General features: G+C 42.4%; 5 protein-coding genes and 1 non-coding gene across 6 annotated transcripts in view; 3 read left to right on the plus strand and 3 right to left on the minus strand.

Annotated features, from left to right (window-relative positions):
* Nucleotides 1-629: 629 nt before the first annotated feature.
* Nucleotides 630-15,050, minus strand: guca1d (guanylate cyclase activator 1d). The gene is made up of 4 exons (XM_046298804.1): nucleotides 14,400-15,050; nucleotides 11,107-11,256; nucleotides 3,089-3,176; nucleotides 630-3,011 (listed from the first exon to the last, which is right to left on the minus strand). The coding sequence occupies exons 1-4, from the start codon at nucleotides 14,592-14,594 to the stop codon at nucleotides 2,887-2,889; spliced, it is 558 nt and encodes a 185-aa protein (XP_046154760.1). The 5' UTR covers nucleotides 14,595-15,050; the 3' UTR covers nucleotides 630-2,886.
* Nucleotides 15,051-25,941: 10,891 nt separating this feature from the next.
* alg8 (ALG8 alpha-1,3-glucosyltransferase) lies at nucleotides 25,942-58,888 on the minus strand. The gene is made up of 13 exons (XM_046297775.1): nucleotides 57,232-58,888; nucleotides 56,798-56,876; nucleotides 55,122-55,315; nucleotides 54,552-54,661; nucleotides 54,056-54,123; nucleotides 47,075-47,201; nucleotides 46,701-46,804; nucleotides 41,445-41,565; nucleotides 40,467-40,606; nucleotides 34,074-34,213; nucleotides 33,703-33,800; nucleotides 33,494-33,566; nucleotides 25,942-26,635 (listed from the first exon to the last, which is right to left on the minus strand). The coding sequence occupies exons 1-13, from the start codon at nucleotides 57,318-57,320 to the stop codon at nucleotides 26,410-26,412; spliced, it is 1,569 nt and encodes a 522-aa protein (XP_046153731.1). The 5' UTR covers nucleotides 57,321-58,888; the 3' UTR covers nucleotides 25,942-26,409.
* On the plus strand, nucleotides 57,525-76,151 carry ccdc90b (coiled-coil domain containing 90B). The gene is made up of 9 exons (XM_046297776.1): nucleotides 57,525-57,843; nucleotides 69,690-69,809; nucleotides 70,000-70,103; nucleotides 71,133-71,234; nucleotides 71,370-71,411; nucleotides 74,944-75,015; nucleotides 75,123-75,176; nucleotides 75,389-75,503; nucleotides 75,728-76,151. Exons 1-9 carry the CDS (start codon nucleotides 57,738-57,740, stop codon nucleotides 75,781-75,783), a joined length of 771 nt encoding a protein of 256 aa, XP_046153732.1. The 5' UTR covers nucleotides 57,525-57,737; the 3' UTR covers nucleotides 75,784-76,151.
* A 4,671-nt stretch (nucleotides 76,152-80,822) lies between these two features.
* On the plus strand, nucleotides 80,823-117,895 carry pcf11 (PCF11 cleavage and polyadenylation factor subunit). Its single transcript, XM_046299160.1, is given in 19 exon segments — nucleotides 80,823-81,202; nucleotides 83,568-83,693; nucleotides 84,134-84,316; nucleotides 84,574-84,789; nucleotides 84,901-84,908; nucleotides 85,188-85,263; nucleotides 85,265-86,061; nucleotides 91,281-91,458; nucleotides 101,662-102,277; nucleotides 102,480-102,727; nucleotides 102,729-102,890; nucleotides 102,892-103,974; nucleotides 109,413-109,479; nucleotides 110,007-110,268; nucleotides 110,515-110,698; nucleotides 110,925-111,080; nucleotides 116,281-116,373; nucleotides 116,600-116,635; nucleotides 116,763-117,895. Coding segments are annotated over 19 exon segments (4,872 nt in total). The 5' UTR covers nucleotides 80,823-81,037; the 3' UTR covers nucleotides 116,979-117,895.
* Nucleotides 116,037-116,170, plus strand: LOC123995996. The gene has a single exon (XR_006831942.1). It is a non-coding gene; the product is annotated as a small nucleolar RNA SNORA57 (small nucleolar RNA).
* Nucleotides 117,896-143,752: 25,857 nt separating the features above from the next.
* The window catches only part of ncbp3 (nuclear cap binding subunit 3), a 20,235-nt gene continuing 19,808 nt past the window's right edge, over nucleotides 143,753-144,179 (minus strand). Inside the window, exon 13 of the mRNA XM_046297777.1 lies at nucleotides 143,753-144,179. This exon is cut by the window's right edge and continues 752 nt beyond it. The gene's annotated coding sequence lies outside the window, so the exon portion shown is untranslated.

The raw sequence follows: 144,179 nt of genomic DNA on the forward strand, positions 1-144,179 counted from the left end.
AATTAATAACATCACCATGCTCAAAGGAATATGCATTTTGTTCACCTGTTGTACTTTTGCAGATGTCAGTTGACAAATCAAAATCTGATTTCATATAATAATATATGAATACATAAATTATTAGATACAACACTTGGAAGCCTTTCATTCTAGCCTTCTTATCAGTATAAAAATATATTTAACTATATTCAACTGTTCTGCCTTATTATTATTCGACCATACTGGTCATTTATGAACATTTGAACATCTTGGCCATGTTCTGTTATAATCTCCACCGGCACAGCCAGAAGAGGACTGGCCACCCCACATATGCTCTCTCTAATTCTCTCTTTCTTTCTTTCTCTCTCTCGGAGGACCTGAGCCCTAGGACCATGCCCCAGGACTACCTGACATGATGACTCCTTGCTGTCCCCAGTCCACCTGACCGTGCTGCTGCTCCAGTTTCAACTGTTCTGCCTTATTATTATACAACCATGCTGGTCATTTATGAACATTTGAACATATTGGCCATGTTCTGTTATAATCTCCACCCGGCACAGCCAGAAGAGGACTGGCCACCCCACATAGCCTGGTTCCTCTCTAGGTTTCTTCCTAGGTTTTGGCCTTTCTAGGGAGTTTTTCCTAGCCACTGTGCTTCTAAACCTGCATTGCTTGCTGTTTGGGGTTTTAGGCTGGGTTTCTGTACAGCACTTTGAGATATCAGCTGATGTACGAAGGGCTATATAAATACATTTGATTTGATTTGATATTTAAGACAAATTAAACAATACTTACAGCATTCATTTGAATTCCCATAATGAAATTGTTGTGAAATTGTCATGAAAGGAATTCTTGGTTCCTTCCACAGTGGCTCTGGAAACGGTATTACAGATAACTGAGAAACATACAGGAAGTAATGAACTACAGAGTCACACTGTAGTCACACCTTTCACATCATATGTAAATCATACACTGTAGTAAGACTACTTTGCCTCCAAAATGTTTGGAAAATCATGATATGATCTTGAAAGCCTACTTCTGATGTTTTACTTCAGTCATGTTGCTAGCTAGCCCAATGATGACTACAATGATTAGTAGATAGTGATAGAGATAGATATGATAGAGACGTGTGTGTGCACCGAGCAAACTTAACAGACCGAAGACCTGAAAGACGGGGCTAGATTGATAATAGAGATTCATGATTTGTGATCAGGGTCGTGCACAGACCTTTGATGGAGCAGGTTTTGAATTCAAAGTGTTCTACTTCTCCTTTTGCCAAATTCACCATTATTGATTGTTTTGCATAGGCCTTCATTTTCAACAAAACAACATCACACATTGTAGGCTAATGCACAACTCGTCGGTCGTCACAGATGGGCTATTGCAGCAGACGACCACACCGGGTTCCATTCCTACCAGCAAGAAGAAGTGTCTCCAGTGGGCACGCAATCACCAACGCCGGACAATTGAGGAGTTCATTCCCCGAAGAATTCAGGCTATTCTGAAGTCAAAGGCGGGTCCCGACCCAGTACTAGATGGGTGTACCTAATAAACTGTGTATGTACAGTAAATTTGCAGCATTATTTGACAAAGGTAATAGTATAAGAAACTGCAGAATCTGCTCTTTCTAATACTACATAGACATCAAAACATCTTACATGCATGTAACTCTGCAGAAGGGTTTGAAAAAGGGACTTTTTAGCGCTCCCTGCCTCTGTGTCAATTCCAAGATGCGCCCATCTCTTCATATACAATTTGACAATTGATAATATTGTCACCCATCAGACTATTGTCAATGTAATCTTGTCTTTAGGCTAATTCTATTATTATATGTGTGAAATTAGTTTCGATATAGTTTAGGTGCAGTTTCGATGGGCCATCAGCTGGGCAGGCTGACGGAGTGTGAATGACTGGTGGTGAATGAGGGGCAGGGACAAGAAATGACCTCTTAAAACCTCTTATAACACAAATTCTGTTTGTGATAATAAGATTCTGTGTTATATAGACTTATTAAGGAAAGGTCAAGGACGGGGGGAGGGTGCGTGACTTTAAAAATGGCAACATGACGCTCTCGGCTCTCCTGGTGTCTCAAGAGGGGGATAGGGCTGGAAAAAAAGAACAAAGTAATTCCACCAATTGAAAGGAGGGAAAAGGGGCAGGCACATCAGAACCCCTAGGGTCTCTATCTGTGCCCGTTTATGGTCATACCTACAGAGGAGATGATTCGACACAAGACCTTTACCTGACCATGTGACCTGACTCCTGAACATAGCCTATAATTAAAGCCCAAAGCATCTCCTTGTCAAATGGTCAGGAAAACTCCTGGCCCTATAGTGATGATTTATGATAGAGAATTCTCTCTCTCTCAGAATCCAAGTCTTCATCTTGCTGAGTGGTCAGAGAGCAAACACAAACAGGTAGAATGTGAAGATGGTATCTTTACCGCTCTCCATAGCTGTCCCTTTAAATGTTCTCTTTCATTCCGTTTATTTGTTGTGATGGTGTTGAAAAAGGGTCTCTCAATGTCTTCCTCCCTTCATCCATCCCGTCATCTGTGGGTGGTTAGTGGGCTGCAGTATAGGACTGGATGCCTCAGTCTTCAGCAGTCTGGGACTATTTATTAATTAGTTATTCGGAACCCTGTTAGCTGCTTCTCTTCCTAGGATCCACTATGTACGGACTATATTGTCTCCACCCCCAGACCTGGCAGTGTGACATAGAAGCCTCATTGTGGAACAACAGTTTTGTTTCATAAGGTAACGCATTCCCTCGGGTTCATTGTGCGGAAAATCTCACAATTATTAGTTTGTGGGATAAATGTTTTTAATGGACTTAAGTCTTTCTGTCATCTATCTCCCCGGGCGCAGGTGTACATAGTGGCTCTGGCAGTGGTTGGCCAGGCCTCTCTCAGACTACTATTCCTTGGACGATGATGATGAGTACGGGCGTGAGGTCCATCATCTTCTTCAGCATCTCCATGATGTCGTCATGACCCTTCGCCCCCTCAATGAACTCCTCTAGGGTCAGCTCACCTGAGGGGGGAGGAGGGGACAAGTCAGGGGTCAACTCACAATAACCTCCAGGAGGACAGACAGGTGGTGACTCTTACCCTCTCCGTTGATGTCGATCTTCTTGAATATGAGCGACACAATCTCCTCTGGGGTGACATCCTGGTTCCTAGTGATGTCCTGGATTGCCTGAGAGAGAGAGAGAGAGAGAGAGAGAGAGAGAGAGAGAGAGAGAGAGAGAGAGAGAGAGAGAGAGAGAGAGAGAGAGAGAGAGAGAGAGAGAGAGAGAGAAACATTTCTTAATTGCTTGAATGCAATTCTTGAAACAATGTTGTCGATTTTCAAAACAGTTGATACAAGACACAGAAATCCCTAAAAACTGCAAATGCATGAATCAAAATAACATATTGCCTAAAAAACTATTATTACAACCACAAATATCTATTGGAAAAGGCTAGCAAAACAAAGTGTTAGTTTGTCTTTAAAAACATGCCACCATCATCATATATTTATTTTTCAATCTATTCAATCCGCATCATGGAAATTCAGCATTACAGCAGGAGACTGCATTCACGACAAGCGCTGCTTCTTAGGGGTGTGCCGAGTACTTGGACAAAACAAGTATCGCAACGGATATGCAGCATTTTTGGAATACGATTATGACAAGTACTTTTTGTATTATCCGTGATCGCAAAAAAACTAAATTCAGCTGCCAGCACACATCTCTCTTTCACTCAAACAGTGTGAAGCGCTGTGTGCTCTAAACAACTATTGGCTAGTTCTTCTGCCTGTAAAGAAATGGGCGGGGTATCGATTGAGCCTGCTGCAATGGGATTGGATTAGAAGAAGCCGCTCTTATTTTCCACCATAATTTGCAAATTAATTCATTAAAAATCCTACAATGTGATTTTCTGGATTTTTTTCTCATTTTGTCTGTCATAGTTGAAATGTACCTATGATGAAAATTACAGGCCTCTCTCATCTTTTTAAGTGGGAGAACTTGCATAATTGGTGGCTGACTGAATACTTTTTTGCCCCATTGTACATAACAAAAAATATAAATGCAACATGCAACAATTTCAAAGATTTACTGAGTTACACTTCATAGAAGGAAATCAGTCAATTGAAATACATTCATTAGTCCTAATCTATGGATTTCACATGACTCGGCACTGGTGCAGTCATGGGTGGGCCTGGGAGGGAATAGCCCCCCCCCACCTCTCAGACGATCCCGCAGGTGAAGAAGCCGTATGTGGAGGTCCTGGTTACACGTGGTCTGCGGTTGTGAGGCCGGTTGGATGTACGATCAAATTCTCTAAAACAACAATGGAGGTGGCTTATGGTAGAGACATAAACATTATATTCCCTAGCAGCAGCTCTGTTGGACATTCCTGCAGTCCGAATGCCAATTGCACACTCCCTCAAAACTTGGGACATCTGTTGCATTGTGTTGTGTGACAAAACTGCACATTTTAGAGTGGCCTTCCAGTGGGTCAGAAGTTTCCATACACTAAGTTGACTGTGCCTCTAAACAGCTTGGGAAATTCCAGAAAATTATGTCATGTCTTTAGAAGCTTCTGATAGGCAATTTCCAAACGCCTGAATGTACCACATTCATCTGTACAAACAATAGTGTGCAAGTATAAACACCATAGGACCACGCAGCCGTCATACCGCTCAGGAAGAAAACGCCTTCTGTCTCCTAGAGATGAATGTACTTTGGTGTGAAAAGTGCAAATCAATCCCAGAACAACAGCAAAGGACCTTGTGAAGATGCTGGCGGAAACAGGTACAAAATTATCTATATCCACAGTCCTATATCGACATAACCTGAAAGGCCGCTCAGCAAGGAAGAAGCCAATGCTCGAAAACCGTCATAAAAAAGCCTGACTACGGTATACAACAGCACATGGGAACAAAGATCGTACTTTTTTGAGAAATGTCCTCTGGTCTGATGAAACAAAAATAGAACTGTTTGGCCATAACGACCATCATAATGTTTGGAGGAAAAAGGTGGAGGCTAGCAAGCCGAAGAACACCATCCATACCGTGAAGCACGAGGGTGGCAGCATCATGTTGTTGGGGTGCTTTGCTGCAGGAGGGACTGGTGCACTTCACAAAATAGATGGCATCATGAGGAAGGGAAATTATGTGGATATATTGAAGCAACATCTCAAGACATCAGTCAGGAAGTTAAAGCTTGGTTGCAAATGGGTCTTCCAAATGGACAATGACCCCAAATATAGTTGCAAATGACAACAAAGGGAAGGTATTGGAGTGGCCATCACAAAGCCCTGACCTCAAGCCTATAGAAAATTTGTGGGCAGAACTGAAAAAGCGTGTGCGAGGAGGAGGCCTATACAAACCTGACTCAGTTACATCAGCTCTGTCAGGAGAAATGGACCAAAATTCACCCAACTTATTGTGAGAAGCTTGTAGAAGGCTACACGAAATGTTTGACCCAACTTAAACCATTTAAAGGGAATGCTACCAAATACTTATTGATTGTATGTAAACTTCTGACTCACTGGGAATGTGATGAAAGAAATAAAATCTGAAATATATCAATCTCTCTACTATTATTCTGACCTTTCACATTCTTAAAATAAATTGGTGATCCTAACTGACCTAAGACAGGGAACTTTTACTAGGATTAAACGTCAGGAATTGTGAAAAACTGTGTTTAAATGTATTTGGCTAATGTGTATGTAAACTTCTGACTTCAACTGTGTGACATGAGCTGCTCAGTATGTGTAGGTAATCCTTTCTAACGTGTTTTTTTTAAAAGATATTACGAAAAACTGCAGAAGTGTTGTTAAGGCTCTCCACTTTCACATAAGGCTGTTGTATAAAACACCTGTCTCCAGATTACATCTTCAAACTAAGGGCATCCATGGCATCTGTGACAGCGAGGGAGAAGCGTTCATCCATGTATTCAGATAAGAGATTCTAGCTAGCTACATTTTCAGATATTACATGTTCCTCATTATGTCAGAATTTAAATTTCATTGCACTTTAAAGAATACTGTTAGCTAGCTAGCTAATGTTAGCTGGCTGGCTTGCTAGCTAACATTAAGTGTATGATCTGTGTGTTGTTTAGTACACTACCATATTCACTCTGTTTAGCACATGGCCTCACATGTGAATCCTTAAAGAGATGGGTGGGGCTAAGGCCTAAGAGAGTGTGAATGATGCTGAATGGGTGTAGACAAAGGAGAGCTCTCCAGTAGGTGTACCAAAAATATTTAAGTGCCATTTTCTCAAAAAAGGCGACATCAACTTTCAAAGCAGAATTACTTTCCCATTGTTCGTTAACTGTAGTGTATGATATACCATTTTCTAGCTCTGAGTCTACTTCTATCCAACGTTAAAAAAAACACACAATTTAAAATGTTGCTACATAAGACCGAATCAAGCAAGTCGGTCACATTTTTTGTCTCATATTGACTCCATACATTATGTAAGGTGTTGATAAACTACCTAAACAGCTACAATGAAAATAGTGTTGTATGAATCCTCAAGCATGTTAGTGTGCATGTATTCACAAAACACACGGTAGAAATTAAAACAATAAATCCCTCATGTTCCTCTTTCCCACCCTCTCCTTTCCCCATTGATTCTCAACAAGATCTCACAGTTTCACGTCAAAATGAGACATTCATCCATGTTTCGGTGCTTCCATAGTGGCCACTCCCTTAAATGTAGGTTATTGGTCAGTGACTATGTCTCTATGCAATACAAAGAGAAAATATATATATAGTCTTGGACAGACTTGGCCCAGCAACATTGCAGTTATTGACACACTCAAACCGGTGTGCCTGGCACCTACTACCATACCCTGTTCAATGGCCCTTAATTATTTTTGCTTGACAATTCACCCTCTGAATGGCACATACACAGTCCATGTCTCAAGGCTTAAAAATCCTTCGTTAACCTGTCTCCCCCTTCTTCTACACTGATTGAAGTGGATTTAACAAGTGACATAAATAAGGGATCATAGCTTTCAATTGGATTCACCTTGTCAGTCTGTCATGGAAAGAGCAGGTGTTCTTAATGTTTTGTATACTCAGTGTACTTTGTATCCCTCGTTTACTCAAACGGTTCCATTATTTTGGCAGTTACTGGTATGCCTACTGTCGGGAAGGACGTCGTTTGGGCAGCATGCGGGCCAAAACCAATGCCACAGGGTCTATGATTTCTTAATCCCGCCCTGTTCACAGTCCCCGCCTTTCATGAGATGTTGTTTTGTACACAGTGTATTTGTTCATACTATGTACAGTCAATTAGTATAATTCGTGTTTATGAAGTAAATATAGTGATTATTATTATGCAGTCCTGTCTAGGGCTGGTTCTACCTTCTGAGATAGATGAGACACTTCAATCATTTGTTCTGGCCAGCGTGATAGGTCTACTTCTTGTTTGTTTTAACCCAACGGAAAGGAATAGGTTATCCCTCTCAGGGTCAATAACAAGACAAAAACAACATAAAAAGCACTTTCCATCGCTGTGTTTATTTAGAATCAAATGAATTTGATTATTAGGCATCATTATAGTATATTAAAGAGAGATATTTGTTCAACTCTCCATATAATAATTCTCCAATTAAATACATGCAAACAGATGCAGGCCTAAGGAGTAGCCTACAGCCTACTGGAGTAGCCTACAGCTCCATTGTGCTGCACACAAACAATAGAGCCAAAGCGACTACGTCCATTTATTCACTTGATTTTTCAGAGTTTATCGGCTACATGTGCAGTTGGCATAGCTACATTTCTTGTATATTCCTCCTTGAGATTCAGTTAATGAATTAATTTTTATATAATTGTCCAACAAAGAGCTGGAACTAGTAACTGAATGGTGCATACTTTCGCAAGCGAATGTGGTCCTTCTGTAGCTCAGTTGGTAGAGCATGGCGCTTGTAACGCCAGGGTAGTGGGTTTGATTCCCGGGACCACCCATACGTAGAATGTATGCACACATGACTGTAAGTCGCTTTGGATAAAAGCGTCTGCTAAATGGCATATATAAAGGCCTGATTGGTTGAGTGCTGCAGATGTTATGCAGGTGAGTGAGGACCCAAAAGCGACTTTACAGAAACTGAGTTTATTTAAGTCCAAACCGAAATAACATAATCCTCAATACTTTACAGGAAATGTCCAAACGGGGAAAACAGAAATCCTCTAGTTGTAGAGGGGAATTGCAGGATAAGCGGCAACAGACTGCAGGTCCCTTCGGGTAGGCGCGGGCCGTAGCTGACAGAGACACCTGCTCACACACAGCATCTGATGATAAGGCAAAACACGACACGACGGAACAAGAACACAGCAAACAAGAATCCGACAAGGACAGAAGCAGAAACAGAGAGAGAAATAGAGACTTAATCAGAGGGCAAAATAGGGGACAGGTGTAAACGAGGTCGTTAGGAGAATGAGGAACAGCTGGGAGCAGGAACGGAACGAGAGGGATAGAGAGAGGGAAAGAAACCTAATAAGACCAGCAGGGGGAAACGAATAGAAGAGAAAGCACAGGGACAAGACATGACAATATATGACAATACATGACAGCAGAGATGGTTGTCTTTCTGGAAGGTTCTCCCATCTCCACAGAGGAATTCTGGAGCTCTGTCAGAGTGACCATTGGGTTTTTGGTCAACTCCCTGACCAAGGCCCTTCTCCCCCAATTGCTCAGTTTGGTCTAGGTGGTTCAAAACTGCTTCCATTTAAGAATGATGGAGGCCACTGTGTTTTCGGGGACCTTCAATGCTGCAGAAATGTTTTGGTACCCTTTCCCAGATCTGTGCCTCGACACAATCCTGTCTCGAAGCTCTACAGACAATTCCTTTGACTTCATGGCTTGGTTTTTGTTCTAACATGCACTGTCAACTGTGGGACCTTATATAGACAGGTGTGTGCCTTTCCAAATCATGTCCAATCAATTTAATTTACCACAGGTGGACTCCAATGAAGTTGTAGAAACATCAATAATGATCAATAGAAACAGGATGCACCTGAGATTAATTTCAAGTCTTATATAGCAAAGGGTCTGAATACTTATGTAAATAAAGTATTTCAGTTTTTTTAATGAATTTGCAAACATTTCTAAAAACCTGTTTTTGCTTTGCCATTATGGGGTATTGTGTGTAGATTGATGTTTTTTTTTTAAATAAGCTGAATACGGAATACTTTCCGAGTGCACTGTATATACAGTATATTATATATTACACACTGAACAAAAATATAAACGAAACATGCAACAATTTCAAGGATTTTACAGTTCATAAAAGGAAATCATAAATGCAGTATCTGGTGTGACCTCCATCAAAACACATCTCTTTCGCATGGAGTTTTTCAGGCTGTTGATTGTGGCCTGTGGAATGTTGTCACACTCCCCTTCTATGGCTGTGTGAAGTTGCTGGATATTGGTGGGAACTGGAACACGCTGTCATTAAAGTCAGTCCAAAGCATTCCAAACATGCTCAATGGGTGACATGTCTAATGAGCATGCAGACCATGGAAGAACTGGGACATGGCATTGTGTACAGATCCTTACAGCATGGGGCCATGCATTATCATGCTGAAACATGATGTGATGGTGGCGGATGAATGGCACGACAATGGGCCTTAGCATCTCGTCACGGTACCTCTGTGAATTCAAATTGCCATCGATAAAATGAAATTGTGTTCGTTGTCTGTAGCTTATGCCTGCCCATACCATAACCCCACCGCCACCATGGAGCACTCTGTTCACAACGTTGACATCAGCAAACCGCTCACCCACACAAAGCCATACACGCTTTCTGCCATCTGCCCGGTACAGTTGAAACCGGGATTCATCTGTGAAGAGCACACTTCTCCAGTGTGCCAGTGGCCAGCGAAAGTGAGCATTTTCCCACTGAAGTCAGTTGTGACGCCGAACTGCAGTCAGGTCAAGCCTCTAGTAAGGTCGACGAGCACACAGATGAGCTTCCCTGAGATGTTTTCTGGTTCTTTGGTTGCACAAAACCACAGTTTCCTCAGCTGTATGGGTGGCTGGTCTCAGAGGATCCCGCAGGTGAAGTAGCTGGATGTGTATATCTTGGGCTTGCGTGGTTACACGTGGTCTGCGGTTTTGAGGTCGGTTGTACATACTACCAAATTCTCTAAAACAACAATGGAGGTGGCTTATGGTAGAGAAATGAACATTAAATTATCTGGCAACAGCTCTGGTGGACATTCCTGCAGTCAGCATGCCAATTGCACGCTCCATGTGTAATGATCATGCTGTTTAATTAGCTTCTTGATATGCCACACCTGTCAAGTGGATCGATTATCTTGGCAAAGGAGAAATTTGTGCACAACATTTGAAAGAAATAAGCTTTTTGTGCTTATTGAACATTTCGGGGATCTTTTATTTCAGCTCATGAAGCATAGGACCAGCATTTTGTGTTCATATTTTTGTTCAGAATAGTATCTATGGTCTGAGGGGCTTTGTACCTTTTTCCTTTCTATCACTTCTAACTCTATGGTCACACCACCAATGAGGTCATTCCACCAATGAGGTCACAGCATGGGAGCATGTCTCTCTCTGTGTGAGGGAGGGATTAGTTGAGCTCATCTCCAAAGATTAAATAAGTGGCCTTGTTTCATCCAATTTCAAATTCAATCCAACCTACTTCTTTAAATGAATCTCCCTTGATGCCTTCTATTTTGAACTTTTCAGATTAACATTTGAGGATTAGATTGGATGCCATTCAACTTTTTCCAGAAAGTTGTTAAATTAACCATTACTTTTATGTCATGGGAAGTCACCAACCTGGTGTTTTTAAGACATAATGTTGATTCATGTTTAGAAGCCCTGATAAGCAGTGTTGTTGCACACTATTTGTTGTGCATATGGTTAGCAAAATAGAATAGATTTAACCTTGCATGGTGATGTCACCCTGTCTTGAAGTCAACTAAGGCTAAGCTAAGCCTCTTGCAGCTTGCTCTAGTCATGCATACAGTAGGTTTCCTAGTGCTGATGGGAGCATGGTAAAGAATCCTCGCAGGCCTCGTACATGCAACAAATACCTGTCCATTACCTCAATTATTTAGTCAATTTGCATAAGACTTGACTGCTTTAGATGTGTAGCCTACATTACCGTGAATATTGTCTCCAACTCATCCTTGTCGATTTTCCCGTTGCCGTCCTGGTCAAACAATTTGAAGTACCACTTGAGTTTCTGGTTGATTTCTCCCTTCAGCATCAGACTGATGGCTGCGATGTACTCTACAAAATCTATGTACCCGTCCTAAAACAGAGATAGAGAAAGAGAGAGAAAAGGTGAAGAAAGGTGCAAACCACAATACTGTTGCATGCCATTGCAGCCATTTTGTCAAAACAATGTCTCCTCAGTGCACAGAATAATAATTTGATTTAATATATCCCACCTGCTGTAATGACATATATTTGATACATAGAGCCATACTTTATATCTAAATATATCTCTGGACACATGGTCTCAGGGACACTGGATGCACCATAAAGTTTAACCTAGTTTACCTGTCCTACTGCAGGTGGGTGTGGTGTCATGTCCTGGGTTTACCCGTGTCATGTCCTGGGTTTACCCGTGTCCTGTCCGTCTTGGTCAGTACATCCGCCCACAACCCACCCCTGACGACAGCACCACCACTAAAGCTCTCTCCATCTGTACGAAGCTTTCCATTGAGCCCTTGCCAACTAAATGACTTAGCTAATGACACACTTCAAGAACGGCACACTTAGATCACTCACCCGGTGGGAACAACCCCTGAAGGAGGAATCCCACATAGTTTATCATACCAACATGTCCAGTCTGGTCTGGACATTGTAAACTGAAACTGAAAAAAAACTAATTTCTCTGCAGTGTGTACTTTACTACTCTTCCATTGTTAGCGTACTGTAGGTCAATTAACCGTAGTCGGGTATGATCCCCAGATTACCTAGTCCATAGGTAGTTAAGGTAATTAGCAGGTTTATCTATTAAGTGTCTTTCTGTGATAACATTAGAGCTATGTCACTCCCTCAACACGCAAATTTAAAGATCACAATCGCTGCTCCTACGTCTACTCAACAGTTTTCATGTCACAAATTCTATTCCACTTGCCTGGGTGCCAGTCTGTTTTTGCTCTCTTGCCAACTCCTTATGGAATTGCAATGTGGTCTCAAGGCAATTCATATTATTCTGTATGTAAATCTGCAACACTCCTTTTAGAATGATGTGTTACATTAGGAAAGTAATAGCTATAGAACAATACCATATGAATTAAAGTAGGCGGTCATTGTAAAATAAGAATTTGTTCCCGACTTGCCTAGATAAATAAAGTTGAACACTGAACTCTTCATTGAGACAATGCTGAAACATCAATCCAAGGGCTAGGCCATGACACATTTTCATTTGTGCCAAAATCAAAATGAAAAAAAGTTATATTGCAAATTCAAGAGGCTATGGTGTGAAATAGGCTTTTAGATAAGCAATCTTTATTTTATTACTTATGGTTAATGCCAGCTTTGGTGTGCACCACCTTTTTTCCCACTCATATCGATATTTTATTATTATTAGTCATACAGAAGTGCTACATTGTATGGAGTTTAAAATACATTCTGTCATTGTGTAATATATTTTAACATGACCATTTTTTAACACAGAGAAATAAAATGTATAAAATAATTAATCAGATGTATTTTTCAAATGAAGGTGATGATGATGCAATCTTTGCTAGAGGGAGCTTGATTTAGTTGGGCCTCAACCGGCGGATCAGCAATTTCATTCAGGCTAAGTGGGTTAGCCTACCCTGGATGAAGCAATTTAGTTCTGAAGGATTTGTTGCAATAGAAATGCTAAAATATGAGCCACTCTCCCCAACCAACCTCCCTATTTGCCTATCTGCCTAAAGTAACTAGACCATTGGTAGGTATCATACGTCTTGGAGGTGCTCAGAAATACATGAAGTATATTTTGTATTGCTCTGAGGCCAGCCTGGGAATTGTCATGCCAATCATTTTGTTTAGCTTGACAATGACAATGGAGTAGGCAAAAGCGCAAACAGATTTGCAGTGGTGTGAAGTACTTAAGAAAAAACTATTTTAACCTCTTCAACCTATGGGGGCGCTATGTCATTATTGGATAAAAAGACGTGCCTGTTTTAAGCGCAATATTTTGTCACGAAAAGATGCTCGACTATGCATGGAATTGACAGCTTTGGAAAGACAAAACTCTGACGTTTCCAAAACTGCAAAGATATTATCTGTGAGTGACCCAGAACTAATGCTACAGGCGAAACCAAGATGAAGTTTCATACTGGAAATGCCCCAGATTCTGAAGGCGCTGTGTTCCAATGTCTCCTTATATGGCTGTCAATGCGCCAGGAATGAGCCTGCCCTTTGTGTCGTTTCTCCAAGGTGTCTGCAGCATTGTGACATGTTTGTAGGCATATCATTGGAAGATTGACCATAAGAGACTCCATTTACCTGGTGAGACTGACTTTATGACAAACATTATCCTGTTTACACGTTGTACCACATTTTGACTCGAGAATAAATGTTTCTGTCAAATATTAATGCCACATAAGCTATTTTCTACCAAATAAGTTGTTTATTGTCTTCAGTTGCGTTAACTCAGCTCATTCCTCACACATTATCCTACAGAAATTACACCACACACACACACCACACACAAATCTACTTAGAACACTATAAACACACACAGGCTCCGCTGAGGTATATTGGCCTACACAGTGGCTCTGTAAGCACATTGGTGTGTGTGAGCCAATGGAAGCTCCTGTTCTCTCAGCTGATGGTTCAGCTCTTAGCTCTATATCAAAGCATGTTAGCATATTAGTGTTATAAGTGGCTCTGCCATCTTCCACCTCTCACATGCTAGTCTACAATTGAAAATGTCATGCACTCTGAAAATGTACTCCAATGCATTAAAACTGCGGGTGACAGCAATTGCATCTCTGCATCCAACTCAATAGTGCAGTCTGCAGAAAGAAACTATGGCACACCTACTGTAAGGTCCTGCAAGCCTGAGTGCTAGTCTATTTATGCCCACTGCTTTTCATTAATTTTTATGCCAAACACATCATGCATAAACAGATCTGGGACCAGGGACCTGCAGCTCCAGTGAAAGCTAAGCAGACTGAGCGAGAGACAAAAGAGACAAAATAATAGAGAGAACTTAGAATGTGGCACCTGCAGTAACTCCAAACTCAAGACTGACCCAATTCCCCCTGCTCTTCTCCCAACATGCAGAATAGAATGTCAAAATAAAAGTCACGATGTCACAATAGCGGTCCCACATTAACATACAATTGAAATGCATTACTTATATTGTCTTTATACCATCCTAATGCACTGTCACTCCCAGTCCCTCTATAAACGTGTGTGTCTTCAGCATCATCATGATCATCTCACCCCGTCCATGTCGAAGGTGAAGAAGACTTGGTCCACGTAGCTGGTAGCGTTCTCGTTCATCCCCCGCAGACCCAGCATGCCCTTGAGTTCGAACAGTGTGATGAGTCCTGACGGAGACTCCTTCATAAACTTGTTGTACCAGTGGTGCATATCCTCTGCCAGGATATCATCCAGGTTAGAGCCGTGGTTCCCCATATCTGAGAGGTGGCGCTGGGCTGAGAAGAGGGATGGTCGATGGAGCCTTCTGAGGGATGAGTACTGGTTACCAGAAAGCTGGGCTGAGATCAATGACCTGTAGAGGTAGAGTAGAGCCTGTTTTCTCTGGCTGACTCTGCTGTCACCCTTTTGGGTGAGATGGGGTAGTTCTGCTGGATTAGGTCGGGTTCTGGAGAGCTGATGGATGCAGAGGTCCTGAGGTTCACCTGTAGAGAAGGTAGGTTGCTAGGGGACTGAGAGAGCTGCAGTCCCTGTCCAACTCCCTGGCTCTGTGTCCCTCAGAGAACCAAGAGACAGAAGAAAAGAGTAGAGAAGATGTTGCAATGTTGCGTGAGGAGCTGCGTCCTGGCTGCGATCAGTCTCTCCAGTCTGGCCCTGTACAGTACAGTATGGGACTTCAGGAAGGACAGAGAACAGGACTCTATAAACCTCTTAGTGTTGCTGCAGGACACAGAACAGGAGGGAAACACTTTAAATAACACCCTAATGAGATAACCAACCCATCCCAACCCCCTGCTAGACTTTGACATGCAAGGGAAGGACGGGGTACTGGCACTGAAACAGGGGTGATTATATAACTAACTGGCTACAGCAGCTGGACACAGAAGCTCCCCTCTGCTCTGCTCAGAGACATGACCTTCCGTCTCTACAGACCAAACAGACAAAACAATAACAGGAAGACATAAGACAGGGAGGTAGTCCAGACAGTCCAGACAGACCAGACAGGGAGACAGACCATACCGGGCAACAGGGCGACAGGTATAGGGAGAGAGACCAGACAGGGAACAGGGAGACAGGTATAGGGAGTCAGACCAGACAGGGAGACAGGTAGACAGACCAGACAAGGAGACAGGTAGACAGACCAGACAGGTAGACAGACCAGACAGGGAGACAGTCCAGACAGGAAGACAGGTAGACAGACCAGACAGTCCAGACAGACCAGACAGGGAGGTAGTCCAGACAGTCCAGACAGACCAGACAGGGAGACAGGTAGACAGTCCAGGCAGACCAGACAGACCAGACAGGGAGGCAGTCCAGACAGTCCAGACAGACCAGACAGGGAGACAGGTAGACAGACCAGACAGTCCAGACAGACCAGACAGGGAGGTAGTCCAGACAGTCCAGATAGACCAGACAGGGAGGTAGTCCAGACAGTCCAGACAGACCAGACAGGGAGGCAATTCAGACAGACCAGACAGGGTGACAGTCCAGACAGACCAGACAGGGAGAAAGAGCAGACATATAAGGGAGCACCCCTGTCCAAGTTAACAATGTTATAAATTACAGTAATCAGGCTGTTCCTAGAGGACCAATCAGTGCTTGACCTGGATCAAACGATACGTTATGGATACATTATGGTGACATTATGACATAGGCCAAAGGTTAAGACATTATGACAAAGGCTTATGTTAAAAGGTCAAATGTTGTAAGGTTATGGTGTTCGATATTATGTTGATGTAATGGCGACAAAATGGTGATGTTATGGGGAGGTCATGTTGATGTCCATAAGATTACCTTTAACAGAGAAAGCATAAAGTATTATCTCTTCTTCCCAGTCTAGCCCCGGTGCATTATTGAACAAACTGAAGGCACGTTATTCAGCCACTCTTGAAGGAAAATGGCATCAAGCCTCAGAGTGCTGATCTCACACGAGGTGAAAAGGTGAAAGAAGTGCTGATCTCAACGCAGGGAAAGGTGAAGAGGTCACAGTTGTGACCTTGATGGGGTTGATGCTATAACAACAGCCTGTGGTCAAACAGAGTAAGTTCTCAACTGAAGATGTTTGTGATCCTACTCTTTCAGCACACACCCCAACTCAACTCTCAGATAATCCCTATGGGATCCTTGTATCTGGATTATAATCTTCCTTTTGATTTAATCACATCTGAACCTGGGGGGTTCCTCATGGCCAGGGATAGATATGTCACTACAGGAATCAGAAATTGTAGAATTATACTTAAATTTGAAGCAGGTAACTGTAGGTGAGAGAGGAGAGAGAGGAGAGAGAGGAGAGGGTGCGGAAGTGAAAAACACACGGTTAGCAGATGTTATTGCGAGTGTAGCGAAATGTTTGTGCAGCAATATCTAACAAGTAATCAAACAATTCCACAACAACTACCTAATACACACAATCTAAGTAAAGAAATGGAATAAAAATCTATAAACGCAGCAAAAAAAGAAACCTCCCTTTTTCAGGACCCTGTCTTTCAAAGATAATTCGTAAAAATCCAAAAAACTTCACAGATCTTCATTGTAAAGGGTTTAAACACTGTTTCCCATGCTTGTTCAATGAATCATAAACAATTAATGAACATGCACCTGTGGAACGGTCGTTAAGACACTAACAGCTTACAGACGGTAGGAAATTAAGGTTACAGTTATGAAAGGAGGAGGCCTGTACACCGAGGCCTGTACTCTGGAGCGAGATCGATTTGGAAGTGAAGGGTCCGTCATGGTCTGGGGCGGTGTGTCACAGCATCTTTGGACTGAGCTTGTTGTCATTGCAGACAATCTTAACGCTGTGCATTACAGGGAAGACATCCTCCTCCCTCATGTGGTACCCTTCCTGCAGGCTCATCCTGACCCTCATGGCAGCGAGGAGCCCGGATCTCAATCCCATTGAGCACATCTGGGACCTGTTGGATTGGAGGGTGAGGGCTAGGGCCATTCCCCCCAAAAATGTTTGGGAACTTCCAGGTGCCTTGGTGGAAGAGTGGGATAACATCTCACAGCAAGAACTGGCAAATCTGGTGCAGTCCATGAGGAGGAGATACACTGCAGTACTTAATGCAGCTGATGGCCACACCTAACTATTACTTTTGATTTTGACCCCCCCCTTTGTTCAGGGACACATTATTCAATTTCTGTTAGTCACATGACTGTGGAACTTGTTCAGTTCATGTCTCAGTTGTTGAATCTTGTTATGTTCATACAAACATTTACACATGTTAAGTTGACTGAAAATAAATGCAGTTGACAGTGAGAGGACGTTTCTTTTTTTGCGGAGTTTAGATATAAACATATGGATGAGCAATGGCCAAGCGGCATAGGCAAGATGTAATAGATGTTACAAAATACAGTATATACATATGAGATGAGTAACGCAAGTTATGTAAACATTATTAATGTGGCAATATTAACTTCTTGCGTCGAGCCATCCCGGATCCGGTATCGTGACTACAGCCTCAAGCTCATTACCATAACGCAACGTTAACTATTCATGAAAATCGCAAATGAAATGTAATTAATCTATTTGCTCTCAAGCTTAGCCTTTTGTTAACAACACTGTCATCTCAGATTTTCAAAATATGCTTCTCAACCATTGCAAAACAAGCATTTGTGTAACAGTATTGATAGCTAGCGTAGCATTTAGCGTAGCATTTAGCGTTAGCATTCAGCAGGCAACATTTTCACAAAAACCAGAAAAGCATTCAAATAAAATCATTTACCTTTGAAGAACTTTGGATGTTTTCAATGAGGAGACTCTCAGATAGCAAATGTTCAGTTTTTCCTGAAAGATTATTTGTTTAGGAAAAATCGCTCCGTTTTCTGCGCCACGTTTAGCTATGAAAAAAACCTGTATCCAGGATTGTGTAAATCTATCCGCAAGCTCATTAGCATAACACAACGTTAACTATTCATGAAAATCGCAAATTAAATTAAATTAATCTATTTGCTCTCAAGTTTAGCCTTTTGTTAACAACACTGTCATCTCAGATTTTCAAAATATGCTTTTGAACCATAGCTAAACAAGCATTTGTGTAACAGTATTGATAGCCTAGCATAGGATTATGCCTGGCTTTCAGCATGCTACATATTCACAAAAACCAGAAAAGGATTCAAATAAAATCATTTACCTTTGAAGAACTTCAGATGTTTTCAATGAGGAGACTCTCAGTTAGATAGCAAATGTTACGTTTTTACGAAAAATATTATTTGTGATGACAAATCGCTCCGTTTTCTTCATCATTCTTCATCACGTTTGGGTAAGAAAAAAAACGAAAATTAAGTAATTAAAACGCAAACTCCATAATATCGACAGAAACATGGCAAACCGATGTTTAGAATCAATCCTCAAGGTTTTTCACATATCTATCGACGATAAATCCTTCGTGGCAGTTGACTTTCTCTTCTGAAGAAATGGAACGCGCATGGACCTACAGATTACGCAATAATTTCGACACAGGACACCGGGCGGACACCAGGTAAATGTAGACTATTATGGTCAATCTTCCAATGATGTGCCTACAAACACGTCACAATGCTGCAGACACCTTGGAGAAACGACACAAAGGGCAGGCTCATTCCTGGCGCATTGACAGCCATATAAGGAGACATTGGAACACAGCGCCTTCAGAATCTGGGGCATTTCCAGTATGAAACTTCATCTTGGTTTCGCCTGTAGCATTAGTTCTGGGGCACTCACAGATAATATATTTGCAGTTTTGGAAACGTCAGAGTTTTGTCTTTCCAAAGCTGTCAATTCCATGCATAGTCGAGCATCTTTTCGTGACAAAATATCTTGTTTAAAACGGGAACGTTTTTTATCCAAAAATTAAAAGAGCGCCCCCTATCTCGAAGAGGTTAAAGTGACTAGTGATCCATTTATTAAAGTGACCAATGATTTCAAGTCTGAATGTAGTCAGCAGCCTCACTGTGTTAGTGATGGCTGTTTAACAGTCTGATGGCTTTGAGATAGAAGCTGTTTTTCAGTCTCTCGGTCCCAACTTTGATGCACCTGTAATGACCTCGCCTTCTGGATGGTAGAGGGGTGAACAGGCAGTGGCTCAGGTGGTTGTTGTCCTTGATTATCTTTTTGGCCTTCCTGTGACATCGGGTGCTGTAGGTGTCCTGGGGGGCAGGTAGTTTGCCCCTGGTGATGCGTTGTGCAGACCGCACCACCCCCTGGAAAGCACTGCGGTTATGGGCGGTGCAGTTGCGTACCAGGCGAATATGCAGCCCGACAGGATGCTTTCAATTATGCATCTGTAAAAGTTTGTGAGGGTTTTAGGTGACAAGCCCAATGTCTTCAGCCTCCTGAGGTTGAAGACACGCTTTGTGCCTTCTTCACCACGCTGTCTGTGTGGGTGGAACAATTCAGTTTGTCCGTGATGTATATGCAGAGGAAATTAAAACTTTCCACCTTCTCCACTGCTGTGGATATGGGAGGTGCTCCCTCTGCTGTTTCCTGAAGTCCCCGAACATCTCCTTTGTTTTGTTGAGTGAGATATTGTTTTCCTGACACCACACTGAGTGCCCTCACCTCCTCCCTGTAGTCTCGTCGTTGTTGGTAATCAAGCCTACTACTGTTGTGTCGTCTAAAAACTTGATGATTGAGTTGGAGGCGTGCATAGCCACGCAGTCATGGGTGAACAGGGAGTACAGGAGGGGGCTGAGCACGCACCCTTGTGGGGCCCCAGTGTTGAGGATCAGCGAAGTGAAGATGTTGTTTACCACCTGGGGGCGGTCCGTCAGGAAGTCCAGGACCCAAATGCACAGGGCGGGGTTGAGACCCAGGGCCTCAAGGTTATTGATGAGCTTGGAGGGTACTATGGTGTTGAATGCTGAGCTGTAGTCAATGAACAGCACTCTTACATAGGTATTCATCTTGTCCAGGTGCAATATGGCAGTGTGCAGAGTGATGGCAATTGCATCGTCTGTGGACCTATTGGGGCGGTACGCAAATTGAAGTGGGTCTAGGGTGACAGGTAAGGTGGAGGTGATATGATCCTTGACTAGTCTCTCAAAGCACTTCATGACGACAGAAGTGAGTGCTATGGGGCGATAGTCATTTAGTTTAGTTACCTTTGCCTACTTGGGTACAGGAGAATGGTGGCCATCTTGAAGCATGTGGGAACAGCAGACTGGGATAGGGAAAGATTGAATATGTCCCTAAACACACCAGCTAGCTGGTCTGCGCATGCTCTGAGGACACGGCTAGGAATGCCATCCGGGCCGGCAGCCTTGCCAGGGTTAACACGTTTAAATGGCTTACTCACGTTGGCCACGAAGAAGCGGGTTGCGACGGTGGCACTGTATTATCCTCGAAGCGGGCAAAGAAGGTGTTTAGTTTGGCTGGAAGCAAGACATCTGTGTCCTTGATGTAGCTGGTTTTTGTAGTCCGTGATTGTCTGTAGACCCTGCCACATACGTCTTGTGTCTGAGCCGTTGAATTCTGACTCCACTATGTCTCTATACTGACCTTTTGCTTCTTTGATTACCTTGCAGAGGGAAAAACTACACTGTTTGTATTCAGCCATATTCCCAGTCAACTTTACATTGTTAAATGCGGTGGTTCATGATTTCAGTTTTGCTCGCATGCTGCCATCTATCCACGGTTTCTGGTTAGGTTAGGTTTTAATAATCACAGTGGGTACAACATCGCCTATGCACACTGTTTGTATTCGGCCATATTCCCAGTCAACTTTCCATGGTTATAAACGGTGGTTCGCACTTTCAGTTTTGTGCGAATGCTGCTATCTATCCAGTTTCTGGTTAGGGTAGGTTTTAATAGTCACAATGGGTACAACATCTCCTATGCACTTCCTTATAAACTCACTCATTTAATCAACATATAATCAATGTTATTCTCTTAGGCTCCCAAGAACAGTCCCAGTCCACGTGATCAAAACAATCTTGAAGCGTGGATTTCGATTGGTCAGACCAGCGTTGAATAGTCCTGTCACAGGTACATCCTGTGTGAGTTTCTGCCATACCTTAAGGGAACATTTTGACATTTGTCATATGGTTAGTGAGAAAGACCACATTGCAAATGTACGGTCCCTTACTAGACGTCCGAAAACGTTTGTAAAATTTGCTGACAGCGTCGGGCCGTGCGGGAGAGCCAGATCTTCCAGAAAGTCATCAAACGAACTGTCTCGGACATTCGGTTTCCATTTGATAAAATAATCAAATGTTGGTCATTTCTCCACTGTCCCGGTAAATCCCACAAGAGGGCGAATGGAATCATATTGCAAATGTACAAAACATCACGAATCACGACGTGGCCTTATCTCCTAAACGGAAAATATTTTGAAGCCGAAACTTGGTGAGCATAGGTTTGGCAGTTGGCCCCGAACAAGATGGCGTCTAGGCCTCAACGGTTTTTGAGTTATGGCCATTTTTCTGGGATTAAAGGTCCAAAATGAAAATAGAGCAATAATTTTTCCGCTTCACGTCAAAGTAAAGGAACCTCCGGTGTCAATAAAAAAGAACCAGTCATGTATCTATCGCCATTTAAGAGAAATCGTACAATGTCAAATTGGTGATGTTCAAAAATAGTTGTTTAAAAAAAAACAGTTACAGATCCAGTTGCAGCGTGTTCATACGAATCTTTTTAAAGTGTGCTTCAGAGCTCTGCGAGATTTCTGTGATTTTCTGAAATAACACACACTCACTAAACCCTCCGTACATAAGTCAGTTAAAACTCAAAATTCTATAATTGCCTACCCCAAGGAGGATATGTATTCACTTTCAGCTTCCTGTGTAAACCGGAAGTGCCTTAAAATAGTGTCATAGGTGCTGTTTCGAATGGTTAAAAAGGTCAGATCTTTTCAAAACTTCATATGTGTGATTAGGCAACCCCCATGAACTGTAAATCAGTAATTTCTCCGATAAAATCTCAAAGAAAGACCATTTTGAACATTACGAAAATGACGACATCTAGAAAAGTCTCAGAGACCCAAGACTAGGTGCATTGAAACCGGCTCGGCCCATAGAGACAGACCCCAATGTTTCTGTCCAATAGCTCATTCAAGGACCCCGTAGTAAAGGCATTGAAAAAAGTGGATTTGGATGTTACATCCTGTAAAAGCATACCACAATGAGGATATGTGTTTACTTATAGCTTCCTGTGCCAACCGGAAGTGCCACACACACACAGCTTGGACGGAGGGACACATTGGGGTGCGTAGAGACAAACAGTGCCTGCAATATAGTTACCTTTGTTCGAGCTAAAAAAGAACCGTCAGACATAGAGTTCTGAAACTTTAGAAACCTGTTCTAGACCTCAGGTCGATAGTGCGTGGTGAGTAGGCTCTAGAAGGTTCTCGGACCGAGAAACAGCCTCGTACATTTGCAATAACTTCAATTCATTATCGCATCACGAAAATGTAGACATTTAGAAATGTCCCAGAGTCGCAAGACTAGGTGCATTGCGACCGCCTCTGCCCATATAGACGGACCCCAATGTTTCTGTCCGATAGCTCATTCAAGGACCCCGTAGCAAGGCATGGAAAAAAGTGGATGTTCAGCACCAATTAGGGTCTTGCTCGGGCACCAAATGACCTATCGAGCCGAAACTTGGGATTCGGGGTCGCCTCAGCTAGGGCTACACATAACGTCAGAACTGGACACGCAGCTAGAACGTAACTACGTGTTTTACGTTTTTATTATGGTTTGAACAGAAGGCGTTGTAAATTTTGGGCCAGCTCTGAAGTATGTGATAGTTGGCTTCTAAACGAGTTGGAAAAAGTGGGTGTGGTGTCAGTTTGTATCAGTTTGGTGTCAGAATAATATCTAATTGACTGATGGACGGTGACTTGCTGGTGACTTTTGTCCATTTGCAATATGTTTAAACAGTGAGGTACCATCACCAAAGTGACATTCTGAAATCAACCCCAACAAGTGATGGAGAGGAACCAGAATGATTTGGCATTTTCAAATCTTTCATATTTCATTTGGACATTTCTTATGGCATTTGGCCAAAAAAAGTGACTTGACTGACTTCCTATGAAATCATATTGCAAATGGACAAAACATATGCCTTATGCACAAGTAAAAAAATAAAAAATAAAATGATAATAAAATTGGAAAATAGTATATTCATACAGTTCTTACACATGAATAATTGACAAAAAAATAGAAAGTATTTCGAAAAACGGTCCAGAAAGCACTTTTTTAAGGGGTGATACGTTTTTGGAAAAAAATTCACATTTTCGACTTTTGACTTCCTATGAAATCCTCTTGTAAATGGAGAAAACATGCCTCATGCACAAGTTTAAAAAATATATATAATAAAATATGACTAAAGTATGTTGATACAGTTCTTATACATGTGTAATTGACACAAAAATCGAAAGAATTTTGAAAAACGGTCCAGAAAGCACTTTTTTAAGGGGGTGATAAGTTTTTGAAAAGATGTTCAGTTTTTCAAAATTTTACTTTTGGATGTTGACTTGTGTTACATTTGCAATATGAAAAGCCACGGTGGAGCGCACTCACCACCTGTTGGATTTTTAAAGTGTTACACTTGGCATTTGCCATATGGCATTTGCAATCAACTTTGAAATAAACAACGCCGAATTGAGTGGTACTGGACACCGTGTATATGGTTTGTCCAGTGCCAATGACTTCCCATTAATTTTTGTACATTTCAGGGGGGTGTTCCCTTAGGAAGGGAGGAGAAAAATGAAGTCGTGGTCAGATTTGCCGAAGGGAGGGCGAGGGATGGCCTTGTATGCATTGCAGAAGTTAGAGTAGCAGCGATCCAGAGTTTTACCAGCACAAGTGCTACAATCAATATGCTGATATAATTTAGGTAGCCTTGTTCTAAAATGTTCTTTGTTAAAATCCCCAACTACAATAAATGCAGCCTCCAGATATATGGTTTCCAGTTTGCATAAAGTCCGGTAAAATTCCTTGAGGGCCATTGTGGTATCGCCTTGAGGGGGGATATGCACGGCTGTGACAATAACCAACGAGAATTCTCTTGGGAGATAATACGGTCGGCATTTGATTGTGAGGTCAATTCTCGGTCAGGTGAACAAAAAGACTTGAGTTCCTGTATGTTGTTACAATTACACCATGAGTTGTTAATCATGAAATATGCTACCCCAACTTTCTTCTTCCCGTAGAAATGTTTATTTCTGTTGGCGTGACGCACAAAGAATCCCGGTGGCTGTACTGACTCAGACAGCATATCCCGGGAGACATGTTTCCATGAAACAGAGTATGTTAAAATCCCTGATGTCTCTCTGGAAAGCAAGCCTTGACTGGACATTAGCAAGTAATATACTCGGAAGCGGTGGGTGGTGTGCGCGCCTCCAAAGTCTGACCAGAAGGTCGCTCTGTCTACCTCTTCTGTGGCGACATCGTTTTGGGTCAGCCTCTGGAATCAGTTCCAATGACCTGGGTGGTTCGGACAAAGGATCCGCTTCGGGAAAGTTGTATTTCTGGTCATAGTCCTGGTAAGTTAACGTCGCTCTGATATCCAATAGTTCTTCCCGGCTGTATGTAATAATACTTCAGATGTTCTGGGCTGACAATGTAAGAAATAAGGGAAAAAATATGTAAATAAAACAAAATACTGCAAAGTTGCCTAAGGACTAGAAGCGAGGCGGTCCTCTCTGTCTACGCCATCTGACATTGGGAATGGGTGAGGTCAGGGGTTGAGGTGAATTGGTTGGAAAGATAAGGGAAGGAGGGAGGGAAGCATGTGCAGAAAGAGGCAGAGGAATGAGAAGTGAGTGAGAGTGAGTGAGAGAGTGAGCAAGAGAGCGCTGGAGGCCAACCTCACATCAATTTGCAGCTGAGCTGTCTCCTGTCTGTCCTTGATGTTATGTCATTGAGAGGAGTTTCTGAGAAAGCAGACTCAAAGAAGGCAGACTCCTTGGTAGTGTATTAGGAAGTGTATAGTATTAGCCTTGGGAGCTGGGTTGTAAGGGCGACTCCTTGGCAGTGCATTGGGTACAGCACAGTACTGGCAGGGTTTCTCATGGCTGGGTGTTGGCAGGCTTTCAAGAGCTTAGCTTTTAGCACGGCCACTGTTTCTATTCACACACACTCCTCACAGGAATCCAGGGCACGCAAACTGCACAGTACAGGCGGGAAAACCAACACAAAACACTCATGCATACGGTCAGGTCCAAAATGATTGGCACCCTATTAGCAAAAATTGAGATTGGAGAACACATTGGGAGGAATTTTAAGAGCATTCCTCCATTCAGAATATTTCCAGATCCTTGATATCCTTTGTCTGTGCTTATGGACTGCCCTCTTCAATTCAAACCAAAGGTTTTCAATGGGGTTCATGTCCAGAGACTGATATGGAAATAAAGCTCTTTGGCCACGCACACCAGTTGTGGATTTTGCGTAGAAAAGATGCATATGCAGAAAATAATCCCATACCTACTGTAAAATAGGGTGGTGGAGCTTTAACGTTATGGAACTATTTTGCTTCCACTGGTCTTGGGCCTTGTTAAGGTCAACGGCATCATGAACTTTACCCAGTCCTGGGACATTTTAGCCAAAAACCTGGTTGCCTCTGCCAACCGTACATACAGTTTACACACACACTGTGCACAAAAATAATCATAATACAAACATCTGTTTATTATCTTTTTATTTGTAAACATAAGAAATACAGCATGAACTTCATCCCATTCCATACTATTTCCCCACTTTTCCATTGTCATTTGAGACACATTTGATACAAGTTATTTTTTTCACACATTCAGACAGACATATTATTCATGCTATGATACATCCTTCAAGAGCCGATCTTCGAGTGTGCATTTATAAGTGACTGTTCCTTGGTGTTTCCCATCCCAAATCTACACTTATAGATGCACACTTGAAGATCTGCTCTGGATGGACTAGTAACAGCATCGCAGAAAGTTTGAAACACCAACTTTTTTCTTTACACACCAATGTAAGACAAAGAGTGCATCACAAATGACATTCTATATGGCCCTGGTCAAAAGTAATGCACTACACAGGGAATAGTATACTATTTGGTATACAACAAAGGGGTTGATTGTGAATTGGTCACTACTCACTAGTGTCGCTCTCTGTCTCATAGTTGTTTGTGTTTGTCTGTCCCGTGCTGCCTCAATAGAGAGACGTAGAGGCGTATGAAGGAGTAAGAGACTCCCAGAGAGCAGTACACTGATGTCACCAGCAGGGGCACGAAGGGCAGGGTATGCTGCCACGGCGACAGAGGATAAACAACCTCGCAGAGGATCTCTACGGCAACCAGGCCCAGGAGGTAGGTGGTTTCCAGAGGGTTAAGGAGGGAACCCCTGTAACAGAGTTAAGATCGTTGTGTAAACTCACACAGCTTGAAACAGTTTCAATGGTGCAACTGGCTAGTACATTTTCAAATGGGCGGTCACATGTACCTGAGACCAATACTGGTAAGGATTTGTGAGCGAGGAAGCTATGATGTTAAGCAGCACACAGTGACACTGGTTATACCAAGATAGGAGCTAATTGTGCTCTGTAAAAAAGCAGTGCTATTAGACAGGACCCAAACGCAAAAGGTATTGGTAAACATGAATATTAACTAAACTTATTTGCAGATTATCTCCTGATATACCTGACCAATATTGAAAACTCAATGCCTTCCCTTGCTAAAAATATTTTCGGAATACTCTAAAATCTCAGAATATAAAATGAACGTAGAAAAAAATTAAATAACGGCAATAGGAAAAATAAAAATAATAACTCATGATCTACAGCAAATCCTTGAAGTCGACCACAAACAAAAAATATATAAAGATAACTTTATCCCATTACTCAATAATATGAAAGCAGATCTATTTTAATGGAACAATCTTCCCATACATTTTACAGGTAGAATAAGCCTCTTCGGAAAGACATAGCTCCCAAAGTTTTGACAATTATCCTTGGTAATACCAATTACCCCACCAAAAACATCCTTTAAAAAAAGTATACCTCAGTCATAATAGACTTTATATTGGCAAATAAAACGCATAGAATAAAAACAAAACATGTTCCCATCTTCCTAAGTCTGAGGGTGGTTTTAACTCGCCACCCAAGGCTTGCAACATATAGTTAAAAGCACAAAAGACGAACAGTAGGAACATATTGAAGATATGCTCATCCACAGAATATTTTCACATGTCTATTTTAGGATAAAGTTAAGAACATTAACAACTTCATAGTTAAAAACACTATAACAATATAACAATATAACAATATGAAAGAAAATAAAACAGTTTCTACAAGAACCAATATCACTCCCTTAAAGCACAACCGCATGGAACAATCCTGGAATAGAGTTTCAGAATTCACTGATAAAGTGGTCCATATGGAAAACTAAAGGCATAGAAATGATTTGATTTGACATGGAAAACTAAAGGCATAGAAATGGTAAATGTCTTGGTAATAGGAAATACATTTATTTCCAATTCAGAATTAAAAAGCAATTTGGACCGACCAATGTAGATATTTTCAAATACATGCAACTTAAAACTTTGATATCACGGAATTTCGATTTGAAATATTTTAGGCAGAGTAATCTTGAGGGAATCCTATGAGTCAGAAAAGGATATTCAAATGATAGATAAGACATACAAAACCTTGCAGAGAGCGTATCCAACTGACAACCTCTAAGAAAAAAATATAAACTTAAAAATAACTGATATTGGCAGAAGATAGAGGGAATGTTGGAACATAAATAACTAAATTACGGTTAACTAAAATGTACTCTTAATCCAGTATAAACTAATTTATAGAATGTATTATACAAGAGACAAAATTTACAAATTCTACAGCACAACGACAGTCATGTCTTAAGTGTAAAACTATCCATGATTCAATAATTTATGCCTTTGTGGAATGCTATGAAGTCCAAAAGTTGGCTGTCAGAAGTATTACAATGTAAATTAACTTTTAATCTGTCGGTCTCCATATTTCAAGACATGGCATATGAGGGTGCAGTGAGATACCCAATGGGTTGGAAACTACTTTTCTCATCAATCATCTTGAAAAAACATTTACTTAAAAACTGGAAAGGTCAAATGCTTTGTTATTTAAATGTTGAAAGGGCGTGGGCGATGGAGTGAAGCAAAATGGTGCAGTTTGAGGCCTTGTGATGCGGGCGCTGGAAATGGGGATGTGAGCAGATGGGTCTGGGCAGGTGTTAGTTATGTCCTTGATGTTTGTGTGCATTTGTATGCTGTTGTTTGTATGTGTACAGTATGTTTTGTATTGTTTGAATAAAAAATAAATAAAACAAAAGCAGTGTTCTCTGATCGTGGTCCCAGAACTCACAGGGCGTGCAGAGTTTGTTCTAGCACTTACACACCTGATTGAACTGTCAACTAAACATCAAGAACAGTGGTCTAAAGTACTAAAGTAAAAATACTTTAACTTGGCCCGAATGCATATGTAACAGTATACCTTCCGTCCCTCTCCTCGCCCCAACTTGGGCTCGAACCAGGGACCCTCTGCACACATCAACAACAGCCACCTCCGAAGCATCGTTACCCATCATGCCACAAAAGCCACGGCCCTTGCAGAGCAAGGGGAACCACTACTTCAAGGTCTCAGAGCAAGTGACGTCACCGATTGAAACGCTATTAGCGCGCACCACCACTAACTAGCTAGCCATTTCACATCGGTTACACATAAAACATCTTAAGTGTCTCCTTTAAGGAATTATTTTTCCGTATACCGGGGGAAATGTAAAAGGGTGTTATATAAATCCCTTCAAACATTTCCTTGGGTAAGGGCATCATTTAGGGGTTTCACGGTAGTTTGAAAGCATGTACAGCAGAAAAAGTATCTGGTTACCATGGAGACTTCTTATGGCTGGGGGGTTGTATTGAGTAGCTTGGATGAATAAGGTGCCCAGAGTAAACTGCCTGCTACTCAGGCCCAGAAGTAGTAGATTTGGATAGAAAACTGTTTGAATGATGTCTGAGTATAACATAACTCATATGGCAGGCAAAAACCTGAGAAAAAATCCAACCAGGAAGTGGGAAATCTGAGGTTTGTAGTTTTTCATGTCATTGCCAATGAATATACAGTGTCTATGGGGTCATATTGCACTTCCTAAGGCTTCCACTATATGTCAACAGTCTTTAGAACCTTGTTTGAGGCTTCTACTGTGTAGTGGGGGCGAATGAGAGCTGATTCAACCAGAGGTCTGCCAGAGTGGCATGAGCTGATCACGCTCGCACACGTGAGAGTGACCTGCGTTCCATTGCATTTCTGAAGACAATGGAATTCTCCAGTTGGAACATTATTGAAGATTTATGTTAAAAACAGTCTAAAGATTGATTCTATACATCGTTTGACATGTTTCTACGGACTGTAACAGAACTTTGACTTTTCGTCTGGACCTAGTTGATCGCGCCTCATGAATTTGGATTACTGGGCAAAACGCGAACAAAAAGAAGGTATTTGGAAATAAATGATGGACTTTATCGAACAAAACATTTGTGGAACTGGGATTCCTGGGAGTACATTCTGATGAAGATCATCAAAGGTAAGTGAATATTTATAATGCTATTTCTGACTTCTGTTGACTCCACAACATGGCGGTTATCTGTTTGGCTTGTTTTGTTGTCTGAGCGCTGTTCTCAGATTATTGCATGGTGTGCGTTTTTTGTTTAAAAAAAATGAAATTTGACACAGCGGTTGCATTAAGGAGAAGTGTATCTATAATTCCCTGCATAACAGTTGTATCTTTTATCAAAGTTTATTATTTCTGTAAATTGATGTGGCTCTCTGCAAAATCACCGGATATTTTGGAACTACTGAACATAATGCGCCAATGTAAACTGAGATTTTTGGATATAAATATGAACTTTATAGAACAAAACATACATGTATTGTGTAACGTGAAGTCCTATGCGTGTCATCTGATGAAGATCAAAGGTTAGTGATGAATTTGATATCTATTTCTGCTTTTTGTGACTCCTCTCTTTGGCTGGAAAAATGGCTGTGTTTTTTGTGTGACTATGCGGTGACCTAACATAATCGTTTAGTGTGCTTTCACTGTAAAGCCTTTTTGAAATCGGACACTGGTGGGATTAACAACGAGTTTATCTTTAAAATGGTGTAAAATACTTGTATGTTTGAGGAATTTTAATTAATGAGATTTCTGTTGTTTTGAATTTGGCGCCCTGCACTTTCACTGGCTGTTGTCATATCGATCCTGGTAGCGGGATTTCAGCCATAAGAAGTCAATGAACATCTCCTCAAAGATATATATTTATTTTGGGAGATAGCAAAATAGAACTTCTACATTTAAGACAGGAGAAACAAATGGATTCATAAGATAATAAAATACATTTCTTTGACTTTTTCTCAACTTGTTTATATTACTTTCTGGCACGACAAGATAGGGCTGACTTACTGCCCCCTTTGGAGGAATTGCGTGCCCATAGTAAACAGAAAAAAAATCTGTCCAAAATTGCTAATATATGCATATAATAATTATAATTGAATAGAAAACACTCTAAAGCTTCTAAAACCGTTCAAATTATGTCTGTATGTAAAGCAGAACTCTCAGGGCAGCCATTCTCCCAAACTCTCTCTTGTCATCAAGAAAGTTGGGCCAACTTTGACGTCATCGCCCCCACCCTTCCCAAGCAGCTACAGATCTGGGAACAGTTTCTATGTCTTCAGCGCGATGTCTGCTTTCAATGGGGCTTGTCATTGTGAGAATCGCGCGCTGCCTCTACTTTTGGCGGGCTGAAACCTTCAGGTCATGCGAAAATACATGCACTTTGATGCGTGCGCCGGGTCCAGAGCTCTCTTTCTTCCAGGGTTGACCAAACGACGTGTGTTTGTCTGTTCGAGCTAAGGATTGGTTTGCGTGTTCAGAACATGTTAAAGCTTGATTCTGCACTTAGTTTGACCAGTTTCGTCGACATATAATATGTAATTTTGAAGTTTAGATGCGCATCCACTAGAATTTTGGCTGCATTTCAGACGGAATTTGAAGTGTTTGATAGCCCAAAGACAGACATGAAAACCAAACGCAGTTTTTGGTAAGTATGACTACTTCCACGGCTTATGATCGAAGAACATCAAAGGTAAGGGAATATTTATGTGGTTATTTTTGTGTTTCTGTGGAGTCCAACATAGTGGAGACCATAATGCTAATGTGTGAGCGCCGTCTCATATTATAGCCTAGTGAACGAATTCTGTAACTTTAAAAATAAATGTAACACAGCGGTTGCATTAAGAAGAAGTGTATCTTTCTAACTATATGTAGAACATGTATATTTAGTCAAAGTTTATGATGTGTATTGCTCGTTATCTGATGTTATCTGCCGGAGCTATCGTCATTTCTCCGGACATTTGAGTAGCATTTTTTTAACATTGCGTCATTGTAAACAGATTTATGGATATAAATAGCATATTATTGAAAAAAACAAATGTACTGTGTAACATGTCCCTATTACTGTCATCTGATGAAGATTTTCAAAAGGTTAGTGAATTATTTTTCTTTGAATCCTGCGTTTGTTGATTGCATATTTTGTTCAACTTGGCTATTCAAATTAGCTGTGTCTTTGGTGGTTTGACATAAATATGTGCTATGTTTTCGCCGTAAAACATTTTAGAAATCTGACTTGCTGGCTGTATGAACAAGGTGTTTATCTTTCATTTGAGCTATTGGACTTGTTAATGTGTGGAGGTTAAATATTTCTAAGAATATTTTTGCATTCCATGCGCCACCGTTCCAGCTGAACGTGGGAGGGGTCGTTCCCAAAAGGGAACCCTACCCCGTCAACAGGATAACTTACGGAGTAGGTAGCTAGCTAGCCAGCTATCTTTGAAGCCATGATTTGTGCACCTTCCATTGTTTAGCTAAGTAGCTACCTAGCTAGCTAGGTGTTTTTATTTTGAAAATAGGGCAGATGACAGCAACATTTACCTCCATAAATGTTGTTTATATTGATATCCATACTGAATGAAGCACTTAAGGGACGTCATGGACACCCATAACTTTTCACTTAATTTAAGGGGGACATTTTCCTTAAACTGACTTAAAACTTTTTCCTTCAAAGTTAAGAAAACTTTATAGGTAAAGATAAAAAATAAAATGTACTTAAAATGTTTTATGGAACAGGCCCCTGTGCTTTGTTATTTATATTTTTTTTAACAACTTTTACTTCACGAGATTCCTAAAGAAAATAATGTATTTTTTACAGCACACCCAAAAGGGCTTATTACATTTTGAATGCTTAGCAGGACACATAATTTATTATTATTTTTTAAATGGTGCCAACTGGTTTGCTTAATACAAGGAATTTAAAATGATTTATACTTTTATTTTTGATACTTTAGAATATTTTAGCAATTACATTTACTCAAGTAGTATTTCACTGGGTGACTGCCACTTTTACCTCATTCATTTTCTATTAAGGTATCTTTACTTTTACTGAAGTATGACAATTGGGTACTTTTTCCACCACTGATCAAGGACCACCTTGACTGAGAGCATTACAAATGTATAATGATAGTTAGTTGTCATCATCTTGACATACAGTGCATTTGGAAAGTATTCAGACCCCTTCACGTTTTCCACATTTTGTTATGTTACAGCCTTATTTAAAAATCGATAAAATAAAAAAAGTTTCTCATCAATCAACACACAATACCCCATAATGAAAAAGTGATAACAGGTTTTTAGATTTTTTTTGCACAATTGATTGGACATGATTTGGAAAGGCACACACCTGTCTATATAAGGTCCCACAGTTGACAGTGCAGAGCAAAAACCAAGCCATGAGGTCAAAGGAATTGTCCGTAGAGCTTCGAGACAGGATTGTGTTGAGGCACAGATCTGGGAAAGGGTACCAAAACATTTCTACAGCATTGAAGGTCCCAAGAACACTGTGGCCTCCATCATTCTTAAATGGAAGAAGTTTGGAACCACCAAGACTCCTCCTAGAGCTGGCCGCCCGGCCAAACTGAGCAATTGGGGGAGAAGGGCCTTGGTCAGGGAGGTGACCAAGAATCCGATGGTCAATCTGACAATTTAATTTAATCAATTTTAGAATAAGGCTTTAACGTAACAAAATGTGGGAAAAAAACAGGCGGTTCTGAATCCTTTCCGAATGCACTGTATGTATCAATACCACCAAAAATCTACTCTAACACGCAAGTTCACCCACCTGAACAGTTTCTTTAAGGAGGTGAAGCTGTAGAGCGTGAACAGCAGCATCAGCAGGACTTTGATGGGAAGCTCTGTGACAACAAAGATTGAGAAACAAACATTAAGATCCTAATCATACAATATGAAATTTCTAATTGCAAATAACAAAATGCCTTCTCAGAGGGAGCCCAAATGGCTCCAGTGGTGGCTAGTTGCAGAGGCTCTTACCTGCTGCAGTGAAGAGAAGTGGAAACAGAGAGTAATGCCCCGTGGTGGTCAGCATCAGGAAGATCCCAGCATCCTCTCTGCTCTCAACTGCTAGTATGCTGCCAAACAACAACACAAAACCCATTACAACAGGAAGAGGAGCTGTACAATAAAGACGTAACCAACTATGCCACAGGGTTGTATTCATTAGGCACCAAACGGAAGAAAATTTACTGAAACAGGGAGGGACGACCAGCGATTTCCAATAAGAAAGCCCATTATAATTTTCAGTTGCTAAACGCTTTGCTACAGTGTGCCCCAATGAATATGACCCAGTTGCTATCAACGGGTCAATGATAGCAGAATCTGATATCAGCATGTCAGCAGTTCACCTGAAGGGCAGTATGGCCATGAGGATGGCCTTCTCGTGGACATGCCAGCCGAACATGAAGGAGCCCAGGGCACAGACCACCAGGCAGCGCAGGAACCCCCGGGCACCACGCGGACGACACCAGATACTCAACACTGCAGGCTGAGGGGGGTGGGGGACAGGAAGAGAGGGGGGTATATTTTAACCTTTTACTTTAGGCTGGTGCACATTATTCTAAATATATATAGTACCAGTCAAAGGTTTGGACACACTTACTCATTCAAGGGTTTTTCTTTATTTTTTTACTATTTTCTACATTGTAGAATAATAGTGAAGACATCAAAACTATGAAATAACACATATGGAACCATGTAGTGTCCAAAAAGTGTTAAACAAATCAAAATATATATTTTATACTCTTGAAAGTAGACACCCTTTGCCTCGATGACAGCGTTGCACACTCTTGGCATTCTCTCAACCAGCTTCATGAGGTAGTCACCTGGAATGCATTTCAATTAACAAGTGTGCCTTGTTAAAAGTTAATTTGTGGAATTTCATTCCTTCGTAATGTGTTTGAGCCAAATCAGTTGTGTTGTGACAAGGTAGGGGTGGTATACAGAAGATAGCCCAACTTTGTAAAAGACCAAGTCCATATTATGGCAAGAACAGCTCAAATAAGCAAAGAGAAACGACAGTCCATCATTACTTTAAGACATGATGGTCAGTCAAGCAGGAAAGTTTTAAGAACTTTGAAAGTTTCTTCAAGTGCAGTTGCAAAAAACCATCAAGCGCTATGATCAAACTGGCTCTCATGAGGACCGCCACAGGAAAGGAAGACCCAGAGTTACCTCTGCTGCAGAGGTAGTTCAATAGAGTTAACTGCACCTCAGATTGCAGCCCAAATAAATGCTTCACAGAGTTCAAGTAACAGACACATGTCAACAACTGTTCAGAGAAGACTATATGAATCAGGCCTGCAAAATTGTAATTATTTGCCTACCTCCTCATGCCTTTTGCACACATTGTATATAGACTCCCCTTTTTTTCTACTGTGTTATTGACTTGTTAATTGTTTACTCCATGTGTAACTCTGTGTTGTCTGTTCACACTGCTATGCTTTATCTTGGCCAGGTCGCAGTTGCAAATGAGAACTTGTTCTCAACTAGCCTACCTGGTTAAATAAAGGTGAAATAAAAAAATAATAATAAAAAAATGCTCAAATTGCTGCAAAGAAACCAGTACTAAAGGACACCAATAAGAATAAGAGACTTGCTTGGGCCAAGAAACACGAGCAATCATCTGAGGAGCCTAAATTTGAGATCTTTGGTTCCAACTGCAATGTCTTTGTGAGACGCAGAGTTGGTGAACGGATGATCTCCACATGTGTGGTTCCCACCGTGAAGCATGGAGGAGTAGGTGACTGTGCTTTACTGGTGATACTGTATGTGATTTATTTAGAATTCAAGGCACACTTAATGAGCATGGCTACAACAGTATTCTGCAGCGATACGTCATCCCATCTGGTTTGCGCTTAGTGGGACTATCATTTGTTTTTCAACAGGAAAATGACCCAACACACCTCCAGGCTGTGTAAGGGATATTTGACCAAGGAGAGTGATGGAGTGCTGCATCAGATGACCTGGCATTCACAATCACCCGACCTCAACCCAATTGATATGGTTTGGGATGAGTTGGAACACAGAGTGAAGGAAAAGCAGCCAACAAGTGCTCAGCATGTGGGAACTCCTTCAAGACAGTTGGAAAAGCATTCCAGATGAAGCTGGTTGAGAGAATGCCAAGAGTGTGCAAAGCTGTCTTCAAGGCAAAAGTTGGCTACTTTGAAGATTCTAAAATCAAAAATATATTTAGATTATTTTAACACTTTTTTGGTTACTATGTGTTACTTCTTAGTTTTGATATCTTCACTATTCATTTAGAAAATAGTAAAAATAAAGAAAAACCAGTGAATGTGTAGGTGTCAAAACATTTGACTGGTACTGTAGCTATTATCTGTTCAAAAACAACTGCATTATTACATGGACATACAGTAGATTAAGTTTGTTTGGTTGGGCTGGGGTTGGTGTCACGTCTGCTGCTCTCCCCCCCCCGTTGCTTGAGGGCACCAGGCTGCCCTGCATCACTCACTCCTATCATCTATTACGCACACCTGCCTTCCCTCATCACACGCATCAGTGATATTGGACTCACCTGGACTCACTCATCTGTTTGTTTCCTCCCATATATTTGTCAGTTCCCTTGCTCTGTTCTCCGCTGCTGCATTAATTGTTTTTTGGTTTGTGTTACCTGTTTGCTAATGCTGTTCCTGTCTCGTTCCATGTCCGTTATATACAGTTGAATTCGGAAGTTTACATACACTTAGGTTGGATTCATTAAAATTCATTTTTCAACCACCTCACAAATTTCTTGTTAACAAACTATAGTTTTGGCAAGTCGTTTAGGACATCTAGGACATCATCATTTAGGACATCTGTGCATGACAAGTAATTTTTCAAACAAATGTTTACCAACAGATTATTTCACTGTATCACCATTCCAGTGGGTCAGAAGTTTACGTACACTAAGTTGACATGGCCTCTAAACAGCTTGGAAAATTCCAGAAAATTATGTCATGTCTTTAGAAACTTATGATAGGCTAATTGACGTCAATTGGAGGTGTACCTGTGGATGTATTTCAAGGCCTACCTTCAAACTCAGTGCCTCTTTGCTTGACATCATGGGAAAATCAAAAGAAATCAACCAAGACCTCAGAAAAAACATTGTAGACCTCCACAAGTCTGGTTCATCCTTGGGAGCAATTTCCAAATTCCTGAAGGTACCACATTCCTCTGTACAAACAATAGTATGCAAGTATAAACGCAATGGGACCACGCAGCCATCATACCGCTCAGGAAGGAGACACGTTCTGTCTCCTAGAGATGAACATACTTTGGTACGTTCAATCCCAGGACATCAGCAAAGGACCTTGTGAAGATGATGGAGGAAACAAGTACAAAAGTATCTATATCCAGTCACATGAGTCCTATATTGACATAACCTGAAAGGACGCTCAGTAAGGAAGAAGCCACTGCTCCAAAACCACCATAAAAAAAAGCCAGACTACAGTTAATGACCGGCTATGAAAAGCCAACTGACATTTACTCCTGAGGTGCTGACTTGTTGCACCCTCGACAACTACTGAAAGAAACCGATTTGAAGACAACAAGTAATGACATCACTGTGCACCAATGATATGACCACTGTTTCATTGATTGACTGTATTTTAACCCAATGACCACTGATCGTCTTGAAATCTAGCTGATTAGATAGCCAATGAGCTGAGGTAAATGGCAATATGCAATGGTTATGTGTTGGAAGACCAACCCATGTAGTAAGCTCCAGCATATTACACGCAGCATTGTTTGGTAAACGCACAGATTCAGCTGTTTATATATCAATCAGTATGGCGACTAAGTCGGGGAAAGCTAAATCGAAGTCTAGATATACAGGTGTACACACAATTGTGGAAGAAATTGATCGGAAAAGTGAGACAGAGATTGTTGTAGGACGACTCATTTAGCGATTCCCAAGTGGAGCAATATTTTTTGAACGGAGAGGACATGTTTTGGACTGGTAAATTCTTCTCATGCTAATGCCCTTGTTTGAAATTAATAAAATAAAATGTGATTTTTTTTATATTTTAGAAGCAATATATAAAAATGTAATGTAATGAAATGTGAGATGCGTGTGTCTGCCGCCCCACCCCAACCAACCCACATGAAATAGCCTATTTGAGGCTGTTGAGGGCCCACAACAATGGCCAAAGTGAAATGGAGACAGTAGTTACAGCTGGTCTGTTGTAATATAATAAAGACAGTAGATCTAGCTGGTCTGTCATAATATAACAGAGACAGTAGATCTAGCTGAAATGTCATAATATAAAATAGACAGTAGATCTAGCAGGTCTATAATAATATATTCAACCTTATGTTCCCTGTACTCATATATATCTGTTTATTATACCTGTTGATAATCACTTTATAGCAGAAAGAGACTGCTATGGCACCTGGCATCAGCAGCACAATATTGTGTAGAGCTTTGGCAAAGTGGGTGGGGTTATATCCTTCCTGTTTGGCCCTGTCCGGGGGTCTCATCGGATGGGGCCACAGTGTCTCCTGACCCCTCCTGTCTCAGCCTCCAGTATTTATGCTGCAGTAGTTTATGTGTCGGGGGGCTAGGGTCAGTTTGTTATATCTGGAGTACTTCTTCTGTCTTATCCGGTGTCCTGTGTGAATTTAAGTATGTTCTCTCTAATTCTCTCTTTCTCTCGGAGGAGGACCTGAGCCCTAGGACCATGCATCAGGACTGCCTGGCATGATGACTCCTTGCTGTCCCCAGTCCACCTGGCCTTGCTGCTGTTCCAGTTTCAACTGTTCTGCCTGCGGCTATGGAACCCTAAACTGTTCATATTTACTCGAGGTACTGTTCTGTTGCATCCTCTACAACTACTTATTATTATTTGACCCTGTTGGTCATCTATGAACGTTTGAAAATCTCGGCCACGTTCTGTTGTAATCTCCACCCGGCATAGCCAGAAGAGGACTGGCCACCCCTCATAGCCTGGTTCCCCTCTAGGTTTCTTCCTAGGTTTTGGCCTTTCTAGGGAGTTTTTCCGAGCCACCGTGCTTCCACACCTGCATTGTTTGCTGTTTGGGGTTTTAGGCTGGGTTTCTGTACAGCACTTTGAGATATTAGCTGATGTACGAAGGGCTATATATATATTTTTTTGATTTGATCGAGGACTGAGGGTCTTCCAAATATTGAAAGTGTGTAAATAGTTACCCATGTTATTTTGTAAATGTATATATATTTTTCTTCATATTTTGGGGGGTTGTGTTAGAATTTTGCCATTTTGCATATAGTTATTTGTTTCAAAATGTATACCTTCACCAATTTGGCCACTTGGGTACATTTGGGCTACTTGTGTGGGACACCTGGGTGACTTCATGATAAATGTCATGTAGCACACTCATTTTGGAAGTTATCATTCTGAAACTTGACACAAGTACTGTTGCCCTCTTATGTTTTTCACTGAAATTGTCCGCATCATCCTATCTGAATGTTTGTTTTATCTTGTTCATTTTAAAGATGATACAGCAATAAAAAGAAAAAAACGTATGTTTTATCTAAACCAGATCTATTGTGTTATATTCTCCTACATTCAATTCACATTTACACAAACTTCAGTGTGTTTTCTTTCAAATGGTACCAAGAATATGCATATCCTTGGTTCTGTGCCTGAGCTAGTCAGTTAGATTTGGGTATGTCTTCAGGCGGAAATTGAGAAAAGTAGAGGGTAACTCTAAGAGGTTAAACCTCCGACTTCAACTGTATTAAATGTGTACCTGCTTCGTCTCTCCAATGTGTCAGTTGGAACCAAAATTATTTTCCAATTGTTTCTTTCTGAACAGAACCATTATTATTTTTGTTCTGTTCCATTGTTCCGACTTGTAAAATGAAGTTCTGAACCGGTCCCAACCCCAAAAAAGCACAGGTTTATATGGTTCCTTTCAGTTCCTTTTTAAACCTTTGAAATCGTCATTAAATTACTTCACCAACCAGTGCGGATAGAGAAGCTTGCTATTGGGCTACCTAGGCTATAGTTTTTTACAGGCACGATGGTGTAGTGCGCGAGATGCCAATGAAATTTTGCGGGTGGGGAGAGAGCGAGAGATGGTGGAGGGTGAGGCATGGGTTGAAGCGCTGGTCACCTTGTTATGACATGCATTATTTGAATTAGGCCCACATAATTATACCTACGGAGGAGCGGCATCTATGGAGGAACTTTGAATGTCTTTGAACTTCCTAGAGTTGGCTTAACGTTGGACCAGAAACTAGCTAGCTAACAAGCTTGTGTGTTCAGCGTGGCACCCAAATTAAAAACACGTCTTACCTTTTAGTAGTTAATAAATCCAATGTGAAAAGTGATAACTATAGTATCCGTAACTAGAATTGAATACATGAATATATTCCTCTTTAAAAGTAAAAAAAATATCTCCCTAATTTCTGAATCACGCTTATAACATCAGCTTTTGGAGGGTGCAGGTTGTCTACACATGCACACACACTGGCAAAGATTTTCAGCTGGCAGGCAGACACAGAAAATAGGTGCCTTGTTATGTTCTTCTGTGGGACTGAAAAAAATGCCGGGAACGTAAAATAATGTTATTAAACGGTTCCCATTCTTTTAAAATAATGGTTCTGTTCCGGAACAGTATAGCTAGATCACTTTCGTTTCCGGTTCTGATTCTGTTCCTCGAAAAATGTCGACCAGTTTTTGATTCTGTTCCCTGAACTGGTTCCAACCCCTGGTCTTTAGTGGTGATTCTGAACAATTTTAGCCTGAGATGATGCTCACCATTATGGAGAGCAGAGTGCAGATGAGTGTGATGGAGGGAGAGACGGAGGGGAGGATGGAGTGCTGGAACTCCTGCACCAATCCACCAGTCATTGAGGCTTTGGGAAGCTTTGACACATCCAACAGCTTCAGACGCACACCTGAGAAACACACCAGCCATTAAACCCCTGTTAAATCCCCTCAAATACCTTCAAACCGGTAATATTATTCCATGAATCGGTGACTCTCCAGCCCATAATAAATACAAATACTCTCCAGCCAATTAATATGCTACTTTCTAGCAATCCAACATTTTCTCTGACAACCCCCTATTGAATTTGGCCTTTACTACTATATCCCATTGAAACACATTCATAAATTTAAAAAAACAACATCCACATTTTTTTCCCCTAAGAAACAAGTTATTGCAGTGTCTAGGAGATATAAGAAAGCTCAATAAAATATATGTATATATTTTTTTTTACAGTATTTTACCTATTTTTTTGGTTAAGCACAAAACTACTTCCATACTTCCATTCATTTTTTAAAACTGGTACCGGTTACTTTCAGACGAGTCCCCTTTCCACAGTGGGGTCACATTAGTTTGTAGCCCAAACAGTTTGGATGCTGCAAACAGAAGTTGGCACATCGACCGTACCAGATGAGTCCCCTGACACTTGTGGGGGTCGCAGAGCAAAACGGAGACCCCCATTGTGTTCGTGAGTCATAACACTACAGACGTTTTTGTGAGAAGACCGATTTTCGAGATGTCTCATGGTCTGACGAACACCGCTCTAGCTCTGCCACCTTTCACCGCAGATGCGGTGCGACATCTGAAGTTCGACTCTAGGGGGTTAAATCGACTCTAGGGGGTTAAATCATAATGCATAAGATTATATGGACAGGGAGGACCTGATCCTAGATCAGCACTCCTACTCTGAGGCACTTTGTGAATACGGGACCATACTGAAGTCCTAGAGAGAGTAAACAGTGCCTTACCCAGCACAGACAGAGCTTTATCCACCATGTTGTAGAGGGCCCAGACGTTAGGGGCCCAGTAGGCGTGGCACAGGCCCCTCTTAAAGGGGAAGAGTCTGGAAAGGACCTGGGGGAGTTGGCCCTGAGAGAGAGAAATTAGTCACTAAACTATCCCTTTATTAAGACACCAGCAGATACCCAATCACATTCACCAGTACATTAATTATTTGACCTGGCTCAGTGCATCACTAATACAAAATAACTGACAGAGCAGTTAGATAAAATATATTAACTTTTTGTTGTACTTTATGTCATCTTTATTTTATCAGATTCATACTGAGACCAAGGTCTCTTTTACAGGAGCCCTGAATTATATCAATTACAGAAAACACACACATCAATAAAATACAAAATGCAAACAGAAAGAAAAACATGGTCATAAAAAACAAACACATTCATCAGTTATAAGGTACTCAATCAGCTTTCTGAATTCCCCTAGAGGCACCAAAACATCACATTTATGAACGATTTTAAGATTTCTTACACCTTACTGGTGGAACAAACTAAAAGCTGATTTACCTAACTCAGAAGAGACCAAAGGAATTTCCAGAGTTAGCCATCCCGAAGACCGGGTGGGTAACTCGTATGTCTAAAGTTTAGTAATGATGTTAGGTACAGTGGGCCTTTTTGTAAACGGCTTTATAAATGAAAACAGCAATGTATCAACTTACGTGAAATCAAAGAGGGCCAACCAACTTTCTGGTAGAGAATGCAGTGATGAGTACTAAAATTCCCGCTTGTAATAAACCGCAGGCACTATAATAAGCTGCATCTAACGGCTTTAATGAAGTGGCAACTGCGTTCATGCAGATGATGTCGCCATTGTCTAGCACCGATAGGAACGTCGACTGAATAACTACTTTCTACTATTTAGCGAGAGCCAGTACCTAGTTCTATAGAAGCCCAGTTTTATTCTTAGCTTCTTTACGAAGCCATCAACATGCTTTTTAAAAGACAGCTTTTTATCTATCCAGACTCCCAGATATTTGTAAGCTGGGACACAATCAATATGTACACTATGTATTTTTTGTGCTCTAGAGAACAACATATACTTACTTTTACCTGCATTCAATACAAATTTCAGGTCAATAAAGTTTTTCTGTAATAAAATGAAGGCAGACTGTAGTTCAGATAGATCCTGGTCAACCGTGGGGGCAACAGTATCAACAGTATCATCGCTTACAAGTGCAGGTGACAACTTTTTACAGACAAGTCAATATTGTTAAAGTAAACTGTCAAAAATACAGGACCCAGAATCGACCGCTGTGGGACACCTTTCGTAATATCCAGGAAACCTGATTTAACACCATCAGTATATAGAACTCAATATGCATCTGTCAAGTCATTTTTAAACCAGTTACATGCAGCCTGGTCTAGGCCAATTGGGGAAAGCTTCTGAATTAGCAGTGAGTGATCAACAGTATCAAAAGCATTTGACAGGTCAATGAAGAGGGCAGCACAATGTTGACTTTCATCCATACTGTTAACCACATAATTTATAACTAGGGATGCAGCAGAGATCTGGTCTAAAACCCGACTGATGTACATTTAGAATACATTTCAAAGACAAGAAATATCTTGGCTGAGAATGAATTAAGGATTCTAATATTTTAGCTAGGCAAGAAAGTTTAGAAATAGGGCAACAATTATTTAGGTCACAAGGGTCACCATCTTTGTGAAGGGGGCTTACATAGGCCGCCTTCCAAACCTTGGGGATAGTACCAGATATAAATCGGCAAAATATGGGTCAATGATTCAGCAATCAGGGGGGCAGAGAGCTGCAGCAAAAAATATAAGGGGTCGAATTAGCTTCCAGAAAACTACATTTTCAAAAAACAGACCAAAATAAATAAGTTTTAAACTATTTCAAGTTTTATATTGAAAGTCAGTGTTTTTTCTTTTTCTTCAATAGAGTGAGAAAGGGCGTGAAACTATGGTTTTTCGTCACACAACATATTTTAGTATGATTTCATCAAATGACAATAAAAGTGCAATGCTATTTGGCTAGCAGCCACACACTACATGACCAAAAGTATAAGGACACCTGCTCGTCGAACATCTAAAAAATAGGGCTACGGTTTCCCTTCACTGGAACTAAGGGGCCTATTCCGAACTATGAAAAACAGCCCAAGACCATTATTACTCCTCCACCAAAAACTTTACAGTTGGCACTATGCATTCGGGTAGGTAGTGTTCTCCTGGCATCAGCCAAAACCAGATTCGTCCGTTGAACTGCCAGATGGTGAAGCGTGATTCAACACTCCAAAGAATGCGTTTTCACTGCTCCAGAGTCCAATGGCGCGAGCTTTACACCACTCCAACCGACGCTCGTCATTGCACATGGGGTTATTTTAGGGCTGCTCGGCCATGGAAACCAATTTCATGAATCTCCAGATGAACATTTATTGTGCTGATGTTGCTTCCAGAGGAAGTTTGGAACTGTAGGGAGTGTTGTAACCGAGGACAGAGGATTGTTAAATGCTACACACTTCAGCGGTCCCCTTCTTTGAGCTTGTGTAGCCTACCACTTCGCGGCTGAGCCGTCGTTGCTTCTACTTTCCACTTCACAATAACAAAACTTACAGTTGACCGGGGCAGCTCTAGCAGGGCAGAAATTTTACGAACTGACTTGTTGGAAAGGTGGCATCCTATGACAATGCCACGTTGGAAGTCAATGAGCTCTTCAGTAAGGCCATTCTACTGCCAATAAAAGTAGAGACTCAGAGCTAGAAAATGGTATATCATACATTACAGTTAAGAAACAAAGGGAAAGTAATTCTTTGAACGTTGATAAACTTGTAACCCCACTTTTGAGAAAATGGCCCTTGAATATTTTGGTACGTCTATCGACATGTCTGTATACAGTTGTCACAGTGACATCATGAACGTCATCATGAACATAATTGGCATAACTAGTGTATTTTAACACCAATAAACCCACCCGTTTGAAAATGAATTTAGTATATGTCAATCTAGCAAACCAGGCAAATAAAAGCAACTTCATGAAATAAAACATAGTTTCTAGCTTGTTAGCTAGCTAGCTAGTGATAAGTTTAAGGCTCCAGAGTGGCGCAGCGGTCTAAGGCACTGCGTCTCAGTGCTTGAGGTGTCACTACAGACCCTGGTTCTATCCCGGGCTGTATCACAACCAGCTGAGATTGGGAGTCCCATAGGCGGTGCACAAATGACCCAGCGTTGTCCGGGTTAGGGGAGGGATTGGCTGGGGTAGGCCGTCATTGTAAAATAACAATTTGTTCTTAACTGACTTGCCTATTTAAATAAAAGGCTAAATAAAGTAAGCAGGCTAGCCAGTTCAAATAATTAACATATCATATAGCTGACAATGTCTTAACTTTAGCTAATTTGTATTCATTATTACAGGAAAATAAACTCACAACAAGATAATTATTTACAAGTTAAATGGCAAGCTAATTACAGAAAAAAGCTTACGTTTGTGAGTGACTAAATAAACCTGGGCATTCCACTGGAGAATTTTACAACTTGGACACTGTCTCATTGACCTAACTTTATATCCTTTATTATAATTTTTTTGACACAATTTCGATCGTCTCTTCGCTGCAACTCCCCAACGGGCACAGGAGGAGAAGGTTGAGTCATGCGTCCTCCAAAACATTTCCCGCCAAACCACGCTTCTTAATACCCGTCCACTTAACCCGCAAGCCAGCCGCACCAATGTGTCGGAGGAAACACTGTTCAACTTATACCGGAAGCCACTATACCCGGAAGCCAGCCGCACCAATGTGTAGGAGGAAACACTGTTCAACTTATACCGGAAGCCACTTTACCCGGAAGCCAGCTGCACCAATGTGTCGGAGGAAACACTTTTCTGACAACCGAGGTCAGCCTGTAGGCGCTTGGCCCGCCACAAGGAGTGGCTAGAGCGCGATGAGCCAAGTAAAGTCCCCCCGGCCAAACCCTCCCCTAACCCGGACGACGCTGTGCCAATTGTGCACCGCCCTATGGGACTCACAATCACGTCCGATTGTGAAACAGCCTGGGAACGAACCTGGATCTATAGTGACGCCTCTAGCACTGTGAAGCAGTGTCTTAGACCGCTGCACCACTTGTGAGGACCCTAACTTTATATCCTAATTTGACATCGGCGCAGGTCATGTTGTTCTTCACATTACCGTCTCTGGTAAACACACACAACATCAAACCAACTAGGTTCAATGTTAGCTAGCTAGCTAACATTAGGTTTAAACTAGCAAGGCAAATGGATCTGAGATACAAATAACATTACTACATAGACCATACACGTAATGTTAGCTAGCGAGTAAGTCAGCTAACGTTAGCTAGCTAGCTAAGAGTATGCTTTAACTTGCAATGAAAACCACTTTCTGATCAAATTAGAAACTTACAATTTCTGAAAATGTAGCAAGCTAGACTCTCTTACCTGTATACATAAATGAACGCTTCTCCCTTGCTGTCACAGATGCCATGGTTGCCCTTAGTTTGAGGATGTTATTCGGAGACAGGTGTTTTATACAAAATCCTTCTGTGTTCTCTTTTCGACTCCCTGTGCATTTGCAATGAGACGCCTGAATTTTCTCCATCTCCTTAGCTATCATACTCTGCTTCCATCGGCCATTCCACTGATTTCAAAACTCGGTCCTCCAGAAAGTGGAGTGCACTTTTGCAGTTTTTCATAATATCTTACAAAAAAGTTGAGTTAGAAAGGATTATCTACACATATTGAGCAGCTAATGCTAGAGACAGAAGCCTGCTACATGGCAGACCAATCCGAAATCATCTCTTGGCATGTCCAGCCCATCCATTATCTCAGCCAATCATGGCTAGCGGGAAGGTTCCTGTCTTTTTCCGTGGGTAAACCAACTAGGCTCGTAAATTAATAATTGTATTCGTATTTACAGGTGGCATACAAGTTTGTTATTAAGGCACATGTAAGTTCACATATTCCAGAAGGCATTTCTGCCCAAAAATGCATTTTAATGAAATGCCTCTTGTGAACTAATGACACGCGACATACGCCTAGTTTCCTGAAATGAGTCACATTTTAGATGTGCATTTACAAAATGCAGCAAGTTTGTTGTTTTATCTTTCCTTTTCTGGGTGAAAAATGCCAAATCCTGCATTAATGCGAACCTGACAGAGGTAAAAATAAACATAAATGGTATCTACATCAGCATGCTCTGCTAGAATTCTGCTGTTGTACTGACAGAGTACCTACTGTACCATAGCAATGAACGGACCAAAGGACAGGGCGCCGACAGAGATCACGATAGATCCCAGAGCTACCAGACGAACAGGACTGAAACTGCTCCATCTCACAGAGCCATCTGAAGGAAACACACAAGAGAGAGGAACAGAGTGAATAGACTGTCTGGTTGGATATAAAATCTTTGATCAGTGAGGTTATTACAATTATATTATCTTATTATTCAGAATCAAATTCATTTGAGATGTCATCAACCTGTATTCACGCTTACTGTTACCCAGGTAACATATCTGGTGTTTCTCCTGAAAATGTTCCTTTTCTGTTTTTCACCCAACAGCTAACTCTTGAGTTAACCTGTGTAACCTGCTAGCTCTGGTGTTATCTCTGTTACCTGTGTTGTCCTTGGTGAAGCAGTAACTCCGCAGCAGGAAGATCCCGTAGGCAGGAGCAATGTACAGGTAGATGTGTTTCAGGTTCAGGAGAACAGTGAAGAGCAACGCCCCCTCCAGGTGTCTGCCCTGCTCAACCAGAAATAATGTCATAAAATAGCTTCAAATGGCTGTATGAAAAGACAGTAATCAGCTTATTTTAAAAATCCAGACGGATTACCAAGGCGGGTACTCAGAGCATGCACTAACCAGGTGGCAAGTGTCTTCACTGACATTTTCAACCTTTCCCTGACCCAGTCTGTAATACCTAGATTTTTCAAGCAGACCACCATAGTCCCTCTGCCCAAGAATGCCAAGGGAACCTCTCTAAATGACTATCGTCCCATAGCACTCATATCTGTAGCCATGAAATGCACTCCAAGCTCATCACTAAGTTAAAGACCCTGGGACTGAACAACTCCCTCTACAAATGGATCCTGTCTTCCGGACAGGTACCCCCAGGTGGTGAGGGTAGGCAACAACACATCCGCCATACTGACCCTCAACACGGGGGGCCTTTTAGGGGTGCGTTCTAAGTCCCCTCCTGTACTCCCTGTTCACCCACGACTGCAACACCATCATTAAGTTTACCGACGACACGACGGTGGAAGGCCTGATCACCGACGATGATGAGACAGACTATAGGTAGCAGGTCAGAGACCTCGCAGTGTGGTGTCAGGACAACAACCTCTCCCACAATGTAAGCAAGACAAAGAAGCTGATCATCCTCAACTAACCGGTGCCCCCGCACATTGACTCTGCACCGGAACCCCCCTGAAAATATTGTTATTTTTAACTGCTCCTCCTTAATTACTTGTTACTTTTATCTCTTATTAGTATCCATGTTTTTTGAAACAACACTGTTGGTTAGGGGCTTGTAAGTAAGCGTTTCACTGTACGGTCTACACCTGTTGTATTCGGTGCATGTGACTAATAAAATTTGATCTACAGGAAACAACGGGCCGAGGACGCCCCTATTCACATCAACGAGGCTGTAGTGGTGCGGTTCGAGTGCTTTAAGTTCCTCGGTATATACATCACTAAGGACCTATTATGGTCCAATCACACCAGCACAGTTGTGAAGAGGGCACGACAACACCTCTTCCCCCTCAGGAGGCTGAAGATGATCAGATTATCAAGAAGTTCCACAGCTGTACCATTTTTAGCATATTGACTGGTTGCATCACCGCTTGGTATGGTAACTGCTTGGCATCTGACCATAAGGCACTACAGAGGGTAGTGTATCCGGCCCTGCCATTTATACTAGGCGGTGTCAGAGGAAGGCCCAAAAAACTGTCAAAGACTCCAGCCACCTAAAGACCGCTCTCCCTGCTACCGCATGGGAAGCGGTACCGGAGTGCCAAATCTGGGACCAAAAGGCTCCTGAACAGCTCCCCAAGCCATAAGACTACTTGAACAGTTCATCCAATGGCCATCCGGAGTATTTGTATTGACCTTTTTTCGTTGCACAGACTCTCTCTCACATACTTCACTGCCATCTAACACACACACACTGCTGCTACTCTGTTGAGCTATCCTGATTGCCTAGTCACTTTTACCCCTACCTACAGTGCATTCAAAAAGTATTCACAACCTTTGACTTTCCCCACATTTTGTTGTGTTACAAAGTGGGATTCAAATGGATTTAATTGTCCTTTTTTGCTCAATTATCTACACAAAATACCCTCGAATATCAAAGTGGAAGAATTCTAACATTTGTAAAAAAAAATAATAATAATAATAATAATAATAAATATATATATATATATATAAAATAAAAAAACAATGAAAAATAAAACATTAATATATCTTGATTAGAAAAGTATTCAACCCCCTGAGTCAATACAATTATTGTTGTCTCTGATGGGGAACCGTATTTAGGTAGCCTGGGTTTCACTCTGTATTTCGTGGGTGATTGTTCCCGTCTCTGTGTAGTGTTCACCAGATAGGCTGTAATAGGTTTTCACGTTTCGTTTGTTGTTTTTGTATTTATTAAGTTATTTCCGACTCTCTTTCAACAAACGAACGCTGTTACAGAATCACCCACCACACACAGACAGAGTGGCGTAGTAACAGGCAACGACAGCAGGAGCAGCGAAATGAGGATGAATTATTCGGAGAATGGACATGGGAAGACGTGTTGGATGGCAAAGGTTGTTACACTTGGGAGGAGATACTGTCAGGAAGAGATCGCCTCCCATGGGAACAGGTGGAGGCACTTAGGAGAGCAGAGGCAGCAGGAGATAGGAGCCGACGATACGAGAGAACGCGTTTGGCAAGGAAGCCCGAAAAGCAGCACCAAAAATTTATTGGGGGGGGGCTCAGGGGGCTTACAGGGAGTATGGCTATGCCAGGTAGGAGACCTGCGCAAACTCCCTGTGCTTACCGGGGGGCTAGAGAGACCGGGCAGGCACCGTGTTATGCTATGGAGCGCACGGTGTTTCCAGTGCAGGAGCATAGCCTGGTGCGTTTCATACCAGCTCTTCGTATTGGCCGGGCTAGAGTGGGCATCGAGCCAAGTAAGGTTGGGCAGGCTCGGTGCTCAAGAGATCCAGTGCACCTGCACGGTCCGGTCTATCCAGAGCCACCTCCACACACCAGTCCTCCGGTAGCAGCTCCCCGCACCAGGCTTCCTGTGCGTGTCCTCGGCCCAGTACCACCAGTGCCAGCACCACGCATCAGGCCTACAGTGCGCCTTGCCTCTCCTGTGCTGCCGGAGCCTCCCGCCTGTTCAGCGCTATCAGAGCCTTCCTCCTCTACAGCGCTGCTGGAGTCTCCTGTCTGTTCAGCGCTATCAGAGCCTTTCTCCTCTCCTGCGCTACCGGAGTCTCCCGCCTGTTCAGCACTTCTAGAGCCTTCCTCCTCTACAGCGCTGCCGGAGCCTCCTGTCTGTTCGGATCAGCCTGAGCTGCCAGTCTGCATGAAGCAGCCAGCCGGCAAGGAGCTGCCAGTCTGCAAGGAGCTGCCAGTCTGCAAGGAGCTGTCAGCCTGCATGGAGCAACCAGAGCTGTCAGTCTACATGAAGCAGCCAGAGCTGTCAGTCTACATGAAGCAGCCAGAGCTGTCAGTCTACATGAAGCAGCCAGAGCTGTCAGTCTACATGAAGCAGCCAGAGCTGTCAGTCTGCAAGGAGCTGCCAGCCTGCATGGAGCAGCCAGAGCTGTCAGTCTGCAAGGAGCTGTCAGTCTGCAAGGAGCTGTCAGTCTGCAAGGAGCAGTGAGTCTGCAAGGTGCTGCCAGTCTGCAAGGAGCTGCCAGTCTGCAAGGTGCTGCCAGCCTGCATGGAGCAGTCAGAACTGTCAGTCTGCACAGAGCTGCCAGTCTGCATGGAGCAGCCTGAGCTGTCAGTCTGCATGGGGCAGCCAGAGCTGTCAGTCTGCACAAAGCTGCCAGTCTGCACAGAGCTGCCAGTCTGCATGGAGCAGCCTGAGCTGTCAGTCTGCACGGGGCAGCCAGAGCTGTCAGTCTGCACGGGGCAGCCAGAGCTGTCAGTCTGCACGGGGCAGCCAGTCTGCACAGAGCTGCCAGTCTGCATGGAGCAGCCTGAGCTGTCAGTCTGCATGGGGCAGCCAGAGCTGTCAGTCTGCACAAAGCTGCCAGTCTGCATGCAACAGCCAGAGCTGCCAGTCTGTATGGAGCAGCCAGAGCTGTCAGTCTGCATAGAGCAGCTAGATCCGCCAGTCAGCCATGATCTTCTAGATCTGCCAGTCAACCAGATTCTTCCAGATCTGCCAGTCAACCAGATTCTTCCAGATCTGCCAGTCAACCAGATTCTTCCAGATCTGCCAGTCAACCAGATTCTTCCAGATCTGCCAGTCAACCAGATTCTTCCAGATCTGCCAGTCAACCAGATTCTTCCAGATCTGCCAGTCAACCAATCTCTTCCAGATCTGCCAGTCAACCAGATTCTTCCAGATCTGCCAGTCAAACAGTCTCTTCCAGATCTGCCAGTCAAACAGTCTCTTCCAGATCTGCCAGTCAAACAGTCTCTTCCAGATCTGCCAGTCAAACAGTCTCTTCCAGATCTGCCAGTCAACCAGAATCGTCCAGATCCGCCAGCCAGCCAGGATCTACCGGAGCCTACTACCTGCCTGAGCTTCATCTCAGTACTGGGCTTCATCTCAGTACTGGGCTTCCTCTCAGTACTGGGCTTCCTCTCAGTACCGGGCTTCCCCTCAGTACCGGGCTGCCCCTCAGTCCCGGGCTGCCCCTCAGTCCCGAGCTGCCCCTCAGTCCCGAGCTGCCCCTCAGTCCCGGGCTGCCCCTCAGTCCCGAGCTGCCCCTCAGTCCCGAGCTGCCCCTCAGTCCCGAGCTGCCCCTCAGTCCCGAGCTGCCCCTCAGTCCCGAACTGCCCCTCAGTCCCGAACTGCCCCTCAGTCCCGAGCTGCCCCTCAGTCCCGAGCTGCCCCTCAGTTCAGTGGGGTTCTGGGTGAGGACTATTAGGCCATGGTCGGCGGCGAGGGTGGATTATCCCAGGACGCGAAGGGGAGGAACTATGACATTAATGGAGTGGGGTCCACGTCCCGAGCCAGAACCGCCATCATGGACAGACGCCCACCCGGACCCTCCCTATGGTTGTGAGGTGCGCCCGGGAGTCCGCACCTTAGGGGGGGGGGGGGGGGGGGGGGGAGTTCTGTCGCCCTTGGTCATTATATTTTGTGTTTTCGTTATATATTTGTTCAGGCCAGGGTGTGACATGGGTTTATTGTGTTGTTGTATTGGGGGTTTTGTAGGCATTGGGATTGTGGTTGATTAGGGGTGTGACTAGTTTAGGCTTGGCTGCCTGAGGCGGTTCTCAATCAGAGTCAGGTGATTCTTGTTGTCTCTGATGGGGAACCGTATTTAGGTAGCCTGGGTTTCACTGTGTATTTCGTGGGTGATTGTTCCTGTCTCTGTGTAGTGTTCACCAGATAGGCTGTAATAGGTTTTCACGTTCCGTTTGTTGTTTTTGTATTTATTAAGTTATTTCATGTATCGTCATTTGTTTTATTAAAGACACGAGTAACCACCACGCTGCATTTCGGTCCGACTCTCTTTCAACAAATGAACGCCGTTACACCATACAGGTTTTTCACGTGTTGCTGCCTTGTTATGTTGTTGTCTTAGGTCTCTCTTTATGTAGTGTTGTGGTGTTTCTCTTATCGTGATGTGTATTTTGTCCTATATTTTTATTTTTCATTTTTAATCCCAGCAGGAGACCTTTTGCCTTTTGGGAGGCCGTCATTGTAAATAAGAATTTGTTCTTAACTGACTTGTCTAGTTTAAAAAAAAAGGTTTATTTTTATTTTTTTAAAGAACAAGTCAAAACTGTAACTCGGCTACCTCGGAACATTAATATTTTCTTGTCTTCTCTCACCAATTTCGTGGTATCCAATTGGTAGTTACAGTCTTGTCCCATCGCTGCAAATCCCGTACGGACTCGGGAGAGGCGAAGGTCGAAAGCCATGCGTCCTCCGAAACACAACCCAGCCAAGGTGCACTGCTTCTTGACACAATGCTGCTTTAAAAAAAAACTTACACCTGGCGACCGGTGTGCAATACACCCGGCCTGCTACAGGAGTCGCTAGAGCGCGATGGGACAAGAACATCCCTGCCGGCCAAACTCTCCCCTAACCCGGAAGATGCTGGGCCAATTGTGTGCCGCCCCATGGGCCTCCCGGTCGCGGTCGGCTGCGAAAGAGCTTGGACTCCAACCAGGATCTCTAGTGACACAGCTAGCACTGCGATATAGTGCCTTAGACCACTGCACCACTTATATTTTCTTCTTGGTAAGCAACTCCAGTGTAGATTTGGCTTTGTGTTTTAAGTTATTGTCCTGCTGAAAGGTGAATTCAGCAGGACAGTGTCCGGTGGAATATTTTGATTCTGTACAGGCTTCCTTCTTTTCACTCTGTAAATTAAGTTAGTATTGTGGAGTAACTACAATGTTGTTGATCCATCCTCAGTTTTCTCCTATTACAGACATTAAACTCTAAGTGTTTAAAGTCACTATTGGCCTTTCACCACAGTGAAATCCCTGAGCGGTTTCCTTCCTCTCCGGCAACTGAGTTAGGAAGGCCGCACTTATCTTTGGAGTTAATGGGTGTACTGATACACCAGCCAAAGTGTAATTAATAACATAATCACGCTCAAAGGGAAATTAAATGTCAGCTTTTTTTTTTACCCATCTACCAATAGATGCACTTCTTTGCGAGGCATTGGAAAACCTCCCTGGTCTTTGTGGTTGAATCTGTGTTTGAAATTCACTGTTCGATTGGGGGGGCCTTACGGATAATTGTATGTGTGGGGTACAAAGATGAGGTAGTCAATAAAAAAATAATGTTAAACACTATTAATGCACACAGACTTGTTATGGCAAAGGAGTCAATTTGCTTAACAAAGGGGTTGAGTACTTATTGACTCAAGACATTTCAGCCTTTCATTTTTAATCAATATTTTTAAATTTCGAAAAACATAATTCCACTTTGACATAGGATATTGTGTGTTGACCAGTGACCAACAAATCTCAATTTAATCCATTTTTAATTCAGGCTGTAACACAAAAAATGTGGAAAAAGGCAAAGGATGTGAATACTTTCTGAAGGCACTGTGCATATTACTTCAACTACTTCGTACCCCTGCACATTGACTCGGTACCAGTCCTCCTATTTGGCCTCGTTATTGTTATGTGACATTTTTTCAGACTTTTTAACTCTGCATTGTTGGGACAGTAAGCATAAGTAAGCATTTCACGGTAAAGTCTACACCTCTTGTATTCGGTGCATGTGACAAATACAATATTATTTGATCAATACTACATTCAAATGAAGAACAAAATGGCATAACCATTCATGTTTCTTAAACTTATCTAAATAAAGGATCTTAACTTTGCACATGATTCAGCATGGTTGAGTTAAGCAGGAATCATTGGTGTTATGGAGAAGGGTGGTTGGGTAGGTACAGTACCTGTAAATGTCTTGCCACTGATAGCAGTAGTATTCCAAACAGGAATCCATTGTACTGGAAATGAATGTCTGGATGGAAACACTAAGGACTTGAGAGACTTGCTGGTTAATAATTTTTCTAGCGTTAGTTTCTCTAGACTGCTTAGTTACAGCTCTATAGAGTTGAATTGCCATAATGAACTAGGTCATGTAAGCTCATTGACCTTGTCAACACAGTTGGGTCATGTTCATTAGGGCAGTTGGTGGTCTTACCTTTTGACCTGATAATGATCCTTGTGGATCAAAAAAGTAAATTAAAGTGGTAATTGGGAGCATTTTCGGTGTGCAGGCTTTTCTCTTCTTTTCATGTTCATAAGGGCACACCGTTTTAAAACATGAGTTTTATATGAATTTCTTACTGGACAGGTCTCTGTAATCCTTCCATGTTTCAGTGTTTTCTTTCATATTGGAGGCCTTAAGAACACAACCCAGGTCTCAGAGTAGTGAGTGAAGGATACGGTCAACGATGAGGAGGCCAAAGTTCCACAAAAGCAGAGCTGCCAGGATGAAAAATGGATGCCCCAGGAGGTCCTTGGAACCCTTCTCTTCTCTCACACTTCTACAGCATCTGGAGGAAGAGAGAACAAGTGGTTATAATATAATTGTTCTGAATCGCGAGCCGACCTGCGAGTTGAAAGAATGTTTTCATTCCACCTGCCAGCTGATTTATTTGCAGCTCAACCATAGGAAAACCATGTGTATCCAACCCAATGCAGGACTCTACCTCAATCAGACAGTCCAGACTGTCTGATTGTCCCAGACAGTCCTATCAAAATTATTGCTTTTTAAAATATTTTCTGCTAAGAAGTTATTTTTGACCATTTCAATTGTAAACAATCACAGAAGGCACTTAATTGTTACCCAGAAATGATAAACACAGCTGCATTATACCTTAAAAGTCTGAGTATGATGACCAACGCAGTACATGTCTATTTATGATACTTTAAGACTTAAGGAATCCTCCATGCATAAAACATATTTATTTGCATTTCTTTAGCTTCTTCCTTTCCCCTGGAGAAAACACTCACTCTTTGACAGCGTAAATGAAGACTATGTCCGTCACGATGACAGAGAGCCTCTGGAAAAGGATGGTAGCAGGACTGGTGTAGATGAGATTCTGCACCACCAGCATCTCCTTGTCAAAATGCTGAGCCACGTGGGACAGGCTATACTCAAACCAGGCAAACAAAGGAGGGTAGTCCAGGGTCCACTCTGAGGTGTTCTACACAGAAAGATAAAAACACAGTCATAAACATTTGTATTCGATAGTTAAAATTTGACTTCCGACAGGCAATGCTCCCTCTATTTTGTGGGGGCAGTGAGCAAATTTCAGGTCTGATGAGTGCAAACTTGAACATTGTGAAAATTCTGTTCATCTTCCAGCGTGTGTTTACCTTGACCACTGAAGCTGTACCCACTTTAAGTTACAGTTTCAGAAAGTAGTCAAGTAGGCTACTGGGGATTATCATAATATAGGCCTACCAGAGTGGCCTACCATCAGAAACAATAGAGAAAATGCATTTCATTCCATAGCATGGAAATAGCTGTTATATCATTCAGCCTACAGTGGCCAATGTGTGGTGTTCAATGTAGGCCTACATTCCATGAAACTTTTGAAAAAACCATGCAGGGCTTGACATTAACCTGTTTATCCACTTGTCCTTCAGACAAGGAGGTGATTGAAAATGTTGTTGTGTTGTTTGATTCAAGTAACCACTTTATAAAATGCATTATTCCCATACCATTATTACAGTGAATCAGACAAATGATGCTACCCTCTGCCTATTGGCTACTTAGCTTATTCATGCCTGTCTCAAAATACAACACTGCCCCTTTAAGATAAAAAAAAAGCTCTTTACCCAACTTGCTTTTCAAAGATGTCTAGAAATTTACACATTTTGTGCTCTTGTAAGAAGCAATCACACCCCCATTGCTTACTACAAATTATCTATAACTGGGATAATAACTTACTAACTAGCAAAGGATATGAAAAAATGTGCACACGTGGCTACATGCAGCTCTTGCTTTGTTCTCAAAACAAACTAATCTACTCACGACCACTTATGCAGTAAACACATTCCAGTTCAAAGTGAATGGCACAGATGCATTATGGCAATGGTCTATTTGCATATAGGCCTGAGTCATGCCTGTCAATTCTATAGAATCCTACTCCAAAGCGTTCTGCCTACAACTAAATCTCTTGCTTAGTTAGTTTTGCACAGTTTCGGTATGTTGCATTATGTTTAAAGTCTGAGCATGATGAACAATGTTGTACATGTCTATTTATGAGAAAGTGGCTAATATTGCGTTGATTCCACCACTGCCTACATGTACATGTTATGTCAATTACCTCGACTAACCTGTGCCCCCGCACATTGACTCTGTACCGATTCAATTACAATTCCCACAGTAAAGGGAAACGTTGGTTGTCTTAACTAAGGGGTTCAATCTCATGCTTCTTCTATGCGATGGCTGATATATTTTTTTTTGCGATGGCTGATATTTAGAGGGAACGTTGCCGACAGGTGGCGTCACTCCTACGCGACGCTCTTCCCTCAATCTCTGTTTGATTTCGTCACTCTATCTGGCGTAAAATAATGATTTCGCTATAGGATTTGTAGCTAGAAATAGCAATTAAGGGGTGAGTGACACACTTTTATACATGCATAATATATGATTTGTATGTATGCATGCATGTACAAACCTCATGGTACCATTTTGACACAGGAAGGCTGTGAGTGATGGCGAGCCAGTTCCTGTGAACCTCAAAGTCTGTGGAATGACTGAAATATCCAGAAAACACCGTCATAGTCAACAACACAACACAATGTACCTGTTTAAAAGAAACGTTACACAGATAGTTAGTTATAGGACAGTGTAGTTAGGAGTTTTGATGCTCTTATGACATTTTCCTGATGAGAATAAATGCCCTAACCACTTATTTATAGTTAGTTTATAGTTATGTGTATAAACGTGTATGGTTGAATAACTTTTTCAATACAGTGGCAAAGCTGCCAATGCAGTTATCAAGCTAACGCTAGCTAGCGACACAACTAATCAACGAAGTAGAACAAGTACGATACCTTGAAATATGCATGTTTAGAAATCTATTATAAATTATTTGAATGTTTCACTTACTATGCGTTTATCAAAATACATTTCAGGAAAGAAACGCCGAGTGCTAATGCAGGAAACCAACTCCAGTCGTCTGCTCTGGGCGTCGCCATGACACTTTTTTGGGGGTGTTTGTAAAAATAAACTTTATTGAGATGTACAGTATTGGTAGGCTCTGTTACGCGGTCCTCTCCGCAATAACATTGTCAAATTAGCACATTAAATTATACAAACAAAGCAAAAGAAGTGCAGTATAAATATTGAATTGTTAGCTAGATATGGACCGTCACCGCGCGGAAATGGTCAAATGTTGCGCAACGTTGAAGAAAAACTTCGTAGGCTGCTTACGTACCATCCGGTGTCATAAACGCTTGCTTGTCCTCTGTGTATGAGTCGAGGTGGGATAGATATCACACTTTGTACTTCAACATATAGATAACACATGTGTAATACAACTCAGATCGTAAGAGTTTTGTAACTAAAAGATAATTTGTTGCTCCGTGAGTTTCAAAGTCTCCGTGTCTGGGGCGATGATCAGTGTAAACAGACACTGTGTAACTCTTTTCCGGTCAGTATTTCGGCACTGTCAGAGGCATCTAAACAATGGCACATACTGGGGAACACAGAGTTGGAGAGGTAAGCGTTTTGGTAGTAATCTTGCAGGTAATTACTCTATACATGTGTACTAACGCTGAGGGGTTGTGTTAAATGAGGAAGACACATTTCAATTTAATGAATGCATTCAGTTGTGCAAGTGGCTAGGTATACTCCTTTCCTTTGCTATTAACCATTGCAGGCATAGCTTTTGTTTACTACACAGGTGTGCACAAGTTTATTATCCTTAACAAAACGTGTGTCTGTTTGTTAGCCAAGAATTCTCAAATCCACACTGCTCAATGAAGTTGAGTGGCAAGGCGTTTAGTTAGATTAGATTCGTTTTTGGCGGAGTTTAGCTAGCCTCCCAGCTAACGCAGTGGATCTGGACCGATTCCGTCTGAGAGTCGGGCTCGGCCGACGTCACGTGGCCCGAATCTGGGCCACTTTAGGCATATTACGTATGGCTGGGATGCGGGGATTGAGCTCCGGCTGATTCCGGTGACAGTTATCTGGCCCAAATATATTACTTGGGGGCTCGGGCCGATTGAGGCTACTCTATGGCAGATGATTACACGGGCTGCTTCAAATAATTAATTACTTTCATTCTTTATTTTTCCATATTTTCTCATTGTTTCTGTGATCAAAAAATACAATTAACATTTAAGATTCCTGTTTAAGTAGTATAGTATTTTGATACGTTGTGGGTGGAGGCTCCAGAGTGGTGCAGCGGTCTAAGACCTGATGCATTCGGAAAAGGGCCGCTTCAGGGCCAATTCCTCATTGCTAGCTGGGCTACAAATGACTACATTGAGTCGTTATTATTCAATGCTTGTAAAAATGCCCATAAATGTTTTTTGTAAGATTTTATAAACAATACAAAACAAACGACAACATCATACATCAACTAGCACACACCACACATCTCCAGCCCCCACATCACTTTCCACCACTTGGCCTGAAACTGCACCATTTTGTTTCACTCCATAGCCCACGCACTTTCAATTAAAAAATAAAAACAAATCATAAGATTTTCCATTGTGTTAATGATGGTGGGTTGATAGATTTCTACGGTTTTAGTATACTTTTTTTTGTCCAACCCATTGGGTATCTCACTACACCCCCATAGGCCATGTCTTGAAATATGCAGACAGTAAGTTTACATAGTAATACTTCTGACAGCCAACTTTCTAGCTCCGTCTACAACATCCAGACTTTATTTACCTAATTTAACAGAAATATGGGTGGGGTCTGTATTTTTTTTTATGGGGGACTTAAGCACTTCCGGCCAATAGTTCGAAGCTAGCTAGCTCACTATTTATTTGTTTTGTTTTATTTCACCAGGTAGGCTAGTTGAGAACAAGTTCTCATTTGCAACTGCGACCTGATCAAGATAAAGCAAATTGCAATCTAAATCGCTATCGCTTCTCACAACTTCCCAAACATGAACTCTTGCAAAACTGGCATTTTATGTTCGGTAAGGGGATTCCACAATAACTGGCATAAATGGAAGCTGTTCATGGAGGAGTGTTTTTTTTTTGAGTGAGTGCAGTTGTTAGGTGCCTTTTGATTTGCACCCAACTCCTAAGGAGGATGAGTCTCTTTTGTTTTGGCTCAAAGCATTGAACTTGAAGAAACCACCAAACTGACCCAACGTCTGTTCCTATCACTTCGTGGACAAGAGGCCAACTGAAGAGCATCCCTTCCCTGAGAAGTGGCTGGGCTATGATACTCCAGTACAGACCAGAAAGTGACATCTCACCAGGTCATCAACACATACAGGTAGTTGTTAGCTAGCTGCTACTTGCTAGCTATTATCACAGATAGGGTGTCCTGAATCAGGCAGGAGTTAGTTAGCTAACTTAACTAGCTAGCTTAGCTATATTAAGACTCCTAAGTCTTAACAGACTGTAGCTATATAATTGTTGCCTAGCTAACTCAATTAGCTAGCTTGAGGGCAACCCAACTGATACAGTGTTGCTTGCTTACTAGTCTAGCTAGTTAAAAAACAATATATATATATAACCAGTTAGGCTAGTTGAGAACAAGTTTGTCTAACCGAGTTAGTCCCTATATTGTTAGCTATTCAAAACCTCTGTCTGACAATGTCTCAACCATTCTCGTCATTTGACATTCGTCATTCGACATTTGTCTCGTCAACCATTTTGAAAAGAAGATCGACGACATCCGATCCTCGTTTGCTAAGTCAAACAACACCGCTGGTTCTGCTCACACTGCCCTACCCTGTGCTCTGACCTCTTTCTCCCCTCTCTTTCCAGATGAAATCTCGCGTCTTGTGACGGCCGGCCGCCCAACAACCTGCCCGCTCGACCCTATCCCCTCCTCTCTTCTCCAGACCATTTCCGGAGACCTTCTCCCTTACCTCACCTCGCTCATCAACTTATCCCTGACCGCTGGCTACGTCCCTTCCGTCTTCAAGAGAGCGAGAGTTGCACCCCTTCTGAAAAAACCTACACTCGATCCCTCCGATGTCAACAACTACAGACCAGTATCCCTTCTTTCTTTTCTCTCCAAAACTCTTGAACGTGCCGTCCTTGGTCAGCTCTCCCGCTATCTCTCTCAGAATGACCTTCTTGATCCAAATCAGTCAGGTTTCAAGACTAGTCATTCAACTGAGACTGCTCTTCTCTGTATCACGGAGGCGCTCCGCACCGCTAAAGCTAACTCTCTCTCCTCTGCTCTCATCCTTCTAGACCTATCGGCTGCCTTCGATACTGTGAACCATCAGATCCTCCTCTCCACCCTCTCCGAGTTGGGCATCTCCGGCGCGGCCCACGCTTGGATTGCGTCCTACCTGACAGGTCGCTCCTACCAGGTGGCGTGGCGAGAATCTGTCTCCTCACCACGCGCTCTCACCACTGGTGTCCCCCAGGGCTCTGTTCTAGGCCCTCTCCTATTCTCGCTATACACCAAGTCACTTGGCTCTGTCATAACCTCACATGGTCTCTCCTATCATTGCTATGCAGACGACACACAATTAATCTTCTCCTTTCCCCCTTCTGATGACCAGGTGGCGAATCGCATCTCTGCATGTCTGGCAGACATATCAGTGTGGATGACGGATCACCACCTCAAGCTGAACTTCGGCAAGACGGAGCTGCTCTTCCTCCCGGGAAGGACTGCCCGTTCCATGATCTCGCCATCACGGTTGACAACTCCATTGTGTCCTCCTCCCAGAGCGCTAAGAACCTTGGCGTGATCCTGGACAACAAACTGTCGTTCTCAACTAACATCAAGGCGGTGGCCCGTTCCTGTAGGTTCATGCTCTACAACATCCGCAGAGTACGACCCTGCCTCACACAGGAAGCGGCGCAGGTCCTAATCCAGGCACTTGTCATCTCCCGTCTGGATTACTGCAACTCGCTGTTGGCTGGGCTCCCTGCCTGTGCCATTAAACCCCTACAACTCATCCAGAACGCCGCAGCCCGTCTAGTGTTCAACCTTCCCAAGTTCTCTCACGTCACCCCGCTCCTCCGCTCTCTCCACTGGCTTCCAGTTGAAGCTCGCATCCGCTACAAGACCATGGTGCTTGCCTACGGAGCTGTGAGGGGAACGGCACCTCAGTACCTCCAGGCTCTGATCAGGCCCTACACCCAAATAAGGGCACTGCGTTCATCCACCTCTGGCCTGCTCGCCTCCCTACCACTGAGGAAGTACAGTTCCCGCTCAGCTCAGTCAAAACTGTTCGCTGCTCTGGCTCCCCAATGGTGGAACAAACTCCCTCACGACGCCAGGACAGCGGAGTCAATCACCACCTTCCGGAGACACCTGAAACCCCACCTCTTTAAGGAATACCTAGGATAGGATAAAGTAATCCTTCTCACCCCCCCCCCCCCCCTTAAAATATTTAGATGCACTATTGTAAAGTGGTTGTTCCACTGGATGTCATAAGGTGAATGCACCAATTTGTAAGTCGCTCTGGATAAGAGCGTCTGCTAAATGACTTAAATGTAAAATGTAAAATGTCTCCCCCATGCCATGATTAACCCCATCCTTGCTGGCATGCCACTGGTGATGCTCATGAAATGTCTGTAACTACCTAAATTAAACATTATCAAGTCTTTTCTTTTTTAACCTAACCCATGACCAGTAGGCTGTCTGTGTATTTTATTTTGTTAAACTTGTGGCCTAGTTTTTTTTGACAGATGAAGACCACTCTGGTGATGCAGTCTCTGATCTGTGTGTACCAATGCCACCGCAGTGTAAAGATGCTGATACTCAATGGGAAGTTCCAGCACTGACTGAACACAGCTAAGTATCAAGAGAATCAGTCAACAAGCCCACCTGCCACAAACAAACCCAATGTGGTGGTGCAGAGCCATTGACCCATACCATCCTGAAGAATGACATTAGCTCAGTGTTGTATACTGGCCATCCTTTTCTTTGACCATGTAGCATTTCTGCAGAGTGCATATCAGTGATCAAATACTCTTAACCTTGATGAAGCTGAAGCTGAATCTACTCCAGGGTGATCTTGCTGAACGCTTTGTTGTGTCCCAGGGAGTAGTGTTGCACTCTCTTAGTTCCCCAACACCACTTGCATCATTGACTGCTCTGAAACCACTCTTCAGAAAGTACACAACATTGATTCCAGAGGGAAGTCATACAGCCACTATTAGTCCAGCAATACTCTCCAGTATTTGGTGGCCATTGCCCATGTTAGTTTATCCTGCATATGGAGGCAGATGCAGTGACAAGATCATCACCCAAAACTCTGGCTTCCTGGAATACCTTAGGCCTGGCAATGAAATTATGACAGACAGGGGCTTCACCATCCGAGATCTGCTGAATGAGAGGAAGGTAAACCTTGCCATACCAGCCTTCACTCAGAAAGGAAGCCACAAGCACAAGAAGGATAGCTAATGTGCGTATTCATGTTGAGAGTTATCAGACAACTCCAAGGTGTTCAAAATCCTCTTCCAGACACTTCTCATCAACCTGACACACAAAATAGACAAAGTCCTCAGCATCGGTGCAGCACTTGTTAACATGCAGGGTGAGATCATCCATGAGGATGCCGAGTGAGCAGTGAGAATGTTCATACATCTGAAATGTAACTTTATACACTCATTTCATCCACATGAGATACTGTGTGTGTACAGTGCATCTGGAAAGTATTTAGACCCTTTGACATTTTCCACATTTGGTTACAGCCTAATTCTAAAATATATAAAAATGTTCTCTCTCGTCGATCTACACACAATAGCCCTCAATGACCAAGCAAAAACAAGTTGTATACATTTTTGCAAATGTATACAAAAACAACTGAAATATCACATTTACATAAGTATTCAGACTCTTTACTCAGTACTTTGTTGAAGCACCTTTGGCAGCAATTACGGCCTCAAGTTTTCTTGGGTATGACGCTACAGGCTTGGCACACTACTATTTGGGGAGTTTCTGCCATTCTCTGCAGATCCTCTCAAGTTCTGTCAGGTTGGATGGGGAACGTCGCTGCACCGCTATTTTCAGGTCACTCTAGAGATGTTCCATCAGGTTCAAGTCCGGGCTCAGGCTGGGCCACTCAAGGACATTCAGAGACTTGTCCCGAAGCCAATCCTGTTGGAAGGTGAACCTTCGCCCCAATCTGAGGTCCTGAGCGCTCTGGAGCAGGTTTTCAACAAGGATCTCTCTGTACTTTGCTCCGTTCATCTTTCCCTCGATCCTGACTCGTCTCCCAGTCCCTGCTTCACCATAGAGATGGTGCCAGGTTTCCTCCAGACTTGACGCTTGGCATATTCAAGCCAAATCGTTCAAATTTTGGTTTCATTAGACCAGAGAATCTTGTTTCTCATGGTCAGAGTCTTTAGGTGCCTTTTGGAAAACTCTAAGCGGGCTGTCATGTGCCATTTACTAAGGAGTGGCTTCCGTCTGGCCGCTCTACCATAAAAGCCTGATTAGTGGAGTGCTGCAGAGATGGTTGTCCTTCTGGAAGGTTCTCCCATCTCCACAGAGGAACTCTGGAGCTCTATCAGAGTGACCATTCTGCTCTCGGTCACCTCCCTGACCAAGGCCCTTCTCCCCCGATTGCTCAGTTTGGTCAGGCGGCCAGCTCTAGGAAGTCTTGGTCTTTCTAAACTTCCATTTAAGAATGATTGAGGTTACTGTGTTCTTGGGGACCTTCAATGCTGCATACATTTTTTTTGGTACCCTTCCCCAGATCTGTGCCTCGACACAATCCTGTCTCTGAGCTCTACAGTTTTTGTTCTGACATGCACTGTCAACTGTGGGACCTTTATATAGACAGGTGTGCCTTTCCAAATCATATGTCCAATCAACTGAATTTACCACAGGTGGACTCCAATCAAGTTGTAAAAACATCAAGGATGATCAATGGAAACAGGGGTCTCATAGTAAAGGCTCTGAATACTTATGTAAATAAGGTATTTCTAGTTTTTCTTTTTAATAAATTAAGCATTTCTAAAACGGTTTTCGCTTTGTCATTATGGGGTATTGTGTGTAGATTGATGAGAAAAAATATCAATTTTAGAATAAGGCTGTAACTGAACAAAATGTGGAAAAGGGGAAGGGGTCTGAACTTTCTGAATGCAATGTATATTTTTTTTACTATTTAATTTAATCTGAATCATTTGTATGTTCCTACATTTGAAATCTACTGTAACTTTGCATGTTTCTGATAATTACAGGCATCCACTAGGTGCCGCTATCATGCCTTCTTAAATATATTTACAATACATTTTCTTCAACACCAAAATGTCTAACACACCAAGAGGGAAGACAACTGTTTATCAAGTGCCAGCCACACTGTTTTCTTCATTTGTGCACTTGAAAACCAAAACCAGAATCAAACAGGAAACACATTTGAAACCATTTGACATGCCTCCTTGTCCTTCATTTCAAAAGGTTAAGGAACAAAGAAAATGTCAAGTGCAATTTCAGTGTTTATTTAACACCATTTTCCAAGTGTAAGATGAGTTACGGTATGTTCGCATAATAAGTTAATGAAGTGTCATTATGAAAAGAAAGCGCTATGCAAGGTTCAATAAAAATATATTCATAAATCATAAGGAGTTATCCGTAGGCATTAGATAAACATGTATGAAGAGAGCTGTACAAGGCAAGACAAAAAAACCAAGAGTTATGCTTGGATAATAAGGTAGAGCTGACAGAGGTTTACAATGGTCAAAATATAAGAACTATTCAAAAACACAAGTATTAGGCACGAGCCTAAATACCACAGATTAACATATTTGGACTACAGAGTTAGTCTGCCTAACTAAAACTCATCTACTATCCTTGGCAGCATGTGTGAAATAGAATACCTTCAGTTTAGAGATAACATCAGCACAGAACTTCACATCAAACGGCACATCAATAACAACCTGCTCGGATAGAGCCAGACAAGCCGTTTACATCTCACCAGTTCTGTGCAGAACATGCCCATTTGCACCTTCATGTAATACCCAAGAGCTCCATTAGGTTGCAGCTGAGGAACCCCATCCATCACATCTGTTAGTTAGCCAGAGAACAGTTTAGTCAGAGACTCACATTTCTTACTCACAACAGGACATTTGATTTCTAGAATTTCTTGAGAGTTTAACACTAAATGGGCTTGCAGAAAGCCATGGCTCCTTGTCACTCACTACTGTGCCTCTATTCTCCTGACTAAACCCACAACTCTCCATCCATGTGTAGGCAACCTGCTCGTTCTCCTTGCCATATGTGGTTGCTGAGTTCCCATGGAACTTTGGGAAGAGATGCTCCCGCACAAAGTTGTCTGGATTTGTTGAGGTGCGCACAGGAACCTTTGCTGACTACAACACATGGGATGCACTCTGTGCTTTAGTGACCTCCTAAAGGCTGGCACATTTACACTCCTCCAGCTTAACATCAACGTCATAAAATGACAAGCGTTTCTGACACTGCATGTTGATGCCATGTTCACCATGAGGCTGCTGGAGCTGTGTGGCTGCCCCTGGAACTTGAGGACTGTTTGGTTTAGCTTTTATGCACTTGTGCAGAATGATCCCCACTGGAACATTGGCCCCTTCCAAACTCTTTTTAAATATGTTGTGAGTGGTACACAGGTTGTATGGAAAGTGCTGGTTGAGAACTTGTCACTTGGTTTGTGACGTTTGCCACAGATCTCGCTCAACCTTTTTGGGGATAGATTTGGCTGCGTCGCTGAGTTCCACTGGCATTGCTCATTTGTACAGGACACCCCTGTCAATCCACCGCACACAGCATTCTGCATCTTCAACAATCAACTATAGTTAGAATAATCTATTACAGTACAGACCACTAGTTTACATGGTGTTCACGGTTGACTAGTTACAGTTCCTTTTTCACTAGTAGGTTTAGGTTATGATGGTGATTTCCTATTTGATTGTAAAATTCACCTTGCTCCTGTACCTACTTCATGGCCTTTCGAGATTGATATACTTACATAATGAGCCATTGAAACCAAGAACCGTGTGTCCGACGCAGCAAGATTAGTTTAATGGGAAATGCAACCGCAATGCACTTTGACACGTTGTAGGCTAATTATAGGGAGAAGCACCCATTCAGGTCCTTTTTCACAATTGATTGCAGCAGCTCACCTCATCAGCATAGACTACCGGCAGCTCATTTTCCAACCTCTTGTCAAAAAAGGGTACGTCTGGAACAGCGGAGTGAGTTCTCTGTCAGGAAACCCCTCTTGTTTTGAGTACTCTGGAAATGAACCATGATCAAGAACACGTAAAAAGTTGAGGCTCTTCACGTTCAGCAAACCTCTGGGTTATGTGTAGTATGATTCCATTGAGTATTTCAAAGTACAGCTGTCGGTATCTGTCCAGGAGGCCATATCAAGATGCGGATTAAACAGTGATCTGCACAGGTGCAGCTTGTGCTGGGCACAATAAAAAGCGACTCTAAAATGTGCAGTTTTGTCATGCAAAATAATGCGACAGATATCAAGTTGAGGGAGTGTGCAATTGGCATGCTGACTGCAGGAATGTCCACCGGAGCTATTGCCAGAATTTAATGTTCACTGCTCTACCATAAGCCGCCTACGTCGTTTTGGAGAATTTCGCAGTATGTCCAACCGACCTCACGACCACAGACCACGTGTATGGCGTCGTGTGGCTGAGCGGGTTTGCTGTCGTCAACGTTGTGACCAGAGTGCCCAATGGTGGTGGGGCTATGGGATGGGCAGACATAAGCTACGGACAATGAACACAATTGCATTTTATCAATTTGAATGCACAGGGATACCGTGACGAGACTGAGGCCCATTGACGTGCCATTCATCTGCCGCCATCACCTCATGTTTCAGCATGATAATGCATGTCCCCTTGTCGCAAGGATCTGTACACAATTCCTGGAAGCGTCCCAGTTCTTCCATGGCCTGCATACTCACCAGACGTGTCACCCATTGAGCATTTTTGGGATGCTCTGAATCGACGTGTATGACAACAGTGTTCCAGTTCCTGTATTTGTATTTCCAGTCTTGTGAAATCCATAGATTAGGGCTTAATGAATTTATAAAACATTTCTGATTTCCTAATATGAACTGTAACTCAATCTTCAAAATTGTTGCATTTTGCACTTATTTTTCTTCAGTATAACACCCTTATCTTTGACATAGTGTGCTATGAATGTTAATTGACATTTGCAGGATATGTCTGTGGTGTCATCCACCTGGACTGCAATATAGGGTGCTGAACTGATCTCACTGTCAACAGGGTTGGGTAGGTTACTTTTTAAATGTAATCCGTTAGTTACCTGTCTAAAATTGTAATCAGTAACGTAACTTTTGGATTACCTAAACTCTAACGTAATCTGATTACTTTCCGTTTCTTTTGGATTACTTCACCTGTAAAACATAAGAAAAAAATATTACCAATTTAACAACATTTATTGCAGAACCACATTAGAACACATCGCAAAACATTGACAAATGTATTTAAGCCCTGTATAACTGCCTCTATCATTCGTCCTTCATCCTGATCTTGTCCATTTACACTTATATGATCTGATCACAGTCAGACCACAATGCATCTTTTAATCGTGTACACCTGTCTAAAAGTGTGGGCTCAAACACAATGTGCAGGACAAAGTATACATGTTAAAACCAGGTATAAGTAAGGGCTTAAGTAACATAGATGGTGCTAAACACTTATCCACGGGACACCGGTACAAAAAGGTATGAAAATGTTTCCACTCACTACTGTAAGTCGCTCTGGATAAGTGTCTGCTAAATGACTAAAATGAGAAATAGGTCGATTTTTTTCTTCTTTTTTTTCTTCTTTTTACACATTTAGTCCGAGCTAGGTGCAATAAACCAACATATCAGACATGGCACTGCAGTAGGCCTATTCTGAAGCGAGCCTACTCAGATGATTGAAGGCAGAAATTGCTGTTGTATTGCAGCAAAATGACATGCTCTAGATGAGCACCAGGCATCCTGTTTCCACCATAGCTGAAAAGACGCTCAACTGGGGCACTGGAGTGTTGTACTTCAGAAACAAGTTCTGGACTATGGGAAACGATTTCAAGGAGTCCAAAGACTTGTCTTTGAGGTACTTCCTCACCTTGTCCTCTGCATTGCCACGGGCCCCATTTGTTGCACCTCCGGAAAAAAAAAAGTGTATTCTGACTCAGACTCATTCTGTGCTCCCTCATCAACCTCTTCGGAGTGTGTTCTCTACATAGAAGCTGTTTCTTGAACTAATGTGCTCTGCATCTCCTCCCTCTTTCCAAGGTTGTGCCAACACAGTCGAAACTTTGTCACTGTAGCTGGTGCCATTTTTGCTTTATGGGTGCTTAGCATAGGTTCAAACCGGCGGTCTATAGCCTCAATGACCGCAGTGATGATGTGTACAGAGAATGTCGCAAGAGGTATTTTCTCTGAGAGCTTAGACTTCAAGCTTGTTGTTGGGATAAGAAAGCCAAGAAAACACTTCTTCTCCATGAAGATCAATAGAGGATGTGAGTGGCTGTAGGACTGTACTGTACTCCTTGAGAAAAGAAATCTCACGAGGATGTAGTTTGCTGCTCACACCCAGGTCTTCACAGATTTGCCCCAGCTGGTCAATGTATAAACATTGGGTTGTTATTTTACCTGAAATGTACAAGGTCCTTTTTTTTGCTTGGATCTTCGTATAATTTTGACCCATTTTGAGTCACACAAAATCATTGGGCTCTACTACGACAATTAATCCACAGATAAAAAGGGAAACTAAGTTAGTTTCTCTCCTAGTTCTTCTTCTGTGGACTTTATATGGCGGTTGACAACAAACTTTAAGGTGTGTTACCGCTACTGACTGGAGTGTGGACCTCGTTCATCTTTCAGTCACCCCAGAACAAATTAACTAGCAACAGCAAGCTAGCTAGCTAGCTAAATGTCCATGAATGTTTCGACCTGGCCCCAAATTAATATAGTTGGTTCAGAATTAGTTTTGATATTTCAACCTGTGTCCTGATCGCGTCTGGTGGGGATAGACAAACTCACCATGCGCACACGTGGAGCCGGTTTGGTCATAATGTTAAGGTTGCTCTTCAAAATTGTGTGATATGTAAGTTTTCATTTTAAACTATCTATATTTGTCAGTCCAAAATTACTTTTTAATTCTGTAATCGAAAGAGATGTATTTCCTGTTAAAGTTATTTACAGTTTCTATGCCTTTAGTTTTCCATGTGGCCCAATTTATCGGTGAATTTTGAAACTCTACCCAAGTATTGTTCCATAAGGTTGTGTTGTTAGGAAGTGATATTGGTTCTTGTAGAATTTTTCATTTTCTTCCATTTTGTTAATGTTCTTAACAAGTATTGACTGATACTGACTTGATGAAGTCAGAGGAAGGCTACACTCCTCAAAGCCATCATCTCGCCACTCAACTCCATCTGTCTGTCTGTCTGTACAGAGTTCCACGTTGCAACACCTGTAGCAGCGTACGACCTGAGGAAAGTGGAGCTGACCCCTCTGGAACAGAGGAAACTGACTTTTGACTCTCATGCCATGGTCATTGAGCTGGAGAGCAATGGTGGGTGCATCATTTTGGACTTGATCTGTAACTCTGCTTCTGTGTTGCCTTTTCTGAAATCTATTCTGAAGTGGAAGTCACATTCAGACCAGGAAAGGCAAATAAGGTGATAATTGATCCACAGTGTAATAAAGAAACTGGACTGTTGTAATCCTGATGATCAATTCTTTAATGATTTCTCTATTTTCAGGCTTTGAAAAGCGCCAAGCAGAAATCATAGTAGCGGCTCTGGTGACTCTGGCAACAGCCAACATGGACATAGTGTACAAAGACATGGTGACTGGAGCACACCAGGTACCACACACAAACACACCACACTCACAGCACACCAGGTACCCCACACACAGCACACCTGGTACCCCACACTCACAGGACACCAGGTACCACACACGCACCACACCAGGTACAAAACACAGCCCACCAGGTACCACACACACACCACACTCACAGTAGTCCAGGTACCACACACCGCACTCACAGCAGCCCAGTTACCACACTCAAAGCAAACCAGGTACCACAATCACAGCAGCCCAGGTAACACACACACACCACACTCACAGCGGCCCAGTTACCACATTACACCAGATACCACACTCACAGCAGCCCAGTTACCACACTCACACCACACCAGGTACCACACTCATATCAGCCCAGGTACCACACTCAAAGCAAACCAGGTACCACACTCAAAGCAAACCAGGTACCACAATCACAGCAGCCCAGGTAACACACACACACCACACTCACAGCGGCCCAGTTACCACATTACACCAGATACCACACTCACAGCAGCCCAGTTACCACACTCACACCACACCAGGTACCACACTCATATCAGCCCAGGTACCACACTCAAAGCAAACCAGGTACCACACTCAAAGCAAACCAGGTACCACAATCACAGCAGCCCAGGTACCACACACACACACCACACTCACAGCAGCCCAAGTACCACACGCACACACCAGTTACCACAGGCACACACACCACACCCGTTACCACACTCACAGCAACCGAGGTACCACGCACCCCACACTCACAGCAGTCCAGGTACCACACACACAGCACACCAGGTACCACACACACCACACCCACAGCATCCCGCTTGCTACCCAAGCTAAAGAAGACCAGACTATCACTTACACTTGTGACTGCTGGTATGTATGACAGTGTGTGCTTCAGTTACACCCATGGAATTGCAATACTCTGAACCTTCACCCCCACATTACACCCTCTTTCAACCACTCCCTTGTAGGTTGTTTCTGTTGTAAGACACCCCCGCCCCCCTTCTCTCGCTCTCTCTCTCCTGTGTATCTTGTTTAGGAGATTGCGCTGCAGCAGATCATGGCTCACCTGGACTCCATCAGGAAAGACATGGTGATCCTGGAGAAGAGTGAGTTTGCCAACCTGCGCTCGGAGAACGCTGTACGTACATAAACCCTTTCCTCCTCCACACAATCACTGCCTGTCTATCTCTCCTGAGCTAACAAGTGCACTAGGGATCTATAATAATAATAATAACAATATGCATTCTACATAAACCTGTATGTCTCTCTGCAGAAAATGAAGACAGAGTTGGATCAGATAAGGAACAGGCTGATGGTGAGAAGTGATAACAGAGAGCCAAAAAAATACTATTTTTATTGATGAACATGTTACCTTTTTTTTTTTTTACCCCCTTTTCTCCCCAATTTCGTGGTATCCAATTGTTAGTAGTTACCATCTTGTCTCATCGCTACAACTCCCGTACAGGCTCGGGAGAGACGAAGGTTGAAAGCCATGCGTCCTCCGAAACACAGCCCAACCAAGCCGCACTGCTTCTTAACACAGCGCGCATCCAACCCAGAAGCCAGCCGCACCAATGTGTCGGAGGAAACACCGTGCACCTGGCGACCTTGGTTAGTGTGCACTGCGCCCGGCCCGCCACAGGAGTCGCTGGTGCGCGATGAGACAAGGATATCCCTACAGGCTAAACCCTCCCTAACCCAGACAATGCTAGGCCAAATGTGGGTCGCCCCACGCACCTTCCGGTCGCGGCCAGCTGCGACAGAGCCTGAGCGCGAACCCAGAGTCTCTGGTGGCACATGTGTGTGTCCTGTTCTGGACTATTCAGCAGGAGTGTGGGGTGCTAAGAGGTATTTTAGAAAGGAACATGTCCATAACAGAGCAGTACATTACTTTTTTGGTGTCCACAAGTTTGCACCTATACTTGCAATAACTGGGGACATGGGCTAGGATCCCTGTGCGGTGAGATGGAAGGCATGTGTGGTGAGACTATGGGATAGACTGTTGGATATGCCAAATGCCAGAAGAGCTAGTAAAGTTTTTCAATGGGATCTATCTATAGGGGAACATGGACAACTGAAATGTTTGACCTTTTTCAACAGTCTGACTGTGAACATCTTTACAAAAAAACAAATTAAGGGAGACATGGATATGATTAAAAAAACAACTGTTGATGCAATATGAAAAAGAATGGGTGGAGGAGATTAATCTTAAACCCAAGTTGAGAACCTTTTGTTTTATTAAGGGTGAATTTGTGTGTGTGATATTATGTATAACCTACCTAAAAGCAAGAGATCGCCATGTGCACAGGTAAGATCAGAGATATTGTCTCTGCGTATTGAAACAGGTCCGATCAGGGATATTTCCTCTGCGTATTGAAACAGGTCAGATCAGGGATATTTTCTCTGCGTATTGAAACAGGTCAGATCAGGGATATTTTCTCTGCGTATTGAAACAGGTCAGATCAGGGATATTTTCTCTGCGTATTGAAACAGGTCAGATCAGGGATATTTTCTCTGCGTATTGAAACAGGTCAGATCAGGGGTATTTCCTCTGCTTATTGAAAAAGGTTGGTAATTGTGGTGAAATGGAAGAGGAAAGACTAACTATTGGAACCTTGATGAAATAGAGAATGAAACTGATTTTATCCTCTATTGCCTTTTCTACCAAGATATACACTTGCTCTTATTCCAGAAAGACCACCAGATATACCCTGGCATTATGTGGCTGAACGATGAGAAACTGAAATGTTTTTTTATCCATTGTATATTTCCGTTTGCAAAATATTTAGATAAAGCCTGGAATAAAAGGTAGACATCTATTATAGGTAGACATTTTTATGTCTACCTATAATTATAAAAAATATTTAGCTTCTATGTCGTAAATGGCACGTGTGTATGTAGATTGTGTATAGGCTTGTCTCCCACATGAATCTTCTCTTTGTGCTAGACTGGGTTCAAATGCCTTCTGTTTCTTTATGTATTTATTTATCTCTATGTTATGCATGTACACTACCATTCAAAAGTTTAGGGTCACTTAGAAATGTCCTTGTTTTTAAAAGAAAAGCACTTTTTTGTCCATTAAAATAACATCAATACAGTGTAGACATTGTTAATGTTGTAAATGACTATTGCAACTGTAAACGGAAGATTTTTTAATGGAATATCTACAGAGGCCCATTATCAGCAACAATTGTGTTAGCTAATCCAAATGTGTCATTTTAAAAAGCTGATTGATCATTAGAAAACCCTTTTGCAATTATGTCAGCACAGCTGAAAACTGTTGTCCTGATTAAAGAAGCAATAAAACTGGCCTTTATCTGTGGGTTCGACTACAGGCTCAAAATGGCCAGAAACATAGAACTTACTTCTGAAACTCGTCAGTCTATTCTTGTTTTGAGAAATGAAGGCAATTCCATGTGAAACAGATGCCTCACAAGTCTTCAACTGGCAGCTTCATTAAATAGTACCCGCAAAACACCAGTCTCAACATCAACCGTGAAGAAGCAACCCTGAGACGCTGGCCATCTAGGTAGAGTTCCTCTGTCCAGTGTCTGTTCTTTTGCCCATCTTAATCTTTTCTTTTTATTGGCCAATCTGAGATATGGCTTTTTCTTTGCAACTCTGCCTAGGCGGCCAGCATTCCGGAGTTGCATCTTCACTGTTGACATTGAGCCTGGTGTTTTGCGGGTACTATTTAATGAAGCTGTCAGTTGAGGATTTGTGAGGCATCTGTTTCTCAAACTAGACACTAATGTACTTTTCCTCTGTATGGCACCAAGGGCCTCCCACTACTCTTTCTATTCAGGTTAGAGCCAGTTTGCATTGTTCTGTGAAGGGAGTTGTACGCAGTGTTGTACAAGATCTTCAGTTTCTTGCCTATTTCTCACATGGTATAGCCTTCATTTCTCAGAACAAGAATAGACTGACGAGTTTCAGAAGAAAGTTCTTTGTTTCTGGTCATTTTGAGCCTGTAATCGAGCCCACAAATGCTGATGCTCCACATACTCAACTAGTCTAAAGAAGGCCAGTTTTATTGCTTCTTTAAATCAGAAGAAAAAAATTCAGCTGTACTAACATAACGAAAAATTGCAAAAGGGTTTTCTGATGATAAATCAGCCTTTTAAAATGATAAACCTGGATTAGCTAACACAACGTGCCATTGGAACACAGGAGTGATGGTTGCTGATAATGGGTCTCTGTACGTCTATGTAGACATTCCATTAAAAATCTGCCGTTTCTAGCTACAATAGTAATTTACAACAATAAATGTCTCCACTGTATTTCTGTTCAATTTGATGTTATTTTTATGGACTTTTTTTTACTTTTCTAAGTGACCCCAAACTTTTGAACGGTTGTGTTGTGTGTATTCTTTTACTGCTCTATGTATATATTTGTTTGGATAACCTTATTTACTATTATGTATTGATTTTTACCTTACATTTCTCTCTTTATGTGATGCGCAAAGAATTATTGTAATGTTTGTTTGTGTCAATTAATCCCATAAGGGATGGGTTGCCAATTGGTGATTTGACATGAAAATAAAATGTAATTCATTCACTATATTATTACTGTATGTTCTATGTAATTCTGAGTTATCATTTCATCTGTTTATTGTTAAACTATAACTTATGAATAATGTAATAGTTTATCAGTAGTTTATCAGATAGCTCAGTGGTTTCTCACTCTGTAAGTACATCATGTGACTTGTGTGGATACATCCAAAATGGCACCCTATTCCCTACATAGTGCACTGCTTTTGGGCCCTGGTCAAACGTTGTGCACTATAAAAGAGAATAAGTTGCCTTTTGGGATGCTACAATAACTTGTGTATCCTGTTTTCACTTCAGGAGGAGAGTAAGAAGGTCCGAGCTGAGGCCAAGCTGGACATCAACCTGGAGAGGAGCAGGGTCACTGACATGGTGTGTGCGAGCGCATACGCGTGTGATTGATTATTACTCCTGAGACCTTGAATTGACATTCTGCCACATGCTTTCTCTTTCTCACTGGGCATCTGTCTCTTTGTCAGTTTACTGAGCAGGAGAAGAAACTTATGGAGAACAGCACAGAGTACCACAGGAAGGTAAAATGCCATCTTGTCCATGATGATATTTCTATACTCCCACCACAGGCTATAACAGCTGCATTTCTTTATGGGGCGGATTCCCAGAAACAGATTAAGCCTAGTCCTGTATTAAGAAGCACATTTTAGTCCAGGACTAGGCTTATACCATGCCTGTGAAACCAGCGATATGAGTATAGTAATATGATTCCCTATGTTAATGTTCTCCTCAGAATGCAGTCATTGACCACGAAACAATGGAGACGACTAAAAAGATTGATCTAGAGGTGGCCTCCCTGAAAACTCTACTGGAGTCGCTGAAGCTGGAAACCATCCGCTACCTTGCAGGTAGTGTGTGTTTGTATGCCAAATCAAATGATATTTGTCACATGCTTCGTACGCAACAGGTCTAGACTAACAGTGAAATGCTTACTCACAGGTCCTTTTCCCACGATGCAGAGTTAAAGATATGTGCTTGTTGACACATATCTGCATATTCAACTATTCTTTGAAATATGGTATGAATTTAAGTGGGATCATGATATACCCCCCTCTGCTTTTCTTTTTGGTAGCGTCCGTTTTCGCCTGCCTAGCGATTGCCTTGGGATTTTACCGCCTTTGGAAGTGACCGTCTCTGCTGTGGGGGTTTGATTGCATTGTACATAGATCCCACTGGGTGCACACTGGTTAAATCAATGTTGGTTTCATGTAATTTCAATTTCTACTTTTATGTATTTCTACTTTTAAATGGCAATCTAGAGTACATGGAGAGCTAAGACTAAGGCCAAGCATGAGTCATTAAAATCAATTAATCAACCTATTAAACAAAGTCAATCGGATATTTTGAACATAACTGTTGAGTGATACAATGTACAATAAACCTATTCATAGGCACTATATCTATAGGTTATACAAATGGCTCATACTTCCAAGAACTGTATTTGGATATGGATTCCACATGACTTGGAAATAAATAACTTTTCCCAATGAACCACATTTATCTCAATTCAATGGCTCAGACATAAGAGGCATGTGGCAGGGTCTACAGTCAATCACGGACTACAAGATGAAATCCAGCCCAGTCACGGACCAGGATGTCTTGCTCCCAGGCAGACTAAATAACTTTTTTGCCCGCTTTGAGGACAATACAGTGCCACTGACACGGCCTGCAACGGAAACATGCGGTCTCTCCTTCACTGCAGCCGAGGTGAGCAAGACATTTAAACGTGTTAACCCTCGCAAGGCTGCAGGCCCAGACGGCATCCCCAGCCGCGCCCTCAGAGCATGCGCAGACCAGCTGGCCGGTGTGTTTACGGACATATTCAATCAATCCCTATACCAGTCTGCTGTTCCCACATGCTTCAAGAGGGCCACCATTGTTCCTGTTCCCAAGAAAGCTAAGGTAACTGAGCTAAACGACTACCGCCCGTAGCACTCACTTCCGTCATCATGAAGTGCTTTGAGAGACTAGTCAAGGACCATATCACCTCCACCCTACCTGACACCCTAGACCCACTCCAATTTGCTTACCGCCCAAATAGGTCCACAGACGATGCAATCTCAACCACACTGCACACTGCCCTAACCCACCTGGACAAGAGGAATACCTATGTGAGAATGCTGTTCATCGACTTCAGCTCGGCATTCAACACCATAGTACCCTCCAAGCTCGTCATCAAGCTCGAGACCCTGGGTCTCGACCCCGCCCTGTGCAACTGGGTACTGGACTTCCTGACGGGCCGCCCCAGGTGGTGAGGGTAGGCAACAACATCTCCTCCCCGCTGATCCTCAACACGGGGGCCCCACAAGGGTGCGTTCTGAGCCCTCTCCTGTACTCCCTGTTCACCCACGACTGCGTGGCCACGCACGCCTCCAACTCAATCATCAAGTTTGCGGACGACACAACAGTGGTAGGCTTGATTACCAACAACGACGAGACGGCCTACAGGGAGGAGGTGAGGGCCCTCGGAGTGTGGTGTCAGGAAAATAACCTCACACTCAACGTCAACAAAACTAAGGAGATGATTGTGGACTTCAGGAAGCAGCAGAGGGAACACCCCCCTATCCACATCGATGGAACAGTAGTGGAGAGGGTAGCTAGTTTTAAGTTCCTCGGCATACACATCACAGACAAACTGAATTGGTCCACTCACACTGACAGCGTCGTGAAGAAGGCGCAGCAGCGCCTATTCAACCTCAGGAGGCTGAAGAAATTCGGCTTGTCACCAAAAGCACTCACAAACTTCTACAGATGCACAATCGAGAGCATCCTGGCGGGCTGTATCACCGCCTGGTACGGCAACTGCTCCGCCCTCAACCGTAAGGCTCTCCAGACGGTAGTGAGGACTGCACAACGCATCACCGGGGGCAAACTACCTGCCCTCCAGGACACCTACACCACCCGTTGTTACAGGAAGGCCATAAAGATCATCAAGGACATCAACCACCCGAACCACTGCCTGTTCACCCCGCTATCATCCAGAAGGCGAGGTCAGTACAGGTGCATCAAAGCTGGGACCGAGAGACTGAAAAACAGCTTCTATCTCAAGGCCATCAGACTGTTAAACAGCCACCACTAACACTGAGTGGCTGCTGCCAACACACTGTCATTGACACTGACCCAACTCCAGCCATTTTAATAATGGGAATTGATGGGAAATGATGTAAATATATCACTAGCCACTTTAAACAATGCTACCTTATATAATGTTACTTACCCTACATTATTCATCTCATATGCATATGTATATACTGTACTCTACATCATCGACTGCATCCTTATGTAACACATGTATCACTAGCCACTTTAACTATGCCACTTTGTTTACTTTGTCTACACACTCATCTCATATGTATATACTGTACTCGATACCATCTACTGTATGCTGCTCTGTACATCACTCATTCATATATCCTTATGTACATGTTCCTTATCCCCTTACACTGTGTATAAGACAGTAGTTTTGGAATTGTTAGTTAGATTACTTGTTGGTTATCACTGCATTGTCGGAACTAGAAGCACAAGCATTTCGCTACACTCGCATTAACATCTGCTAACCATGTGTATGTGACAAATAAAATTTGATTTGATTTTGATTTATTGAATACTTAAATCATTGTCCATTCCTGATTTTGATTTCAGTTAGTCTTTAATTTCCAAGCTGCCGATAGTGATAACACAGAACACAAACCGTCTGCGTGCGTGCGCACGCTATCGTGCATAAATTTATTTTGTCCCCCTACACCAAATGCGGTCACCACACGCAGGTTAAAATATCAAAACAAACTGAACCAATGACATTAATTTGGGGACAGGTCAAAGCATTAAACATGTATGGCAATTTAGCTAGTTAGCTTGCACTTGCTAGCTAACGTTAATTTGTCCTATTTATCTAGCTTGCAGTTGCTAGCTAATTTGTCCTGGAATATAAACATTGAGTTGTTATTTTACCTGAAATGCACAAGGTCCTCTACTCCGACAATTAATCCACACATAAAACGACCAACCCAATCGTTTCAAGTCATCTTTCCAGGCTTTTTCATCTTTGAACTTATATGATGATTGGCATCTAAACTTTCATAGTATTACCACACCAACCAGCAAAACAGTTCGTCTTTCAATCACCGACGTGGGTACAACCAATGAGGAGATGGCATGTGGGTACCTGCTTCTATAAACCAATGAGAAGATGGGAGAGGCAGGACTTTCAGCGCAATATGCATCAGAAATAGAAAGGAGTTCTATTTTAGCCCTTGGCATCGCAGACGCTCTCGAGCAGTGTGGGTGCAATAATTGAATAACATGTATTTTGCGATGCTTGCGCATGCGACGTGTCCAGTCTGGTCAGCATGTAACAATTCCTCCTCCACCATACTCGACACCCTTGACCCACTACACAATGCCCTATCCCACCTGGACAAAATTAAATACCTACAGTATGTGAGAATGCTGTTCGACTACAACTCAGCTTTCAACACCAATGTGCCCTCCAAGTTTGTAGCCTTGGGTCTGAAGTCCTCCCTGTGGATCCTAGATTTCCTTATGGGCCGACCCCAGGCGGTGAGGGTAAGCGAACACCTCCCCCATGCTGATCCTCAATACAGGGAACACCCAGTACTCAGCCCTGCACCTTAAGACTGCTTCCCTATGTAATTAGTCATTGAACACTGATCACTTAAATGTTTACATACTGTTTTACCCAATGATGTATATACTGTATTCTAGTCCTGTATACACTTGATATACTGTAAGTCCAAATAGTTTACAGTGGGTGCATTGCAAAGTTCTGGGAATAAACACTGCCAGGGTAGTTCACATATCTCATATGCACTCAGATTTGGAGAAACAGACAAACTTGTCCTTCCTGACATTTACAATGCAATTTATTTTACGTACCTCGACCACTCCATTAATCTTTTTCATTAGAGCAATGTCGAATTCTTCTGTACTCGAGAATGACTCGTTTGACAGGTGCCCTGCTTCCTAAATCGAAGCACAACACATCATATCCATCAGTTTGCGTGAGATCCAACATGTTTCTTCTGACCAACAGATACAAAAAAATCCACTTTAGTGATTTTCAGATTTAAATTTCTATTTGATATTTCAAACGGACCCACGAAGTTCGGCATATCTTGTTGACCCCAAAACGTATTTCTTCTATATAAAATCGGGAGTCTGCAGAAGTAGATGTATTTTTCACAATTTTTGAACGAATGTCCATTTATCCTTATTTCCACCGCTATCAGATTCAAGCTCCAATTCTGCTTCCACCATCGACCTGGCTGCAGCGGCGCTTTCGTGACGTTGTCAGCTAACATGCTGTCCAAACCACCTGCGTTGCTTGCGAGAGCATTGTAAAATAAATGTACATGTTATTCAATCCAAACTGCTCACGCTATTACATAGCTCGCAAATCCTGCCTCACCCAAATATGTTTTATAACTGACCCAAGATAGACCAGAACCTGTAATTTCCAATCGGAGCAAATGAATCATAGTGGGCAGAATAAGCAAGGAGATGGGCAGAGCCAAGCACGATCTAGTGAGATCATATTGGCTCATTCTAGCATTTACTTGCTTATTTCCGTTAGGGAACTCGAAGTGCGCATGTGCAATAGCTTAATTTATCCTTGCACTCCTTCTAAACAATGCCATTTTTACCAAATTTGGCATAGGGTAAAGTCTACTAAATGCAGCCCACTATGTCACAGATTCTAGTTTTGGAAACAGAAAACTGTACGGAGATCAAATGTTTGATCAATGAGAAAATGTGCAGAATCTCGGCTCAAATCCATCTCGCGCCATCTTCTCCCACTTCCGGACACTATCTCCTAGGACAAATTCGCTAGCAACAGAGAGCTAGCTTTAATACCCATAAATATTTCGACCCCTCCTCAAATTCATATAGTTGGTTTTGGTACTTTGACCTGCTAGTCGTGGACGCTTCTGGGGGACAGAAAACAACATGCGCACGCGAGTAGCCGGTTTAGTCAGCATGTAATCCGTCTATTATGCAATGCATTCGAATTTGATTGGCTAACCGAAGATGGTAACATTTTGACCAATTAGGTTGAATGAATGAGTCGTTCGCACAAAGTTCACGCGCACGCAACTCAAACTATCCAATAGGAGGACACCAACTGAGGCTGTATAAAAATTATTTTGTATGACGCGTTTAGTTGATCGAGTTGCAGCCGCCATCTTCTGACATAAAAAAGAAGAGTGGAAACGTCGATTACAGATGCAAAGGGAATACAAAATAATTCGTAACGAGTTGGAAAATAAATATAAAGTCAAATGTGTTTATGGACTGCCTCGTAATAAATGGTTATGTTTCTGATAAGATTGGTTTAGTATTTGATCGATCACACATCGCAAAGATGGACGACGCGGCGAGGGAAGATGCCTGCCGAGAGTATCAGTCCTCCCTCGAAGATTTGACATTCAACAGTAAACCTCACATCAACATGCTGACCATTCTGGCAGAGGAGAATCTGCACTTCGCCAAGGATATCGTCGCAATAATTGAAGCACAAATCACCAAGGTTTTTATGAATATAGAATTTTCAATTTCAGCTATTAACTTCGATGAAGAAAGCTAACAGTAGCCTTGAAACAGCTGCCCATGGCAACATCATGGCGGCAACACTGTTGAATCGCTGTTCTTGTTGTAGCGTCATAACGTTGGCTAACGTTTCTTGTCAACAGTACCAGTTTCAACAAAATAACGTTATAGCAATTAATTTCATGCTGATTACATTTAGAAAGGCAATGTAACATTATCTAGGCTAGCTGATGTTATCCCCTGAGCTAGTTAGCTAACGTTAACATGCCATTTCCCGAAGCCGATTGTCATTTGCTAGGAAATAATTCAGAAATTCAGTTGCCAGATCAGAGTAACGTTAGGAAGCCACCATTATTTGTCAGATCTTATATAAAGACGTCATGCTGTGGGGTATTTTTCACATTTCATAACTTAACACTATTTGGAAACACGTTAACGGTACGGAAACCGAATCAAATATGGCGACATGACGGTGGAAACTTAATGGCTATTTCAGTTAGCTAACGCTAGCATGCCAGTGCAAAGCATTCCACAAGTTTGACAGGTTTACACACGTGGTTTGGCCACATCAATTTCCAAATTTAAGTCAGTACACACTGGCCTACCTAACAATGCAAAATAGTTATTGCATACATTTAGGCCTCGTTTCACTTTCTACATAAATTACTTGAACCAGAATCTGGGTTTACAGGATACGTTGAATATGGGGTCTCCTTAAGGCCATGAAGCAGATTTTCATGCTTAATAATGTATAATAAAAATAAGAGTCCGCTACTTACAAAGGAATGGAGTTTCGCTGAGCAACTATTACGGCTGGTATGTACTTCCACAAAATTTGTAACCGAAAAAATGTATCCTGTGGAAAGAAACTCTTGTTTTTGACCAAGTGCACATGAGCCAAATCCACCTCTTCTGCACCTCCAATAAAATCACTAATTACTGCCATGCACGGGTCGATCGGCTGTTCCAGTAGCAGTAAAGGTAATTTGTTTGTAACTTCAGGTGGCCTACAGGCCTAACGTTACTGCTGGTTAGTTATTGTTAGACAAAAGTATCTAGCTAGCTGGAGTAATAATAACAAAACAAATAATAGGTACACAAAGATGCAGATCGAATATGTAGCTGTTGAAATTTAGAATAGTGTCAATAGTTTTCTTGTGAAAGTAAACTGGTCTCTTTCAATTTGACTTATCAGCTGCTTTTGATATTATCTATTTGAATTTTGAAATGTCAATGAATGGTAAAATGTGATAATAAAAAATATGAAATATGCTTTTTGTCTTTTTTATTTCCCAGTGTAATTTATTGGTACAGAATCAGATCTCTGCTTATTGCCTGATTGGTGTTAAACTCCGTTTTTGATAAATGTGATGTTCATTGTCACTTATCAGAACCAAGGCGTTCACCATTTATATGGGAATGTCTATTGGCTTAATATTGGCTTAAATGCAGTATATTTGTATATTTTGTGTTTTATTGACATGTGAATTGGGTTTACAACTGAAATTGTCATGTTTGCTCATGACCATTTATCAAGTAAAGTCCTAGTGATTTGCTTTTCCAGGCACATTGTTCAAGACTTATCTTGCAATTGCACATTTTAAATGAACCCCCCCCCAAAATCCTGCTCTATTCTTGTCTACTCTTAGTATGTTACATCCTATTTTTGTTCTAAAAGGGAGATACTACTTCTTCAAATGGACTGCCCCCTCAGTGGGGTGTTATAACGGGGACTTCATTCAATAAAACGGGAATGTACATGGAGTGATCTCTCTGCCAGAGACACTCTTTTGAGGTAATTAAAAAGGAGGGTGGGGGGGGCTTGAACCATTTCTTCTGGATGGACAATATATATATTTTTTTCCTGTGCCCGATACAAGACACAAGTAATAGTTGAACAAAGTACTTTTTATGGACATTCAATGTTTTGATCCAGAATGAAGACACGTCACTATTTGTTTTGTTTTTGTTTTTTTGGACTGCTATTTTCCTTATGGATTAAAAAAAACAACTTGTTCCTGTAACCGGTGAAAATAGGCTGATTTTTTATAACAGTTTTCCCCCCCTACATGCAGAACAATTGTCAACTGTTTTTTCCTGCAATACATGTTTTTTCTGATCTATCATGCCACGGACAATCAATTGATTTTTACATTCAAAAAAGAAAAGAAACGTTTTTAAAGTTATTACCCAAGACTGACAAGGATTTTTTCTTCTAGCCCAAACACTTCTTACGTTAACTTTTTGCTTAACTAATACATAATCAATGTGATGCCTTTTTTATCTGAAATGTTGGTATTAACCCCTGTTGTTTTCTAAACTTGTTGAGTTTTCTATTACCCTAGGCTCCAGCTGCCGAGAAGCTTCCAGTTTTGTACTTAGTGGATTCCATAGTGAAGAATGTTGGAGGCGAATACCTTGCAGTGTTTGCTAAAAACCTAGTCACTTCATTTATATGTGTTTTTGAAAAGGTATATACTACTTTATTTTTGTGCATTCTTGAAGATTAATAAGCACCTTTTATACAATTAGCTGACCACTGTACTGCTTGCTTTTGTCTAGTCGATCTCTTGCCTTGTATAATGCATTTTTACTAATAAAATGGTGTTTGTGTGGTTCCCCTTTGATTTGGGGAAGTGCTTGATTGGAAAATATCCAAGTCATTAATTGTCTTTGCATTAAAATGCAGTGTGGTATACAGAATGTGTAATATTTCACAGTTTAACAGTTAATACAAAGCACCTTTGTTAGTGTAATTAGACACATTTTCTAAGTGCCTTCTTGATCTTGCCTGAATTCAATGTACTGCTAAACTATAGGCCTTTGGCGGTAGAATGTGTTCGTTTGTGAAGTATTGTGCTGCAGGTCTTTGAGTTGAGCTGTGGTCCAAGCTGTGTCCTCTGTTTTGTAGGTGGATGAGAACACTAGGAAAAGTCTGTTCAAATTACGCTCCACCTGGGATGAGATCTTCCCACTGAAGAAACTCTACGCTCTGGACGTGCGAGTCAACTCTCACGACCCGGCCTGGCCCATCAAAGCACTGCCCCCTACTGTGAACGCCAGCATTCATGTCAACCCTAAGTTTTTAAAACATGTGAGTAAACTGTCTGTATATCTCTGTGTCCTAGAGGAGGATCTGCTGTTCTGAAAGCGTCTGTGGATAGAGGAAAGTAGAAACTGCGCCAAAGTTATTCAAGTTTTGCTGTTTATTGCACAACCTTCGTGACAATATGATCCATAAAGTAAAAGACATCCTGACCCTTTGCAACACTGGACATATCTACACACACACACTCCGCTACCTGTCGACCTGAGTCCTTCCCATCCCTGAATGTTTTCTCCCCGCTCCAGCCTGAGGAGGTGACCTCCCCTAGGGCCCTGTCCCCTGCACCCCTAGCCCGTGCCCCAGCCCCTGCTCCCCAGCCTGCAGTGGTCCCCAGCGTCAGTGAGAAGAGCATCACCCAGGAGCAGGTGATAAGGCAGCAGCTGCTGGCCAAGCAGAAACAGCTACTGGAGCTACAGCAGAAGAAGATTGAGCTTGAGCTGGAGCAGACCAAGGCACAACTGGTGAGACTCACTATTGTACCCATTTTCCCCCTTTTGAAAATCTAATTGAAATGTTTTAAAATATATGTGTATGTATATATGTGTGTGTGTGTCTATATGTTTGGTCCGCAGGGAGCAGGGTGAGAGTAGACACTTTCAGAAGTGTTGGTGTTTTGTAACATTTAATCTATTAATAATAACATTTTAAACAGGTAGGTTTCTGTTAAATTTTCTTCATGTCTTCTGGTGCACTGTCTCGTTTACTAAACACAAGATGTTCTCAGTCCTGCCCCTCTTTTACATTTCAGGCTGCTAACGTGGTACTGTCAACTCCAGCAATAGTGCCAAAGTCCACCCTGCCTCCCTCTGTCATCAAATCCTGTATCCCCCCCTGTCTCTGACCCCAAACCCCCCACCAGGGACCCCCGCCTCAACCGGGCCGGCCCAGGGGCCCTCCAGGCCAAAGAATCAACCAGCCATAAGAAAGAAGGCCATGGTATGGGAGGACCAGCACACACACCAGAGAAACAACTGCCAGAGCGACCCGGCAGGCCTGAGAGGACACGGCCCCCCCAAGAAAGAACTTCTAGAAGTGAAAACCAAGTCCAAGTCCCTCTCTCCCATGGCTAAAGGAGTGCTTGGGAAGAGCAAGCACTATGAGGCTGAGAACATGAAGTCGACAGCGGATGCCACGGGCAAGAAAGACCCCAGGCTGAGGAAACATCTCCATGACAAGGCCGACCCGAAAGAAGAGGTGAAAGAGAAGAAGAAATGCACTGATAAGGAGAAAGAGATGGATGAGGCAGTGATGAAGGCATCAGGCAGGGGGAAGATGGCCAACGGCTCAGTCAGCAAACCGGAGCGTGAGAAACCGGAGCCTGTAGAGAAACCAGAGAACCAGATCAGAGGGAATGCCAGGACCAATGCCAGGAAACGCTCCCGTTCCCCCTCGCTGCACCTGCACTCACCTAAGAGAAAGACTGAGAGGAGGTCCCCCAAGAGGAGAGCCAGGAGCATATCCCCCTCTCCTCCTTTACACAAACCTGGGAAAGGAGGGAGGCAGTCAGGAGGCAAGCACTCCTCTCACCATGAGGACCCCCAACACGGGACCACCAGAGAGGAGAGGGTAACCCCCAAGAAGAGCTCGTCTGAGCCCAGAAGAACCAAGAGGCCGGCTGAGGAGAGGCCGGTGGAGGCCAGGGACACGCATTCCTCCCCCCGCACTACCTCAGAGGGCAAGGAGACCAAGGAGAATGCCAAGCGCTGGAGGAGTGGCTGGGAAGAGAACAAACAGTGAGTAGGCTGATATATCCTGTGAACTGTCTGTCTCGCAAATGGACCATGGGGCTCTTGTCAAAAGTAGTGCACGATGTAGGGAATAGGGTGTTATTAGGAATGCACCAAAGTCTTTATTGGTATGTTCTCAGTCTGCTGTGTACTAGTATATGTTGCATCACGTCAGTGTATTCTTATCCTTACCTAATGGTATTTAGTGCCTTGAAAAAGTATTTCTAATTTGTTTCTACTTTATATTCTCTAAAGAAAAATATGCTGAATGTTATCAAATCAAAACAAAATAAAATGTATTTATATAGCCCTTCGTACATCAGATGATCTCAAAGTGCTGTACAGAAACCCAGCCTAAAACCCCAAACAGCAAGCAATGCAGGTGTAGAAGCACGGTGGCTAGGAAAAACTCCCTAGAAAGGCCAAAACCTAGGAAGGAACCTAGAGAGGAACCAGGCTATGTGGGGTGGCCAGTCCTCTTCTGGCTGTGCCGGGTAGAGATTATAACAGAACATGGCCACGCTGTTCAAATGTTCATAAATGACCAGCATGGTCAAATAATAAGGCAGAACAGTTGAAAATGGAGCAGCAGCATGGCCAGGTGGACTGGGGATAGCGAGGGGTCATCATGTCAGGTAGTCCTGAGGCATGGTCCTAGGGCTCAGGTCCTCTGAGAGAGAGAAAGAAAGAGAGAATTAGAGAGGGCACACTTAAATTCCCAAAGTACACCGAATAGGACAGGAGAAGTACTCCAGATATAAAACACTGACCCTAGACCCCCGACACGTAAACTACTGCAGCATAAATACTGGAGGCTGAGACAGGAGGGGTCAGGAGACACTGTGGCCCCATCCGAGGACACCCCCGGACAGGGCCAAGCTGGAAGGATATAACCCCACCCACTTTGCCAAGGCACAGCCCTCACACCACTAGAGGGATATCTTCAACCACCAACTTACCATCCTGAGACAAGGCCGAGTATAGCCCACAAAGATCTCCGCCACGGCACAACCCAAGGGGGGGCGCTAACCCAGACAGGAAGATCACATCAGTGACTCAATCCACTCAAGTGACGCACCCCTCCTCGGGACGGTATGAAAGAGCCCCAGTAATCCAGTGACTCAGCCCCTGTAATGGGGTTAGAGGCAGAGAATCCCAGTGGAAAGAGGGGAACCAGCCAAGCAGAGACAGCAAGGGCGTTTCGTTGCTCCAGAGCCTTTCCGTTCACCTTCCCACTCCTGGGCCAGACTACACTCAATCATATGACCCACTGAAGAGATGAGTCTTCAGTAAAGACTTAACCTCTAGCGTCGAGCAATCCCGTATCCGGGAGCGTAATTATAGCCTCAAGCTCATTACCATAACACAACATTAACTATTCATGAAAATCGCAAATGAAATGAAATATATTCACTCGCAAGCTTAGCCTTTTGTTAACAACACTGTCATCTCAGATTTTCAAAATATGCTTTTCAACCATAGCTACACAAGCATTTGTGTAAGAGTATTGATAGCTAGCATAGCATTAAGCCTAGCATTCAGCAGGCAACATTTTCACAAAAACAAGAAAAGCATTCAAATAAAATAATTTACCTTTGAAGAACTTCGGATGTTTTCAATGAGGAGACTCAGTTAGATAGCAAATGTTCATTTTGTCCAAAAAGATTATTTGTGTAGGAGAAATCGCTCCGTTTTGTTCATCACGTTTGGCTAAGAAAAAAATCAACGCCAAACTCTTTACCAAATGAACTCCATAATATCGACAAACATGGCAAACGTTGTTTAGAATCAATTACTCGAAAGTGTTTTTCACATCTATTCGATGATAAATCATTCGTGGCAGCTGTGGGAAAAAGCTGTCCTTGAAACGGTCTTGATATGTTCTTCAAAAGAGAGATCAGGGTCCAGAGTAACGCCGAGGTCCTTCAGTTTTATTTGAGACGACTGTACAACCATTAAGATTAATTGTCAAATTCAACAGAAGATCTCTTTGTTTCTTGGGACCTAGAACAAGCATCTCTGTTTTGTCCGAGTTTAAAGGTAGAAAGTTTGCAGCCATCCACTTCCTTGTGTCTGAAACACATGCTTCTAGCGAGGGCAATTTTGGGGCTTCACCGTGTTTCATTGAAATGTACAGCTGTGTGTCATCCGCATAGCAGTGAAAGTTAACATTATGTTTTCGAATAACATCCCCAAGAGGTAAAATATATAGTGAAAGCAATAGTGGTCCTAAAACTGAACCCTGAGGAACACCGACATTTACAGTTGATTTGTCAGAGGACAAAGATAGTTTTTTATATTTTCTGGGTCACGGTTTGGCTTTTTTGAGAGAGGCTTTATTACTGCCACTTTTAATGAGTTTGGTACACATCTGGTGGATAGAGAGCCGTTTATTATGTTCAACATAGGAGGCCCAAGCACAGGAAGCAGCTCTTTCAGTAGTTTAGTTGGAATAGGGTCCAGTATGCAGCTTGAAGGTTTAGAGGCCATGATTATTTTCATCATTGTGTCAAGAGATATAGTCCCAAAACACTTGAGCGTCTCTCTTGATCCTAGGTCCTGGCAGAGTTTTTCAGACTCAGGACAACTGAGCTTTGAAGGAATACGCAGATTTAAAGAGGAGTCTGTAATTTGCTTTCTAATAATCATGATCTTTTCCTCAAAGAAGTTCATGAATTTATCACTGCTGAAGTGAAAGCCATTCTCTCTTGGGGAATGATGCTTTTTAGTTAGCTTTGCGACAATATCAAAAGGAATTTCGGATTGTTGTTATTTTCCTCAATTAGGTTGGAAAAATAGGATGATCGAGCAGCAGTAAGGGCTCTTCGGTACTGTCTTTCCAAGCTAGTCGGAAGACTTCCAGTTTGGTGTGGCGCTATTTCCGTTACAATATTCTGGAAGCTTGCTTCAGAGCTCGGGTATTTTCTGTGTACCAGGGAGCTAGTTTCTTATGAGAAATGTTTTTTGTTTTTAGGGGTGCAACTGCATCTAGGGTATTGCGCAAGGTTAAATTGAGTTCCTCAGTTAGGTGGTTAACTGATTTTTGTCCTCTGGCACCCTTGGGTAGACAGAGGGAATCTGGAAGGACATCAAGGAATCTTTGTTTTGTCTGTGAATTTATAGCACGACTTTTGATGTTCCTTGGTTGGGGTCTGAGCAGATTATTTGTTTCAATTGCAAATGTAATAAAATGGTGGTCCGATAGTCCAGGATTATGAGGAAAAGCATTAAGATCCACAACATTTATTCCATGGGACAAAACTAAGTCCAGAGTATGACTGTGACAGTGAGTAGGTCCAGAGACATGTTGGACAAAACCCACTGAGTCGATGATGGCTCCGAACGCCTTTTGGAGTGGGTCTGTGGACTTTTCCATGTGAATATTTAAAGTCACCAAAGATTAGAATATTATCTGCTATGACTACAAGGTCCGATAGGAATTCAGGGAACTCTATGAGGAACGCTGTATATGGCCCAGGAGGCCTGTAAACAGTAGCTATAAAAAGTGATTGAGTAGGCTGCATAGATTTCATGACTAGAAGCTCAAAAGACGAAAACGTCTTTTTTTTTTTGTAAATAGACATTTGCTATCGTAAATGTTAGCAACACCTCCGCCTTTGCGGAATGCATGGGAGGGGGGATATGGTCACTAGTGTAGCCAGGAGGTGAGGCCTCATTTAAAACAGTAAATTCATCAGGCTTAAGCCATGTTTCAGTCAGGCCAATCACATCAAGATTATGATCAGTGATTAGTTCATTGACTATAATTGCCTTTGAAGTAAGGGATCTAAACATTAAGTAGCCCCATTTTGAGATGTGAGGTATCATGATCTTTTTCAATAATGACAGGAATGGAGGAGGTCTTTATCCTAGTGAGATTGCTAAGGCGAACACCGCCATGTTTAGTTTTGCCCAACCTAGGTCGAGGCACAGACACGGTCTCAATGGTGATAGCTGAGCTGACTACACTGACTGTGCTTGTGGCAGACTCCACTATGCTGGCAGGCTGGCTAACAGCCTGCTGCCTGGCCTGCACCCTATTTCATTGTGGAGCTAGAGGAGTTAGAGCCCTGTCTATGTTGATAGATAAGATGAGAGCACCTCTCCAGCTAGGATGGAGTCCGTCACTCCTCAGCAGGTCAGGCTTGGTCCTGTTTGTGGGTGAGTCCCAGAAAGAGGGCCAATTATCTACAAATTCTATCTTTTGGGAGGGGCAGAAAACCGTTTTCAGCCAGCGATTGAGTTGTGAGACTCTGCTGTAGAGCTCATCACTCCCCCTAACTGGGAGGGGGCCAGAGACAATTACTCGATACCGACACATCTTTCTAGCTGATTTAAACGCTGAAGCTATGTCATATCAGATCTTCAACCAAAATTAAATTTTAGCTAAAGGGGACCCAGGTGAACAAATAACACAACAATTGCGTATTTATTTAATCAATAAAGTTATGCAACATCCAATTCCCCAGTGTGAAAAAGTAATTGCCCCCTTGCACCCCTTGCCACCTTTAGCTGAAATGACTGCAACCAAATGCATCTTGTAGTTGTTGATCAGTCTCTCACATCGCTGTGGAGGAATTTTGGCCCACTCTTGCATGCAGAACTGCTTTAACTCCGCGACATTTGTGAGTTTAAGTATGAACTGCTCGTTTCAAGTCCTGCCACATCTCAATTGGGAATAGATCTGGACTTTGACTAGGCCATTCCAAATCTTGTAATTTGTTGCTTATTAAACATTTTCATGTAGACCTAACCTAATTAGGTTTTGGTTAAAGGTCTAACATTCGGTATCAAAAATATGCAAAAATAGAGAATTATAAAGGGGGCTAATACTTTTTCATGGCACTATCTGCCTCTGAACCTCAGACACATATACTCAGCTTGTTATCTCATTTACATTTACATTTAAGTCATTTAGCAGACGCTCTTATCCAGAGCGACTTACAAATTGGTGCATTCACCTTATGACATCCAGTGGGACAGTCACTTAACTGGTGGTGTTAGTTAGGGTGTGTACCTGTATAATCTGGGACACGGTGTGTTCTCACTCCTAACCACTGCATGTCTGCATATCTGTGTATTTTTGTACTCACAAGACTGAGGCAACTGAGGGGTGGTTCCTCAGACAGATTGGGCCTAGTCCTGGACTAAAGATAATCTGTGGTCGGGAAACTGCCCACATGTATTTGAAAGTTGTCAAATAAATTAACTAATTCCTTCATCAGTCTGAAGTTGTCGTCAGAGGAGGCTCATGGGAAGGGGGCAGGTCCTCCACAGAGACGGCCGTCATACTCCAGCAGCAAGAGACCTACCACCCCCAAACAGCATCGCCTTAGTGTCGATGCAAACCTGCAGATCCCAGAGGTGCTTCACTCTGCCAGCAAGAGAGACCTGCTCAAAAAGGTACGCCCACAAAAAAACATCGGCCTATCTCCTCAGCTTTTCCTCCCCACAATTTGAGTAGGTAGTAGATGCCGCATTTAATTGTAAAGTATACAAAGGAGAATTGCTCAAAGGGTATGCCTTAACACAGGTGCTTCTTAAAACCTGTTATGGATCATGCGCATTTTCGCAGCTTTTTGTTAAAAATCGCGCTACATTTCAGTGTCCTGCTACTCATGCCAGGAATATAGTATATGCATATGATTCGTATGTGTGGATAGAAAACACTCTGACGTTTCTAAAACTGGTTAAATCACGGCTGTGACTATAACAGAACGTGCGTGTCATTGAAAAGCGCAGGAAAATCTGATCACTGAAAATGGGAAAATATAGCCATGCGCCACTTGAACCTATTGTTGAATGGGAACCACATTAAATGGGGCCGAGGTTGCAATAGCTACAGCTTCCACACGATGTCAACAGTCTTGTCATTTGTCTAGGATTTGTTTCTTGGTCAAACGGACACGAGGTAGCGCATTTCTTCCAGTCTCCGACAGGATGTTTTGGTTGAGAAATATTTGGACATGATATCAGGACGTGGAGCTATTGAATATACATCGCCCCGTGATCATTTTGATAGATTATTAACGTTTACTAATACCTAAAGTTGCATTACAAAAGTATTTCGAAGTGTTTTGTGAAAGTTTATCGTCGACTTTAATTTTTTTAAATGATGTTGCGTTATCAAACTCAGTTTTTTCCTTGATTACACAGTCTTCATAGATCGATATCTAGGCTATATATGGACCGATTTAATCGGGAAAAAAAGACCCACTAGTGATGTTTATGGGACATCTAGGAGTGCCTTGAAATTTCCGCTGATTTGATCCCGACAGCGGAACCCACTCCCTAAAAAGTAAAATGGCACCCTATTACCTTAACGGGATTGATATGACAACAGCCAGTGAAAGTGCAGAGCGCCAAATTCAAACAACAGAAATCTCGTAATTACAATTCCTCAAACATAGATTTATTTTACACCATTTTAAAGGTAATCTTGTTGTTAATCCCACCAAAGTGTCAGATTTCAAATAGGCTTTACAGCGAAAGCACCACAAACGATTGATTATGTTAGGTCAGAGCCAAGCCACAGAAAAACAGCCATTTTTCCAGCCAAAGAGAGGAGTCACAAAAAGCACAAATAGATATAAAATGAATCACTTACCTTTGATCTTCATCAGATGACACTTATAGGACATCATGTTACACAATACATGTATGTTTTGTTTGATAAAGTGCATATTTATATTTAAAAAATCTCAGTATACATTGGCACGTTATGTTCACTAGTTCCAAAAACATCCGGTGATATTGCAGAGCCACATCATTTTACAGAAATACTCATTATACATGTCGATGAAAATACAATTGTTAGACATGGACATATAGATACACTTCTCCTTAAGATTGGCCCTGAATGTATACAATTTATACACTCCCTATTATGTGAGACTGTGATTAATACATAGTTGATAAATGCTTTCCATTTAGTAATATGTACTATAGCTGAGGAATTTTTAATTAAAGAGTAAGTGTGAATGTATATTCTTATGTAAATGCATATCCTGATTTGAACTGTACTAATCTGTTAGAACATTTGATAAAATTACTAAATCCGTATATTTAACCACAATGTTGAATTTAACATGGGGTATTGTGGGAAATGGACTTTCTAACTTGATTGATGAGTATTGAGTAAGGTCCATAATAAAAATGGGGAACGCAATACAATCTGAACATTCCCCACCGGATGAGGCCGTTATTACCTTATTCTCCCGTGTCCAATTGAATAATTACTGTTTCAGAGTGACAAGTATATTAATAAGGATAATAGAATTAGTTGAGCCCAATTTGAAATCTCAAAAGTATATTCCTATTTAAACTTACCCCAGGAGGCAGATAACTGCTCATTTTTATTATTTAAATTGAGGATTCCAAATTTTGTTGATACATAGCTAAGGTTTTTGGTAAATAAATACTTTATAGGATTTAATACGATAAGAGGTAGGTAGGCGGTGGAGAAGTTGTTAAAAACAATTAATGCAACCGCTGTGTCAGATTTCAAAAAAGCTTTACGGAAAAAGCAAACCATGCAATAATGTGAGTACAGCTTTCAGACAACAAAGCAGCCAAAAAGATATCTGCCATATTGGGTAGTCAACATTAGTCATAAATAGCATTATAAATATTCACTTACCTTTGATGGTCTTCATCAGAATGCACTCCCAGGAATACCAGTTCCACAATAAATGTTTGATTTGTTCGATAATGTCCATCAATTTTGTCCAAAGAGCTACTTTTGTTAGCACGTTTGTTAAACAAATCCAAAGTCATGAAGCACGTTCCCTATTTGCAGACTAAATGTCAAAAAGTTCCATTACTGTCTGTAGAAACATGTCAAACGATGTATATAATCACTCTTTAGGATGTTTTTAACATAAAACTTCAATAATATTCCAACCAGAGAATTCCTTTGTCTTCAAAAATGCAAAGGAACGCCGCTACCTCATGTGAAATGCGCGTGACTGCTGGCAGACCTCTGACTCATTCCTCTCTCATTCGGTCCCACTTCACAGTAGAATCCTCAAACAAGTTTCTGAAGACAGTTGACATCTAGTGGAAGCCTTAGGAAGTGCAACAACCAATATCCCACTGTGAATTCAATAAGGGCTGGGTTGAAAATCGACCAACCTCAGATTTCCCACTTCCTGTTTGGATTTCTTCTCAGGTTTTTGCCTGCCATTTGAGTTCTGTTATACTCACAGACATAATTCAAACAGTTTTAGAAACTTCAGTGTTTTCTATCCTACACTAATAATAATATGCATATATTAGCAACTGGGACTGAGGAGCAGGCAGTTTACTCTGGGCACCTTTCTTCCAAGCTACTCAATACTGCCCCTGCAGCCATAAGAAGTTAAGTCTTAAATGTCTTTGATTCCATTTTCAAAGGTCTTTAACCTGTTAGTCCTACCCACACCGTATTCGGTAGCGTAATCATAGCCTCAAGCTCATTACCATAACGCAACGTTAGCGATTTCTAAAAATCGCAAATGAAATGAAATAAATATGCCTATCCTCAAGCTTATCCTTTTCTTAACAATCCTGTCGTCTCAGATTTTCAAAATATGCTTTAGAACCAGAGAAAATCAATAATTTGTGTAAGAGTGGTGATAGCTAGCTTAGCATTTAGCGTTAGCATTTAGCACGCAACATATTCACAAAAACCAGCAAAGGGATCAAATAAAATAATTTACCTTTGAAGAACTTCAGATGTTTCAATGAGGAGACTCTCAGTTACATAGCAGATGTCCAGTTTTTCCTGAAAGATGCTTGTGTAGGACACAACGTTCCGTTTTGTTACTATGCATTTGGCTACCGAAACTAACCGAAAATTCAGTCACCTACACGTCAAACTTTTTTCCGAATTAACTCCAAAATATCGACTGAAACATGGAAAACGTTGTTTGAATCCATCCTCAAGGTGTTTTGTCATATATCTCTTCATTGAAATGCCATTCCTGGAAGCCTGCATTGTTCTCAGATTCGGATGGAAAAATACTGGTACCTGACTTTTGCGCACCAATTTCCACACAGACACCGTGCGGGACCCCTGGTAAATGTAGTCTCTTATGGTCAATCTTCCAATGATATGCCTACAAATACGTCACAATGCTGCAGACACCTTGGGGAAACGATAGGAAGTGTCCGTTCATTCCTGTCGCATTCACAGCCATATAAGGCGATCATGGAAAACGTGCCATCAGAAATCCTGTTGATTTCCTGGTCGCTCAAACATCTTGGTTTTGCCTGTAGGTTTTGTTCTAAGGCACTCACAGTGAAAATCTTTGCAGTTCTGGAATCGTCAGAGTGTCTTCTTTCCAAAACTATCAATTCCAAGCATAGTCGAGCATCTTTTCGTGACAAAATATTGCGCTAAAAACGGGCACGTCTTTTTATCCAAAAATGAAATACTGCCCCTAGAGTCTTAACCGGTTAATCATCTCCATCACATTTTTTTGTTTCCATATTGTGCCGCTGCTTAATTGTTCCCACCATGGCACATTTTGTCATTTAAAAAAAAAAATACTTGAGGTGCACTTTCAAGATGTTTGTTTTTTTGGTTCGAATGCCATTATTTGGTTGACATTATTTGGTTGACAGCAATGTTCATTAACCTGCTTCCTGCAATGAAAGTATCTGCCCTGTCCCTACTTCGCTGCTGGCTCTCACTCCCACCCCCCTTTGCGCATGACGTGAAGGGAGAGATGCAATTCTGATAAGCGACAGCATACTGACATGACAGTTGAGCTACATTTTGAAATGTAATTGCGAGCAAGACCGTTTCTAAAACAAACTACTGTTGCTGTTTTCAAAAGGAGGTGTCTCGGGGTAATGTGAGTAGCAATTATTTCTTAACTGTCAATAAAGGACATAACACCACTTTGCAAACCGTGTAGTTGATGATATGGAGTGATCCATTTGTGTTGAATTGGCCTACATCGAGTAGCCTATATAGGCCTACCTATGGAACGTTTTTATAGGATTACATTTACTGTTAGATCAATTGCATTGCCATCAAGCAATAGAGTTAGCAATTTAGATCATGTGTTTTGAGTTTCCACTTCCTCAGTTGGTAAATCATGTAGCATAGGCCCTACAGGTAGCATTCGGCCAGGGAACTAGATTCAGCCGCTGGACAATTTTTGTCGAAACTAACTGAAAATAATTTGAATAATTTGTACACTGCCAATTGACAACTAAGCCCCAAAATAGATTGTATTGTAAAAATAACGATTTCATACCTTGATTACATTTGTTTTGTGGGAATACATATTTCCTAAATAAAAATGTGTTTTTAGCTGAATCCCTGATGATTTTAGTATTTTTGTCCAAAATGCATGCAAGCAAAATAATTTCTAAAGAGCCCAAAATATCTGATTGTTCTGGATCCCATTTAGACACGTTGCACATCAAAATATCCAGCATTCCCTGAACCTGTTCAATGAAAAGGTAGCCGTTTCATCGGTCTTACTTGGCACTGGAGAAAAGTCTGTCTAGAACCCTCCCGCTTATTGACCTTGAAGTATAGCCATTTGATACCTGAATGAGGGAATGACTTTATTAGACTTTTTGGTTGTAGGCTAATGTATGTTATAGAACAGAGTTGGCAACTTTTGGGCTCAAGGGCCACATTGGGCTTTTCAAACCACATGAACGGTCACATGCTATATACTTGGCACAACATTTGAAGCCTGTGTTCACCTTGACACAACTACTGGTGTACTGTAGCTGTACATATGCTGCTAGAATGGTTCTGCAATCTTGTCACTGTTCCAGCACTACCCTAATAAAGTACAATCAGACTCAAAGCCACAAAGTGAAAAAAGGTTTAACTGGAGACGTGTATTAATAGGCATATATGACGGATACAGCACTGTTAAAAAAAACATCCCCATTAAGTACAATCTGAATAACACAAATATGAGCAAAAAGTATATAATTTCAGTTCCTATTGAATAGCCTGTTTGACAGCATATAATCACCTCCACTCAAATAATCTCAGCCAAATAATGTACAATCTGAGCCATTGTAGTAAGTGTTCAATGTCAAATGAATGGGGGCAAGGGCAGTGTCCAAGTGCATCACTGGATAGTGCTGTAGTTCTCACATACTTTGTCTTGTAGTCTTTTTTTTAGGTTTAGGGAGCCATCTGTTGTGACTTTTGTCAGTTTGCTCCACGGTAGAAACATTTTTTTCAAGCAGACACACACTGCTGTGTATGTCCGAGCCTCTGGGTTGTCCAATCATCGATTCCATTGCAAGAAGTTCCTCTGTTATTTCAAAGTTATCATTCATTCCTCTGACAAAACTTTAACGTTCAGCGGTGTCTTTGTCAGTTCTCTCATCCAGTGCGATAGAAAAAAGATTGAAGCCCTCAGTTTTATTTTTTTAAAGGTAAGCGCCTCACCTATTACTTAAACACGCCGGTGATGGATTAGTGTGATAAGCACATTTTCTACACTATCCGGACAAAGTATGGTAGCAGTTTTCACCATAGTCTCAAACTTCTCTTCGGTGAAAGGCTTTCTTTGCGGTGCAATTTTATGTGCCCCTATGTAAACTTGCCTTATTTACTGATTCTTGAGTAGAGGACAGTTTGGTATAAATATTTTGTTGGGCTTGCACATTCAGAGGCCTAGCTTGCCTTTTACTTGGAGGACAGATTGCTAGCGTAGTTATTAGCATGCTGGCAATGTTGTTATTTTTTACTGAGGTTGTAATTCCTTCAAAACGGCTATATTTCTTGGCATATCAGACTGCTTTCTGTCCCACAAGTGGAAAAGTATTTTTGTTTCCACTGTTCTCTTTTGACTCACCAATTTTTCGTATCAATGTAGATTTGAATTGAGAGCATGAAAGACATGTTCATTTTTAAAATGCACCGGCCGCATTGAAGTGCCTGTAATTTGTCCCCTTCTTGTAGCATATTACCTCCAAGAGAGCTACTGGGTGTTTAGAATAGGGTTTCCGTTAGCTGGAAATTGCTAGCTTTTGCCCATAAAGAAATTGTTTCTGATTAATTGGCTGGGAGAAAAAACAATGGTAGGCAGGCTATTAGCGTGTTACCAACCACTTTACAATGCGAGCTGGAGGCAGTATGTATTTTGAAAACATATTTTACTATATATTATGAGGTATGTCTTACCTTGCTTGAAAATCCAACCATAGAAAGGTGCAGGCAAATATTTTAGGAAGAATTTATATGCAGTGCTTGAGTTTCAAGTTAGGGGAAGCAAACAAATTATTGTACCTTTTCTACCGATCTGCATGTCAGTTATGGTTTTCATTGAAACGTTTCATTTCAATAACATTTGTGTTTCTCAAAATCATTGTCAATGGTTAATCATAAATCTTTGTTAAAATTCCACTAATGCGAGAGCACCTTTCTTTGCCATATGGACACACTGATATACCATGATTATTGGCATCTGAATGGCCTAAATGAGCGCATGGAACTCAGGTGGCTAATGCAGCCATTGGCCATTATCAACTAAGTAAAAGTAGCCTACATAAAGCCGTCAAATAAATAATACAAAATATACTGAGGAAAATTTCACTTTCAATCACATTTATCTCTACTCAGCCTGTTTGATTCCCTTTCTATCTGTCTTGACTTGAGTTATCGCTAGTGAAGTTCAACATTGTGTCAACTGGTCCTTCTGTAGCTCAGTTGGTAGAGCATGGCGCTTGTAACGCCAGGGTAGTGGGTTCGATCCCCGGGACCACCCATACGTAGAATGTATGCACACATGACTGTAAGTCGCTTTGGATAAAAGCGTCTGCTAAATGGCAAATATAACTGGATCTGTCCTGTAGCCATCTCTTGCGAGCTTGCAACATTTTATTAACCAGCCTTATTCTGGTCCCAGAGTTTCCCATGCCATTGAGCACTGGACCGACATCTGTTTTTGTGCAAGGGAAATATGTATTTTATGACAGTCCCATTGGATATATGTGATCATTAGATTATATTTTACTCTTTCACACAGGGTGGTTATCGGGGAGATTTTTTCGGAAGATTTTTCAAATAGACCTACTGTGAGGAACTATTAGGCCATTTGCAATGGCTGTAAAAAATAAAATAATAATAAGATTTTGTTGACTTACTGTGTGAGATGAAGAAAATATTACTGAAAAGCGTATTAGTGGTGAACATGATGATCAGAAATCAAACATCCCAAATGGGCATTAACCTACAATTGTGCACAGCAGGCCAGCTAGGCTACTTCTATGCTTGCTCAGGTGTGTGTGCTCCCTCAACATTAACATGACAGAGAAACCTAACCCATGCTCATTGCTCATATGGAGCACTCCAAACAAGACAATTAAGACATTTACAACTCATAAATTATTATGAAATAAATCAAAACTTGTTTCTCAAGTGTAGAAGTTTGTGAACTCGGCAAACAACGTTTCCACTCTGAGAATGAGAACGGTAAATGACTGTAGGCCTAATTTATTAAGTGAAAAAATGTATGTAGTCAAATGACCGGGATTAAGTTCCGGTACATTTACTACTGGTGACAAATGTAATAAGGATTTTTATTTTTTTTATTTTATGAAAATAAAAACGATCAAAGAGCAAACAATTCACATGAAACAGTGAACCCACAAGAATTGTCGAGACAACTGAGTGGATGCATTCTGGACAAACCCCTTCCCTTTTCAACATTTTAAAATTATTTTTAAGACTTATCTTCACACATTTTAGATGCTTTTCACTGACAGCCGCAACTAAAATCAGCTAGGCATTTTGCCATGCGTGCTGTGCTGTCTAATGACACTTCCTCGTGACGTTTCTTTCATGTTTAATTGGTTGTCCAGAAGCCAAATGCATAATCCTAGTCATATTAGCAACCCTTCATCCTAGTTGTTGCATCTTTAGAGTAACCTCAAATTTAGAAATAGGGTGTTTACTGCTGTCATACTGCTTGCATCAGGTGCGCTGTTAATGTTTTCCCTTTTTCCTGCGAATTGCAGTTTGCCATTTTTTTTGTTAAGATGAATTACCAGAAGTGCAATTTGTGTCATTCTGAGCAGCGTGGGTGGATGCTCTAATGAGTAACACACCCAATGCAGATGTGTCTGGTACATTTCTCTCATGGCCGCTATATTGAAATCTTTCCGGTCACGTTGTCCAGGGCAACATTTCCTAAAGGAAATGCTGTTGTAGACTTTTGTTCCAGCTCTACTCTCACGTCAGATTCTACAAATTAACTACTCAACAGGACCTTGTTATGCTGACTCGGGTGTGTTTTAAGCAGTGCTGATCAAAAGCCTGCACACCCAATGACCTAGCTCTCCAGATGGAGAGTTGACCACGTGTTTTATACAGTAACTGTGCTGTATATTTGACTAACTTCTGATGGGCAGGTCGGACGGAAGCGTCCGAACATCTGGTGAAATTGCAGAGCGCCAAATTAAAAATACAGAAGTAGTCAAATTGAACACTCATAAAAATACAAGTGTTATCCACTTACCTTTTGATCTTCATATGGTTGCAGTCACGAGTCCCTGTTACACAAATGTTTGTTTTGTTTGATAAAGTCCCTCTTTATGTCACAAAAACACTTTTTGGGGGGCTCGTTTTGTTCAGTAATCCACTGGCCTAAAGGCGGTCAATACATGCAGACGAATACATCCTAATAGTACCGGTGAAGTTCGTCGAAACATGTCAAACAATTTTTATAATTAATCCTCAGGTTGTCTATTGTCTAAATAATTGATAATATTTCAACCGGACAGTAGCGTCTTCAATAGAAAGGAAAAACAACGAATGGCGTGCAATCGGTCACGCGCGCAAACTAGCTCTGGTTCATTCTAGAGTCCACTGAAAGAATGGTCTCATTCTTCCTCATTTTCAGGAAACAAGCCTGAAACCATGTCTAAATACTGTTGACATCTAGTGAAAGCTATAGGAACTGCAATCTGGGTCATAACCATTTAGATACTGTATAGGCATTCAATAGAAAAAACCCACATCAAAAATATCCCACTTCCTAGATGGATTTTCCTCGGTTTTTCGCCTGCCATATCAGTTCTGTTATACTCGCAGACGTTATTTTTAACAGTTTTGGAAACTTTTGTGTTTTCTATGCAATACTACCATGCATATGCATATCCTATCTTCTGGGCCTGAGTAACAGGGAGTTTACATTGGGCACCTCATTCATCCAAAATACTGCCCCTACCCAAGAGGTTAAGGCATTTTTTCGCTGTAGTATTGTTATGGTATTGAGTGTTATTATACCAAGCTGGTATTGGTATGAATCCACAATTCTGATACTTCATTTGTGGCCTAGTTATTGATTAGCTCATCGGGTTAGCCTAAACAAATGCAGATGGGCAACCCGACCCCATGCTTCAGCCATCTATAGCCAAGCCACTATGCTGCTACAGGAGAATGCTCATTGCTAAAATGGTACACCTGCCCAATAATGAGCAATACAGGCCTTTGAAAGAGCCAACATGCACTCATTTCTGGAGAGGAATCTTAGCAGGGGTGTGGTACATGCACACTTCAACATTTGTATTAAATTGGGGGAAAGTGAACTTAATCTACTAGATAACTTGATCTTCTTCTTCCCTTTCTCCCCGTAGGCCAGTAAGCATCTGGAGAATGGAGAGATCAGCCATGATGACTTCCTGAATGTGGCTCACCAGATCAAGCAGCTGTTCCAGTACCAGGAAGAGAAGCAGCGAGGAGACTCCTGGGAGGGCTCCAGTGAGGATGGCCACGGACACGCCCACCCACACCACCTCCCACCAACCAGGAAGAAGCCCCTGCTGGCCACACCCACAGGGGGAGTGTCCTCCGGTGCGGACTTGTCCGACGCAGAGCTCACCTACTATGAACACAAGTCCAAGCTGAGGAGGACCCAGGTGATGCTGTGGCAGCAGGAGCAAGGAGGGGAGGGTTGGGACGGAGAGGAAAGCCAGGAGGAGGTAGGGGGGGTGCTGGGGAGGCCCGGGGAGGGCCCTGGGGGTGCCAAGACTGAGGTTAACAGGGAGACTAACGCCCTTCCTTCAGGGATGAAGTTCACCAGGCTTCCTAAGGACAGGCTGAAGGAGGTAGAGGAGGAGCAGCCCACCCCAGCAGCCATCATCCAGGAGTACAGCCACGGGAACGAGTTCCCCAGGCTCAAGTCTCTGCCAGGGCTACGCTTCAGGAGGATACAAGACCCCAGGGAGTCCACCGCCACTGACAGACTCAAAGGCAAGTGGAGTTTCATGGCTAATGATGGGACTAATTTATGACTACATTTTGTTATACGCACACATGGTTGGACACCCAAGCCAAGGGAATATATTATGAATCAGAAGTATGTCTGTAAATGCAGTGCTTTATGACTTAGTTTGATTACTATCCGATGATAAATGGTTCCTGTTCTCATTTAGTAATTGTCTTTATTTCTTAGCTGGTGAAAGAGAGCGAAACTCCCCCCTCAGTGAGCGGCTGCCCAATCACAGACCACCGTACGATGATAGGGAGGAGCCGAAGAGCGGCTACAATGCCCCTCCCAGGCGGTACGGAGGAGGTCCGCTGTCTGAAGACCATGCTGTCAAACCTCCGTACCCCCGTTACGATGACCCTCGCAAACACGACCGCATCCCCCCCCAGCGGCCCGGTGCTCCAGAACTCAGTCAGCCTGGCACTGGACGGCCCCATTAGGAAGTCCCCGGTTCCTTTACCGGTACTAGCATACGAGCGGGAGCGCCTGTCCCCGTTACAGCAGATGGACGCGGCAGAGATGAGCCCTGTCCCGCGCTTTGAGAGCCCCAACAGCGAGCACTCGTGTGACGAAGGGCCCCTGGACACCCCCCCTCTACCCAGACCCCACCACCCAGGAGGACCCCCCCCGTGGGCCCGTGCTCTCCTCAGTACGCAGCAAACATGTTGAGTCTCCAGGACACACCCCTCCTCACACCGCAGATGGCCCCCAGAGATACGACGGTGGTCCCAAAGGAGGACCACCTTCGCCACGCTATGATGGACCCCACAAGGGCACTCAGTCTGGGTACGACGGGCCTGGTCACATAGGTCAGCCTGGCAGGCCTCACCCTGGGGGCCGTTATGAGGGCGTCCAGGGGCCCGGTAGGTACGATGGACCAGGGTGCTCCTCACACGGCCCATCAAGGTATGATGGGCCCTACCCTCAGGGCCCCGGCAGGTTCGACGGCCCCGCTCTACATAAAGGACCAGAGAAGTTTGACGGACCAGGAAGATACGACGGCCCCTCCATGCCTCACGTTCCAATGAGAGGGGACCCACAAGGCATTGGGGGAAGGTTTGACGGCGGCCCGCCGCCTCCACAGCAAGGTAGGCTATCGGGGCGATATGACGGTAGATTTGACGGACAGGGGCCTGGGCCAATGCGTTTTGACGGCCCCATGCAGTCCAACCGCTTCGATGGTCCAATGAACTTCAACAGCTCCCACATGCAGCCCGGCCCTGGAAGGTTCGAAGGACTAATGAGGTTCCAGCAAGGCCCCATGAGATTTGACGGCGCTCCCAACCAGCCAGGCCCGATGCGTTTCGATGGCCCAGGGAACCCCTCCACCCCAATGGGCCAGCCCGGCCCCATGCGCTACGACTCTCTGCCCCCCCAGGGTATGCCCCCACGCTTTGACTGCCCCTCCGGCCAGCAGGTGTCTCCCAGGTACCACACCACTCCCAACCTGCAGCCCCCGCTGCGGCCACTAGGGACACCCATGTACGACCCAGTCAACCCTGGAGGCCCCCAGCAGTTCCAGACGTTCCCAGTGCAACAGAACGTGGTGGGCCAACAGGGGGCTAACTTCACGGTGTCTCCTGTCCCTGTGTCCCAGGCTGGGTTCAACAACTCCTACGTCAGACCTCCGTTCTACACCCCTGGTGTGCCTCTGCCACCGGCAGGGAACATGCAGCAGCCGGTGAGAACCTCTTCGATATAGGGCATGAGTCCCAAATGTCACTCTATTCCCTGTTTATTGCACCACTTTTGACCTGGGTGCTATTTGGGATGTACACCACATAGTGATTATCAGAAAGGTCGAGAAGGTTGAAAAGTACAATAGACTTGAATGATTTAATCAATTGAGAAGGTTTCATATTTGTGTTTGTACGTGCGCGTATGTGTGTATCGTTTGGTGTCTTTGTGTGGTTAGTGTTTTATTAGGCTCACACTTTTATGCACTAATGCTACTCTGTCACTATAGTCAACACATAGCTATCGCAACGCACAGTACTGCTCTAACCTAAACCGCATTCAATCATACATTCACTTTTACGCCAACACATTCGTACACTTTAACTATCCTGCTTATGGGTCGTTCTCTAGATAATGGGGCCAATGGGTGACATTGGGATACAAATTTCAGTTTGAAACTAAAAAAAATCAACAACAAAAATCATATGCAAATTAGCCCTTTACTTCACTTATACAACAAGATAGGATTATGAATCCTTGATTTTGACTTGCCAGTGTCTGTATGCACCCTGCTTGAAGCACAATTGTAATTTTCAAGGACCTCAATGTTATACAATTGTATAATTTATGGAAATGTTCATATCTAGGCCTAATATAGAACCCCCCTCAAAAGCATGCAAAAAGTGTCAGTAGACCATTACCATTTTAAGAATAAATGTTTAGGGCTTGCCAATGCATTGATATTATAATTATTCCATTTTAAAATTTACATTTAAGTCAATTTAGCAGACGCTCTTATCCAGAGCGACTTACAAATTGGTGCATTCACCTTATGACATCCAGTGGAACAGCCACAAAATATGTGAGAATGTGCACATTGCCTGGTTAAGTAGATTGGAGGCAACATTGAATGTCATCCTCATAATAAGCGCACATGGATTTACTGCAACAGAGTAGCGCAGCACCCTTTAGCGGGAAACAAACTGATGTGGACACATCTGTCACAAAAACTGCTAAATGAAATCGCAGATAATTATAAGGGAGTAGGAGTACATAAATTGACTACAATATTACTATAACTTTTAAACCACCAAACTGAGGAAATGTCTGATTTTAGAAAGGTAGGCCTATTCCATTACTTGAATTTCTGAGATACTTCAAATCCAATTTTATTTGTCACATGCGCCGACTAAAACAGGTGCCGACCCTTACAGTGAAATGCTTACTTACAAGCCCTTAACCAACAATGCAGTTTTAAGAAAAAATACCCCCCAAAAATAAGAAATAAAAGTAACAAATAAAAATAACAATAGCGAGGCTATATACAGGGGATACCGGTACAGAGTCGATGTGCGGAGGCACCGGTTAGTCGAGGTAATATGTACATGCATGTAGAGTTAAGTGACTATGCATAGATAATAAACCTGAGTGGCAGGAGCGTAAAGGGGTGGGGGGGTGCAATGCAAATAGTCTGGGTAGCCATTTGAGTAGATGTTCAGTAGTCTTATGGCTTGGGGGGATAGAAGCTGTTTAGAAGCCTCTTGGACCTAGACTTGGCCCTCCGGTACCAGTTGCCATGCGGTAGCAGAGAGAACGGTATGACCAGGGTGGCTAGAGTCTTTGACAATTTTTAGGGCCTTCCTCTGACACCGCCTGGTATATTTGTCCTGGATGGCAGGAAGCTTGGCCCCAGTGATGTATTCGGCCGTAAGCACTACCCTCTGTAGTGCCTTGCGGTCGGAGGCCGTGCAGTTGCCATACCAGGCAGTGATGCAACCCGTTAGGATGCTCTCAATGGTGCAGCTGTAGAACTGTTGTCATCTGCAAACTTAATGATGGTGTTGGAGTCGTGCCTGAGTGAACAGGAGAGGACTGAGCACGCACCCCTGGGGTGACCTCCGTGTTGAGGATCAGCGTGGCTGATGTGTTGTTACCTACCCTTACCACCTGGGGGTCCGTCAGGAAGTCCAAGATCCAGTTGCAGAGGGAGGCATTTAGTCCCAGGGTCCTTAGCTTAGTGATGAGCTTTTGAGGGCATTATGTTGTTGAATGCTGAGCTGTAGTGAATGAATAGCATTCTCACATAGATGTTCCTTTTGTCCAGGTGTGAAAGGGAAGTGTGGAGTGCAACAGAGATAGCATCATCTGGATCTGTTGGGGCGGTATGCAAATTGGAGTGCGTCTAGTGTTTCTGGGATAATGGTGTTGATGTGAGCCATGACCAGCCTTTCAAAGCACTTCATGGCTACAGACATGAGTGCTACGAGTCCTGTGGCCTTGTGAATGACTTATTTAAAGTTCTTACTCACTTATCGAATGCGGAGAGCGGGATCACACTGTCGTCTGGAACAGCTCATGCTCTCATGCATGTTTCAGTGTTACTTGCCTCGAAGCGAGCATAGAAGTAATTTAGCTCATCTGGTAGGATTGTGTCACTGGGAAGCTCTCGGCTGCGCTTCCCATTGTAGTTCATTAGTTTTCAAGTCCTGCTTCATCCGACCAGCGTCTGAGCCGGTGTCGTATGATTCGATCTTAGTCCTGTATTGACGTTATTGCCTGTTTGATGGTTTGTCGCAGGGCATAGCAGGATTTCTTATAAGCTTCCGGGTTACTCCCGCTCCTTGAAAATGGCTGCTCTACCCTTTAGCTCCGTGTGGATGTTGCCTGTAATCCATGGCTTCTGGTTGGGGTGTACGTACTAGAGGTCAACCGACTATTATTTTTCAACGCCGTTACTGAATATTGGGGGGCCAAAAAAGCCGATACCAATTAATCGTCTGTTTATAAATAAATAAAAATGAAACTTTTTTTATTTGTAATAATGACAATTACAACAATACTGAATGAACGCTTATTTTAACTTAATATAATACATCAATACAATCGATTTAGCCTCAAGTAAATAATGAAACATTGTTCAATTTGGTCTAAATGCAAAAACAAAGTGTTGGAGAAGTAAAAGTGCAATATGTGCTATGTAAGAAAGCTAACATTTCAGTTCCTTGCTCAGAACATGAGAACATATGAAAGCTGGTTCCTTTTAACATGAGTCTTCAATATTCCCAAGTAAGAAGTTTTAGGTTGTAGTTATTATAGGAATTATATGACTATTTCCCTCTACCATTTGTATTTCATTAACCGTTCACTATTGGATGTTCTTATAGGCACTTTAGTATTGCCAGTGTAACAGTATAGCTTCCGTCCCTCTCCTCGCTCCTCCCTGGGCTCGAACCAGCAACACAACTACAACAGCCACCATCGAAGCAGTGTTACCCATGCAGAGCAAGGGGAACAATTACTAGAAGGCTCAGAGCGAGTGATGTTTGAAACGCTATTAGCGCACGCTAACTAGCTAGCCATTTCACTTCGGTTACACCAGCCTCATCTCGGGAGTTGATAGGCTTGAAGTCATAAACAGCGCAATGCTTGAAGCACAACGAAGAGCTGCTGGCAAAACGCACGGAAAGTGCAGTTTGAATAAATGTTTACGCTTCTGCCTACCACCGCTCAGTCAGATACTTAGGTACTTGTATGCTTGTATGCTCAGTCAGATTATATGCAACGCAGGACACGCTAGATAATATCTAGTAATATCATCAACCATGTGCAGTTAACTTCTTATGGTACAGGGGACGCTTGCATCCCACTTGGCCAAAAGCCAGGGGAAATGCAGCGTGGCAAATTCAAATAAAATGATTATATAAATCAAACTTGAAATCACACATGTAAGATACTAAATTAAAGCTACACTCATTGTGAATCCAGGCAACATGTCAGATTTCTTAAATGCTTTTCGGCGAAATGTATGCTTTTCGGCATTTATCTGATGATAGCACAACAGTAAACAAAGAGTAGCATATTTCAACCCTGCAGGCGCTACACAAAATGCAGAAATAAAATATAAATCATGCCTTACCTTTTGTTGGCACTCCAATATGTCCCATAAAAATCACAATTGGTACTTTTGTCCATTTATTTGGTGCGTTTGATCCAGAAAAAAAACTGCTTCCAAATTGAGCAACGTCACTACAAAATATCTCAAAAGTTGCCTGTAACCTTTGCCAAAACATTTCAAACTACTTCAAACTACTGGTCAAGCAGACTACAACAGGTGATCAACATCGATTTGCTAGGGATGTTTTATCCAATGTGGATCCAGTCACAATTATCTTCACCGGCGTAACAAATGAGACTGAAATATTCTGGACATTCCTCACAAACACTTTTTTTTCAGCACTTCGGCTGTTGCATTGCATGCATTATCACAACAGATGTTTGTCACTTGACTATCATTCAGAACATTCCTTCCTGGATCAGATTATCACAATTTAATTAATCTCCTGAGTGGCGCATCAGTTTAAGGCAATTTATTATTACAGACCCTGGTTCGTTCCCAGGCTGTGTCACAACCGTCCGTGATCGGGAGTCCCATAAGGCGGCGCACAATTAGCACAGCGTCACCCGGGTTCTGGTAGGCCACCATTGTAAACAAGAATTTGTTCTTAACGGACTTGCCTAGTTAAATGAAGGTTAAATAAAAAATCAACTGGACGCCAAATGCGCATCCAACAATGATCACATCTATTTAGGTTTTAAGTATCAAGGTAGACAGGGTTCAAGTTCGAGGTCTAATTTAACTTAATGCTTAATATATGGTATAGCAACTGCCATTAATCCACAGACACAAGTAATGTATTATGTTACACGTTTTATGATGGATAAATCTGTCAAGAAGCCAACCATGATAAAGGGTTAATTATACATAGCTACAATCCCCCTTGTATCTTAATGTAATGGCATGGGGGGAAATCTATGCGTTTTTATCAATGGTTTATCAACAGCTGTAACAAGTTGTCCAGTGAAAGAAATCCTCACTGGTGCCCTACTTTATATCTATAAACTATTTGTTTATTTCTATAAACAAAATGGTGAAACTCCATCTGATGCACTAAAGGTAATTCGCTCCCATTCAGTTCATAAATGAGCAGAAAAATTTATTGGATGGGGCTTCACCAAAGTCCTCCAATGATATAGAACAAAATATTTTGGCTCATTCTGTATTAGTTACCACCCACAGTGGGTTCTCATTACGGTGAAATGTAGCTTGGTGAAGCACTTCATAACAATTAAAGAGTCACATCATTCATATATTGAACAGAACAATTCGTTGGATGGAGAGTGTTCCTCCCAGCTAAAGCTTCAACTATAGTTTTCACCTCTGCAGTCTTGAATCTCAAACTTCATAATATGGAGCGTGACCGAAGTCCTTACTCTACTGAGGCTTTGCTTACAATTATTTTCTCTAAGCAGGCCCTGATATCCTAATGCCAAATAAACATCTTATATTTAACTCAAACGCCAGATGTGCTTGGGAGGGAGAGGACTGGATACAAGCTATTTAGGTCAGTTGAAGGCTAAATGTCTGTTTTGTCCTTGTTCCAGATGAATATGCTTTCTAACCTTGGCCAGCCCTTCATCCCTCCCAGCACAGTTCCTTTCAACCAGCCTGGTAAGATCATGTTCACTTTTTTATTTCACCGAGATCTACTTTCGGTTGTCAATGTTGTTGTTTGATAAATGGTTCTTTATTTCATGTTATAGCATTTGGTATCATGATAGTCTTTCATCCTCTGCATTTTGAAGGGATTCATCTTGCTTAGTTGATTAGAAATCTGTGAGAGATCTGGATGACTTAAAAACAAAAACATGGACATTCTCAATGTAAAAAGCATTTTAGTCCAGGAGTGCTTAATCTGGGTCTGTGAAACTGGCCTTCTGAGATCAGATGAATCGTATGTCCAGTATGAGTACCTATTGCTGTAAATCCGTCACTGGGTAAGGATCAAATCAAGTTTGTCATGTACAGCGTAGTGTACGCAGTACAATTAACTGCTTACTTGAAAACACTCCTCTCAAACAGTGCAACAGATCTAAAATATTAAATGAAAATAAAGTAAGGGGGGGGGGAAACACACAATACAAGTGTTTGGTAATTGCTTTATGTCAGTTGATTTCTGGTTTGTCATTCTTCTCCAGCTCCCCAGTTCCCTCCTCCAGAGAGTCACTTTGGGCAGGTAGATGTAAATGACCTGCTGTCCAAGCTAATTTCCACCGGCATCATCTCTACCGGAGGCATCAAACCAGCTCAGAGTACAGACACTGCTGCAGCACACAGTGGTACAGAGTCAGCCGCCACCCAACCGACCCCTCCCTTGGTAGAAGAGGAGGAAGAGGAAGAGCAGGAGGAGGATGAGAATGTCCCAGACCTCACTGGCTTCGTCATCGAAGACATGAAACAGTACGTTTGCTGAAATGCACCATGCTGGTCTGATTATGAAGATGTCCATCTACCATTGACATCAATGAATGCTTCACTCTAGTTATTTATGCATGAGAATTCTCTAGTTATGCTTTGTCCAGTGATCCTCTGAGTAAGATAAATAAAATGTATGGTCCACATGTGTTCATAAAATGGTAATGTATTTGTCTTTATATGTAAAATGTATGACTATTAACCACTGGTTCTGTTTGTCCCTTTCCCCAGGCGTTATGACAGCGTGGTGACTAAGCTGTACACAGGGATCCAGTGTTACTCCTGCGGCATGCGTTTCACCGCCTCTCAGACAGACGTCTATGCTGACCACCTGGACTGGCACTACCGGCTGAACCGTTCCGAGAAAGACATCAGCAAGAAGGTCACCCACCGCCGCTGGTACTACAGCCTCACGGTAAGAGAGATGGACACGCGCGCACACACTCTCACCTTGTGTCTGAGCCACCACAGCTAGAACTACCTCATTGTAAAACCATTACCTTCTACCCCAATATGAACAATACCCACTCACACACTTTTTTACAATGAAAATGATTAGTTATTGCCTTGTATTAAAAAGCTGATCATGTTTTATCAAATTCTTTCTAACCCTTGCCCATCTGTCTCTTCCCTGTCCTCAGGACTGGATAGAGTTTGAGGAGATAGCGGACCTGGAGGAGCGGGCCAAGAGCCTGTTCTTTGAGAAGGTGAATGAGGAGGTAGTGCAGAAGACCCAGGAGGCCGCCAAGGAGAAGGAGTTCCAGAGTGTTAAAGCAGCTGCAGATGTGGTGGATGAGGTGGGTAGCAACATACTTCTGGTCATGTAGTGTATGTGGACACCTGCTTGTCGAACATCTCTTTCCAAAATCACGGGCGGTAATATGGAGTTGGTCCCCTCTTTGCTGCTATAACAGCCTCCACTCTTCTGGGAAGGCTTTCCACTAGATGTTGGAACATTGCTGCAGGTACTTGCTTCCATTCAGTGATGGAAGTGATTTAGGCCTGGCTCGCAGTCAGCGTTCCAATTCATCCCAAAGATGTTCGATGGAGTTGAGGTCAGGGCTCTGTGCAGGCCAGTCAAGTTCTTCCTCACCGATCTCGACAAACCATTTCTGTATGGAACTCGCTTTGTGCACGGGGGCATTGTCATGCTAAAACAGGAAAGGGCCTTCCCCAAACTATTGCCATGAAGTTGGAAGCACAGAATCACCTAGAATGTCATTGTATGCTGTACCGTTAAGATTTCCCTTCACTGGAACTAATGGGCCTAGCCCGAACCATGAAAAACAGCCCCAGACCGAACCCTGAAAAACAGCCCCAGACCATTATTCCTCCTCCCTATGTGCTTCAGCACTCGGCGGTCCCATTCTGTGAGCTTGTGTGCCTACCACTTCGCGGCTGAGCCGTTGTTGCTCCTAGACGTTTCCACTTCACAATAACAGCACTTACAGTTGACTGGGGCGGCTCTAGCAGGGCAGAAATTTGATGAACTTGTTGCAAAGGTTGCACCGTCATAGGATCCCATGTTAAGTCACTGAGCTCTTCAGTATGGCCATTCTGCTTGCCATTTTCTGTCTATGGCTGTATGGTCGATTTTATACACTTTTCAGCTAGTGATGCATTTTTGGCCAATACGATATCCAATATTTTCCTTGACAACAAAAAAACGATACCGATATTAAACATTTTAGGGACCTTTTAAGCATTCTAGTACAGTAAATAGTTAACACACACATGGACGCAGGGGTCTCAGGCACATCTCGGTGCAAGAGGCGCTACTACAGTCCCTGGTTGGAATCCAGGCTGTATCACATCCGGCCGTGATTTGGAGACCCATAGGGCGGCGCGCAATTGGCCCAGCGTCGTCTGGGGTAGGCGGTCATTGTAAATAAGAATTCGTTCTTAACTGACATGCCTAGTTAAATAAAGGTTACACACCACACTGACCAAAAAGTTATTTTGTTGGAATTTACGTATGTTCCCATTACCAGTAAAACATAATCAAAACCTATTTCTTTCACTTACTTGCTGTGCTGTTTCAGTTGTTTCATTCTCAACCAGGTATTCTATGGAACGCCATTTGGGTCTTTGGTCTAAAAAAAGATACAAATAACACTATTTGAGGTGACAAATAACACTCGAATATGACTGCACGTCACATAATAATTTAACACGTTCGTGAATTTTTTACATAGTGTAATCAATGTGTAATAACTATCACTCGTATTTCATGTCACAACGATTAATCGATGCGCATGCTATGATGCTGGTAAAGTTGTCTTGGCACCTACAGTGCTGGTCATAAAAGAAAGCAAGCTAGCTCATTGATGCAAAAAATGTTCTTCTCCAAAAACATAGCAAAACAACAATCTGTTTCAGTAGTTATAGTTACCTTGCTAACTATATAGCTAGGTGTCATCTAAAATAACCCTACTTTATAGTATTTGATTAATGGTGGTCGGACCCATCATCTATCTACCCATCTACGCTAGCCACAATAAGGATTAGCCACTATAGTGGACTTTGCGGTTAGCCTATGTAATTGAGAGTGATGCAAATGAATACAAATACAATTATGCATTAATTGAATAGATCATGCTTATCTAGTTTGGATTCTTATATAAAATCAACTAAAGATAATTTGTTAACCTCTAACTCACCATCCCGGGTCCGGGAGCGTAATCATCAACTGACACTAATTAGCATAACGCAACAGACATAAATATTCCTAGAAAATATTCCTATTCATGAAAATCACAAGTGAAATATATTGAGACACAGCTTAGCCTTTTGTTAATCACCCTGTCATCTCAGATTTCCAAAATATGCTTTACAGCCAATGCTAGACAAGCATTTGTGTAAGTTTATCGATAGCATAGCATAGCATTTTGTCCAGCCAGCAGCAGGTAACTTGGTCACAGAAATCAGAAAAGCGATCAAATTAAATCATTTACCTTTGAGCTTCGGATGTTTTCACTCACGAGACTCCCAGTGGGATAGCAAATGTGCCTTTTTTCCAAAAAATATAATTTTTGTAGGAGAAATAGCTCCGTTTGTTCTTCACGTTTGGCTGAGAAATCGTCTGGAAATTGCAGTCACAAAAACGCAGAAAAATACTCCAAATTAGCTCCATAATATCGACAGAAACATGGCAAACGTTGTTTATAATCAATCCTCAGGGTGTTTTTCAAATATCTATTCGATAATATATCCACCGGGACAATTAGTTTTCAGTAGGACCGATTGGAATAATGGCTACCTCCGTATTTTATGTGAGAATCACTCTGGGAGCATCAGGTGACCACTTGCGCAATGTAGCCGCTTACGGGTATTCTTCAACATAAATCCGTAAAACTACGTCAATGCTGTAGACACCTTGGGGAATACGGAGAAAAAGTAATCTGGTTGATAGCCCATTCACTGCTCAATAGGGACGCATTGGAACTCAGCGCTTTCAAAACATGAGGCACTTCCGGATGGGATTTTTCTCAGGCTTTCGCCTGCAACATCAGTTCTGTTATGCTCACAGACAATATTTTTACAGTTTTGGAAACTTTAGTGTTTTCTATCCTAAGCTGTCGATTATATGCATATTCAAACATCTTGTCCTGACAAAATATCCCATTTACTACAGGAACGTTATTTTTCCAAAAATGAAAATACTGCCCCCTTGTCACAAAAGGTTAATTTGACAAAAATCTGTTGAAATCACACTGGATTTATTAGACTTTAGAATTGCATTGGGGGTATACTTACTTAACTGCACAGCCTTATCTATGGATTGTGGATCAATGACATGGGGTATCAGTCTATTCCGTGACACCCAGAAAAACATTAGCGTCATAGCTCTTATTGCGGGACTCTGAAACAACTGTGAATTGAACCACATTTATTGTCAATTCCTGTCTATTGAACACGATTCCAGAGGAAAACCAATACTGCGTGGATGTTTTGGAGTCTGATAACTCTGAGGAGGATGTTGGTATAATATATTGGGTATTGAGTAGACTGATACCCCTTTTCATTGATCCCCAATCCCTGGGTAAAGCTGTACAGTGCAATATGAATGTCAATACATACAATAGGCTGACTGGGGAGGTGATTTCACACAGTAAGAGCTACAACACTAATATTTGGGTAAACTCTGTTATGTTCCGTGGGTGTCACCAAGTAGACTGATACCCCATTTCATTGCTTCACATTCCAACCATGTTTCACATTATCTAGTCTACACATGCCATAATTCCACCAATTGTAACCTTCTGTGTCACTTTCTGAGGTACTTTTATTTTGAAGGCAAACCGCAAATTCCACTTGTGCCTAATCCTTCTTGTGGCTAGCTTCACAACACGTAACCCAGTTCGATCGAGCCTCACTAGCCAGATGAAGCTAGCTGGCTGCTTATAATGTTATCTTTGGGCAACAGGGTTAAGTGGCTGGCTAGCTATTTATTTTCATGAACTGAAGTTCAATTTCAATAGGCAAACAACAAGTAGCTACCTAGCTAATACTTACAAGGATTGAAAATGACTGCTGTTTCTACTGGGTATTTGTTTTCAGGCTTGTTGTATTGTTGCTAGCTAGGTACCAAGCTAAAGCTAGCTAGCTACCTCATAAGTTGCAGTCGAACGAATAAGGCTTTATTACCAACGCGGTATTGTCAACACATCGTTCTTGGCCGGTGTTTGCTTGTTTGCAGACATTTTTTGTAGTTGTGGTGGCACTTGGCTTGCATGTGCAAATTCAGAACCCACAACATTCAGTAATAGAACTGTTATTTAACGTGTCAAAATTTTTTATTTGACATGTATCTTTTTTTGACACGCCAAAGACCCAAGCGGCGTTCCATAGTATGTTGTGGCGCTAATAGCAGTGACGCTACTACTGTTTAACTCCGGTAGGGCAACATCTGAAAAATAGCTCACTTGGTAGTGTGTACCGGTGCTCGACCAGTCGCGAAAGCGAACATCACCCACGACAGACAACGGTTGATTTGTCAAGGGCAATGAATTCCATTATCATGGCGTTAATGGATTGTCTCGCTAGAATTTTCTTACTCTTTCAGATGACTGCTCGATTTGTACACTGCTCGATCCACACAGCGGACATTGTGGGCTAGGTTAGGAATGCTGTGTTGGACGTGTAGCGCAAAATTGTATGTACCTATGTTATATAGGTATGCACGTCTGCTTTGACATTGGTTTTGCGCATCGCCGTTAAACTAGACCATCGGGCTGATACCGATGTTGGTGTTTTTAGCAAATATCGGCCGATTTCCAGTTTGCAACGGTATATTGTGCATCCTTACTTTCGGCAACAGGTGTGGCTGAAATAGCCAAATCCACTAATTTGAAGGCGTGTCCACATACTTTTGTGTATGTAGAGTTCATGTAAATATGGCTCACACTCAGGGCTACAACCAGGGGTATATTCTTTACAACTGATTCTGTTGCACAACATTTATTAAATGGAAGCAAATGAAACCAGGAGGGGACAAGCATGAATTTGTCCAATATAAACTCTTGTTTTCTTCGCATAACGCAACTGTTTGGACTAATGGTTACATCCCAAATATCACACAGGGCCTCTTAGGGCTACAGCTGACTGTGTTTTCATTGGCTTGTACTAGTCTTGACCCATACTCCGCTCAAATTTTATTGGATCTTTGTTTTGTTGCGGTTTTTGCCATTCTAGAAGTTAAAACAACTAAAGTTTTAACTGTGAAGATGAACTTATAGTTAATGTTGATTGATCCTCCATTCTTGGCATGCATGCTGTTGCTTTGTACTCGTGTGTATGTGTTATGGAGGTAGAACAAGTCTAGTGCCATGGCTTCGGTGGCAGTGTTCCCTGTCTTCTGGTTCTATCCTCAGGCGCTGGGGCGTTCTCGTATCATGCTGCTTTAGCCTGTATATTGCCATATTATTTTAATGGTAGACACTGCACGTTGTCAGAATGTTGTAAGATTCCATTCTTTCCCCCACTGTCTGTGTGTAGACGTGTGAGATCTGCCAGGAGCAGTTTGAGATGTACTGGGAGGAGGAGGAAGAGGAGTGGCACCTGAGAGATGCCATCAGAGTCGACGAGAAGGTGGGTGTTCACTAAAAAGATGACTCGTAGCATGATCTCCGACTCTTCTGTTAATGTACCAACACAACCTGTGGATACATACATTGTACATACATTTGAAGAAAGACTGCCACTTAAGTACTGTGGTTAGCATGTATTACCTTAGAGGAATCACTCGTAGCAAAATGGTCTTCTTTGTGAAGGAAATACTAATCAAATATGTTTTTGTCTTTATCTTTTTCCACAGACATATCATCCTTCATGTTTTGAAGATTACAACAATGTAAGTAACCACTTGGTCACTTGATCTGTTTGTTTAGTTTGGTCTATGAAATGTTCCAAATCTTTCTATGCTGCTTTAACTGGTCATTTCTCTTCCTCCTTGTCAATCGCCTTGCTTCTCCTGCCAGACATCTTCGTTCCTGGACGTCACCCCGTCCCCCATTAAGCTGATGGAGAACCCGCTTGGTGCGTTCATTAAACGTGAGAGCGATGAGGTCACTTCCTGCTGTGCTGCGGTGAAACAGGAAGTGGAGTCTTCGTTGTCTGAAACGGGCGGTGAGGCTCAAAATGTGAAGGATGAAGTTCAGGTGAAAATGGAGGGAGAAACGAGTGCAATTTCCTAAAAAAAAATATTTAAAAAACCATGCTGCTTTTTCTTTTCCTCTTTTACGGGCTGCTCTCCCTCCATTCCTCCCTTTGTTTTGTAAGGAAGAGGTATTTTTTATATTTGACCACCTCTGAGGCAGGGCCCTCAGCCATAACTTTGAATACATTTTTGTATTTGGAATCTGCCTGTGAATGTCAGGTGTTTTTTTGCTGTGTAAATGAATGAATGATGAATGCCTGAACTTAAACATTTTACCTTTGCAAAAATATGTACTTTTGGGGAAAAGATGTATGTAAAAGATTTAATTTATAAATAAAGCTATTTTTGGTATTCTTTTGTTGTAATATTGATAAAAGGGGGTGTGACTTAAGAATCCCAGAAGATTGCTTTAATGAGTTTGTTCTTTCCTCCCAAGTAAAAATAATTTGTGTATATATAAATAGATTTTGGTTGCCATTGAGGCAAGGAATTGATGGAGAGAATTAATGAATTACTAATTTGGCTTCTGAATTAGCCTTGATAGTAAATTAATTTCAAAAGTAGCAGTTAGCAGTTAGTTTACAAAAGGTAAGGAGGAATAATTTTCCGACCATCTCTCTACACTGCTGTGTACATACGGCACGACATGGCTAGCAACTAACATTTCTACACAATTCTGTGATCCTGCTTTCTAATTGCTTTCAGTTGGATATCTTTTTTTTACTTTTTTTGCAGGGTTTCTTTTTTTGCAGAGGTTTGAGGGGGGGAAATGCAATTTTGCTTGGTAATGCGGAATATCCAATAAAAACAAATCTGAACATGTGTTTGTGTGAACAGTGATTGGTGTGGTTTTTCTGTATTGCTTCTCCCTGGTTTCCCCCACCCCTTATAGAAAGTTAGCTTTTTAATTTGTCATTTTGGCTTGAATTCTAAATAAAGTTCTCTAGAATTAAAGTAGTTTGTCTTTTCTCTTATTTCATGTGATTTATAGATCATTGTATTTCAAATCTAGTTTTATTGGTCGCTTACACATTTTGCAGCTGCTTATGTACCTAGCTCCAAAAGTGCATTAATACCTAACAATATGCTCAACAAAATAAATATTAGTCTGGAATATAAATATGTATATGATATGTATGGACAGTACATGAATGGAAAGTGTACAGTAGTAGTTATATGCAAATGGGAGGAGCTGAGATGTGGGAAAGCATTATGAAGGAGAGTGGAAGAATGGAAAACGAGAAATGGTGCAGATCATGAAGTGAAGTCTGTTGAATGCCTTTAGAGGGTGATGGTGGATAGACCTGCACTACAACCTGCGGAGAGTTCCTATCACCAGCAGGACCCAGAAATTCTTATTGTGAAGAAGATGGACTTTGTTACTTTTAGAGCAATGGTGATAAATGGCACTGCTCAAGTAGAAAAGTATAGGGAAATTTAGATTGTTTCTGAAGCTGAATGATTTTGAGGAGTTAAAGATTGCACATACAAGGAGCTACATAAAGTTGTGCTGTCCCACCTTCCCCAGAGCCTGTGTAGGGAAGAGTTTTTGAAGGAGTGGGATTTTTTTGTATTTTAAAATGTGAAGATCGCGCCTCTATTTTTCCTTTCTCCGTAATAGAATTGAACTTGTTTATTTTTATGTTTCCATCCCTGTCCAGTTATCAGTCCATTGTGCTTGATATTATAGATAAGAAAATAAATTGTAGGGAAAAGCAGTTAAATTATGTTCGTCGAAAACTTCCAAAAATCTGTTTGAGCCTCAGTGTTTCAGGAACTGTGTTACAAAGGTTGTATTAAAACAATTCATAAGGAAAAAATGCCAATAACCCATTCTGGATCAAAACATTGCATATCCATAAAGTATTTTGTTAAAATATTACCATTTTGGTGTCTTGTATTGGAAGTAATGATATAATTAACCGATGCCAATGATATAGATAGACACTGAAAATACAATATAAAAGAGGGAATATAGCATATAAGTCAATACTTGTACTATGGGTGTGTGTGCGTGCTGTGGGTATGTGTCTGTTCATATGAATGGCAGAGTGAAGTAGGATGAATGTGTAGGAGGGCGGGAGAGACTGGATGTGTGGAGGCATAGGATATATGTTGTGTTTGAATGGATGAGTAAGTGGATATATAGAGGGGTGTAAATGTCTGAGAAGAAGGGAGGGGTGGGTGGGTAAGAAGAGGCAAGGATGGAAGGTGGTGATAAGCTTGGCTTGCGGGTGTATGTTGGGTAAGGATGGGAGAGTGGGACAAGCTTGGTTTGGGTGTGGTTTTTAAAAAAAAGAGGTTGGAGAACTGGGAAGGGGTGGTGGAGAGGGATGGATTTGGTTTGAGGGAGAGGGAAGGAAGGAAATACAATTATACTACAATGTAATTGTATTTCTTATTTTATGATGTAAATCTGTTGTAAAATTAATAAGAGTTCTGGACAGATAAGGATAGGGTGTGAAATTGTATTCCTTGTTTGTCATCACAACTAAGATTTAATGGTGGTTATTGGTGAGAATGGAGGGGCTATATCTGGGGGATTGGGATGGGGTGACTGGGAGGTCATCAGACACTACTCTGTGGTGTGAGTGGGGCCTCCACTCTCATCCCACTTCAGTCTCTCGGAGGACCCACTCACCCCAAGTAGACCCTCACCAGCCACTATACTTTAATTTCTAAGGTAATACAAGCTAACCACAGTACTTAAGTGACAGTCTTTCTTCAAATGTATGTACAATGTATGTATCCACAGGTTGTGTTGGTACATTAAGAGAGGAGTCAGAGATAAAATAAAAAAATGTGAAAAGGCATAGCGCCTCAAATACAAAGACGTACTTTGCTCCGTTTTTTTGTTTTTTTTAATTAAATGTCTGCTCAAATGTTTTATTTGGTTCTTCAATGATAGATGGAACAGATGAGGTTAACTTTGATTCAATACAAGACCAACAAAATCCAATTTATCACATGGAATATGCACAGACTCCATGATGTGGGATAAAAAGGCATTCGGTTCTCGAACACTTAAAGATATTGTCAGCGGATGTGATATCCTTGCAAGAGTTACATTTTTTTTTAAATGAGAAATTGAACCTTTAAAGAGGAGCTGGGTTGGAGAGGCCTATGCAGAGGTGTAGGTATCCTGATAAATAAGACACCATTTTCCCTTATATCGCAGCACATGGATCAAGAAGGCAGTTTTCTAATGTTGAATTGTACCTTACATGGTGAAAAATACACATTGATTTCATTGTACAGTATATCCCAGCAGGGGCAAATCCGACCCCCGATATAATTTGGAATGCCTTTATGGCGTACATTAGGGGAATGATAATCTCATACTCTGCAAAAGTAAAATCGGATTTAGAAATTCAAATTAATGAAAAACAAGATAAAGAAGAAAAGAAAATGTCTGAACTTAAGCAGGAATACAATATTTTACTTTTGAAGAGAGCCAATGGCAAATAAACCTGGAAAATATCTCGAAGCTCTCACAAAACGAATACATGCTAAACCAGTTATAATTTAAAAAGGTAAAGATACAAAAGCAGTAATTAGAAACAACAACGTGATTAATGAGGATAGGGTGAGAGAGAGAGAGAGAGAGAGAGAGAGAGAGAGAGAGAGAGAGAGAGAGAGAGAGAGAGAGAGAGAGAGAGAGAGAGAGAGAGAGAGAGACAGCTGCATGTGAGCGTTCACATTTTTCAACATGTTTTTTACAAAACAAATATATTCGGTGTTAGATAAACTTGGATTTTCTTGGCAGGGACATACACAGGCTGCTACCCTCCACAGCATAACATTCACTGCAGATCAAAACTCCAAACCCTACAACCTAATTTTGGACAAAATTACATGGAAGGATTAATACTATCAAGGACACCATCCAACCTGGAACTGAGACATCTGAAATCTGCCTCTAGAAATCAAAGCTTCTCCCAAGTGGGTGTGACGTGACACCTACTCTCATTGCCTGCTGCACTGCTGCTTGGATTCCACCTGGCAATCTGTTCACCTTCTCCCCGGTCTGGTACCCCCACCACACTCCTCCCTCTCTCCCGAGCTTTCGCTCACCTCCAGCACACAGGCACTGTTGGGGCGAGTGACTCTGAACTTAAAATTATAAGCCCCAAGTCGTTTTATTTTGTTCTTGTGCATTTTGCTATTTTGCTATGACTACTGCATGCTTTGTTGACTATTTACCCAATTGTGGGACAGACTATGTTTGTTCCCACACTCGGGACTCTGACTCTCTATTGGTTACACAGACTTTTGGCCTCCCATCCTATTCTGACCACCACTCGCCGGCTTCGTATTCATGTTACCTGATGAAATTGCTGTATAATATGATCTTGTTGCCATCTAATGCACACTCAAATGTCATAAATCAACACTGCAAAGCTCTCCCTGTCCTCTGCCGTGCCTTGATTGTATTACTGTTGATGATATCTGGAAATGTGCATGTACACCCTGGCCCATCTACTGTTCCTAGCCCAAATTCTGACTTGTGCTCTGATGTCTGTTTCAGCTCTCGTAAAAGCCTGGGTTTTCTGCACATTAACACTAGAAACGTATTACCTAAAATGGATCAACTGAAAGTGTGGGTTCACAACTCCAATCCAGATGTTGGTCATTACTGAGATGTGGTTAAGGAAGAGAGTTTTGAATACTGATGTTAACCTTTCTGTTATAACCTTTTTTGGCAATCAGATCTTCCAAAGGTGGGGGAGTAGCAATCTTTACCAAGGATCACCTTCCGTGGTCGGTTGACTCCACCAAGTCTGTCCCCAAACAATTTGATTTTCTGGTTTTATGCATTAAACTTCCAAATAGCTATTCATTGACTGTTGCTGGGTGTTATCGTCCTCCATCAGCACCGGCCTGTACCCTACCTGCCCTAAGCTCTCACCTGGCCCCTTACACTAAGTGAATTTGTCCTGCTAGGTGACCTAAACTGGGACATGCTTAAACCCCCTGACCAAGTCCTAAAGCAATGGGACTCCCTAAATCTTTCTCAGATTATTACCAATCACACAAGGTATGACTCCAAACTCCCAGAAAAGGCTACTCTCCTCGATGTTATCCTCACAAATAATCATTATAGGTATCAGTCTGGTGTTTTCTGTAATGACCTTAGGGATCACTGTTTTACAGCCTGTTTTTGTAATGGCTGCTCAGTGAAACAACCTGTCCTAATTTGTCATAGACGCTTGCTAAAAAACTTCCTTCATGACCTGGCCTCTGTAAACTGGTACAGAATCAGCTTGATCCCCTCTGTCTTTTAAAAAAAAATGTCAGTGATATTGTTAACAAACACGCCCCCATAAAGAAAATTAGAATTAAAAACAGGTTCAGCCCCTGGTTCGACCGTGATCTTGCAGAGTTACTCCACCTTAAGAATTGTATTTGTCGAAAGGCTCGGCACACGCACACTCAGGCTGACTGGTTCTCGTTCAGGCAAATGAGAAATAAGTGCACTCAGGCTGTCCGGAAGGCCAAAGTTAGTTACTTTAAGGAGCAGTTCTCTCTCTATGGGTCTAACCCCAAGAAGTTCTGGAAAACGGTTAAAGACCTGGAGAATAAACCCTCCTCCTCACAGCTGCCTATGTCCCTTAATGTTGATGATGTGATTGTTATTGACAAAAGCACATGGATGAGCTTCTTAATCACCACTTCATTAAGACAGGTTTCCTATTTGACTCAGCCATGCCTCCTTGCCCGTCCAACATTTCCTCACCTCCCACCCCTTCTAATGCAACTAGCACAGATGATCCCCCCCCTCTTTTTCCCTTGCCCCACTACAAAGTTTCTCCCTGCAGGCGGTCACTGAGTCCGAGGTGCTAAAGGAGCTCCTTACACTTGACCACAAAATAACATCTGGGTCAGATGGTTAAGACCCTTTCTTCTTTAAGGTTGCTGCCCCTTTAATCACCAAGCCTATCTCTGACCTTTTTAATTTTTCTCTCCTCTCTGGGGAGGTTCCCATTGCTTGGAAGGCAGCCACGGTTCATCCTTTATTTAAAGGGGAGATCAAGCTGATCCTAACTGTTATAGGCCTATTTCTATGTTGCCCTTTATATCAAAAGTGTTGTTAAAACTTGTCAATAATCAACTGACTGGCTTTCTTGAGGTCTATAGTATTCTCTCATGTATGCAATCTTTCTAGGCAGGTTATGGATGTGTCACTGCAGCCTTAAAGGTCCTCAATGATGTCATTTGTCATTGCCCTTGATTCTAAATCAAATCAAATCAAATGTATTTATATAGCCCTTCGTACATCAGCTGATATCTCAAAGTGCTGTACAGAAACCCAGCCTAAAACCCCAAACAGCAAGCAATGCAGGTGTAGAAGCACGGTGGCTAGGAAAAACTCCCTAGAAAGGCCAAAACCTAGGAATAAACCTAGAGAGGAACCAGGCTATGTGGGGTGGCCAGTCCTCTTCTGGCTGTGCCGGGTGGAGATTATAACAGAACATGGCCAAGATGTTCAAATATTCATAAATGACCAGCACGGTCTAATAATAATAAGGCAGAACAGTTGAAACATTCTAAACAATGTTGTGCTGATATTTTTATTGATCTGGTAAAAGCTTTGATACGGTAGACCATTCTATTCTTGTGGGCCGGCTAAGGAGTATTGGTGTCTCTGAGGGGTCTTTGGTCTGGTTTGCTAACTACCTCTCTCAAAGAGTGCAGTGTATGAAGTCAGAACAGCTGCTGTCTCAGCCACTGCCTGTCACGAAGGATACACCCCAAGGGTCAATCCTAGGCCCCTGCGCTCTTCTAAATTGAAATCAACAACATAGCTTAGGCAGTAGGAAGTGCTCATCCATTTATATGCAGATAATACAGTCTTATACTCATCTGGCCCCTCCCCGGATTTTGTGTTAAACGTTCTACAATGAAGCTTTCTTCGTGTCCAACAAGCTTTCTCTGCCCTTAACCTTGTTCTGAACACCTCCAAAACAAAGGTCATGTGGTTTGGTAAGTAGAATGCCCCTCTCCCCACAGGTGTGATTACTACCTCTGAGGGTTTAGAGCTTGACCTAGTCACCTCATACAAGTACATTACATTTACATTTAAGTCATTTAGCAGACGCTCTTATCCAGAGCGACTTACAAATTGGTGCATTCACCTTATGACATCCAGTGGAACAACCACTTTACAATAGTGCATCTAAATATTTTAAGGGGGGAGGGGGTGAGAAGGATTACTTTATCCTATCCTAGGTATTCCTTAAAGAGGTGGGGTTTCAGGTGTCTCCGGAAGGTGGTGATTGACTCCGCTGTCCTGGCGTCATGAGGGAGTTTGTTCCACCATTGGGGAGCCAGAGCAGCGAACAGTTTTGACTGAGCTGAGCGGGAACTGTACTTCCTCAGTGGTAGGGAGGCGAGCAGGCCAGAGGTGGATGAACGCAGTGCTCTTATTTGGGTGTAGGGCCTGATCAGAGCCTGGAGGTACTGAGGTGCCGTTCCCCTCACAGCTCCGTAGGCAAGCACCATGGTCTTGTAGCGGATGCGAGCTTCAACTGGAAGCCAGTGGAGAGAGCGGAGGAGCGGGGTGACGTGAGTAAGTAAGTAAGTAAGTACTTCAGAGTATGGCTAGATGGTACACTGTCCTTCTCTCAGCACATATCAAAGCTCCAGGCTAAAGTTAAATCTGGACTTGGTTAATCGTAATCGATCCTCTTTCACCCCAGCTGCCAAACTAACCCTGATTCAGATTACCATCCTACCCATGCTAGATTACGGAGACTTAATTTATAGATCGGCAGGTAAGGGTGCTCTCGAGCGGCTAGATGTTCTTTACCTCTCGGCCATCAAATTTGCCACCAATGATCCTTATAGGACACATCACTGCACTCTATATTCTTCTGTAAACTGATCATCTCTGTATACCCGTCGCAAGACCCACTGGTTGATGCTGATTTATAAAATCCTCTTAGGCCTTACTTCCCATTATCTGAAATATCTAATGCAGCCCTCATCCTCCACATACAACACCCTTTCTGCCAGTCACATTCTGTTAAAGGTCCCCAAAGCACACACATCCCTGGGTCGCTCGTCTTTTCATTTCTCTGCAGCTAGCGACTGGAACGAGCTGCAACAAATACACAAACTGGACAGTTTTATCTCAATCTCCTCATTTAATTAAAGACTCACTCATGGACACTCTTACTGACAGTTGTGGCCAAGACCTCAGGAAAAATATTGTAGACCTCCACAAGTCTGCTTCATCCTTGGGAGCAATTTCCAAATGCCTGAAGGTACCACGTTCATCTGTACAAACAATAGTATGCAAGTATAAACACCATGGGACCAGTTAACCGTCATACCACTCAGGAAGGAAACGTGATCTGTCTCCTAGAGATGAACGCACTTTGGTGCGAAAAGTGCAAATCAATCCCAGAACAACAGCAAAGGACCTTGTGAAGATGCTGGAGGGAAATGGGTACAAAATTATCTATATCCACAGTAAAACGAGTCCTATATCGACATAACCTGAAAGGCAGCTCAGCAAGCAAGAAGCAACTGCTCAAAAACTGCCATAACAAAGCCAGACTACAGTTTGCAACTGCACATGGGGACAAAGATTGTACGTTTTGGAGAAATGGCCTCTGGTCTGATGAAACAAAAATATAACTATTTGGCCATAATGACCATCATTATGTTTGGAGGAAAAAAGGGGGAGGCTTGCAAGCCAAAGAACACCATCCCATCCGTGAAGCCCAGAGGTGGCAGCATCATGTTGTGGGGGTGCTTTTTGCTGCAGGAGGGACTGGTGCACTTCACAAAATAGATGACATCATGAGGTAGGAAAATGATGTGGATATATTGAAGCAACATCTCAAGACATCAGTCAGGAAGTTAAAGCTTTGTCCCAAATGGGTCTTTCAAATGGATAATAACCCCAAGCATACTATCAAAGTTGTGGCAAAATGGCTTAATGACAAAAAAAAGTAAAGGTATTGGAGTGGCCATCACAAAGCCCTGATCTCAATCCTATAGAAAATTTGTGGGCAGAACTGAAAAAGCGTGTGTGATCAAGGAGGCCTACAAACCTGACTCAGTTACACCAGCTCTGTCAGGAGGAATGGGCCAAAATTCACCCAACTTATTATGGGACGCTTCTGGAAGGTTACCTGAAACATTTGACCCAAGTTAAATAATTTAAAGGCAATGCTACCAAATACTAATTGAGTGTATGTAAACTTCTGACCCACTGGGAATGTGATGAAAGAAATATTATTCAGATATTTCACATTCTTAAAATAAAGTGGTGATCCTAACTGACCTAAGACAGGGAATTCTTATTTGGAATAAATGTCAAGAATTGTGAAAAACTGAGTTTAAATGTATTTGGCTTAGGTGTATGTAAACTTCCGACTTCAACTGTATATACTGTACATCTGAATTAAACAGTCGGACAGATCTTGGTATTTTAATTGATCTCTCTTTTAAATTGAATATTCAAAATTGAAGCTGAAATTGGGATTTTATTTTAGGAATAAGGCCTGTTTTTCTTTTGAAGCCAGAAGGAAGCTAGTATCAGCTACATTTATGCCTTTACTAGACTATGGGGATATTTTATATATGAATGCTTCCACTCAGTGTTTGAGATCAATTGACACCCTTTACCATGGCACTTTGAGATTTATTTTAAACTGCAAAACCCTGCACTTTGTATACCAGGGTTGGCTGGCCTTCTCTAGTCACTTGTAGGCTCAGTCACTGGTATACTTTTATTTACAAAGCCATTTTGGGGTTACTACCTTTTTATTTGTGCATTTTTATTGTTCAGAAATGTGGTGGGTACTCTCTTCGTTCGCTGGACTTTATCCTGCTAACTATTCCAAATGTCCGAACTGAATTTGGTAAAAGGGCTTTTATGTACTCTGCGCCATCTTCTTGGAACACCTTACAAAATACTTTTAAACTGGAAGAACTTGTCCCGATTGGTGTTTTTAAATCACTGATGAAGGATTTTGAGGCTGATTCCCTGACCTGTCAATGTTTGTAGGTGACCAAATACTTATTTTCCACCATAATTTTCAAATAAATTCTTAAAAATCCTACAATGTGATTTTCTGGATTTTTTTCTTCTCATTTTGTCTGTCATAGTTGAAGTGTACCTATGATGAAAATTACAGGCCTCTCATCTTTTTAAGTGGGAGAACTTGCACAATTGGTGACTGACTAAATACTTTTTTGCCCCACTTTATATATTGAATTACATATATATTAACGACCCCACCCACTCTGTCATCACAACAGTTAGCTAAGTGACGTGTACAGAGTTGTTTATTGAACGTTGTCTCCAGCATTGAGAACGTGTCCCCATTCTTTGCTTTGTCTGCCTCTCTAACCATTATCATATTTAATTTTCATTCTAATCTAGATGTTGGCTTTGGATTTGTGGCTACACAATAGGAAGACGTCAATTGTTCCAGAAAATTATATAGGAAATCCAAATAGGTTGACTAACCCAAATCTTGTTGGGAAAGCCAAATAGGTCACAGCATGGAAAACCTCACGACAGGGTGTTGGCTATGTTAGGTTCTAAATAAACAGAGTAAAAACTAACAGACAACTAGGAAAAGCTCAAACCAAGTTTATTAACCCAATGGGTCAAACAGCTGAAAAGACAAAGACATGTTTCCACCAGAACAAGTATTTATACCCCCCTTTAGGCGGAGTCTCCTCCTCGCACTGCTAAACACTACATCTTTGTCGCTAGGCAGGAGGTTAAGTGAAGTGGGTCATAAACTGTTCCTTCTCCCTTCATGTGATCTGACCTGACCTCAGCCCACATTCCTCACTAATCCACAGCTCTCCACCCTTATCAGTGACCGCAACCATGTGATTGCCTTTTCCCTTACTTAGTAACTCTCCACACCCATGGCTCATATACACCCTTAATTGATCCCACCATATACATTCCTCCTACAGATAACCATTAACTTCTGGTGTAGCAAGTCTTACAAATGACAATCCAACACTCCCTCCTATTTGAATAGTAATTCCATATTGTTCAACATCACATTAACTTTGAAATTACTTATAAATGAACAAAGAATAAAACAATTCACAGTTGATAATTAGGTTTACACCATCACACTATGCACACTCTTATTTCCATCTCTCGTCGGACAACTGATAATGACCTTTCAGCTGGAGCTTTTGACTTCCTCCATTTCCTCCATATGGTTCCTAAGAGACTGAAAGCACAAAACTTGAAAACCAAAAAGAAATACAAAACATAACGAGTATTAATAATGTGTTAAGTTATGCAATTATATATGCAACGAAAAACGTTTGATAACATGACAATTCTCACTCTCTCTTCGCCTGACTATGCCTTCGGGATACTTTTCTGCTGGGTTCCACAAACATGAAGGCCCTAAAAAACCTCCTCATTCTTTCACCCAGTATTCCCCCTGTCAGGCCACAGGTTCCAAGAGGTGTTTCCAAGCCATGTCATTTTCACTTTGTTCCCCCATCTCCTACTTCCTCTATAGCCACTCAATATACACGTGCGGTGGCTTTAATCAACTTTACATCATCTTGAGGTAACTCAACACTGTATATACGTTTCACATCAACGCCCTCAGAAGATGATATCTCAACAGTGCTACCAAGGTAACCCCTGCTACTGCTAACACTGCCCTCAGAAGATGATATCCCAACAGTGCTACCAAGGTAACCCCTGCTACTACTAACACTACCCTCAAAAGATGATATCCCAACAGAGCTACCTGTAACGCCTGTCGTCGGAAGGAGTGGACCAAAGCGCAGCTTGAAATGTGTTCATGATTTTTTTATTATCAAAAACCACTTGAACAAAGTAACAAAACGAAAGTGAACAGTTCTGTCAGGTAACAGAGACTAAACAGAAAATAACTACCCACAAACACAGGTGGGAAAAAGGCTGCCTAAGTATGATTCCCAATCAGAGACAACGATAGACAGCTGCCTCTGATTGGGAACCATACTCGGTCCACCAATACGTAGAATGTATGCACACATGACTGTAAGTCGCTTTGGATAAAAGCGTCTGCTAAATGGCATATATTATTATTATTATTTATTATATTAAATAAAGAAATAGACAACATAGAATGCCCACCCCAAATCACACCCTGACCTAACCAAATAAAGAATAAAACAGCTCTCTAAGGTCAGGGCATGACACTACCAAGATAACTCCTGCTACTACTAACACTGCCCATGATGCATACTTCACAATACCCATCATTTGCAAGTAGTCCAGTTCCATGCTGTTACTATAGCATCCTTCACCACTACTACCTCTCCTTCAGTTACTGTCAGACATGGATGTCGATTATGGCAGCCCCCCACAACTCTCTGATTCAGAGGGGTTGGGTTAAATGAGGAAGATACATTTCAGTTGAATGCATTCAGTTGTACAACTGACTAGGTATCCCCCTTTCCCTACAGCGACTTCAGTGAAAATAGCTATTGCATGGAATCTGTCTCCTGGTCTCCTATTGTCTTCGTGGTTCACTGATAGATCTAGGACTGAACCTTTCAGATACTCCCTACCTGTCTCCCAACTCATACCCGCCCGCCCGACTAGCATCACTACTCTGGACAGTTCTGACTTAGAATATGTGGACAACTACAAATACCTAGGTGTCTGGCTAGACTGTAAACTCTCCTTCCAGACTCATATTAAACATCTCCAATCCAAAATTAAATCTAGAATAGGCTTCCTATTTCGCAACAAAGCCTTCTTTACTCAAGCTGCCAAACATACCCTCGTAAAACTGACTATCCTACCGTTACTCAACTTCGGCGATGTCATTTACAAAATAGCCACCAACACTCCAATCAGCAAACTGGATGCAGTCTATCACAGTGCCATCCGTTTTGTCACCAAAGCCCCATATATCACCCACCACCGTAACCTGTATGCTCTCGTTGGCTGGCCCTTGCTACATATTCGTCGCCAGACCCACTGGCTCCAGGTCATCTATAAGTCTTTGCTAGGTAAAGCTCTGCCTTTTCTCAGCACAGTGGTCGCCATAACAACACCCACCCGTAGCACGCGCTCCAGCAGATATATCTCACTGGTCATCCCCAAAGCCAACACCTACTTTGGCCGCCTTTCTTTCCAGTTCTCTGCTGCCAATGGCTGGAACAAATTGCAAAAATTTCTGAAGTTAGAGACTTATATTTACCTCACTAACTGTAAACATCAGCTATCTGAGCAGCTTACTGATCGCTGCAACTGTACACAGCCCATCTGTAAATAGCCCATCCAACTACCTACCTCATCCCCATATTGTTTTTATTAACTTTTTTTGCTATTTTTCTACTTGCACATCATCATCTGCACAACTATCACTACAGTGTTAATTTTTAAAATTGTAATTACTCCGCTACTATGGCCTATTTATTACCTTACCTCCTTTCGCCATTTGCACACACTGTATATAGACTTTTTCTATTGTCTTATTTACTGTACTGTTTGTTTATTCCATGTGTAACTCTGTGTTGTTGTTTGTGTCGCACTGCTTTGCTTTATCTTGGCCAGGTCGCAGTTGTAAATGAGAACTTGTTCCTGGTTAACTGGTGAAATCAAATTGATTTATATAGCCCTTCTTACATCAGCTGATATATCAAAGTGCTGTACAGAAACCCCGCCTAAAACCCCAAACAGCAAGCAATGCAGGTGTAGAAGCACGGTGGCTAGGAAAAACTCCCTAGAAAGACCAAAACCTGGAAAGAAACCTAGAGAGAAACCAGGCTATGAGGGGTGGCCAGTCCTCTTCTGGCTGTGCCAGAACATGGCCAAGATGTTCAAATGTTCATAAATGACCAGCATGGTCAAATAATAATAATCACAGACGTTGTGGGAGGGTGCAACAAGTCAGCACAGGAGTAAATATCAGTTGGCTTTTCATAGCCGATCATTAAGAGTATCTCTACAGCTCCTGCTGTCTCTAGAGAGTTGAAAACAGCATGTCTGGGACAGGTAGCACGTCCGGTGAACAGGTCAGGGTTCCATAGCCGCAGGCAGAACAGTTGAAACTGGAGCAGCAGCACGGCCAGGTGGACTGGGGACAGCAAGGAGTCATAATGCCAGGTAGTCCTGAGGCATGGTCCTAGGGCTCAGGTCCTCCGAGAGAGAGAAAGAAAGAGAGAATTAGAGAGAGCGTACTTAAATTCACACAGGACACCGGATAAGACAGGAGGAGTACTCCAGATATAACAAACTGACCCTAGCCCCCCGACACAAACTACTGCAGCATAAATACTGGAGGCTGAGAGAGGAGGGGTCAGGAGACACTGTGGCCCCATCTGATGATATCTTTCCCCCGGACAGGGCCAAATAAAGGTGAAAAAATATATATATATCCGGTCCCCTAGCTACCAACATCCCCAATGACCTCCTGTGCTCTGCTGCAGTCGGTACCTGTGGATAATACTTTCCTGTTCTCATGTTATGTAAACATCTCTCATCCCAAGGCCGATCTACACCCCACTCCATTGTGAACAGCCTCGTTACAGTGTAACCTTTGGGTCTGATGGTTGATAAGCAGCCACCTTCAGACACTTTCCGTTTACCATCACTCGGTCCCAATCTCCTGGGAGATGTGTCAAGTGTTAGTTGGCTGTTAGGAATGGGGGAGAGATTAGCGGCATTGGAAGAGTATCTAACCTTTCAAAACTCTGAGTCACATGTTTCTGGTGATGTGGCCTCCTGTATACAGGGATCTGTGGCTAGTCTTTCAAGCATTGCACCTTCTTTAACAAAATCCTCGCTGAAAGTTGACAATAGTGTCTGAAATGACTACACTATCTCTGCTACATTCAATTTAACTTCATAGTAGACTCTATATTGTGCATAGTTAGCTGTCCTTCCTCTCCTATGAGCTATCTCCTGTAATAATATACATAGAAGAGTGGTATCATCCCCAGGGACTCTATTACCCACTTCCTTAATTTATTAGCTACACAAATCTCTGCCCAAGTCATATTCAATTCTGCTTTCCCAATTCCCTGTAATGTTAATGCCTTGGTTTTTGGGACTCCATAGAATGCACTGATATCAGTCCTGCCAGAATCTGCAACTAACACTCCGTAGGACTGACCATTGACCCCCCCCATCATACCACCTACACTGATGGATTTCTGTCTGTCACTAGTTCAGGCCCTAAATGAGTCTGTACGTATGCCTTCATCTGCTCATATGCATCTTCTTCCCCCTGATGCTTGACCATAAGAATAGTTTGGTTCCCATATTCCCCCCTTAGGATGTTGTCAAGATTATAATGACCCCAACAAGCTATCTTTCCCCAGGTTCGTGGTCTGCTGGTGTCTAAAACTTTCCTTGACCACTTCACTCCTCTAGTTGCTGTACTAACATCACCGGTGAATAAATCTCCTTTTATGATAAAGCACTTCCCCCACACTATCCTTTGCTGCTCCATCGTCAGCAATGATTGTGTCAATGCTATCAGCCTCCTGAAATGTTTTTAGTTCTGGTAGAATTAATCTGAAAGTTATTGACTGACCTTCAGCTGATTGAAAAAGTGAAAATCTAGTTACGTTCCTTCCACACTCCTGTCTGTAATAAAACGACACCTTTTTCTGAACAACCTACGTCCAATGTGCTAGTCTTGTTATCAAGTAGCTCCACCCAGATCACCATACCTTTGTGATTAGTGATCTGTCTGGTATCTGTAGCATTAGTACTGGCTCTACACTAATGCATTCTTCTGTCTTCATATTTGGCAACCCATTCTATGCTAATAGTCAATCTATCCTTTTTCATGGTTCAGTAAACATTAAAGCAACTCACACAAAGACTATGGCTGTTAAAGTAGCTCCCAGAACCCACCCAACTGCTTGTTTACAGTGGAATCTAGTCTTCCTCGCTCTCTTTAGCTCCTCTTCCTCTGTCATGGCGGCTTCCAGCTCACCCATTTGCAGCTGGATCTCGTTTCACATGAGAAGTGTGAACCCACCGAGGAGAGGCTGTGGTCTTTGATGCTGCGGGTGCTGTAAGGAGTATTGTGTGCTGTCCAGACCAACGCCGTCCCAACACCCCTGCCTGGTGATCTTGATGTACACTCGGTCTCCAGGATTCAGCCCGGATTCAGCCCGTGCTGCTTTCACCTGGGAATATACACACTGCAATGCATGGGTAATTTTCTGACAATAGGACAACATAGACTCTCCCATTATTGCCAGATCACTCATTTGTGACGTGAATAACAGCTCCTGGTACTCTCATCGGTTTCCCTGTTACCACTTCATGCGGCATGAGTCCAGTAGGGGTGTTAGTTGACGCCTTCACTGACATCAGTACCACGGGTAAATTCGTAACCCAGTCTTTCCCCCCGGTGCTCAACGTCTTGAACAATTTTTCTTTAATTGAACGATTCTGACGCTCCGTAATCCCCGCCGCTTGCGGACTATATGGACAATGAAAATTATGGGCAATTCCCAAAGCCTTACACACCGCCGGTGGCACTTTGGAGGTGAAATGTGTCCCTTGATCCTAATCTAATGTCCGGAATAATCCCTTAACAAAGTTTGTGCTACAAAGTTTGCTGAAGCTGAGGAAGTTGCAAATAATTCTGTCCATCTGGAGAATCTGTCCACCACCACCAATACATGAGTCTTTCCCCTGCTTCGAAGGGGGTGGCCCTATAAAGTCTACCTGTAATGATGTAAATGGTCCATCCAGCAGGGGTTGCTGTCGGGCAGGAGTAGGCATTGTACAGTAGGTGCAATATTGTGTTGGGCACATATCACACATCTTTTAACCCAGTCCCGAAATGTTCCCAACACCCCCTTTCTCCACCATGTCGTCCTGAACTAAGAATACATGTTCTGTCGTAGCTGAATCAGAATTAGTTAGGTAACATTGATAAATAAGATGTTTTATTTACTTTCATAATATGCTTATGTGAGATACTTGTCATTAGGATGTCTTTTTTTGGACTATACTGTCGGCAGTTGCATTTTCCCTTCTTCTCTAGGGAAAAGTAATTTGGGGCCCAGAGAGGGGGGAGGTCAGGCTTGTCTTTTACATGTCTGGTAATATGCAGAATATCAGAAAGGGAGAAGTCAGAATTGAACATTGTCTTACATTTACATTTACATTTAAGTCATTTAGCAGACGCTCTTATCCAGAGCGACTTACAAATTGGTGCATTCACCTTATGACATCCAGTGGAACAACCACTTTACAATAGTGCATCTAAATATTTTAAGGGGGGGGAGGGAGGGTGAGAAGGATTACTTTATCCTATCCTAGGTATTCCTTAAAGAGGTGGGGTTTCAGGTGTCTCCGGAAGGTGGTGATTGACTCCGCTGTCCTGGCGTCGTGAGGGAGTTTGTTCCACCATTGGGGAGCCAGAGCAGCGAACAGTTTTGACTGAGCTGAGCGGGAACTGTACTTCCTCAGTGGTAGGGAGGCGAGCAGGCCAGAGGTGGATGAACGCAGTGCCCTTATTTGGGTGTAGGGCCTGATCAGAGCCTGGAGGTACTGAGGTGCCGTTCCCCTCACAGCTCCGTAGGCAAGCACCATGGTCTTGTAGCGGATGCGAGCTTCAACTGGAAGCCAGTGGAGAGAGCGGAGGAGCGGGGTGACGTGAGAGAACTTGGGAAGGTTGAACACTAGACGGGCTGCGGCGTTCTGGATGAGTTGTAGGGGTTTAATGGCACAGGCAGGGAGCCCAGCCAACAGCGAGTTGCAGTAATCCAGACGGGAGATGACAAGTGCCTGGATTAGGACCTGCGCCGCTTCCTGTGTGAGGCAGGGTCGTACTCTGCGGATGTTGTAGAGCATGAACCTACAGGAACGGGCCACCGCCTTGATGTTAGTTGAGAACGACAGTTTGTTGTCCAGGATCACGCCAAGGTTCTTAGCGCTCTGGGAGGAGGACACAATGGAGTTGTCAACCGTGATGGCGAGATCATGGAACGGGCAGTCCTTCCCCGGGAGGAAGAGCAGCTCCGTCTTGCCGAAGTTCAGCTTGAGGTGGTGATCCGTCATCCACACTGATATGTCTGCCAGACATGCAGAGATGCGAGTCTTCATATGTGAATGTATCTGTTAAACCATGTGATGGGGAGATGTTGTGGAAAATTGCAAGATTATGTTATCGTGCTTGTAAGATTATTTTATAATCTTTGTATTGCATTAGAATTGTTGTTTTATTCGACAGAATAGAATCTGTCGACTATTGTGTGTTCAGTGTTCCACTGAGGATGGGCCTCTATGAGATAGCACTGACAGAGGAGATTTAGAATGTCTTTGGCCAATAAAGCCTAAAGAGCATTCCAGATAGTGAGGTAATGTTTTTGTACTATGAAGTACCGGGGTCTTAGAGACCAAACTGAACGATCATTTATAGCGAATGCTATCTGGCTATGGGATACTCCTCTCTCAAGTAAAAGTCTTTCTTTCTATTGTCTGTGGATTGTCATGTCGACTAGGGGGTGGATCTTTGCTATAAAAGATCTGTTGCCATTATGTTGACCACTCTCAACTTTTCATTAGAGATACTGAAATGTTGAAAGTCAAATGCTATTGCAAAAGCTTAATATAATTAAAGATTAAGTTTAAGTATAACTCTGACTTGTGTGTGGTTTATAACTCTCCTCATTTAGTAATACAAGAAATGACCACGACAGTTCACAGCCAATTGATGTGTTGCTCCATGACACATTTCAGAAAGAGTAACATGTATCCCACTTGGTGCTGCAGGTCTTCCAGTGGTAGTTTTATACCACAACCCTTCAGTCTACTTGGCACCCATGTTCTAACCACTCCCACATTTCTTTCTTGTTAGTTTGCTGCTGTAACTCTTTTAGACCTGAATCCCCGCCCTTATATTCACAATATTTACATGCGGTTCCTTAACGCCTTCCCATCAAATCAAATCAAATTTCATTGGTCACATGCAGATGTTAATGCGAGTGTAGCGAAATTCTTATGCTTCTAGTTCCGACAGTGCAGTAATATCTAACAAGTAATCTAACAAATTCACAACTACCTTATACACACATGTAAAGGGATGAATAAAAAAATGTACAAATAAATATATGGAGTGATGGCCGTGCGGCATAGGCAAGATACAGTAGATGGTATAGAAAACATACATATGAGATGAGTAATGTAGGATATGTAAACATTATTAAAGTGGTATTATTTAAAGTGACTAGTGATACCTTTATTAAATCCATTTATTAAAGTGGCCAGAGATTCGAGTCTGTATGTTGGCAGCAGCCTCTATGTTATAGTTATGGCTGTTTAACAGTCTGATGGCCTTGAGAAGAAGCTGTTTTTCAGTCTCTCGGTCCCAGCTTTGATGCACCTGTACTGACCTCGTCTTCTGGATGATAGCGGGGTGAACTGGCAGTGGCTCGGGTGGTTGTTGTTCTTGATGATATATTTGGCCTTCCTGTGACATCGGGTGCTGTAGGTGTCCTAGAGGGCAGGTAGTTTACCCCCAGTGATGCGTTGTGCAGACCGCACTGCCCTCTGGTGAGCCTTGCGCTAGAGGACGGTGAAGTTGCTGTACCAGGCGGTGATACAGCCCGACAGGATGCTCTCGATTGTGCCTCTGTAAAAGTTTGTGAGTGTTTTAGGTGACAAGCCACATTTCTTCATGTTGCCACACTTCTTCACCACGCTGTCTGTGTGGGTGGACCATTTCAGTTTGTCCGTGATGTGTACGCTGAGGAACTTAAGAAACTTTGCACCTTCTCCACTACTGTCCAGTCGATGTGGATGGGGGGGTGCTCCCTCTGCTGTTTCCTGAAGTCCACGATCATCTCCTTTGTTTTGTTGACGTTGAGTGAGAGGTTATTTTCCTGACAACACACTCCGAGGGCCCACACCTCCTCCCTGTAGGTCGTCTCGTCGCTGTTGGTAATTAAGCCCTACCACTGTAGTCGTCTGCAAACTTGATGATTGAGTTGGAGGCTTGCATGGCCACACAGTCATGGGTGAACAGAGAGTACAGGAGAGGGCTGAGAACGCACCCTTGTGGGGCCTCTGTGTTTAGGATCAGCAGGGTGGAGATGCTGTTTCCTACCTTCACCACCTGGGGTCGGCCCGTCAGAAAGTCCAGGACGCAGTTGCCCTTTCCTCACTGTTTCTTTGTCTTACTCGGGCCATTGAAACCACTGTTAGTGACTCACTGTAGCGGCATTAACCACTCGTACGGCTGCGGAGTGAGCGGATTTAGATTCCACTCTCAATGCCGCCTGTACTATTTCATCCCAGTGAGAATGTTGGTCCACTACCCCTGCAATAGCCGTTTTGATAACAGGTTTCAATCCTACCATCAAAGCAGACGTACAAATTCCTACATTTTGATCGTACCTATCCCCCATTGTCAGGTTAGTACATAACGCATCATCCATCCGATCCACATAATCGCACATTCCTTCTTTCGGACCCTGAGTACAGTTACAAATTTTACTCACATCTGATTGAACTAATACATTCCCAACTGTAGTGAAGAATCCCTCAATTTTGTAATTTGACCAGACTCTTTGCGTCCCGATGACCAAGCAGATGTTTGATATCCCTGTGCGAGTGTTGGCAACATGGCCCTTGGCAAAAGCAAGCGTACAATATGATCGGAATCACCAGCACGGAACCCAAAATATCTACCCTGTTTCCTCAGGAAACGGATAAATTCCCGTCCCTCTTACTGGTTCTGGCACGTCTTTCATAATATTGCGCATTTCACTCATGCTCAGTGGCTGATGATGGTGATGCTGAGTTTGGATCTGTACTTGGGGATGCTCGTCATTACCAGATAATATGTAACCGGGGTCGCGTGTGTTCGTACTGGGTGCACATTTCTATGATTACCTGGATCATGCTGATCCACTATCCAGACTCATAATGTGCCAGTCCTCTGCCTCTCACAAACCATTTTCCTGGTTAAAAAGGGGTATAATAGTGGCCCACCAGATGTTACCTGTTTCACCTTATAGCATGGGGCAAATTGCGGAGGAGTGGCAATTGCATACTCCTCCACGTGTTTTGATACTGTTGAAGCGCAACCCTGAGTTGTTTCATATGTTTTTGTCTATCCTCAAAGGGCTCTCTCTAATTCCTGGTTTAGGTTTTTACTATTGTTTAGCGCAATAGCCAATTCCTGCTTCTGTTTATCTAATCTATGCGCATGCCCTTTGGATATGCCTAGATTTTGATTCATCGCCTCATTCTTGTCTACTGCCTGCTCCATTTTACCACGCAGGTCTCAATTTTTCCATATTTATCCACTGCTGATAAAATGCCTTGGTTAGGATGCCTGCGTATTGTGGTCTGCACCGTTCTCTGATTTCAGTATTCCAATCTACAATTGCATCCAAACACTCTTGGCTGGTTTTAAACTTTCCATCCGCGGTATAATGTGTACCAGTTTTGTCCAATTTGGTTAATTTACCCCACCATTTATTTGGTTCTTGGTGCTGGTCATATGCCTTTTTTAGTGCCTCTAAGGCTTTAATAACATTTTCCCTTTCTACACCATTTTCCCTTTCTATCCTGGCCTCTAGAAGTCATCTCAGTTATCACTGACTCTGCGTCACCCCCAACGGCGTTAAGTAGTAGCAGTTTAGGCTATCGATAATTTGGTCACTACTCCATATACCTTTTGGTGCTGGACGATACTGTTGTGCTGGTCTGTCAATTTACCTAATCTGTCAGGTTTCCTCACCCCAATAGGGCATTACCCCAAGTTCTTATTGTTACAAGACAAATCTTGTTCAAACATTCATACACACATACACACCCTTTGGCTTCACGGCCACTGTGGCTGAGACTTTTGTCCCTCTTACAGATCTCGCAGAAGAACACCCCCAACTGGGACATATCCTTATGGAACCTACAGTACACCATCTATTTAAGACCGGTTGTAACACAATGGGACTTCTGAATAAGATCAGCCTTTCTAGGTCCATATTCTATTACTGTTCCGCCTACGATTTTCATCTCCCCAAGATGTCAAAATGAGTGGTAACAGGTGTAGGAACTGTGCCTACCTTGTTTTTTGTGCCGGCTCCTGCTCCACTGATTCGGACTCTCCGGTTCAACTAAAGATCGTGGTGGATCCTGTCGACATTGACAACTGTTAGGTTCTTAGTAAAATTTACGGAAAAGCTTAAACCAAGTTTATTCACCCAATGGGTCAAACAGCTGAAAATACACTACATCTTTGTTGCTAGGCAAGGAGTCAAATGATGTGGGTCATAAACTGTTCCTTCTCCCTTCATGTGATCTGACCTCACCTCGGCCCACATTCCTCACTAATCCATGGCTATCCACCCTTATCAGTGACCGCAACCATGCAATTGCCTTTTCTCTTACTTAGTAACTCTCCAAGCCCATGGCTCATATACACCCTTAATTGACCCCACCATATACAGTGGCAAGAAAAATATATGCGCCCTTCTGAATTACCTGGATTTCTGCATAAATTGGTCATCAAATTTAATCTGATCTTCATCTAAATCACAATATCAAATCAAATCAAATGTATTTTATATAGCCCTTCGTACATCAGCTGATATCTCAAAGTGCTATACAGAAACCCAGCCTAAAACCCCAAACAGCAAGCAATGCAGGTGTAGAAGCACGGTGGCTAGGAAAAACTCCCTAGAAAGGCCAAAACCTAGGAAGAAACCTAGAGAGGAACCAGGCTATGAGGGGTGGCCAGTCCTCTTCTGGCTGTGCCGGGTAGAGATTATAACAGAACATGGCCAAGATGTTCAAATGTTCATAAATGACCAGCATGGTCAAAATATAATAATCACAGGCAGAACATTTGAAACTGGAGCAGCAGCACGGCCAGGTGGACTTGGGACAGCAAGGAGTCATCATGTCAGGTAGTCCTGAGGCATGGTCCTAGGGATCAGGTCCTCAGAGAGAGAGAGAGAGACAGAAAGAGAGAAAGAGAGAATTAGAGAGAGCATACTTAAATTTACACAGGACACCGGATAGGACAGGAGAAGTACTCCAGATATAACAAACTGACCCTAGCCCCCCGACACTAGAGGGATATCTTCAACCACCAACTTACCATCCTGAGACAAGGCCGAGTATAGCCCACAAAGATCTCCGCCACAGCACAACCCAAGGGGGGGGCGCCAACCCAAGGGGGGGCGCCAACCCAGGGGGGGCGCCAACAATAGACAAACATAGTTTGCTTAATAAACTAATAACACACAAATGATTGTATTTTTCTTGTCTATTTTTTTATTTATATTTATTTCACCTTCATTTAACCAGATAGGCCAGTTGAGAACAAGTTCTCATTTACAACTGCGACCTGGCCAAGATAAAGCAAAGCAGTGTGACAAAAACAACAACAGAGTTACACAAACAAACGTACAGTCAATAACACAATAGAAGAATCTATATACAGTGGGTGCAAATGTAGTAAGAAATAGTGAGGTAAAGGCAATAAATAGGCCATAGTGGTGAAATAATTATAATTTAGCATTAACACTGGAGTGATAGATGTGCAGATGATGATGTCCAAGTAGAGATACTGGGGTGCAAAAGAGCAAAAAAATAACAATATAGGGATGAGGTAGATGGGTGGGCTATTTACAGATGGACTGTGTACAGGTGCAGTGATCAGTAAGCTGCTCTGACAGCTGATGCTTAAAGTTAGTGAGGGACATATAAGACTCCAGTTTCAGTGATTTTTGCAATTCGTTCCAGTCATTGGCAGCAGAGAACTGGAGGGAAAGGTGGCCAAAAGAGTTGTTGGCTTTGGAGATGACCAGTCAAATATACCTGCAGGAGCGCATGCTACGGGTGGGTGTTGCTATGGTGACCAGTGAGCTGAGATAAGGCGGGGCTTTACCTAGCAAAGACTTGTAGATGACCTGGAGCCAGTGGGTTTGGCAATGAATATGTAGCGAGGACCAGCCAACGAGAGCATACAGGTCGCAGTGGTGGGTAGTATATGGGGCTTTGGTGACAAAACAGATGGCACTGTGATAGACTACATCCAATTTGCTGAGTAGAGTGTTAGAGGCTATTTTGTAAATGACATCGCCGAAGTCAAGGATCGGTAGGATAGTTAGTTTTACGAGGGTATGTTTGGCAGCATGAGGAAGGATGCTTTGTTGCGAAATAGGAAGCCGATTCTAGATTTAATTTTGGATTGGTGATGCTTAATGTGAGTCTGGAAGGAGAAATTACAGTTTAACCAGACACCTAAGTATTTGTAGTTTGTCCACATATTCAGTCAGAACAAGAGGTCGACCGATTACGATTTTTCAACGCCGACACCGATTATTGGAGGACCAAAAAAAGCCGATAGCGATTAATCGGACGATTTGTATATATATATTTGTAATAATGACAATTACAACAATACTGAATGAACAATGAACACTTTTATTTTAACTTAATATAATACATCAATAAAATCAATTTAGTCTCAACTAAATAATGAAACATGTTCAATTTGGTTTAAATAATGCAAAAACAAAGTGTTGGAGAAGAAAGTAAAAGTGCAATATGTGCCATGTAAAAAAGCTAACGTTTAAGTTCCTTGCTCAGAACATGAGAACATATGAAAGCTGGTGGTTACTTTTAACATGAGTCTTCAATATTCCAAGGTAAGACGTTTTCGGTTGTAGTTATTATAGGACTATTTCTCTCTATACCATTTGTATTTCATATACCTTTGACTATTGGATGTTCTAATGGGTACTTTAGTATTGCCAGCGTAATCTTGGTAGTTGATAGGCTTGAAGTCATAAACAGGGCAATGCTTGAAGCATTGAGAAGAGCTACTGGCTAACGCAGGAAAGTGCTGTTTGAATGAATGCTTATGAGCCTGCTGCTGCCTACCACCGCTCAGTCAGACTGCGCTATCAAATCATACACTTAATTATAATATAATAACACACAGAAATACCTTTAGGTCATTAATATGGTCAAATCTGGAAACTATCATTTCAAAAACAAAACGTTTATTATTTCAGTGAAATACGGATGGCATCCATAAATCTAAATATTGCTGTTACATTGCACAACCTCCAATGTTATGTCATACTTATGTAAAATTCTGGCAAATTAGTTCACAAAGAACCAGGTGGCCCAAACTTTTGCATATACCCTGACTGTGTGCAATGAACGCAGTGACAACATTTGCAGTGACACAAGTGACACAATTTGCCTAGTTAATATTGCCTGCTAACATGAATTTCTTTTGATGTTGATGTTTATCGTTAGGTACATTCGTGCAATGATTGTGCATTATTCGCAAATGTGCTTTTGTTAAATCATCCCCCGTTTGGCGAAGTTGGCTACACTGTCTACCCTGTAATGTAAACTCACCCCATTCTTTACAAATGTGCGCAACCGCAACATTCAAACGAGGCTACAAAGAAAACTAATGTAGCGACTGTGTTGACGTCAAAATCGGAGGTGTGTACTAGGTTTCTATTGAGGCGTTGATCGACATGGTAATGGCTCTATAGTATTGGAGAAAAGTTGAAAAAACGGACCCTCCGTTACAGCTTGACGTGTCATGTCGTAACGTACAGCAAGCATAAAGCAACTACTTCTTACAATCTCACCACCAGGTGTAGCACTTCTATCATCCTTTAAAAACAAGAAATGGACAGTGACGGGGTAAGGGGGGGATACCTAGTCATTTTTTTCGTCATCATTGCATGCGATCATCATTCTCAAAGCCGCCGTTTACTTTTAAGATCACTTTAGTGTAACGGATGTGAAACGGCTAGCTTAGTTAGCGGTGGTGCGCACTAAATAGCTTTTCAATCGGTGACGTCACTTGCTCCGAGACCTTGAAGTAGTAGTTCCCCTTGCTCTGCAAGGGCCGCAGCTTTTTTGGAGCGATGGGTGACGATGCTTCCTGGGTGACTGTTGTTGATGTGTGCAGACGGTCCCTGTTTCGTGCCCTGGTATGGGCGTGGGGATGGTCTAAAGTTATACTGTTACATTAGCACCGCCCTAAAAACCGATTCAAATTTGACACAAACCTTCAAATAGGTATGTAATGACACATTATATAAACTCTTTATAGTGTTTTATTGACATTTTAGAGGCGATAAGGTGGACAGATCGAGTGGGGAAAAAAGCTATTTTCTCACACAACATCTCTCCTTCTTGCATTAGTTTCGCTTCCCCACCCGCCATTTAAAAAAAAGAACCGACGGGGCTCATTGCCTGCTTGAATTATGCAGAAACGGGCAGCGTTTAGATCATGTAATTGATTTTGTTGGAAAGGGGAGAAATTGTGCTTTACAATGGTATTGACATTGCAGTTGGTCTGGAAGTATTACGTTTTTGGGGCACTAAAATAAGGGCAATTGTACGGACCAAGGCGATGTACGAGTTTACGTTAGCAAGTTACTTAATCTAATAGTTGTTCCACCACACTTTCTCCCTCACCTCAAACGTTCCAAATGCCAGTAGTTTTTCGGTTACAGCACATGAAGTACGCTTCATCACCTTCTCATCCCCCATCTCCATGATCAAGCTTCTCACCTAGCGTTACCTGTTCATTATCGTTCAGGGGACACGCTGCTGTAACCTTCTCACCTAACGTTACCTCTTCGTTATCGTTCAGGGGACGCACTGCTGTAACTGGCAAGCTGCCTTTCCAGAGGATGCACTGATGCTGTAACTGGTGTCTTCAGGTGCTTCATTCTGTTATGTAAACGATGGGCTGAGCCTTGGATACAGGCAGAATGGCTCCAAACGCGCATCACTCGTTCGCTGACAGCCAGTAGTGATAGTAATGGTAACAAGACAAGCAGTAACAAGACAAATATCTTTATTTCTGCTGACACCTTAAATCAATTTGTTTTCCATCTGGGAATGTAGGTGTACATATCAAATGGCACACTATTCCCTACATAGTGCACTACTTTTAAGGCCCTGGTCAAAAGTAGTGTACTACATATGGAATACGGTTCCATTTGGCACTCACCCTCTTCCGCCTTGAATAACATAATATGGTCAACATTGGCCATTTGCACATAATACCAACAGTCAGAAAGTACAAAACCTTTCAGTTGAGAATCAATTCATCTGGTGGTCTTCTCTATGGCCTCAGCCTTTGGAAGGAAAAAAAAATGCCACAAACCATATATTTGTTGTTCATAGTCATTCACACAGATACCACATATGATACAGTGTCTGGTTCCACACACAGAGAGACAGAGGGAGCAAGCTCAGTATCTG

This window comes from Oncorhynchus gorbuscha, linkage group LG14 (genome assembly GCF_021184085.1).
Source record: "Oncorhynchus gorbuscha isolate QuinsamMale2020 ecotype Even-year linkage group LG14, OgorEven_v1.0, whole genome shotgun sequence".
Classification (NCBI taxonomy): Eukaryota; Metazoa; Chordata; class Actinopteri; order Salmoniformes; family Salmonidae; genus Oncorhynchus; species Oncorhynchus gorbuscha.

Coding starts and splice junctions, on each gene's coding strand:
- ccdc90b (XM_046297776.1), top strand. CDS start 57,738: ATGATCAGTGTAAACAGACACTGTGTAACTCTTTTCCGGTCAGTATTT. Junction 57,844..69,689: donor GGGAACACAGAGTTGGAGAG/GTAAGCGTTTTG, acceptor CTGTCTGTACAG/AGTTCCACGTTGCAACACCT. Junction 75,177..75,388: donor GCACAGAGTACCACAGGAAG/GTAAAATGCCAT, acceptor TGTTCTCCTCAG/AATGCAGTCATTGACCACGA.
- alg8 (XM_046297775.1), bottom strand. CDS start 57,320: ATGGCGACGCCCAGAGCAGACGACTGGAGTTGGTTTCCTGCATTAGCA. Junction 54,662..55,121: donor TTCATTTACGCTGTCAAAGA/GTGAGTGTTTTC, acceptor CTCTTCCTCCAG/ATGCTGTAGAAGTGTGAGAG. Junction 34,214..40,466: donor GCACTCTGCTCTCCATAATG/GTGAGCATCATC, acceptor CACCCCCCTCAG/CCTGCAGTGTTGAGTATCTG.
- guca1d (XM_046298804.1), bottom strand. CDS start 14,594: ATGGGGAACCACGGCTCTAACCTGGATGATATCCTGGCAGAGGATATG. Junction 11,257..14,399: donor TCACCTTCGACATGGACGGG/GTGAGATGATCA, acceptor TCTCTGTTTTAG/GACGGGTACATAGATTTTGT. Junction 3,012..3,088: donor GATCGACATCAACGGAGAGG/GTAAGAGTCACC, acceptor CTCCCCCCTCAG/GTGAGCTGACCCTAGAGGAG.